The 122,034-nt window shown below is 38.8% G+C and overlaps 8 protein-coding genes across 9 annotated transcripts; 5 read left to right on the plus strand and 3 right to left on the minus strand.

The window, feature by feature from the left end:
• Positions 1-2,565: 2,565 nt before the first annotated feature.
• Positions 2,566-29,317, minus strand: LOC106088964 (erythroid differentiation-related factor 1). The gene is made up of 7 exons (XM_013254681.2): positions 29,133-29,317; positions 26,745-29,064; positions 26,187-26,673; positions 25,926-26,109; positions 25,737-25,864; positions 3,496-3,686; positions 2,566-3,309 (listed from the first exon to the last, which is right to left on the minus strand). Exons 1-7 carry the CDS (start codon positions 29,148-29,150, stop codon positions 2,789-2,791), a joined length of 3,849 nt encoding a protein of 1,282 aa, XP_013110135.2. The 5' UTR covers positions 29,151-29,317; the 3' UTR covers positions 2,566-2,788.
• On the plus strand, positions 21,609-23,764 carry LOC106088965 (2',5'-phosphodiesterase 12). Its single transcript, XM_013254682.2, has 4 exons — positions 21,609-22,042; positions 22,105-22,359; positions 22,419-23,370; positions 23,441-23,764. The coding sequence occupies exons 1-4, from the start codon at positions 21,620-21,622 to the stop codon at positions 23,704-23,706; spliced, it is 1,896 nt and encodes a 631-aa protein (XP_013110136.2). The 5' UTR covers positions 21,609-21,619; the 3' UTR covers positions 23,707-23,764.
• A 2,017-nt stretch (positions 29,318-31,334) lies between the features above and the next one.
• Positions 31,335-36,764, plus strand: LOC106088957 (very-long-chain enoyl-CoA reductase). The gene is made up of 5 exons (XM_013254673.2): positions 31,335-31,442; positions 31,517-31,881; positions 32,392-32,608; positions 36,000-36,115; positions 36,192-36,764. Exons 1-5 carry the CDS (start codon positions 31,437-31,439, stop codon positions 36,394-36,396), a joined length of 909 nt encoding a protein of 302 aa, XP_013110127.2. The 5' UTR covers positions 31,335-31,436; the 3' UTR covers positions 36,397-36,764.
• A 5,649-nt stretch (positions 36,765-42,413) lies between these two features.
• On the plus strand, positions 42,414-47,003 carry LOC106088962 (uncharacterized). The gene is made up of 4 exons (XM_013254679.2): positions 42,414-42,491; positions 46,316-46,433; positions 46,505-46,782; positions 46,855-47,003. The coding sequence occupies exons 1-4, from the start codon at positions 42,465-42,467 to the stop codon at positions 46,948-46,950; spliced, it is 519 nt and encodes a 172-aa protein (XP_013110133.2). The 5' UTR covers positions 42,414-42,464; the 3' UTR covers positions 46,951-47,003.
• A 5,464-nt stretch (positions 47,004-52,467) lies between these two features.
• Positions 52,468-54,725, minus strand: LOC106088958 (uncharacterized). The gene has a single exon (XM_013254674.2). It carries the CDS (start codon positions 54,636-54,638, stop codon positions 52,581-52,583), a length of 2,058 nt encoding a protein of 685 aa, XP_013110128.2. The 5' UTR covers positions 54,639-54,725; the 3' UTR covers positions 52,468-52,580.
• A 2,291-nt stretch (positions 54,726-57,016) lies between these two features.
• On the plus strand, positions 57,017-59,177 carry LOC106088959 (THAP domain-containing protein 5). The gene is made up of 2 exons (XM_013254675.2): positions 57,017-57,099; positions 57,155-59,177. The coding sequence occupies exon 2, from the start codon at positions 57,157-57,159 to the stop codon at positions 59,011-59,013; it is 1,857 nt and encodes a 618-aa protein (XP_013110129.2). The 5' UTR covers positions 57,017-57,099; positions 57,155-57,156; the 3' UTR covers positions 59,014-59,177.
• A 4,119-nt stretch (positions 59,178-63,296) lies between these two features.
• LOC106088966 (nuclear valosin-containing protein-like) lies at positions 63,297-72,322 on the plus strand. Of its 2 annotated transcripts, XM_013254685.2 has the most exons (11): positions 63,297-63,493; positions 63,668-63,791; positions 63,856-63,944; positions 64,116-64,290; positions 64,370-64,591; positions 64,676-65,076; positions 65,157-65,662; positions 65,726-66,530; positions 66,591-66,920; positions 66,987-67,211; positions 71,786-72,322. In XM_013254685.2, the coding sequence occupies exons 1-11, from the start codon at positions 63,437-63,439 to the stop codon at positions 71,864-71,866; spliced, it is 3,015 nt and encodes a 1,004-aa protein (XP_013110139.2). In that variant the 5' UTR covers positions 63,297-63,436; the 3' UTR covers positions 71,867-72,322. The 2 variants fall into 2 exon arrangements, with proteins under 2 accessions (XP_013110139.2, XP_013110137.2); XM_013254683.2 differs by having other exon boundaries at positions 64,370-65,076.
• A 36-nt stretch (positions 72,323-72,358) lies between these two features.
• Positions 72,359-84,399, minus strand: LOC106088967 (carboxypeptidase B1). The gene is made up of 3 exons (XM_013254686.2): positions 83,665-84,399; positions 79,937-80,196; positions 72,359-73,048 (listed from the first exon to the last, which is right to left on the minus strand). The coding sequence occupies exons 1-3, from the start codon at positions 84,313-84,315 to the stop codon at positions 72,439-72,441; spliced, it is 1,521 nt and encodes a 506-aa protein (XP_013110140.2). The 5' UTR covers positions 84,316-84,399; the 3' UTR covers positions 72,359-72,438.
• Positions 84,400-122,034: the final 37,635 nt, after the last annotated feature.

Genomic DNA, 122,034 nt, shown 5'->3' on the forward strand with positions numbered 1-122,034 from the left:
TAGGATATAAAAATATTTTATTTTTCAAAAAAAAAAACAAATAAAAAAGCGTTAAGTTCGGCCGGGCCGAACTTTGGATCCCCACCACCTCGGGTATATATGTAAACCACCTTTCGTCAAAATCCGGTGCAAAATTCATACCTTATGCCCCATAGCAGCTATATCAATATATGTTCCGATTTGGACCAAATACTAAAATGTAAAAGTCATTGTTAAAATGTATATAACAAAATATTGGTCTTTTTAGTAGTTATATCTAAACATAAACCGATCTGAACTATAGACGCCAAGGATATCGAAAAGCATAACATAAGTCAGTCTGTCAAATTTCAGTGAAATCGGACAATAAATGCGCCATTAATGGGCCTAAGACCCTAAATCGAAGGATCGGTCTATATGGCAGCTATATCCAAATCTGGACCCATTTGAGTGAAATTGAAGAAGGATGTCGAAGGGCCTAAAACAACTCACTGTTCCATATTGAGGCGATATCGGACAATAAATGCGCCTTTTATGGCCCCAAAACCTAAAACCGAGTGATCTGTCTATATGGCAGCTATATCCAAATCTGAACCAATCTGTACGATAATGCAGAAGTATGTCAAGGGGCTTAACTTAACTCACTGTCCCAAATTTCGGCGACATCGGACAATAAATGCGCCATTAATGGGCCTAAGACCCTAAATCGAAGGATCGGTCTATATGACAGCTATATCCAAATCTGAACCGATCTGAAACAAATTGACGAAGGATGTCAAAGGGCCTAACACAACTCACTGTCCCAAATTTCAGCAAAATCGGATAATAAATGTGGCTTTTATGGGCCTAACACACTAAATCGGAAGATCGGTCTATATGGCAGGCTATATCCAAATCTGGACCGATCTGAGCCACATTGACGAAGGATGTCGAAGGGGCTAACACAACGCACTGTCCCAAATTTCGGCGACATCGGACAATAAATGCGCCATTAATGGGCCTAAGACCCTAAATCGGAAGATCGGTCTATATGACAGCTATATCCAAATCTGGACCGATCTGAGCCACATTGACGAAGGATGTCGAAGGGCCTAACACAACGCACTGTCCCAAATTTCAACAAAATTGGTTAATAAATGTAGCTTTTATGGGTGCAAGACCCTAAATCGAAGGATCAGTCTATATGGCAGCTATATCCAAATCTGGACCGATCGGGGCCAAATTGACGAAGGATGTTGAAGGGCCTAACACAATTCACTGTCCCAAATTTCAGCAAAATCGGATAATAAATGTGGTTTTTATTGGCCTAATACCCTAAATCGGCGGATCGGTCTATATGGGGGCTATATCCAAATCTGAACCGATCTGGGCCAAATTGACGAAGGATGTTGAAGAGCCTAACACAACTCACTGTCCCAAATTACAGCAAAATCGGATAATAAATGTGGCCTTTATAGGTCTAAGATCCTAAATCGAAGGATCGGTCTATATGGCAGCTATATCCAAATCTGGACCGCTCTGAGCCAAATTGACGAAGGATGTCGAAGGGCCTAACACAATTCACTGTCCCAAATTTCAGCAAAATCGGATAATAAATGTGGCTTTTATGGGCCTAACACACTAAATCGGAAGATCGGTCTATATGGCAGCTATATCCAAATCTGGACCGTTCTGAGCCAAATTGAAGAAGAATGTCAAAGGGCCTAACACAACTCACTGTCCCAAATTTCAGCAAAATTGGATAATAAATGTAGCTTTTATGGGTGCAAGACCCTAAATCGAAGGATCAGTCTATATGGCAGCTATATCCAAATCTGGACCGATCGGGGCCAAATTGACGAAGGATGTTGAAGGGCCTAACACAATTCACTGTCCCAAATTTCAGCAAAATCGGATAATAAATGTGGTTTTTATTGGCCTAATACCCTAAATCGGCGGATCGGTCTATATGGGGGCTATATCCAAATCTGAACCGATCTGGGCCAAATTGACGAAGGATGTTGAAGGGCCTAACACAACCCACTGTCCCAAATTTCAGCAAAATCGGATAATAAATGTGGCTTTTACTGGCCTAAGACCCTAAATCGGCGGATCGGTCTATATGGAGGCTATATCAAGATATAGTCCGATATAGCCCATCTTCGTACTTAACCTGCTTATGGATAAAAAAAAAAAATCTGTGCAAAGTTTCAGCTCAATATCTCTATTTTTGAGGACTGTAGCGTGATTTCAACAAACAGACGGACAGACGGACGGACAAGTCTAGATCGTCTTAGATTTTTACGCTGATCAAGAATATATGTACTATATAGGATATTCTGTTTCGATATTTCGATGTGTTGCAAACGTAATGACAAAATGAATATACCCCCATCCTTCGGTGGTGGGTATAAAAAACATGGCAGGATCTTCTCGATCCTGTGAAAGAAACTAAACCCGAACTCTGTATTAATAGTGGGGATTCAAATACTTTGAAACCCGCCATCTGTAGGCAGTTTACTACTACTAGGCAGAACAACTACAAAATCAAAGCCCATTAATGCCGTTTTTAGTAATAAAAAAAATACAAAATTATTTTGTTTTTTTTTTTGAAAAAAGTGTGTTTTATTTTGTTTTTTTTTTAAATAACTTTGTTTTTTTGGTTTTTGCATAAACAAAAGGCGACGAAACATATACTAGGTGATTTTCTTGCGGTGTGTTTTTTTTCTCATTAAAGTTAAGAGTTAGAAGTACTAGTAGTGAATAGCACATTAAAAACAAAAATAAACTATAAGGTTAACATGTGCAACTGCTTGGCAGTTATTTTTTTTTAATTAGTATTATTATTAGTTCCATGGTTGATGTTGCTGCTGCTGTTGTTGTTGTTGTGGTGGTGGTTATTATTTAAATTATTTGCATGTATTCGTTCCATTTGTGTCAGTCTCTCCAATAGATTGGCAAATTGTTGTGCCAAAACATCGACGCTTGTCTGCTCGTGCTGCGGCCCTGTTACTTTTCTAATATTCAAGGTTTCCATATACATCTTTTTATATAGATCAGCTTTTTGTTTGGGATCCTTAGCGGTGAGCCACAACTTGATGAGGGTCTTCAAGGCGTTTTGTAAGCGGCTCTCAAATAAGAGTATGTGTTTTTGAAACTCAGCATCGCCATTACTGGTACCAGCGGCTGCTGTCGCAGCCGCAGCATTGCTGGCGGTTGCTGCCGGTTGTTGGCCATTATCAGCCGATGAATTCCAATTACTCAAAGCGTACTCGAATAGTGGCTTGGAATTGAGACATGTGTCAAGTACTTGCTGCAGATGCTTAATTTTCTGGCTATTATGAAGCGAATCTATGCACAATTAGAAGACAAAAAAAAAAAAACAAAACAAAATTCAAATTAGAAAACAGCACAAAAAACTGAGTGAGATCTCTAAAGAAAGTGGGTGTGGGGGTAAAAAGGTTTTTTGGTAAACTTTTTTTGTTTTTGTGTAGACTGTTGTTGGCGGCTATTATCTAGCATTCTATATATACTAACTTTCTGCCAGAAATTCTTGCAATGATATACGTTCCAGCTGCACCACCAAATAATCAGCAGCTTCTCTCAAGCCATCCAAAATACTGGCTGCCTTTTCGTAATGATATTTACACAATTGTAGTGTGGTCTTCGGCAACGTTGTTGAATCGGAGAAATTATTGCGCAGCTGACTGTGATGAAAAGAGGCAATTCTATGGGGAAAAATAAAGAAAACACAACACGGAAAATTAGTAAAAGTCAATGCAAATGCAAATTTGCCCATGAACATTCCATTAGGGCAACGAGGGCAAAGTTCTCACATATCCATGACTGCTGTGCGATTCAAGTTTAAGTTCAATGATATGAATGAATGAATGACTCTGTTTTTTTAGCCGGGTTGGTGCCACAACTCTTTGGGGAAAGTTTTAATATGGCTGCCATATTATTTCTCACAAATGTCGCCAGCATAAGGAGTGGATAACCACCGCTGAAAATTGCCAAACTCAAAAATGCCATAATCTTTAAAGCTGTATACTCAACTCAAAAAAATTTTTAATATGTAAAATATTTAAATTATGCGACCATGTGCTTGTTTCTTAAAGAAAAAACATAGGTGTTGCACTTAACCGAATTTTTTTGCCATAATCTTAAAAACTGTATACTCAACTCGAAAAATTTTTTAACATCAAAAATTGAAAATATTTAAAATATGCGACTATGAGCTTGTTTCTTAATGAAAAAACATGGGAGTTGCACTTAACCGAACTTTTTGTCATAATCTTAAAAACTGTATACTCAACTCGAAAAATTGTTTCGCATCAAAAATTTAAAAAAATTGGTAGTTTTGCAAACTTCAAAAGTTTTCAGACACCGTTGGATTCGTGAGGAAAAGCTCTTTCCCTAGTGGTGCTAAATGAAGCAATACTGTAAAGTTTTCTTTAATGAACATCGCAAAAACCAATATTTATTGGGCGTAAAAATTCAAGGTCTTTTTCAAGCCCAAAAACGCTGTAACTCCTTCATTTTTTCGAATTTCGAAAATTTTCTAGCATTCCGCAGTCCGAAATTCGAAGACGATTCGAACAATAAATAGAATTACTTGAAAATTCACATTTTATTTTTTTTGCATTTTTTTTGCAAAGGCTAACCCCTTATGAAAATTTTCAATTTTTGATGCGAAAAAAATTTTCGAGTTGAGTATACAGTATTGAAGATAATGGCAAAAACATCGGTTTAGTGCAACTCCTATGTATTTTCGTTGAAAAACAAGCTCAAAATCGCATAGTCAATATCCGAAAAATGCTAAAAAAATCAAGGTGAGTTTGAAATTGCTGTAACATCTTTAGTTTTGCGAATTTAAAAATTCTGAAGACACCGTTAGAATCATGAAAAAAATCTATTTCCGTAATGGTGCTGGACGAAGGAATACTCTTTCCTATTTCCTTGAAAATTTTAGAATATTGCTTCAAAATCGCATAATTCATATCCAAAAAATTCAAAAAAAAAAAAAAAAACCAACGTGAGTTGGCAACTGCTGTAACGTCCTTAGTTTTGCCAACTTCAAAAGTTTTCAGACAGCGTTGGATTTGTGAGGAAAATCCCTTTCCGCAGAGGTGCTGCATAAAGCAATACTGTAAAGTTTTCTTTAATGAGCATCGCAAAAACCAATATTTATTGGGCGTAAAAATTCAAGGTCTTTTTCAAGCCCAAAAACGCTGTAACTCCTTCATTTTTTCGAATTTCGAAAATTTTCTAGCATTCCACAGTTCGAAATTCGAAGACGATTCGAACAATAAACAGAATTACTTGAAATTTCACATTTTATTTTTTTTGCACTTTTTTAGCAAAGGCTAACCCCTTATGAAATTTTTAAATTTTTGATGCGAAAAAAATTTTCGAGTTGAATATACAGTATTGAAGATAATGGCAAAAAAATCGGTTTAGTTCAACTCCTATGTCTTTTCTTCAAGAAACAAGCTCAAAATTGCATAGTCAATGTGAAAATGAAAAAACATGGGAATTGCACTTAACCGAATTTTTTGCCATAATCTTAAAAACTGTATACTCAACTCGAAAAATTGTTTCGCATCAAAAATTGAAAAAAATTGGTAGTTTTGCAAACTTCAAAAGTTTTCAGACACCGTTGGATTCGTGAGGAAAAGCTCTTTCCCTAGTGGTGCTAAATGAAGCAATACTGTAAAGTTTTCTTTAATGAACATCGCAAAAACCAATATTTATTGGGCGTAAAAATTCAAGGTCTTTTTCAAGCCCAAAAACGCTGTAACTCCTTCATTTTTTCGAATTTCGAAAATTTTCTAGCATTCCGCAGTCCGAAATTCGAAGACGATTCGAACAATAAATAGAATTACTTGAAAATTCACATTTTATTTTTTTTGCATTTTTTTTTGCAAAGGCTAACCCCTTATGAAAATTTTCAATTTTTGATGCGAAAAAAATTTTCGAGTTGAGTATACAGTATTGAAGATAATGGCAAAAACATCGGTTTAGTGCAACTCCTATGTATTTTCGTTGAAAAACAAGCTCAAAATCGCATAGTCAATATCCGAAAAATGCTAAAAAAATCAAGGTGAGTTTGAAATTGCTGTAACATCTTTAGTTTTGCGAATTTAAAAATTCTGAAGACACCGTTAGAATCATGAAAAAAATCTATTTCCGTAATGGTGCTGGATGAAGGAATACTCTTTCCTATTTCCTTGAAAATTTTAGAATATTGCTTCAAAATCGCATAATTCATATCCAAAAAATTCAAAAAAAAAAAAAAAAACCAACGTGAGTTGGCAACTGCTGTAACGTCCTTAGTTTTGCCAACTTCAAAAGTTTTCAGACAGCGTTGGATTTGTGAGGAAAATCCCTTTCCGCAGAGGTGCTGCATACTGCAGCACCTCTGCTGCAATACTGTAAAGTTTTCTTTAATGAGCATCGCAAAAACCAATATTTATTGGGCGTAAAAATTCAAGGTCTTTTTCAAGCCCAAAAACGCTGTAACTCCTTCATTTTTTCGAATTTCGAAAATTTTCTAGCATTCCGCAGTCCGAAATTCGAAGACGATTCGAACAATAAATAGAATTACTTGAAAATTCACATTTTATTTTTTTTTGCATTTTTTTTGCAAAGGCTAACCCCTTATGAAAATTTTCAATTTTTGATGCGAAAAAAATTTTCGAGTTGAGTATACAGTATTGAAGATAATGGCAAAAACATCGGTTTAGTGCAACTCCTATGTATTTTCGTTGAAAAACAAGCTCAAAATCGCATAGTCAATATCCGAAAAATGCTAAAAAAATCAAGGTGAGTTTGAAATTGCTGTAACATCTTTAGTTTTGCGAATTTAAAAATTCTGAAGACACCGTTAGAATCATGAAAAAAATCTATTTCCGTAATGGTGCTGGACGAAGGAATACTCTTTCCTATTTCCTTGAAAATTTTAGAATATTGCTTCAAAATCGCATAATTCATATCCAAAAAATTCAAAAAAAAAAAAAAAAAAACCAACGTGAGTTGGCAACTGCTGTAACCTCCTTAGTTTTGCCAACTTCAAAAGTTTTCAGACAGCGTTGGATTTGTGAGGAAAATCCCTTGCCGCAGAGGTGCTGCATAAAGCAATACTGTAAAGTTTTCTTTAATGAGCATCGCAAAAACCAATATTTATTGGGCGTAAAAATTCAAGGTCTTTTTCAAGCCCAAAAACGCTGTAACTCCTTCATTTTTTCGAATTTCGAAAATTTTCTAGCATTCCACAGTTCGAAATTCGAAGACGATTCGAACAATAAACAGAATTACTTGAAATTTCACATTTTATTTTTTTTGCATTTTTTTAGCAAAGGCTAACCCCTTATGAAATTTTTCAATTTTTGATGCGAAAAAAATTTTCGAGTTGAATATACAGTATTGAAGATAATGGCAAAAAAATCGGTTTAGTTCAACTCCTATGTCTTTTCTTCAAGAAACAAGCTCAAAATTGCATAGTCAATATGAAAATGAAAATGAAAAAACATGGGAGTTGCACTTAACCGAATTTTTTGCCATAATCTTAAAAACTGTATACTCAACTCGAAAAATTGTTTCGCATCAAAAATTGGTAGTTTTGCAAACTTCAAAAGTTTTCAGACACCGTTGGATTCGTGAGGAAAAGCTCTTTCCCTAGTGGTGCTAAATGAAGCAATACTGTAAAGTTTTCTTTAATGAACATCGCAAAAACCAATATTTATTGGGCGTAAAAATTCAAGGTCTTTTTCAAGCCCAAAAACGCTGTAACTCCTTCATTTTTTCGAATTTCGAAAATTTTCTAGCATTCCGCAGTCCGAAATTCGAAGACGATTCGAACAATAAATAGAATTACTTGAAAATTCACATTTTATTTTTTTGCATTTTTTTTGCAAAGGCTAACCCCTTATGAAAATTTTCAATTTTTGATGCGAAAAAAATTTTCGAGTTGAGTATACAGTATTGAAGATAATGGCAAAAACATCGGTTTAGTGCAACTCCTATGTATTTTCGTTGAAAAACAAGCTCAAAATCGCATAGTCAATATCCGAAAAATGCTAAAAAAATCAAGGTGAGTTTGAAATTGCTGTAACATCTTTAGTTTTGGGAATTTAAAAATTCTGAAGACACCGTTAGAATCATGAAAAAAATCTATTTCCGTAATGGTGCTGGACGAAGGAATACTCTTTCCTATTTCCTTGAAAATTTTAGAATATTGCTTCAAAATCGCATAATTCATATCCAAAAAATTCAAAAAAAAAAAAAAAAACCAACGTGAGTTGGCAACTGCTGTAACGTCCTTAGTTTTGCCAACTTCAAAAGTTTTCAGACAGCGTTGGATTTGTGAGGAAAATCCCTTTCCGCAGAGGTGCTGCATACTGCAGCACCTCTGCTGCAATACTGTAAAGTTTTCTTTAATGAGCATCGCAAAAACCAATATTTATTGGGCGTAAAAATTCAAGGTCTTTTTCAAGCCCAAAAACGCTGTAACTCCTTCATTTTTTCGAATTTCGAAAATTTTCTAGCATTCCGCAGTCCGAAATTCGAAGACGATTCGAACAATAAATAGAATTACTTGAAAATTCACATTTTATTTTTTTTTGCATTTTTTTTGCAAAGGCTAACCCCTTATGAAAATTTTCAATTTTTGATGCGAAAAAAATTTTCGAGTTGAGTATACAGTATTGAAGATAATGGCAAAAACATCGGTTTAGTGCAACTCCTATGTATTTTCGTTGAAAAACAAGCTCAAAATCGCATAGTCAATATCCGAAAAATGCTAAAAAAATCAAGGTGAGTTTGAAATTGCTGTAACATCTTTAGTTTTGCGAATTTAAAAATTCTGAAGACACCGTTAGAATCATGAAAAAAATCTATTTCCGTAATGGTGCTGGACGAAGGAATACTCTTTCCTATTTCCTTGAAAATTTTAGAATATTGCTTCAAAATCGCATAATTCATATCCAAAAAATTCAAAAAAAAAAAAAAAAAACCAACGTGAGTTGGCAACTGCTGTAACCTCCTTAGTTTTGCCAACTTCAAAAGTTTTCAGACAGCGTTGGATTTGTGAGGAAAATCCCTTTCCGCAGAGGTGCTGCATAAAGCAATACTGTAAAGTTTTCTTTAATGAGCATCGCAAAAACCAATATTTATTGGGCGTAAAAATTCAAGGTCTTTTTCAAGCCCAAAAACGCTGTAACTCCTTCATTTTTTCGAATTTCGAAAATTTTCTAGCATTCCGCAGTTCGAAATTCGAAGACGATTCGAACAATAAACAGAATTACTTGAAATTTCACATTTTACTTTTTTGCATTTTTTTAGCAAAGGCTAACCCCTTATGAAATTTTTCAATTTTTGATGCGAAAAAAATTTTCGAGTTGAATATACAGTATTGAAGATAATGGCAAAAAAATCGGTTTAGTTCAACTCCTATGTCTTTTCTTCAAGAAACAAGCTTAAAATTGCATAGTCAATATGAAAATGAAAAAACATGGGAGTTGCACTTAACCGAATTTTTTGCCATAATCTTAAAAACTGTATACTCAACTCGAAAAATTGTTTCGCATCAAAAATTGGTAGTTTTGCAAACTTCAAAAGTTTTCAGACACCGTTGGATTCGTGAGGAAAAGCTCTTTCCCTAGTGGTGCTAAATGAAGCAATACTGTAAAGTTTTCTTTAATGAACATCGCAAAAACCAATATTTATTGGGCGTAAAAATTCAAGGTCTTTTTCAAGCCCAAAAACGCTGTAACTCCTTCATTTTTTCGAATTTCGAAAATTTTCTAGCATTCCACAGTTCGAAATTCGAAGACGATTCGAACAATAAACAGAATTACTTGAAATTTCACATTTTATTTTTTTGCATTTTTTTAGCAAAGGCTAACCCCTTATGAAAATTTTCAATTTTTGATGCAAAAAAAATTTTCGAGTTGAGTATACAGTATTGAAGATAATGGCAAAACTCCTATGTGTTTTCTTCAAGAAACAAGCTCAAAATCGCATAGTCAATATCCGATAAATGCAAAAAAAAAATTAAAGTGAGCTTGCAACTGCTGTAACATCCCCAGGTTTGCGAACTTCTAAATTCTGAAGACATAAGAATAGCGGTGCTAACATTATAAGGATTAGAGCTCACATAAAAGCTAAGCACTCCCCAGGATTGTTTCATCTTCTCTCTCAGCATTTAAAAACTACTTTGTTTTCGCCAAATAATTTTAAGTAACCCACCCGCACCCCCACCCCCCAAAGAAAACAAATATCTTTTTGTGATTTTGCGAACATCTTCCAGCTCGAGATCATATTTATTTATTATACAATTATAAGCCACACGTGGCCGATTAACAATCACAATATTCAGCATTTCTAATAATACTCCATCCAAAAATAAATTTATAAATAATTTAATTATAATCTTATCATAGCATAGCAAAGAACGTATAAAAGTTCAGCAAGTGTGTGTTATTATTCAATCCCATGGCAGCCGGCTGTACATACCGGATTGACTCGATGATGTCCTTCATTGGCTGCAACAACAACAATATAAGTCAAAACTCTTTGACTGGCTAGTGGATCATGATTCCGGATACGCCAGTATCCTCATCAACATCTTTGTCAAATTGATTAGGGTGCCCTACATAGCCAAAGGCTATTGAGAACGGTGTAGAGCACGCTTTTGTTTCGAAACAGGGCTCAATAAGTCCTCTAAATAATAACCGAAAAAAGCTTAAAAAAACCAACGTGAGTTTGAAATTACTGTAACTTCCTTAATTTTGTGAACTACGAAATTCAGAGGACACCGTTGGATTCGTGTTGAAAGTCTCTTTTCGTAGTGATGCTGGATGTAACAATACTGTCGAGTTGTCTATAAAGACCATCGCAAAATCCAAGTTTTTCTGGGCATAAAAAATTAAAGTCGTTTTCAAGGCCTAAAAACGCTGTAACTCCTTAATTTTTTCAAATTTCGAAAATTTTTAAGCATTCTGCAGTTTGAAATTCGAAGACAATTGGTAAAGTAAACAGAATAGCTTAAAAATTCACATTTTTTTTTGCATTTTTTTGCAAAGGCTAAACCCTTTAGAAAATTTTTAAATTTTGATACGAAAAATTTTTTTTAATTGTTTATATAGTATTGAAGATAATGGCAAAAAATTCGGTTAAGTGCAAACCTATGTTTTTTTTCAAGAAACAAGCTCAAAATCGCATAACTAATATCCGAAAAATGCAAAAAAAATAAAATGTGAATTTTTAAGTAATTCTGTTTATTTTACGACGAATCGTCTTCGAATTTCGAACTAGGGAATGCTTAAAAATTTTCGAAATTCGACAAAATGAAGGAGTTATAGCGTTTCAGGCCTTGAAAAAGTCTTTGAATTATTATGCCCAAAAAAACTTTACAGTATTGCCTCAACCAGCAACACCACGGAAAGAGATTTTCCTCACAAATCCAACGGTGTCTTAGAAATTGTGAAGTTTGCAAAACTAAGGATGTTATAGCAGTTGCAAACTCACGACGGGACGGCTACTCAAACATCTCACCCTCAATGTGTATATCAAATTCTTGTCCTACTCCCAAATTTTATTCTATTGGAGCCATATATTGCCATAAAAATATTTCCGTTTAAGGGGTCATATTGAGAGGTGAGGAGGCATCCCAGACACTTGGCTCTGAAAGTACATATAAGATGAGCGATCTATCCCCAAATACCTATGATTTACTCCTATATTACCATATATTTGTTGTTCTCACCAGGATTCGAACCCAGGTGTTCAGCGCCATAGGTGGACATGCTAACTTTGTCCTGAGGTGGCCTCCATGCCTGGTTTAGGCGGACCCTGCAAACACTTGACCCCGAAATTTGATATCAGATTCGTACTCTCAAATAGATTTTATTTGAGTCCATTACATTTCGTTTAAGTCCCACAATGCCGTGATCGCTGTGATTAGTCCAGTTTGGGTGAAATTTCGGGATGGGACAGATCGCCAGACACTTGGCCCCGAAAGTGGATATCAATTTCGTACTCTGTTGCCGAATGCCTTTCATTTTACCCCTATATTTCTATGGTCGGAAAATATGTCGAAATATGCCGAAATTGTATATCAGAACTGTTTAATGCTTTCAAATATCTTTTATTTAAGTCCCATATTGTCAAGATTAGTCTATGTTGTTGTTGTATCCACATTTGCATGTGAAGGTGACGATCCTCGTGAAGGTCCTGTAGGTGAGCAAGCTCGTTCCGGTCCAAAGGACCGATAGCCGCGGGACCAAGGCGCTAATAACTCGCCATGTCATATCGAGCATCATAGGCACTCAATATTTATGCAAGAGCCGGTGCCGACCGGCCTCTCACCAAGACTCTCTGATGATTACCCGCGACTGTCATTGCAGCTACTCCGTATGAAGAATTCCACTATCCGCAACCTGTCGACGCGCCCTGTAGCTCGCAGCTAAACTTCTCGTAACAGCAATGAACACTACACAGATCGGATATCAGTTATGCGACACTTGAAGCAATACTTGTAAAGTTTTCAAGGAAATAGAAAAGAGTATTACGTCATTCAGCACCATTACGGAAAGAGATTTTCTTCACGAATCCAACGGTGTCCTCAGAATGTTGAAGTTCGCAAACCTAGGGATGTGACAGCAGTTTCAAACTCACTTTGATTTTGTAGCATTTTTCGGATATTGGTTATGCAATTTTGAGCTTGTTTCTTGAAGAAAAGACATAGGAATTGGACCAAAAAGGATTTTTTGCCATAATCTTCATTACTGTACACTCAACTCGAAAAATTTTTTTCGCATCAAAAATTTTAAATTTTCGTAAGGGGTTAGCCTTCGCTAAAAAATCGCAAAAAAATAAAATATGAATTTTTAAGTAATTCCGTTTATTTTACGAATTGTCTTCGAATTTCAAACTGCGGAAAAATTAAGGAGTTACAGCGTTTTAGGCCCTGAAAACGACTTTGAATTTTATGCCCAAAAAAAAAAGGATTTTGCCATGTTTTTTATAGAAAATTCTACAGTATTTATACATCCAGCACCACTAAGAAAAGAGACTTTCTTCACAAATCCAACGGTGTCCTCAGAATTTCGTAGTTCGCAAAATTAAGGAAGTTACAGCAATTTGAATCTCACTTTGATTTTTTTAAGCTTTTTTCGGTTATTATTTAGAGGACTTATTGAGCCCTGTTTCGAAACAAAAACGTGCTCTACACCGTACTCAATAGCCTTTGGGTATGTAGGGCACCCAAATCAATTTGACAAAGATGATGTTGTTGGCTAGTGGATCATGATTTGTATTGAGGATACATGGCGTATCCGAAATCATGATCCACTAGTCAGTCAAATAGTGTTGAATAATATTGTTGTTGTTGTAGCAGTGTGGTGTACATTGAGGCGGCAGCCCTTGCCAATGAAGGAGGTCATTGGGTCAATCCGGTACGTACAACCAACCGGCTGCCATGGGATTGAATAATAACACACACTTGCTGAACTTTTAAACGTGCTTTGCTATGCTATTCTTTGAAAAGAAATCATTGATGCTGGGAACGAACCTTTTTTTTTATATATTTACTTAACCGATAATTGGGCTTACTATTAAGATTATAATTAAATTATTTATCAATTTATTTTTGGTTGGAGTATTATTAGAAATGCTGAATATTGTAATTGTTAATCGGCCACGTTTGGCTTATAATTGTATAATAAACAAATAAATATGATCTCCAGCTGGAAGATGTATGAAAAATAACAAACAAATTTTTTTGTTTTTTGTGGAGGGGGTGGCGAAAACAAAGTAGTTTTTAAATTCTGGGGAGTGCTTAGCTTATTATGTGAGCTCTAATCTTTATTATGTTAGCCCCGCTATTCTTATGATCGATAAATAAGTCCTGTTTGGGGGTGTTTTGGGATGGAACGGTTCCTCAAACATTTCGCCCTGTGTAGTGTATATCAAATTCGTGCCCTACTCCCAAATTTCTTCTATTTGAGCCATATATTGCCATAGTCGGTTAATATTTCCGTTTAAGAGGTCATATTGAGAGGTAAGGAGGCATCCCAGACACTTGGCCCTGAAAGTAGATATAAGATGAGTGATCTACCCCCAAAATGCCTATGATTTACTCCTAAATTACCATATATGTATTTGTTGTTCTCGCCCTGAAAGTAGATATAAGATAAGCGATCTACAGCAAAATGCCTATTCCAATGGTGTCTGAAGAATTCTGAAGTTCGCAAAGGATGTTACAGCAATTTCAAAATCACGTTGGTTCTTTTTTGAATTTTATGGATATCAATTATGCAATGTTGAAGCAAAACTTAGAAGAATTCAAGGAAATAGAAAAGAGTATTCGAGCTTCGACCAGAACCCTTACGGTAAGAGATTTTCTTCACGGTGTCCTCAGAATTTTAAAGTTCGCAAACCTGGGGATGTTACAGCAGTTGCAAGCTCACTTTGATTTTTTTTACATTTCTCGGATATTGACTATGCAATTTTGAGCATGTTTCTTGAAGAAAACACATAGGAGTTGCACCAAACCGATTTTTTTTGCCATTATCTTCAATACTGTACATTCAACTCGAAAATTTTTTTCGCATCAAAAATTGAAAATTTTCATAAGGGGTTAGCCTTTGCTAAAAAAGTGCAAAAAAAATAAAATGTGAAATTTCAAGTAATTCTGTTTATTGTTCGAATCGTCTTCGAATTTCGAACTGCGGAATGCTAGAAGATTTTCGAAATTCAAAAAAATGAAGGTGATACAGCGTTTTTGGGCTTGAAAACGACCTTGAATTTTTACGCCCAAAAAATATTGGTTTTTGCGATGTTTTTCACAGAAAACTTTACAGTATTGCTTCATCTGGCACCACTACGGAAAGAGATTTTCCTCACGAATCCAACGGTGTCTGAAAACTTTTAAAGTTCCCAAAACAAAGGATGTTACAGCATTTTCAAACTCACTTTGGTTTTTTTTTTGAATTCTTGGATAACAATTATGCGATTTTGAAGTAATATTCTCAAGTTTTCAAGGAAATAGTAAAAGGTATTGCTTTGTCCAGCACCTATGCGGTAAAACAATTTCTTTACGAATCCAACGGTGTCCTCAAAATGTTGAAGTTCTCAAAACTAAGGAAGTTACAGCAAATTTTAAACTCACTTTGATTTTCTTAGCATTTTTCGGATGTTGACTATGCGATTTTGAGCTTGTTTTTTAACGAAAATACATAGGAGTTGCACTTAACCGAATTTTTCGCCATTATCTTCAATACTGTATACTCAACTCGAAAATTTTTTCCGCATCAAAAATTTAAAATTTTCATAAAATGCAAAAAAAATAAAATATGAATATTCAAGTAATTCTGTTTATTTTACTAATCGCCTTCGAATTTGAAACTGCGGAATGGTTAAAATTTTTCGAAATTCGAAAAAATTAAGGAGTTACAGCGTTTTTGGGCTTAAAAACGACATTGAATTTTTACGCCCAAAAAATATTGGTTTCTGCGATGTTTTTCAAAGAAAACTTTACAGTATTGCTTCATTTAGCACCACTACCGAAAGAGATTTTCCTCACGAATCCAACGGTGTCTGAAAACTTTTGAAGTTGGCAAAACTAAGAAAGTTACAGCAATTGCAAACTCACGTTAGTTTTTTTTTAATTTTTTGGATATGAATTATGCGATTTTGAAGCAATATTCTTAAGTTTTCAAGGAAATAGGAAGGGGTATTGCTTCGACCAGTACCTTTACGGTAAGAGATTTTCTTCACGAATCCAATGATATCCTCAAAATGTTGAAGTTCTCAAAACTAAGGAAGTTGCAGCAATTTTAAACTCACCTTGAATTTTTAAGCATTTTTCGGATATAGGTTATGCAATTTTGAGCTTCTTTTTTTAAGGAAAAATATAGGAGTTGCACCAAACCTAATTTTTCACCATAATCTTCCATATTGTACATTCAACTCGAAAATTTTTTTCGCATCAAAAATTGAAAATTTTCATAAGGGCCTTTGGGTATGTGGGGCACCCTAATCAATTTGACAAAGATGTTGATGAGGATACATGGCGTATCCGGAATCATGATCCACTAGCCACAGTCAAAGAGTTTTAATTTATATTTGTTGTTGTTGCAGCCAGTGAAGGACATCATCGAGCCAATCCGGTATGTACAGCCGGCTGCCTTGGGATTGAATAATAACACACACTTGCTGAACTTTTATACGTTCTTTGCTATGCTATTCTTTGAAAAGAAATCTTTGATGCTGGGAACGAAACTTTTTTTTATATTTACTTAACCGATAATAGGGCTTACTATTAAGATTAGAAATTAATTATTTATTAATTTATTTCTGGATGGAGTATTATTAGAAATGCTGGATATTGTGATTGTTAATCGGCCACGTGTGGCTTATAATTGTATAATAAACAAATAAATTAATAAATATGATCTCCAGCTGGATGATGTTTGAAAATTCACGAAAAGATATTTGTTTTCTTTGGGGTGGGGGGTGGGGATGCGGTTGTTGTTTAAACCCTTAGGAATAATTTACTTTAAATTATTTGGCGAAAATAAAGTAGTTTTTAAATGCTGGGAGCGAAGATGAAACAATCCTGGGGAGGGCTTAGCTTTTATGTGAGCTCTAATCTTTATTACGTTTGCCCCACTATTCTTATGGTCGATAAATGAGTCCTGTTGGAGGGTGATTTGGGATGGAACGGCTCCTCAAACATTTCGCCCTGAATGTTTATATCAAATTCGTGCTCTACTCCCAAATTCCTTCTATTTGAGTCATATATTGCCATAGTCGGTAAATATTTCCGTTTAAGAGGTCATATTGAGAGGTAATGAGGCATCCCAGACACTTGGCCCTGAAAGTAGATATAAGATGAGCAATCTACACCAAAATACCAATTCCAATGGTATCTGAAAAATTGTGAAGTTGGCAAAGGATGTTACAGCAATTTCAAACTCACGTTGATTCTTTTTTGAATTTTATGGATATCAATTATGCAATTTTGAAGCAAAACTTAGAAGAATTCAAGGAAATAGAAAAGAGTATTCGAGCTTCGACCAGTACCCTTACGGTAAGAGATTTTCTTCACGGTGTCCTCAGAATTTTAAAGTTCGCAAACCTGGGGATGTTACAGCAGTTGCAAGCTCACTTTGATTTTTTTTACATTTCTCGGATATTGACTATGCGATTTTGAGCTTGTTTCTTGATGAAAACACATAGGAGTTGCTCTAAACCGATTTTTTTGCCATAATCTTCAATACTGTACATTCAACTGGAAAAATTTTTTCGCATCAAAATTTTAAAATTTTTGTAAGCCTTTGCTAAAAAATACAAAAAAAAATAAAATGTGAATTTTCAAGTAATTCTGTTTATTGTTCAAATAGTCCTCGAATTTCGAACTGCGGAATGCTAGAAAATTTTCGAAATTCGAAAAAATGAAGGAGTTACAGCGTTTTTGGGCTTGAAAACGACATTGAATTTTTACGCCCAAAAAATATTGGTTTCTGCAATGTTTTTCACAGAAAACTTTACAGTATTGCTTCATCTGGCACCACTACGGAATCCAACGGTGTCTGAATCCAACGGTGTCTGAAAACTTTTGAAGTTGGCAAAACTAAGGAAGTTACAGCAGTTGCAGACTCATGTTGGTTTTTTTTAATTTTTTGGTTATGAATTAAGCGATTTTGAAGCAATACTCTAAAGTTGTCAACGTAATAGGAAGGAGTATTGCTTCGACCAGTACCCTTACGGTAAGAGATTTTCTTCACGAATCCAACGGTGTCTTCAGAATTTTGAAATTCGCAAAACTAAGGAAGTTAAAGCAATTTTAAACTCACTTTGATTTTCTTAGCATTTTCCGGATATTGACTATGCGATTTTAAGATTGTTTTTTAACGAAAATACATAGGAGTTGCACTAAACCGATTTTTTTGCCATTATCTTCAATACTGTATACTCAACTCGAAAATTTTTTTCGCATCAAAAATTGAAAATTTTCATAAGGGGTTAGCCTTTGCAAAAAAAATGCAAAAAAAATAAAATGTGAATTTTCAAGTAATTCTATTTATTGTTCGAATCGTCTTCGAATTTCGGACTGCGGAATGGTTAAAATTTTTCGAAATTCGAAAAAATTAAGGAGTTACAGCGTTTTTGGGCTTAAAAACGACATTGAATTTTTACGCCCAAAAAATATTGGTTTCTGCGATGTTTTTCACAGAAAACTTTACAGTATTGCTTCATTTAGCACCACTACCGAAAGAGATTTTCCTCACGAATCCAACGGTGTCTGAAAACTTTTGAAGTTGGCAAAACTAAGAAAGTTACAGCAATTGCAAACTCACGTTGGTTTTTTTTTTTAATTTTTTGGATATGAATTATGCGATTTTGAAGCAATATTCTTAAGTTTTCAAGGAAATAGGAAGGGGTATTGCTTCGTCCAGCACCTTTGCGGTAAGACATTTTTTTTTTTTGCAAATCCAACGGTGTCCTTAAAATGTTGAAGTTCTCAAAACTAAGGAAGTTACAGCAAATTTTAAATTCACTTTGATTTTCTTAGCATTTTTCGGATGTTGACTTTGCGATTTTGAGCTTGTTTTTTAACGAAAATACATAGGAGTTGCACTTAAACGAATTTTTCGGCATTATCTTCAATACTGTATACTCAATTAAAAAAAATTAAACAAAAATAAAATATGAAATTTCAAGTAATTCTGTTTATTTTACGAATCGTCTTCGAACTGCGTTGCAGCCAATGAAGGACATCATCGAGCCAATCCGGTATGTACAGCCGGCTGCCATGGGATTGAATAATAGCACACACTTGCTGAACTTTTATACGTTCTTTGCTATGCTATTCTTTGAAAAGAAATCATTGCTGCTGGGAACGAAACTTTTTTTTATATTCACTTAACCGATAATAGGGCTGACTATTAAGATTATAATTAAATTATTTATAAATTTGTTTTTGGATGGAGTATTATAAGAAATGCTGAATATTGTGATTGTTAATCGGCCACGTGTGCCTTATAATTGTATAATAAACAAATAAATAAATAAATATGATCTCTAGCTGGAAGATGTTCGAAAAATCACAAAAAGATATTTGTTGTCTTTGGGGGGTGGGGGTGCGGGGGGTTACTTAAAATTATTTGGCGAAAACAAAGTAGTTTTTAAATGCTGAGAGAGAAGATGAAACAATCCTGGGGAGTGCTTAGCTTTTATGTGAGCTCTAATCCTTATTATGTTAGCCCCGCTATTCTTATGTCCTCAGAATTTAGAAGTTCGCAAACCTGGGGATGTTACAGCAGTTGCAAGCTCACTTTGTTTTTTTTTTCTTTGCATTTCTCGGATATTGACTATGCGATTTTGAGCTTGTTTTTCAACGAAAATACATAGGAGTTGCACTAAACCGACTTTTTTGCCATTATCTTCAATACTGTACATTCAACTCGAAAATTTTTTTTGCATCAAAAATTGCAAATTTTCATAAGGGGTTAGCCTTTGCTAAAAAAAATGCAAAAAAGTAAAATGTGAAATTTCAAGTAATTCTGTTTATTGTTCGAATCGTCTTCGAATTTCGAACTGCGGAATGCTAGAAGATTTTCGAAATTCGAAAAAATGAAGGTGATACAGCGTTTTTGGGCTTGAAAACGACCTTGAATTTTTACGCCCAAAAATATTAGTTTTTGCGATGTTTATTGAAGAAAACTTGACAGTATTGCTTTATGCAGCACCTCTACGGAAAGTGATTTTCATCACGAATCCAACGGTGTCTGAAAACTTTTGAAGTTGGCAAAACTAAGAAAGTTACAGCAGTTGCAAACTACCGTTGGTTTTTTTTTGAATTTTTGGATATCCATTCTGCGATTTTGAAGTAATATTCTCAAGTTTTCAAGAAAATAGCAATAGAAATTGCTTCGACCTGTATCCTTACGGTAAGAGATTTACTTCACGAATCCAATGATGTCCTCAAAATGTTGTTGTTCTCAAAACTAAGGAAGTTGCAGCAATTTTAAACTCACTTTGATTTTCTTAGGATTTTTCGGAAATTGGTTGTGCGATTTTGAGCTTGTTTCTTGATGAAAACACATAGGAGTTGCTCTAAACCGATTTTTTTGCCATAATCTTCAATACTGAACATTCAACTGGAAAAATTTTTTCGCATCAAAAATTTAAAATTTTCGTAAGGGGTTAGCCTTTGCTAAAAAAATGCAAAAAAAATAAAATGTGAAATTTCGAGTAATTCTGTTTATTGTTCGAATCGTCTTCGAATTTCAAACTGCGGAATGCTTAAAAATTTTGAAAATTCCAAAAAATGAAGGAGTTACAGCAGTTTCGGCCTTGAAAATGACCTTGAACTTTTACGTCCAAAAAACTTGGATTTTGCAATGTTTTTCATAGCAACCTTTACAGTATTGCTTCAACTAGCACCACCATGGAAAGAGATTTTCCTCACAAATCCAATCTGAGAAATTGTGAAGTTTGCAACACTAAGGAAGTAACAGCAGTTGCAAACTCACGACGGGACGACCCCTCAAACATTTCGCCCTGTGTATGTGTATATCAAATTCGTGTCCTACTTCCAAATTCCTTCTATTTGAGTCATGTATTGCCATAGTTGGTTAATATTTCCGTTTAAGAGGTCATATTGAGAGGTAAGGAGGCATCCCAGACACTTGGCCCCAAAAGAAAATATAAGATGAGCGATCTACCCCCAAATACCTATGATTTACTCCTATATTACCATATATTTGTTGTTCTTGCCAGGATTCGAACCCTGAGGTGGCCTCCATGTCTGGTTTAGGCGGACCATGGAAGCACTTGACACCGAAATTGGATATCAGATTCGTTTTCTACTCTCAAATAGCTTTTATTTGAGTCCATTACATTTCGTTTAAGTCCCACTATGCCGTGATTGCCGTGATTTCCAGTCCAGTTTGGGTGAAATTTTGGGATGGGACAGATCGCCAGACACTTGGCCCCGAAAGTGGATATCAATTTCGTACTCTACTGCCGAATACTTTTCATTTTACCCCTATATTGCCATGGTCGGCAAATATGTCCGGTTTAGGGGATGGGAGTCCCAGGCCCGAATCCATAAAATGGCTTTCATATTCTTTTTTACTAAAATTTTTTTTTTCTTGCGACCAACCCCAGGGTTAGTTGGAAAATTGGATTACCAGTGCTTTGGTTTAACGCTACTGTAACACCAAAATGTCCAAAGTTGTCTCGGCGAGTCTAAATTAAGACTTCCACTATAAATTAAACCCTTTCAGACCCCCCGTACATGATCGTGCTATCTGACTTTAATATGTCATAAATACTCCAAATATTTATTTACATGTAAAAACCGAAAACCTAAGGCACACAAACGTGTTATGTCCTTTACTCAGAATCTAAGGATCAAAAAATTTTGTTGTATTTTTCACATAACTACGGCACAAAAATAAGCACCTGCTGATAATTTCATACAAATCGGTGGAAGTGTTATTTTCTGGTCTGAAAGGGTTAACCTTCGCCGTTAACCGCATTATATTGTAGTACAAGCGAAAGCGAACAAGGCCATGGTTGGCTATGAGTTTGATTTGGCAACACTAGACTAACAGCTGATTATACATAAACGTCAAAAGCAAATATAATGAGAAAACATGTGTGGGTCAAAGAAATACCCACAAACACAAGAGATGCAGTCAGCCTAGTCGTTATGCTAAGGTCTGTCCTAAAACTAAAGCCATTTGAGTTTATTTGCAACCAAACAAGAGCTGCTGCTGCCTCTAATTGTCAGCGAAAGATTGGAATGACGGTCGATAGGGTGTACCTGCGTAATGACGCCAATAGCCAAGATCTACACATAAACTTTCGTTACACCAATGCAGAGCTGAACATAGACAGGGACTTCAATTTCTGTCGTAAACTGGATGAAAAGCTAGAAGGTGCTCTAACTCGCATACGTGGAAATATTGAGAAGCAATTCAACAAGAAACTTAAAAAAGTGAAACGCAAATCGCCGGCTGAAGTTCAGGAACCTTTGTCCGAAACCGTAACAGATGGCAGTGGAGAGGTAAGTTTGAATGAAAAGTGAAAAAACACCCCAAAAATATGCCATGTTCTGTCCCTTCATAGTTGATCGTAGAGTTTAGGAGAAGCAATGATAAACTGGAAGATCTAACTTTTGCTGAAATCCTAAATAACAACTCAGCCAACTTGACTTTGCACATTCTGGACAAGACTTATAATGTGGTGCTAAATCAGCCTTGGATAGTCAATTTGGTTTTGCCAACATGTATAATGGCTGGATTTGCCGTGTATCCAAGTAAGTTGGAAATGAAGTACACGGATAAAGCGTTCTGCAAGGCCGAATGGTTTAAAGGAAAAATGGTAAATAAATTACTAAGTTAGACAGATAGAAATAATTAATTTCCCTTTCAATTCTACAGCCTCCTTCCGGCAATGTTCAACATGCCAACTGGTCCAAATGTGGAGAAGGCTTCTTTTACGAAACCTCCAACGAAGATGTGGGTCATTTGCTAAAATTTGTTTTGACACCTGGCAATGCGGCTGGGAATGTCGGCCCTGCCGTGGAGCATATAAGCAAAAACGAGGTCCAAGCAGGACCTGGTCAGTGTCCTTTTGAAACAAGACACCTATTCACCCAAACCCGCCTGCAAGATGACTCTTTTCGTGTGGTATCCTACAACATCCTAGCCGATTTGTATGCAGACAGTGACTATTCTCGCTCCTATTTATTTCCCTACTGTCCAGCCTATGCTCTAAAGGTGGAATATCGCAAACAATTGTATATAAAGGAACTGTTGGGTTATAATGCTGATATTATCTGCCTGCAAGAGGTTGATAAAAAAATCTTTGAATACGATTTGAAACCGGTGCTTGAAGATCAAAACTTTAAGGGCATAATTGCCGAGAAGGGTTCCTGTGGTGAGGGCATAGCCACATTCTTTCGTACAGATCGTTTTGATTTGCTTGAAAGCTATAGCATAAATATTGGCGAGCAACTTAATACGTTGGAGGCCTTTAAGGATTTGTGGCAAAAAATTCAATCCAATAAAAAGCTGGTCGAACGCATCTGGAATCGTAGTACAACATTACAGTTAAATTTGTTGAAAATGAAAAATGAACGGTACATTTTGGTGGCCAATACCCATTTGTATTTCCATCCCGATGCCGATCACATACGGCTTTTACAGTTTGGATTTTCTATGCTTTATCTTGAGGATATTTATAAGAAGACCCTACAGAAATTTAATCTAGAAAATGAAAAACAATTGGCTATTGTATTTTGTGGGGATTTCAATAGCGTTCCCGAATGTGGCATTTATCGCTTGATGACAGAGCGTTTTGTGGATAAGGATTTCATAGATTGGAGTAGCAGTAAGTCTTGTTGGGAAAAACCAAATGGTGGTTAACATTTCTAATTGTCTTTTTTTTTTGCCTCATTTAGATGCTGAAGAGGCTGTGCAAGATGTTTCTCTAGGTCAACCATTTGCTATTAAATCGGCTTGTGGTACTCCTGAATATACCAATTATACACATTTATTTGCTGCATGTCTGGACTATATATTTTACCAGTGCGATCGTTTGGAAGTGGAACAATTTGCTCCTTTGCCCACGAATGAGGAACTGAAAGCTAACACTGCCATACCATCAGTAGTCTTTCCATCTGACCATTTAGCCTTAATAGCTGATTTAAAATTCATAGCCAATTAAATATGATTACAGTGGATATAGATTATGGCAAATAAAGTGATAACGTGTGACAAAAATATCTGCTGTCAATTATATTTAACACATTTTTCTGAATCAGAATCTATTACGAATTCTTACGTGTTTTTGCATCAAAACAACTACAAACATAAGCGGCGAAAGATAAAATTGTTAAATGAATCATGGCAGGGATTCATTTGCAAATCTGTACATTGTTAATTGGTCCAGTAGTATTCCCAGCATAGCATGGCTGACCGTATCAAAAGCCTGGAATAAGTCAAAAACCATGAGGACCATTCTATAGCACGACTTGATATATTTAAGGCCTCGGCCAATGTAAGCAATGATGAGGGCACGAAGCAGTCGTCACGCTGTGAAATTTGCGAAATTCTCCAACAAAACCCTGATAGGGGTAGTTGTTGTTGTTGCAGCCACATTTTCATGTGGAGGTGGCGAACCTAGTCAAGCCTGTAGTCCTGTAGATGAGCAAGCTCGTTCCTAGTCCATTGGTTATTTAAATGCGCCAATAACTAGCCTTGTCTCATCGAGCATCATAGGCACTCAGTTTTTGTGCAAGAGCCGGTGCCGCCCGGCCTCTCACTGTGACTATCCGCTCGATACCGCTGAGTGTCCGCGACTGGCGTTGCAGCTTTCCACTATCCGCAACCTGTGGAGGCGCCCGGTAGCTCACAGCTGAGCCGGCAACTCTTGCCGATGAAGGACTTCATCGGGTCAATCCGGTACGTACAACCGGCTGCCGTGGAATCGATCTTACCTCGTAGGCTGTTACAATTCAATTGCAAGACATTCCGCCACTAACACGCCAAAATTCGAGGTTAGAAAAAGGCAGAGGGAGGCCCCCTTAACGCAGAGGTTTGCATGTCGGCCTAAGACGCTGAACGTCTGGGTTCTAATGCTGGCAAGAACATCAGAATATATTTTCAGCGGTGGTTATCATCTCCTAATGCCGGCCACATGCCATGTAAGAAACTTCTGCCCAAAGAAATGTCGCACTGAGGCACGCCATTCGGACTCAACTATAAAAAGAATGACCCTTATGATTGAGCTTAAACCTGGAGCGGACAGCACTTAGTTCTATGGCAGAAGTTTGCCCCTGTTCCTTAATGGAATGTTTATGGGCAAATTTTGCATTTTGCGAAAAGTTGGAGGGGTCACATAGACCGACGATGACGACACTTGTGACGCACTGCTGGCTACGTTGGAACACTACCTTGCAACGCACTCATTATCGCTATACTCATCAAGCCAGAGTAAGTGGGAAAATTCTCCCACCACATCAAACACCGACCAGTGATGTATGCAGTCCCAGCGAACAGTAAAGATCTCTTCGTCTTACCAAAAAACACATGACAAAACACTTAAAGTGAGGCAACAGCCCCTGACCAGCTGCCTTGGGATTAATGTTTCTTATCCTATGCGTTGGTTTTTAGCTACCATTCTGCTCGTTCTAATGCTTTGTACTTGTGGATGTCTATCTGTATGTTTCTTATCCTCTTCTCTTCTAGGGCGAACACAATGAACCTAAGGTTTCCATTTTTCAGGGACCATAGCGAAAACATATTATGTTCACCGCCCGCTTCATCCCGAACAATCGAATGCCTATCATAGGACCAAATTTCCCGACCAAAAGCAGTGAGCGCAATTAGCAGATGAAAGGTTCCCCAATGTACGGATCCGGATAAACCTAAACCTAAACTAACTGCAGATTTGCTATGTACCGCTCTAATTGAAACGGCCAGATTTCTGGAGATAGCTCTCAAGACCATGGCCAGATTAGAAAAATCTCAGAACATATCAATGTGTGTACTTCCAACGAACTTGGCTACAACAACTAAAAGTAGCTGACCAAGTAGTGATGCCTACCTGCAATAATGTGGCTGCAACAACAATAATGCTTTTTTTTGCCCGCAGCCACTCCATCCCAAAATTTTCAAGCAGAACATTAAGAATTGCATAATCTATCTCCTTACACTCATTTTCTTGTTGTGTACAGAATATGAATTTCCACTTACCTTTGATGAATTAATCCTGAGCGATAAGTATAAACGATTTGTCTTGAACCTGGATGTTCAACATCGCAGAGTTTTAACGATTTCTGCAAGAGATCCAAGACTTCCTTTTCCAAGTCAATGCGACAAGCCTGAAACGAAAATCGAGAGTTACAAAAAATTTGCCTTGGACCCAACTCAAATGTCACAAACCTCGTCTGCTCTGCTGCAATCCTGAAGCTGCTTGGCCAAAGTAAATGTGGCAGTAGATAGTTCCCAATTAACCAGATCCCATAGTTCAGCATTGGATTTGCGAGAACCTAATACATCTTGGGCCTTTTCATAGTAGGAAAATGCTTCATTGTAAAATCTCTTCTGTTGTTGTATGACATCAAGGCTTAAATAGAACAACAAGAACTGTATAAGAACATCTACCCTTTAAACACGCAATCATATAAGTGTGGGTGTACTTACTTTTCATTGTTTATAACGAGATGAGCTCTAAAGCGCATAAATCTACCCATATTGCAATAGAGAAAAGCCATATTGACGTTATCTTGCACCAAGCCAAAGGCCTTTATACCGCGTATCAGGCAATCATATGATTTCATGGCCAATTTCAAAAACAAAGGATCCTCCTTGGAAGTCTTATCATCCTTGTGGTCGTCAAGGTCGTCGCTAAGCTTCTGTACACTTTCTTGTTGCTCAGCGTTATTCTCGGAAATCTCCTCCATATGTTTGGTATATTGTTCTTGAGACCAAAACATATATTTCACACCCAATTCATTGCGCACATTTCCCAAACGGCGCAAGAGCTCATGGCAAGCCTCCTCATCGGTGTTATCTTTGCTTGCTGAATTATTCACCTCCTCCAAAGCATTCTCGTAGCAAGCACAGCTTGATACCATAAGATGTTCGACATTTTCTTGGGGTACTATGAGCTCAGGACAGGACTCTATGTCTAAAATGGTTAAAAGCATAATATATCAAGACATTTTCTTCTTCCGAGATACACATTTATACAATACTTACCCAATTCCTTTTCCAACTCCTTGTCAATGTATTTCTCGTCCTTGTGTGACTTGTGAAAATCTTTTAGATTCTCATCTATATTTTCCCAATTCTTGGCCATTTGAAATAAACAATCTCCGGCTCTTCCCAGCAGACATCGCTTTTGCGAGACCATGGTTGAGACATATTTAAGTACAACATGTTGGCACTTGCATGACTTGTAGATGTAACGCAGACTTAGGCCAAATTTCTGCTGCACATAGTTGTGTTCGGCCAATGTGGCATAGGTTAAGCAGGCCTTTTCCAGCAATAGAAGCTTTAAATGGACATTCCACGAGCCAAAGAGTTGAGAGTTGAAACTGACGGCAATCTGATGGGGAGGCATGTTATGGGTCTCCGACGTTTGTGAGGTTAATAATGGCTTTAAGTCTTTGCTGTGGGATTTTTTTAACTTGGATTTCTTGGTTTTTGTCTCGAGCTCAGGCGTAATGGCTGGATTTTCTGAGGACATTTCCCATTTGGAGGGAGAACTGAGAGTCTCATAGGGCAGTGGAATGGGTTTAAATGGCTTGGCCATATTAGGATTCTGTTCTTCGTGTAGTATTCTTTGCTTCTCCTCATCTTTGGCTCTGGCTTCAGATTCCTTGATGAAGCACTCCTCATTTTTATTGAAGAACTGCAAGCAGGAAAGGCCCTGATTTATATGTTGCAAAGAAATCAAACATCTATCCTCAATGGAGGCTATCAAGGGAGAAGGGCGTTGGTTGTCCATTTTGGTTTTTGGTTGACTTTCGAAGGTAATGTCTTTGAGGGTGTCACAAATATTCTGTACAGCCACATTTTGTTCCTTGCTTAGTTGGCGGAAATTCAATGTATCCTCATATTCAAAATCATCCTCTTCGTCCCCTTCTTCCTCCTCTTCATAAACTGACTGAGTATCTGAGTCGTTATCGCAAACATCAAATTTTGGATCTTTTGGATCTATGCCCGCGGGAATATGCAAATCCGAGAGTATATAATGAGAAGAGGTAACAATTTGTGGATACTTCTCTTTGGGCAACAATTTAATGCAATTATCCAGCAATGCCCTTATATTTCCGGCTGTCTTTGCACTAATTTGAGCATGGCGGTTCTTCATATTACGTGCCACCGTATATAGCAGCATGGCAACCGGTACTGTAAATGGATTCCCCTGCGTATCATCGCACTCGTCATTTGCATTGGATTGCTGATTTTTACACAAAGTGGTGAGATCATATAGCTTGACTACATCATCATTACGTCCCTTAAACAGCCAATAGGTATGGCCCTCCTTAGTGGCATTGGCCTTGAGGAAAGACAGAATATTTTGCGCCACATTTTTCACCACCTGCGGCGAGAATTGTGAATCTTCTAAATGGGGCAAATCCTCTGTCTTTATGATTTCATATTTCTGTACAATGCCATCTAAGTGATAGCACATTACCACCTCTGGTACATTGCACATCAGATTGTCCAGCCAGTAATCTATGCCGGTGAGGACATTAATCGGTTTGGCCATATCCCGAAGTCTCAGACTTATGCAGGGCCTATTTGGACCGCCAAATATGGGCATATCGGTGCCGATAAGCATGCGTATATCCTCGAATGTCCACACCACATTACGTTGAAAAACGTGCGAAGAATTGGGATCTGGCACGTTTTCTTCAACTTTAGGCTCTGGCAAAAGTGGACCAGTAAGCGGTAATGCTGTTTGCTTTTCCTTTGCTTCCGTAGCGGAGGTCTTTGTCACCTCACAACTAGGCGATTGTTTCAGGGAGTAATACAAGAATTTTGAAAGTAAATTTTTGGTTTGTATTGCCTCACGCGATTTATCTTTCAAACAAAAATTATGACCCACATCTCCATAGGACAGTATTTGTTCCATTATAAAAGTCCTCAACCAGGTCCAGTCATCATCGGCCTTCCTTAGCAAATACTTTTGTATATCGAACTCATCCAGCAATAAAGTATTACCAACTTTATGCACGGTCATGCTTACGGCCCCCATTGAGGCATAGGGTAACTTTAACAACTTTTTTATGTTTTCCGCATCGGCCACCACATCGACTTCACCCACACAATCGGGAAACATGTGGGCCATGCGAAAACTGGCAAAGCCGGGATTATGGTATAGGGCCTGTTGAAGTCCATAATTGCTATCCGCACTTGTCAACCAATTCGAGGGTGGCAGATTAAGATTGGTGTTGCACTCCAAGCGATTAAATTTCACCGGGGCCTGTACTTGGGCAAACTTCACAACTGCTTTTGACTTGACCGTCTCCTCCTCTTCGTGAGGCTCAACACTTTGACATAATTGAATCTGTTAAATATAACAAAAAAAAACCATAGTTATTGATTATTTCTGACATGTTATGAAATGTTACCAACCTCGTCGCCGCTTTCCATTTTCGTGCAAAACGTTTCCAATTACATTCTTAGGAGGCCTGGCCCTACTTTGCTTGCATTTGATTTTTCTTTCTAATTACTTCCAGAATATTTCGGCAAAAAATAAACACTAATGTTTACGTCTGTCTGGCCGCAAAATCAGAAGAAAACTGTAATAGAAGGTGTGTCATCCATCTCTTTGCGGCTTATTGGCAAATGCATAACATTCATACATACAATTTATTATTGAAATTGTCTGCGAGAAAACCTTTATAAAATTTAATGTGGTTTTAAATTTATTGGCAAACGATATATTTTAAATAAAAAGCTTGAAATATCTTGAAGAGAGCGATGCAATCTGTTGTGAAATTAGTTTGAATCGTATCAGCTGTGCAAGGTTGCCAAGTGTTTCTAAAAGAGATTTTATTGTGAACCACCACGTGTTTCAATTATTGGAGGGTGGTACACACACAAATTTACCCAGGTAGTGTACAGCTACTACCAAGGCGAAATAATCAAAAAGGTGGTCTCCTTTGTACAACAACCACAAATCATATGTTTTGCCAACACACAGCCAGCAGAAGAGAGCGCGAGAGAGAGCAAATTTTGACAGTTAGAAAATAGAGAACCTGCAAATTTCAACTAAGACTTTTTTGGCAGCAGAAATTTGCAACTTTGAACAGATGTTTTGTAAAGGTCAGCAGTTTATGAAAAGCAGCCGTTACATGAAAATACAAAAGATAACGGCAAAATGGATCAAAATGTAAGTAAAATATATAAAAATTGTTTTTTTGTAATTATTAAATTTGTTTCATTTTTATTTACTTATAATGAAGATTCATGGCAGCAGCTAGTGTTCAGGTACAGAAGACTCGACAAATGAAGTTGTAACTTTACCTCAAGTCGGTTGTTCTATATTATAAGGTAAGTCCAAAATGTGCGGAATTATTTGGAAAATCTTGACAAATTAAAACATTGTATACTTCCAGCCACCAAGAAAGGAGCAATTATCGGTTTCTTAGTTGTTTTGATGGAATCATCCTCATCGGAGAGCTACGATGAAACCAATACCGTTTATTTGAATTTGTTAAGGAGGGAAGATGCTGACATGGGATTAAGTGGGTCCAGCTGGGCAGTTAAACAAGTGACGCACAGTGGGATTAGAAAAAATTAGTACGCCAATTGTGAACGCATACAGATATCTTCAATGATAACAGAGTGTAGCCGCAACATGACCAAATAGAAAGCTCCATTTGACTCACATCAGTGGTCGTAGCAATTTATCTAGCTACAATATCCAAAAACATTAGATCGTTAATCTTAGGAATCTTTGTTAGCACAACAAGTGTACTTTTGTATAGGGTGATGGCATGTAAAGCTGTTGTAGTCCTATGCATCCTTCGAAATGCATGCGGATGCTCGAATGGAAGTTGTCCAACGAGAGGAGCGGAAGGAGAAGTCCCTCATGCGTCTTGGCTACTGATGAGAGAAGGGAGATCGGTCTGTACGACTTCCCCTTGCTTGTGTGCTTTTCAGGTTTCAGTATAATAGTGTTCAGATAGGCTGAGGACAGTTGTAAGGCAATCGACTCCAGGCAGATCCAGATGCTTCAGCATCAGTGTAGAAATTCTGTCTGGAACCAGCGCTTTGGGCGACTTGACGCCACGGATGACTTTCGTAGCTTCCTGCGCGGTTGTTGTTGTTGTAGCAGTGTGCTGCTGTACACTGAAAGATTCCATCGTGCCAATGCGGTACGTACAACCGGCTGCCATGGAATTCCACTGTAAATTGTGAGGGCTGTCCAGCGGCAACACGTTCACCAACATACGAATGGCTGCCCTTCTAGCCTTTTCACTCTCGGGTCAATAAATTGACGTTTATCTAAGGAAAATACCTCACAAGTATCGCCGGCATTTTTTATTTAAAAAAAATTGTTTTCCAAGCAAGGAAATAAACCAAAACAAAAATCAGCTTTTTTTCTGCACATTTTCACTCGAAGTCGTTCGCGTACTTTTGCTTGCAAATTTTTTAAAGAGAGTAAAATGGCTTTCACTCTCCTGCAAATTTTTACTGGAAAAGTAAGTAACTAATTTGGCGAAACTGCACTTGCTCCAAAACCTCTTTAATTTGTGTCACCCTGTATACACTCTGTATACCCGATAACCATTGCATGAAGTGAAAAATGTTTCTCTGCGGTATCGAACATTGAGTTTCTTTACCTCTCGTTTAATATGAATAGAAATATCTGTGCGACAGTGTTAGGCGGAGCTGCTTTTTTTTTTGGGATATTTAGAAAACAGCACGAAAATGGAGGTATGTCATTCAATCAAGCAAAGAACTTTCTGTCTTAAGGCAACTTATAATTATATATCACTCTTTGCCCACAGCTTGAAATCGTTAATGCAAAAACGTCAAAAACCTGTGGAAAAATCACTGTGCCAGCCGACACTGACATTGCCCACTTAAGACAACTCATCAGTAAAAAGTTCCGTAAAGAAACTCCATCCGCTGACAGGCAGTCTTTGCGTTTGGAACCCAGAGGCAAAGCTCTCAAGGACACCGACACCTTACATGGTCTTAAATTAAGAACCGGCGACAAGGTCTATGTGAAAGATTTGGGCCCTCAAATTGGATGGAAAACGGTGTTTTTGGCTGAATATGCTGGCCCACTTGTGGTATATTTACTTTTCTATACCCGTCCCGAATTAGTTTATGGCAAAGATGCTACCGTGCCAATTTCCCTTACCACCCAGTAAGTAAAAAACCCTAGTCATTGGCAAAAAATGGCATAGAATTCCTATCAGTGTTGATAACAAAACAAATTTGTGAAGATTAGATTTGCTGTACAGTTCAAAACTTTCCCTTTGGTATGCACCACACACAACAGTGACATATTCAAAGTCGAGAAGACTTAGCTGCTGGCAGTAAAAGCAATAACCAAACACACATCGCCCATACCTATACATGTGTATAAAAACCTTCGATTTGGCTGATCGACGGACAAAATGAAGAAATGTTTAACCCAGTTTGACCCCAGCTGACTAGCAAGCAAGCAAGCGAGCAAGACAGCAAGCCAGCTTGGAGCTGTTGATTTGTTTGTATTGCCTTTACACTTTATTTTGTTGGTGGCTCGAACTTGAATTCGTATAATTTTTGCATAATTAACCCGCTTTGAGTGTGACAACATTATTTCGTTTTCTTTTAAAACTTAGTGACCGTGCAATGTCGTCTCACCTATATTTTTTGTGTTTTTTTTTTTCAGTATTGCTGCAGCCTGTTACACTGTTCATTATGTCAAGCGATTATTGGAAACGATTTTTGTCCATCGTTTCTCACACTCGACTATGCCCTTGCGTAATCTCTTCAAAAATTGCTCTTACTATTGGGGCTTCACAGCTTATGTGTCATATCATGTCAATCATCCCTACTTTACATCGCCTTGCATGTGTCAAGTTTGGGCTGCACTGGCTTTGTTTGCGGTAAGTTTAAAAAATATTATTATTATTTTTGTTGTTGTTGTAAATATTTACATTGTATCTATGGTGCGGCGAATTGGGAGGTGGGGTGTGTTTATAAAAACTTTTTAGTCAAAGCGTATTTAATAAGGTGGCCGCATCAGCACTGCTGATGGAATTTTATATGTCAAGTCATTTTTGAATTCGCCTTATAAAAATTTAAAATTCAAAATAAATATTGGGTTGCCCAAAAAGTAATTGCGGATTTTTCATATAGTCGGCGTTGACAAATTTTTTTCACAGCTTGTGACTCTGTAATTGCATTCTTTCTTCTGTCAGTTATCAGCTGTTACTTTTAGCTTGCTTTAGAAAAAAATTGTAAAAAAGGTTATTTGATTAAAGTTCATTCTAAGTTTTATTAAAAAAGCATTTACTTTCTTTTAATTTGGGCAACCCAATATTATATAAATTGCCTAGCTGGACCGGGCCCGCTCCGCTGCGCCTTCTTTTACTTTATGTGGAACAAAATTTTCCTTGGAATATTTAAAGAGCTTATAGTGAAATACCATGCTACGAAAATAGTATATTGCTTGACAAACAGTTTAACAATATAAGAGCCTTTATCTGAATCCCATCTTATTTACCATCATCTAATTTAAGGTGAACTGCATTCTTAAAATACTTTATTTCAGCCCGTTATTCTCATGATGTCTGATTTAGGGGTGTTTTCGGGGGGAGGTGGTCCCCCCACACTTGGCCTTGAAAAAATATCAGCATCGTGCTCTTCTCTCAAATACCACTTTTTTAAACCCCATATTGCAATTGGTTTTGAGGGGATTTTACAGGATGAGGCGTCCCCCAAACACATGGCCTCCAAGATTGGTTATCAAATTCGTTTTCTAATCTTAAATACCTTTCATTTGAGCCACATATTGGCATAGTCGAAAAATTTTTACCCTTTGAGGGTGTTTTGGGGAAGGGATTATGCCTAAAATATATGGTCCTACATTTGGATATCAAACTCGTATTCTACTCCCAAATACCTTTATTTGCGCACCATATTGCGATGGTCAGTAAAAAATTGCTGTTTGTGGGTTATTTTGGGAGAGGGATGGACCCCCAGAAAATAAGTCCCTAAAGTGAGTATCAATTCCTGCTCTACCCCCCAATTCCTTTCATTTAAGCCCCACATTGACATGGTCGGTATATATGTCCGATTTAGGCGGTGCCCTGAAATATATCAGCAACGTGCTATATTCTCATATATATTTGAACCCCATATTGCCATTGGCCTCAAAATTGGATATCAAACTCGTTTTCTAATCTCAAATACCATTCACTTAAACCTCTTATTGAAAAAGCCAGCAAATATGTCCGGTTTGGGGTATGGGCCCTAAAAACTATGAATATCGAGCATCACTGTCTTGAAGACCCAAATTGTCTTGGTGAGCAAATGCGTCCTACTTGGGGGTTGTTATGGTGGTGGGTCCCCTAAACAGTTAGTCCCGAATATTGATGTCAGATTCATGGTCTACTCCCAAATACCCTTCATTTGTGCTCCGTTTTTCCTAAGTCGGCAAACATGTCCGGTTTGGGGAGTGTTTTGGGGGATGGGGCGGCCACTCAGTGACTTGGCTTTGAAAATATTTATCAGATTTGTGTTCTACTCTAAAATACCTCTTATTTGAGCCTCATATTGCAATGTTCAGCAAATACTTCCTATTTGGGTGGTGTTATGGGGGTGGGGTGGCCCCATAGACACTTTTCCCGAACATTGATATCATATTCGTGCTTTACTTCCAAAGACCTTTCGTTTGAGTCCCATATTGCTATGGTCGTAAATTTGCCTTCTTTGGGGTATGTTCTCGGGCCCCCCAAACACTTGGCCCCACATCTGGATATCAAATTCGTATTCTACACTCAAATATGTTTTATTTAAGCCCGATATTCCCATGGTCAGTAAATAAGTCCTGTTTGGGGGCTGTTTTGGGGAAGGGGTGGACCCCCAAAAACTTGGTCCCACATTTGGATATCAGATTCGTAGTTTACTCGCAAACATCTTTCATTTGGGTCCCATATTGCCATGGTCGGTAAATATGTTCGATTTAGGGGTGTTGGGGCGGTGCCCCCAAACACTTGGTCCGGCGCAGGCGGACTGAAGAAGTTCCCTCCAATCTGCCATGTCAAAAATGGCAAAAGGACTATGTGCCTGTGAAAATAATTTAGACAGGGAAAAAGGTGTTCATTTATCCATAATCCTGAACCAGTGCCAGGCAGTGCCACAATAGGTGCACAACCATCAACCAGCGCGATTTCAAAGTCCTGAAATTGCAATTGCTTGTGAGAAGCCCTATCAATAGTGAGAGCGATAGCTCCAGCCCATCTAGGAGAGGTCCCCTAAGCACACAACAATTACTTATATTGGTGAATAGGACCGACTTTATCTTCCGGGGGTAAACGTCAAGCCCATTGGCCAATCTTGGCAGCATACTACAATATTATATGCTCTCTGAACGACCACACACTAAGATGAAAACGTCATCTTCGTAGCCAACAAGCTTTAGCCCCCACCTTTTCAAATGAAAACTGGGTCCAAGTACCTAGGAAGCCCTCCCAAGCCCAAAACCTTCCCAGAAGTACTGTCAACAATCAAAGTTGACCGATCGGGACAATATGGAACTCAAATGAAAGGTTTTCGGGATGGGAATACGAATTTAGAGTCAAAAATTGGATGCCAGTACCTAGGGCGTCGGCCCAAGAGTATCGTCCAAAATATTGGGTTGCCCAAAAAGTAATTGCGGATTTTTTAAAAGAAAGTAAATGCGTTTTTAATAAAACTTAGAATGAACTTTAATCAAATATACTTTTTTTACACTTTTTTTCTAAAGCAAGCTAAAAGTAACAGCTGATAACTGACAGAAGAAAGAATGCAATTACAGAGTCACAAGCTGTGAAAAAATTTGTCAACGCCGACTATATGAAAAATCCGCAATTACTTTTTGGGCAACCCAATAAAACGTGGACCCATCGGGATAATATAAGATTCCGAGAGTAGAGTATGAATATGATATTTGAAAATTGGATTCAAGTATCAAGAGAGCCGGCCCAGGCCCAAAACCGCCCAATATGGGTGCAATATAGGACTTAAATGAAAAGTATTTGGCAGTAGAGAATGAATATGATATTTTCGATTGGGTTGAAGTACCTAGGGAGTAGTCCCAAGCCCAAAACCGCCCCAATAGTACTGCCAAAAATCAAAGTGCACCGATCGGGGCAATATGGGACTCAAACGAAAGGTTTTCGGGAAATTCGACACCTCTAAAAAGTTTGGGCTAAAGTTTAAAGTGCACGTTTTTAGTATTTACATACCTTTGGTTATATTCTAACTTTGTTTTTTTTTTCAAATTTATTCCAGTTCTGTGAATTAGGCAACTTCTCTGTGCACATTGCTTTGCGTAATTTGCGTCCACCCGGCACAAAAGTTCGCCGTATTCCTGTTCCCGATGGCAATCCTTTGACCAATTTGTTCCGGTAAGTATTTTGAATGTCTCTGACCATTGTTGAATGTGTTTTTAAATTAAACATTTTTGTTTTTTTAATTTTACAGCATGGTTTCTTGCCCCAACTACACTTATGAAATTGGAGCCTGGTTATCCTTCTCCATTATGACATCATGTTTGCCAGCTTTGCTTTTCGCTTTTGCTGGCGCCTTCCAAATGACTGTATGGGCCTTGGGCAAACACCGTAATTACCGAAAAGAATTCAAAGATTATCCCAAACAGAGGCGTGCCATCTTTCCATTTATCTTGTAAAGCTGCTAAGGCTCTCAGAGAACAAAAATACGATCTTGATATTTCAAACTTTCGTTACACATTTTTTCTTCGATATCTCCCGCACAATTAACTTTCCATATAAATTTCTTTTATAAGCGCATTACAAAATGTAAGACAATTCATTTTTCTTATTATAATTATTTACAAAAACAAAGTAAATTCATATTCAAACTTTTAGAAAAAGGTGTGTACGTGGTTTAGATATAGTCATTTAAAATATAATTTATTTCTAACAATGAACTTTTATATCTAGATATGATTAGAAAAGTATGTGCATTATATGTCACATGCATATATACTTATGCTTTGAACAAAAACAACTCAATAAAGATGGTAAAGTGAACAAATATGCAATTTTTCAATTCAACGCCCTTTTTAAAACAAGTCTTAACATATTGGGTCATTAAAATGTGTATATAATTAATGTTCGGCATTTTCAAGTACACACTTGAATTGGATAATTAAAGACAAAATATAGAATTATTCTCAAAAAAAAAGTAGACTTTCATAATATGCGTGGTGACAGTAAATATACGCCCCTTATCATTATCGATAAGGCCAAAATAAGATTGTGTAACTGAACAAACAATTAAGGTAACCGCCAATTACAAATGAAAATACCATAAAAACATTGCTAAAGCAGTTCCAGTGTCCAAACTTTGGTATATACAACACAAGTTGGCTTTATTTTAAACTAGCCGAAGCGGGCCCACTCCGCTGCGCCTTCTTTTACTCTCTTATGTATATTTTAGTGTGGGGACACTTCACCCTGAATGTGAATATCGAATTCGTGCCATTGTAGCATATGCTCGTCTATGACGCTGGACGCCTGCGTTTGAATCCTGCCGAGAAGAACATCGGACAAAATTGAAAGCAGTGCAAATGCAAATGTTGCCCATGAACATTCTACCAAGGAACAGGGGCAAACTTCTCACATATCAATGAGTGCAGTCCGATTCAAGTTTAAGCTCAATGATAAGGGGCCTCCGCCGAGTCCGAACGGCGTACCGCAGTGGGACACCTCTTTGGAGAGAAGTTTTACATGGCATAGTACCTCACAAATGTTACCAGCATTAGGAGGGGGAAAACACCGCTGAAATTTTTTTCTGATGCCAGGATTCTTTTCTGTCTTGCCTGGATTCGAACCCAGGCGTTCAGCGTCATAGGCTGACATGCTAACCTCTGCGCCACGGTGGCCTCCTAGTGATTATCGCCACTTAATGCTGGCGACATTTGCGAGGTATCATACCATGCATGGTCATGGAAAAATTCTGCCCAAAGTGGTATATCATTGAGTTTAAACTTGAATCGGAGAGCACTCATTGATGTGTAAGAAGTTTGCCCCTGCTCGGTTCTTAGGCAAATTTTTACTCTACTCCCAACTGCAGTTAATGAGTCCGTTCTAAGCTACATATATATCCATTTGGCGGGTTTCGGGCGGTCCCCGAAAATACAACAATAGAAACCATCTTTTGTTTTTGGGGGATGTAGATTAGGTTAGGTGTTGTTTAAGTGGCAGTCTGCCATCAGACTCACTTAGACGTTTTCGTCCATTGTGATACCATAACAACAGAAGAAGGAAGATGCCTGCTAGTTCCTACCGTTGAACCAACCAGATCGCCTTAAAAAGCCCAATAACTTGCGAATGCTCACATCCGCTTAATCAGACAGGTTCTCAAGGAAATGAGAACCTAAAATGGGACTACTGCTGACTGCTAGTCCGGGACACACACACAAGGTTTTCTATAACCTCTTCCTCGATGTCCCTAAAGCTTTTGCAGATGTCGTTGCTGGCAACCTTCAGTCTGTCAGCACTTTTCCGATTACAGTGACCTGTCATGACGGACACAATGAATGAGACGTCTGTTCTAGCTAATGACAGCAAAGCAATGGACCTTTTCAAGTCTAGATGAGGCCACATAGTTTTGGAATGCTCATAGCCCCCTCTTTGTGATCATCTATCATTCGTTGCCCTTCGGGCCTGGGCCTGAAAACTTAGCTTACATGTCGCTAGAGGCATACCCATAGATTCCAGTGTCCCTGGAGTGTGTAAGGTAGTTCCTAGTCTGGCAAGCTCGTCCGCTTTAGAATTCCCTGGGATATTTCTATGGCCCGGCAGCCAGAACAGGTGAATTTTGAACTATTCAGCCATCTCGTTGAGAGATCTGCGACAATCGAGGGCGGTTTTTGTGTTCAGAAATACATTCTCCAGGGATTTAATGGCTGCCTGGCTGTCTGAGAAGATATTTATGCCATTTATGGATCTCTGCAGTGGTCGGTTAACCTCTTCGATATGACCAGTTCTAGATCTTTAGAGTACACTCCCAAGCCCACCTGGTCGTTTAGTTTGGAACCATCCATATAGAAGTCTATGTAGCTTCTGTTACCAATCGGTGCTATCAGGAATAGTGGTACAGTAATTTTTATGAAAAAGCGGGTCTCAGGTAGGGTGTAATCCACACTGCCTGGGACATCGGATATTGTATCATGTATACAACAGTGTCCGTGGCCGCCACATGACTAACCTCACGGCAGTGGTCGCTGCAATTTGGGTAGCCACAATGTCCAGAGGCGTAAGATGTAGCATTAAATTCAGTGCATCAGATGGTGTCGTCCTCAGTGCGGCTGTAATGCACAAACAAGCCATCCTTTGGATCCAGTTAAGTATTGAGCAGTTGGTGGATTTTTGAAGCGCCGTCCACCAGACCACAACACCATATTTGAAATGGTTAAAGATGAGGTGTTATCGAGATCATGTGCAAAATTTCACACTTCATTCTCTAGTCTACTTTATCAAGAATGGTAGCTCTACTCTATCCAGGGGTACCGTGAAAACATCAAGCTTCCACTTACAGGTCAATGGTACTAGCTCACTCCTTCTGGAGTTCATACCAAGCCCATTGTCCATCCACACAGCTTCCATAATGCAGCCTGAACGAGGTCCGTCATATTCAAGATAAAGTGGGCACACATCATGATGAGGACATCATCCACATAGGCGACAACAGTGGACTTTTCCTTTCCAAAAGTCTTCGAAAGCTCATTGATAATCGAAAGCCACAAAACAACAGGCGATAAATTCTTTAAAATTTTCCACAAAAATCAAATTTGTATGGCATTTTCTACAAAAGTTCAATTTCGACAACATTTTCTATGAAAATACAATTTTTACGCTATTTTCAGGGAAAATAATTTGTTGATCAATTTTCTAAAAAAAAACAAACAATTTCGATAAAACTTTTTCAACGTATCAAATTTTAATCAAAATTTCTATTAAAATTAAATATTAAAAAATTTAATTTTTTTCGTTTTTTTGAGAATTAAAATTATTTCTAATAATGGCAAATCTTAAAAAAAAATTCAATCAAGTTTTGGTAAATAGCAAAAATAACTTTACTCATTTCCAAAATGTTTAACTATAGATTTGTTTAACTATAGATTTGTTCCAACAATCATTGAACTCAGGGCAGAGGGTAGGGTTTGTGGGCAAGATAAGAGACCAAGAAATTTTTATGATAATTTGAATGTCGTATCGCTATTAATAATTTGAGATAAAACAAAAAAAAAATAAACATAGGCAAACACAATTTTATTAGGATTGGATATTAGTGTGAAGGTGTGGAAATAGTGTGAAACATTAGGAGGCCTTTCCTTTCAAGGGCCTTGTCGAAATGACAGCGACAGACCAAATACACTGGTAAGAAGCCAGTCAACAACTCCCATACTGTGAAGCAAATCTTACGAAATTTGGCACAAGAAAATCTCTTATGAAGCTCGACATTGCGGATGAATTTAATAGGAATCGGTTCAGATTCACCTATAGTTTCCAATATATATGTATTTATCGCCCGACTTCCTCTTCTAGTGTCTTTGCAATGACATTTATCGACCGACCTTCACAAAACTTTGCACTAAGCTTTCTTTTACGACTACCACAAAACATGTGGATTTTGGTTCGAAATCGGTTCAGATTAGGATATAGCTCCCATATATTATATGCTCATTCGATTTGGACTAATATTGCAATAATGCGGTCATTTGTTAACCCTTTCCCATCATATTTGGCACAAAGGATTCCCTTATGACTCCCGGCATTACTTTTGAATTTCATAGAAATCGGTTCGCATTCAGACATTGCTCCCACAAATGTATGTAATTATCAACCAATGTTCACTTTTAGAGCCTTTGTCAGCATATTTCTCAACGGAATATCTCAACATTTTGCACATGATAACTATGTTTGCCGATTTTGGCTAAAATCTGTTAAAATTTAGATATAGCTCCCATATAGATTTTCGTCAGATTTTGACTAAAATTGCAATAATTTGGTATTTGTTAGCCGATCCTCACTTAATTTGTCACTAAGGTTTTTCTTATGGCTCTTCTGATCAATGGTACATTTCATAGAAATCTGTTCAGATTTAAATTTAGTTTCGCTCAGCTTCACCCGACTTTATACCGTCCTTACTTGTTATATCCTAAAAATTGTCCAAGTGTCTCTGGCACCAGACCGTCACTAATGTTACCTAGAGAAAGACAACCTTAGTTTTGCTCTACGAGGCTTAGTTAAGGAGATATGGCCATTTGAAGTTTTGGAAAGGAAAATTTAATTTTTTGGCGAATTTAAAAAAAAAATTAAATTTTTCCTTCCAAAACTTAAAATGACCATATCTCCTTAACTAAGCCTCGCAAAAGCAAAAACAAGGTTGATTCGCGATCACTTTCAAAAATTAAAAAAATTTATGAAAATCCGCCAAAAAATTTAATTTTTCCTTCTAAAACTTAAAATGGTCATATCTCCTCAAGTAAGACTCGTAGAGCAAAACTAAAGTTGATTTGCGATCACTTCCAAAAATTCAAGAAATTTATGAAAATCGGCCAAAAAATTATTTTTTCCCATCCAAAACTTAAAATGCCCATATTTCCTTAACTAAGCCTCGTAAGGCAAAACTAAGGTTAATTGGTGACCACTTCCGAAAATTCACGAAATTTATGAAAATAAGCCAAAAAATTTAATTTTCCCTTCCAAAACTTAAAATGCCCATATTTCCTTAACTAAGCCTCGTAAGGCAAAACTAAGGTTAATTGGCGATCACTTCCGAAAATTCACGAAATTTATGAAAATCGCCAAAAAAATTTAATTTTCCCTTCCACAACTTAAAATGCCCATATTTCCTTAACTAAGCCTCGTAGAGCAAAACTAAGGTTGATTTTCTCTAGGTAACATTAGTGACAGTCTGGTGCCAGTGTCACTTGGACAATTTTTAGGATATTACAAGTAAGGGCGGTCTAAAGTTGGTGAAGCTGAGCTTTTGATACCGTACACAACATTGAGTATGCAGGCTAAGTTGTCGGAACTAAATTTAAATCTGAACAGATTTCTGTGAAATTTTTCAGAAGAGTCATAAGAAAAACCTTAGTCTTTTAGTCGTAATAGAAATGCAAAGTTTTTTGTGAAGGTTGCAAAGACTCTATAAGTGGAAGTGGGGCGATAGATGCATATATATGGAAACCGCATGGGAATCTGAACCGATTTCTATTAAATTCACCCGCAATGTCGAGATTGATAAGAGATTTCCTTGCGCCAAATCTGTGCACAAGTTCAACTGGCTTTTTATTCTTATAATTGAGCTTAAACTTGAATCGGACAGCACTCAATGATATGTGAAAAGTTTGCCCCTGTTCCTTAATGGAATGTTCATGAGAGTTTTCTCTAAACAGGAGCCTTTTAGTAGCGATAGCGATGATACACCTTCATCACAGCTCAAAAATACACCAAGTGTTTAATATGTATTTCGAAAGGTGTTATTTTTCGTCTAAGGCCTCAAAGTGGAGTGGCTGCAAGCACCAGCACTGCGATGTTTATTTTCATATGTACATAGGTAAATATAGACATTTGATGTTAGGAATAACTTGCGCTGAATTGTAAAATCTTGTTGCCCCTTACTAGATATGAGACTTAGCCAAAATCAAACAACCACAATAGAATGAGCAATAGTATCGATTCAATAATCGTGAAATTTAGAAGTTTGAGTTAAAGTTTCGCAATGGTTTTCAAATTTCTAACTTTTTTGGTATGAATAGAGAAAGTTTTGTCCATTACAACTAGTTCAGTGCGCTATGGTTTAAGAAATTCGTCAACTACAAAGCAAACAAGAAAGTTGGGATGATTTCCGACTTTGATCAGTCCTATGTCAGGCGGATTAACTCCATGGATTCACTCGATTCATCATCAATTTGGAGTTGGTGTCTTAGTGTAAAATGTTATATGTTTCGATCAATGTGGGAATTGTGTCATACCACGGTTTTTGGTTTGTCAGAACCAGAATTATCACTGATCTGTATAAGTAATTTGTAATCGATGGATTGGATGCACTGGAACACCTAAAACTCTCCCAAGCACCTCAGTTTAGATCTTCATGATCTAGAGCGAAAGGGTCAGCGGTACTTAAGAGAGCGGCTAGATCAAGTGTAGTATCAGGCAGCTCTAAACAACATTCAGGAGAATACGATAACGGAGCGTTCAACAGCCACCGAATGAATGCGATTCTTGAACTCTTGAAGCTCAAGCAGTTCTGGCTAAACTTTATTATGGCAAATGCAGCCACCTCAAGCCCTTAGAGTTTGGATTCTTAGAAATTGGAAATTTAACAAAACTAAGCCAAAAACAAGAAAGCAGACACCATATATTGATACTACAGCAAGTATCAATCCCATGGCAGCCGGTTGTTCGCCCCGGATTGACCCGATGGAACCCCCATCGGCAAGGGCTGCCGCCTCAGTGAACGTGTTCGTCTTTTTTTCGTCATGGGAGAGGCACATCCCGTAGTGCCTTCTCCGCACGATTCTGATCCCTGCCGGGATTGAAAAGAACCCCAGACCCTGGTTTTGTTCGGTTTGCCGGAACCGCCTCCATCATCAGTGGGAGTCGGTGAGGTGTAACCGGTGCATGGAGTGGGTACATTTCCGATCTTGCTCTAGCCTCACTTCACTACCGGAGTATAGTCATACCGGTTATGCCGACCTGTCCTGTACGGCAATATACACAACAGCAGCATTCCACCCCCAATATTGCCAGGCCGGCGCCAGGAAGTGTATCATTTTCGCGACTAAACTGCAACGGTCTTCGTGGCAAGATCGATGGGATTGTGGATTTTATGATTCGGAAGAACATATTGGTCGCAGCGATCCAGGAGACAAAGCTGACCAACATCTGCAGCTTGCACAGTTGTCACGGATACAATGTGCTACGTAAGGATCGCTCAAGGAATAGAGATGGGGAATTGGCCTTCGTGATATACCATTCTGTGCAATATAGAGCCATCTCGCGCCTGCGCCTGGCGCTAGTGACTCCTACATGGAGTGCATGGGGATAGCCGTCAGGTCCGGTATTGCCGAGATAGAGTTACAAAACGTGAACATACCGCCGGTTGGTAGCTGTGTCCTGATTAATGGCCAATCTTACAACCCCGACATAAGTGGGTTACTATCTGGCCATAATCGTCTGGTTATAGGGGACTTTAATGTGCATCACACTTCATGGCATTCTCCCCTAAGTATCGACCGGCGTGACATAGCTTTGGCAGAACACTGTGAATGAGGATGCCCCCACTACGATTACGAGGAGGTGCAGCAGCTCGCCAGACGTTTCCATTGCATGCCCTGATCTCCTGAGTGACGTACTGTGGCAAGCCGTCATCTCTTTGGGGTCAGACCACCTGCCCATAATTCTCACCATCGACCGATTACCCGACTTCATAACCTCTGAGTGCCGGACGTTTATCAATCATAAGAAGGACGATTGGCCTGCTTCAGAGAGTATACCAATCGCCGCTTCAGTGAACTGCCACCCACCTCGGAAGTGCTAGTGGCTGAGAGGAAATTCGGAGACATCATTAACGCAGCAGCCACTCGCTTTATACCAGCCGGTCGAATACCCCAAGTGTGGCCCAATTTCCCGGCGCAAACAGTGGTACTCGCAGACGAGCGTGATGGGATTCGTGATATGGACCCCACTAATCCCAGAATCAGTGAGCTGAATCTGGAAATAAACAGGGTAGTCAACGAACATAAGCGGAATTTGTGGCTGGAACATTTGGAGCAATGTTACTTAGACTCCGGTGTAGGTAAACTGTGGCCTACTGTTAAGTCACCCTCGAACCCCGGTAGACAGGACCTCAGTCACTTTTGGCGAAATAACCGTGACTGATCCAAAGAGATGCTTCAGGTTGTTCAACCGTCAATTTATTGTGCATCCCTAGAGTGGCAGGGCAAGGAGGAGAGCCGTTCGCCCTATACGTGGTCTCCCAGCCGATGAACAGCCATCGCAATTTACCATGGGCGAAGTTACGAATGTCATCCGTGGCGCCAAATCATCCAAGGCGTTAGGCCCCGACGGAATCTCTACATTGATGTTGAAGAATCTGGATTCACTTGGAGTTGAGTACCTTACTACTGTTGCCCAACCTGTCTTTGAACACTCTTATAGTTTCCGATGTCTAGAAAATGGGCAGAGTGATCCCGCTACTGAAGCCTGGAAAGGACCCGAGTTTGGGGGAGTCGTACAGACCGATCTCCCTTCTCTCACCAGTGGCTAAGACGTTTGAGGCATTACTCCTCCCGAGCCTCGTAGGAGAATATCCATTTGCCGAGCAACAACATGGATTTTGAAGACTGCATAGCACAACAAAAGCTTTGCATGCCATCACCGCACACATTTGCCGTGGCTTCCATCAGCCCAGGCCATGTGATAGGACGGTTCTCGTGGCACATTGATGGAGAAATGATTCCGACCATCAAGTGTCCCAAAATACTTGGCGTCACATTTGCCATCTCTTATACATTCTCCCCACATGTCGCAGCAATTTGCGATAAAGTCAAAAGTAGATACAAGGTCCTCAAGTCACTTGCCGGCAGCACTTGGGGTGCCGACAAAGAAACCATGTTGACCACGTACAAAGCAATTGGCCGGTCTGTGATAAGTTATGCAGCGCCAGTGTGGTCTCGTCAGCTTTGTGACACACAGTGACATAATATTCAGATCTGTCAGAATGCCGCCCTCCGTACTGCGACGGGCTGTCTCCTCAGTTCTCATGTGGAAGAAGAGAAGACAAAACTGCATGCTGTCTAAGCAATACCTTTTGGGCTGTTATCGCAGAGACCATCCAAATCATCATCTTGTGGATAGATATCCACCGCCCAGAAACCTTAAGGTAGATCTACATGATCTAGAGCGTGAGGTTCAGCGCTACAAGAGAGAACCTCAAGCAGGTCTAGACAACATTCATGCAGACACTGTAGCAGATGCGGTAAATGGCTACCGGGTGAATGTAGCCCTTGGAGAACGACCGCCACCCATTGCACCTGAAGAAATTGACCTCACCCGGCAAAGCAGAGTAGTTCTGCCTCAATTACGTTCCGGCAGATGCAGCCGCCTCAACTCCTACAGAGCAAGGATTGATGCCATCGTGCAAGATATATGTCCCGATTGTAACCAGGGACCGCACGATACTCGTCACCTGTTTAACTGCCGGATCGCAGATTTCCTGGGTCTTGACACTCAACAGAATCAAACAGACGAATGATAGAACACAATTAACTGCTACAACAACAACCCACTCGACTCAGACCCAGATCCCTGCACCCCATCTTAGTCACAGAGTTCCTGGGTCTTGACACTCAACAGAATCAAACAGACAAAAGGTAGAACACAATAAACTGCAACAACAACAACAACTACAGCAAGACAGCCAGGACAACGAGTAAAGACCTCACGTAGATTGACTTCCTATCCTATGCCTCAATTGATATGCAGATCTCTCAAAACTTCTCGTTTGAAGGCCTTTCCAAACCATACAACAAACCTCAAATTTTTTTCTCTTTTTTTTTGTTGTTCCAGTTAGCTGTGTTTCTCACCAATGGAATTCTATATAAACCAGTATTTGCAGTTTGCAATGAGTGCCAGGACAACCATGTAGCCTGTGTGAACGAGACCTCATATTATATGTGCTTCGGTGGTAAGTCTTTTTTTGGAGTTTCTCTATATATTCTTGGAAGTCATGAACCTTCCTCGAATTTGTCCATTTAGAAGGCATCCCGAACACCAAACAATTGTTCACCTGTCCCGATGGCATGGTTTGTACGTATCTACCAACGATATGTTTTCAGCGTAGTACATTGCCAGCCAGCTGTGGTGATACCTCCAGCTGTGGCGTATGCAATGCCAACCAAGTGTTTGCCTGTACTTCACGCACCACATTTGCATTTTGTTTTGGAGCTACAATACCCTCTGATGTTGTAGGCAATTGTCCTAAGGGTACCATCTGTGATGCCTCCAGTCCCAACTTTTGTGTTGATGAATTAATGGTAAGTCACACTGTTGGGTTAGGTCATCACTTTGAAATTTTGTGATTTATTTCAATATCTGAATTTTTACAGCCCAATTCTATAGTGTGTGACCAGATAGAGCCAGTTAGTATCATGGATTTGAAAAGAATGAATGGACTTAAAAATGAAATTGAATTCAAAAAATGAGCGTTTCACTATACAACTTTTTAAAGGACCCCGACCAATATTGAAATCCTGAAAGTGTATCTTTTCATCTAAAATGGTGTATAAATAAAAATTTCAAATAAAAAAAAACAGCATTTTTAGTACTGCATACTGCATTTTCAGTACATGTTTACCGATGGCAGACGGTTGTACACACCGGATTGACCTGAAGGAATCCTTCATCGGCAAGGGCTGCCGCCTCAGTGTACGGGAGAGGCACATCCCGTAATGCCTTCTCCGCACGCTTCTATTCCGTTCCGGGATCGTAAATAACCCAGGACCCTGGTTCTGTTCGGTTTGCCAGATGCGCCTCCATCATGTCGGTGAGGTGAAATCGGTGCATTGAGTGGGTACCGTTCCGATTTTGCTTTGGCCTTACAGTCATACTGAATATGTTGCAAAGACAAGCATCGTCTTTGTCGCCTTCTGAGTCCTTGTCGTCGGACTACCCCAACCTCTCGTGCGGCAATATACGCAACAGCAGCATCCCAGCCCCAATATTGTCGTGAATGTAGTCCTAGGAGAACGACCGCCTCCTATTGCACTTGAAAAATTCACCTCCCCCGGCAAACCAGAGCAGTTATGGCTCAAATACGTTCAGGCAGATGCAGCCGCCTGAACTCCTACAGAGCAAGGAGTGACGCTGACGTGCAAGATGTATGTCCCGATTGTGGCTAGGGACCACACGATACACGTTACCAGCCAGACCTGCTCGACTCAGTCCCAGATCCCTTTTGGACGCACCCCATCTTAGTCGCAGATTTCCTGGATCTTGACACTCAACAGAATCAAGCAGACGAATGGTAGAACACAACAAACTGCTACAGCAAAAACAACAACAACCGATTGGGGCAAATTGGCGAACGAATCGAGTGGCAGAGTTCGAGTCCTCCTTATATCCTACACCACCACGGTGGTACAGGGTATTATAAATTTGTGTATCTGTTTGCGACGCCAAGAAGGAGAAGAAGTTGACCCATTGATAAGTATACCGATAGGCTTAGAATCACTTTCCGATTAGATTTAGTTATGTCCCTCTGTCTGTCCATTTATTCTTGTGATCATAGTACAGAGGTTGCATTTTTTGTACGGATCATCGGATATGCGTTCTTCTAGCCAGATTGCTAGATCGGGAGATCGGTCTATATGGCAGCTATATCCAAATACGGTTCGATCTGGACGGAATTCAACAAAATGTTTTAGAGGGGTACCAAAACGCACTGTTTCAAATTTCATCAGAAGGTGTATAGTCTCTTCTTGCTCGGTGTCCCTGCAAAAATCGTTGCTGGGAACCTTCAGTCTATCAGCATGATTTCCGATTAGACAGTGACCTGTCATGACGGACACAATGACTGAGACGTCTGTTCTAGACAATGACAGCAAAGCAGTAGACCTCTTCAAGTCTAGATGAGGCCACATAGTTTTGGAATGCTCACAGCCCCCTCTTTGTGATCATCTATCATTCGTTGCCCTTCGGGCCTGGTCCTGAAAACTTAGCTTACATGTCGCTAGAGGCATACCCACAAATTCAAGTATCCCTGGAATGCTTAAGGTAGTTCCTAGTCTCGCAAGCTCGTCTGCTTTACAATTCCCTGGGATATCTCTGTGGCCCGGCACCCAGAACAGGTGACATTTGAACTGTTCAGCCATCTCGTTGAGAGATCTGCGACAGTCGAGGGCGGTTTTTGTGTTCAGAAATACATTCTCCAGGGATTTAATGGCTGCCTGAGAAGATATTTATGCCAATCGTTGTAATGACATTATATCTTAGCCCTATCACCACTTCCTAAATGCAAGGATCTCCGTTTGATACACACTGTAGTGGTCGGTTAACCTCTTCGTTATGACCAGTTCTAGATTTTTAGTGTACACCCCAAAGCCCACCTGGTCGTTTAGTTTGGAACCATCCGTATAGAAGTCTATGTAACCTCTATTACCAAGGATATCGTTGTTCCAATCGGTTCTATCAGGAATATTGGTACAGTAATTTTTATCGAGAAGTGGATCAGGTAGAGTGTAATCCACACTGCCTGGAACATCGGATATTGTATAAAGGATAACACAGTGAGAAAGCCACAATCCCCAGAGGCATAAGATGTAGCATTAAATTTAGTGCATCAGATGGTGTCGTCCTCAGTGCGGGTGTGATGCACAAACAAACCATCCTTTGGATCCGGTTAAGTATTGAGCAGTAGGTGGATTTTTGAAGCGCCGTCCACCAGACCACAACACCATATAGCATTATAAGTCTAACAACTACAGTATATACCCAACGCATGACATTGCATTAGCAAAAGTTGGGGATTTAGACCACGTAAATCCCCAACTTTTGCCAATGGCAGGTGTATAGGGCAAGAGTGGCCTTTCTTGCCCTTTCCAAAATGTAGGAATTGAAGTTAAATTTCCTGTCCAGCAAAACTCAAAACAAGTATTTTGCGCTTTCTGCAAATAGAACATTCTTTCCACCCAGGGTACAGGTTCCACTGTAGGCAACTTGTATCTCTTACTGAAAAGAACTACTTCTGTCTTGTACAGATTTTTAACCCAGACCACTTTCGGTAGCCCACTTTGCTGTTGCACGTAGAGCTTCCTGAAGTATATCTTTTAGATAGCTGGGAAACTTTTCCCTAACCGCAATTGCCACGTCATCAGCATACGCGACCACTTTTTAGCCTATTTCTTCCAGAGACAGTAATAGACACCCAAAAACCTACCAAATATATATTGGGTTGCCCAAAAAGTAATTGCGGATTTTTTAAAAGAAAGTAAATGCATTTTTAATAAAACTTAGAATGAACTTTAATCAAATATACTTTTTTTACACTTTTTTTCTAAAGCAAGCTAAAAGTAACAGCTGATAACTGACAGAAGAAATAATGCAATTACAGAGTCACAAGCTGTGAAAAAATTTGTCAACGCCGACTATATGAAAAATCCGCAATAACTTTTTGGGCAACCCAATATATACACCAATCACGACTCAAATGAAAGGTATTTAAGATTAGAAAACGTATCTGATATCCAATTGTCGGACCAAGTGTTTGGAGGACCACCCAAAGCACCCCATAATCGGACATATTTACCGACCATGACAATATGGGACGCAAATGAAAGGTATTTGCGAACACCACCCAAATAGGACGTATTTGCTCACCAAATACGTCCCCCAAGTAGGACGTATTTGCTCACCAAAACAATTTGGGTCTTCAAGACACTAAAGCTCGATGTTTATAGTTTTAGGGTCCATACCCCAAACCGAACATATTTGCTGGCTATTTCAATAAGGTTTTCAAGTGAATGGTATCCAATTTTGAGGCCAATGGCAATATGGACTCAAATGAAAGATATTTGCGGGTAAACTACGAATCTGATATCCAAATTTAGGACAAAGTTTCTGGGGGTCCTCCCCTTCCCCAAAACACCCCCAAACAGGACTTATTTACTGATCATGGCAATATGGGGCTTCAATAAAAGGTATTTGAGTACAGAATACGAATCTGATATCCAGATGTGGGACCAAGTGTTTGGGGGGCCGCCCATCCCCGAGAACATACCCCAAAGAAGGCAAATTTACGACCATAGCAATATGGGACTCAAATGAAAGGTCTTTGGAAGTAAAGCACGAATCTGATATCATATGTTAGGGTAAAAGTGTCTATGGGGCCACCCCACCCCCATAACACCACCCAAATAGGAAGTATTTGCTGGACATTGCAATATGAGGCTCAAATAAGGGGTATTTTAGAGTAGAACACGAATTTGATATGTACTTTCAAAGCCAAGTCATTGAGGGGCCGCCCCATCCCCCAAACCGGACATGTTTGCCGACTATAGAAAAATGGAGCTCAAATGAAAGGTATTTGGGAGTAGACCATGAAACTGACATCAACATTCGGGACCAACTGTCTAGAGAACGTCCCACCACCATAACAACCCCCAAATAGGACGTATTTGCTCATCAAAACAATTTGGGTCTTCAAGACACTGGAGCTCAATATTCATAGTTTTTAGGGCCCATACCCCAAACCGGACATATTTGCTGGCTTTTTCAATAAGGGTTTCAAGTGAATGGTATTTGAGATTAGAAAACGAATTTGATATCCAATTTTGAGGCCAATGGCAATATGGGTTTCAAATATATGAGAATAGAGCACATTGCTGATTTATTTCCAGGGCTTAGTGTTTGGGGGACCAACCCACTCCCCAAAAAACACCCCTAAATCGGGCATATTTACCGACCATGTCAATGTGGGGCTTAAATGAACGGAATTGGGGGGTAGAGCAAGAATTGATACCCACTTTCGGGACCAATTTTCTGGGGGTCTACCCCTTTCCCAAAATACCCCACAAAGAGCAATTTTTTACTGACCATCGCAATATGGTGCTCAAATAAAGGTATTTAGGAGTAGAATACGAATTTTATATCCAAATGTAGGAGCATGTATTTTAGGCATAACCCCTTTCCCAAAACATCCCCCAAAGGGTAAAAATATTTCTACCATGCCAATATGTGACTCAAATGAAAGAGGTATTTGAGATTAGAAAACAAATTTGATAACCAATCATGAGGGGGCCATGTGTTTGGGGGACGCCTCATCCGGTAAACTCCCCTCAAAACCAATGGCAATATGGGGTTTAAATAAATGATATTTGAGAGAAGAGCACGATGATGATATTTTTTTCAGGGTCAAGTGTTTGGGGGACCACCTCACCCCCGAAAACATCCCCAAATCAGATGTCATGAGAATATAGGGTTGAAATAAAGTATTTTAAGAATGGAGTACACCTTACATCCAACCTTAATTCGTAGACCAATAAAGATGGGATTCAGATAAAGGCAGTTATATAGTTAAACTGTTTGTCAAGCCATATACTATTTTCGTAACATGGTATTTCACTAAAAGATCTTTAATTGTTGAAAATAAATATTCCAAGGAAAATTTTGTTCCATATAAAGTAAAAGAAGGCGCAGCGGAGCGGGCCCGGTACAACTAGTAATTACATACATGTATAAGATAATGCAATAACGAATTCTCGAAAACATTTTTTATCTATGATAGACCATGAATCAAGTAATCTGAAGACTTCTCAGAATATGTTAAAGAAAAAACAGATGGGGGAAAACCATGGCGCACTCATTAATATGCCTTTAGTGACAAAAACTTTGTCACTTATTTTATTAATATTTGAATAGAAAAGTGCTTTGCCTATGACATGAATAGAAAATGTTCTATTGGGTTGCCCAAAAAGTAATTGCGGATTTTTTAAAAGAAAGTAAATGCATTTTTAATAAAACTTAGAATGAACTTTAATCAAACATACTTTTTTTATACTTTTTTTCTAAAGCAAGCTAAAATTAACAGCTGATAACTGACAGAAGAAAGAATGCAATTACAAAATCCCGCAATTACTTTTTGGGCAACCCAATATTTTGTATAAAAACTTGTTCAAGACCCGAAGCAAGAAGAAAATTCTTAAATTATTTATAAACTAGGTAACTTGGTGTTCTATCGCATAAAAAATTTGCTTATTTATAGCTTAGTACCATTTTAAAGATCAATAAAAAGTAACAAATACAATAATTTTTCATATGAAACCTTATAATGTGTTTCTCATTCTTCATCTTCTTCTAGTTTTTCATCTCCCGTTTCGGCCCATATGCGTGCATCCTGTAGTCGGGGCAAACGCAAGCGCCAAACATCGGTGAAATATTTATAAACCGTTTCTCCTAAGCATAACAAATCGACAGCTATTTGTCGCTCGTCAGGTTTCCACTCTCTTTCGGGGCCACCAAACATTTCCATGCGAAGCAAGGCCAACATAGAATCGTTGATATAGCCTGTAATACTGTTCAAAAGTTGAGTTTTAAGGTATAGGCCAGAAATGGCAGGTTCAGAGCAGGTGTTAGCTGTACTAATTAAGGCATTTGTTGTTTTATCATTGTCGCTGTTTAGAGCCTTCAACTTGTTTTGCATAATTTGAGCAATTCTCTTGTCTTTGAGTGCAATACCTTCTACACGGTTTCCTAAATCCTCATGACTTCTGCTTAAATTCAGATATTTACATACAATACTATCGTACTTTGACTTAAGGACTTTAAATTTATGTTCAGCTAGAGCTGCATTTTCGCGGTATATCATGGTTTTCTTTTGGACAGCATCACAATTCTCTTTGGAACTTCTCAATTCCTTAGCAAGCTCTTTCAATTGTTGTGTGGCCACTTCTAGCCGGGTTTGTAAAACACGAATTTCGCATTGAGTGTCATTTGTCAACGATTTAGAGTGGGTTTTTTGCACCTCAACTTCGTATTCTTTACACTGTTGTGGCAGTTGGCAGTTTTCCAAGAAATTTGGCGATAGTGATTTTAATCTCTTTCTCAAAGACTTATTTTCACGGTTAGCGGTAAACAACTCCACCATGAGGTTTTTAATAACTTTGCCTTTTCGCATGGATTTTCTTTGGAAATGTAAAAGTCTGCTTTCTAGAATTTGTTTTTCATTCAAAGTAGCCCCTGTTTTTGGCACAATGGGCAAGTCTTTCAAATCATTTGCATTTCTAACAGTTAACAGTTTCTTATGATGCTGCAGGCTGGAAGGTGTCTCTATGTCTAGGTAATTTGAAGCTGACGAGTTTACTTGCATAGCCGCAGTTTGGGAAAGTTTTGTTTGACATAGGGTATGTGGTGCTGATTCATTGGATAGTTTAGTCGATAGCTGTAATGGCTCTGATAGAGTAAAGGCATTGGTAATTGTAATAGCACGGTTTGATGCACAAGTCTTCTTGTCCAATAATGATGTTGTTGAATATGTTTTTGAGGGATTAATTTTGTTACATTCCCTAAGCTCTGGCTTTGATGTCACTCGCCCCCTCAATGGTGATGCTATTGTAGCTCTGCTTATGACCAACTTTTCTTTATCCCTTGTTTGGTATTTCCTTGTAATCGCTTCATGGGTTTGATTTGAACTCAATATTAAAGCTTTTGAAGATGTATCTAAATATTCTGAATTAACATCTTCTATTTTTATTCTCTTATTGGCAGTAAAAACTTGTGCATATTCAGATTCCGGCTCATCTTTCTCTCTTTTGCAGTTGAATACCTCATCAGTGTGATTAATAAGGAATATATAAGAGTCTTGGGATGTATCTCCAGTTGTAAAATGTATACCTTCTTCAATTTTAATCCTTGTATTATACCCATTTACCTCCTTATCACTGTGTACCAGGGATTCATGAGACATTTTTAAATTCAATTCTTTCAATTTCTTCAACAAATGTACATCATTTTCCAACGCCAAAGGGCATTTGAATTCCAGAGGTGGTACTAAATGTGCATCTACCGGAGCTGGGATTGTGATCAGTACTCCATGTTCTAAATCCAAATCAAAGTCCAGAGCTTTGTTGGCGGATAGGCGAAAAATAGTGGGCACTGCCCATTTGACCAATCTTTCTTTTCTGTAGTTCATGAAGAGTTCATCGCGAAAGTGTCGCGCACACACCGCTCGATTTTTTTGCCTTGTGTAATTCATGTTATCCATATTTTCAGCTTGGCAATATCTAATCCAACTCCTAAAGCGCACATGATCCTTAAGTGGAAATCGAAAGAAATGCATAGTAGGATATCCGCTTGTGGTCACCACACAGTCACGGAAACAGCAAGTACTTCCTACCATTTTTATTTGATAAGGAAGACAAATAAATGCTGTATGTATTTGAAACAATTGCCGTAGAGAAAAACACCAGAGATAATAAATAGACTTTTCATTTTTTTTTTTTTTTTGGACTTTAATCGAAATGGCAGAGTACGACTCTATATGCCAGGTTGTACTTCCGAAGTTGGTGTCCCCACCAACTGTAAATTAAAACACGTGTATTAAAAATACAGAATTAAAACCAATGTACAGTTATAACTGTACTGTGTATAACGATGACTAAGCATCGAATCCCGAAGCGTCCGCTTCAGACGAATTCTAAATGCAAAAAGTGAGACTTTTCATTAAAAAAAAAAAAAAAAAAATTGTTTATACAGCAATCAGCTGTTAATAATTGTTGCGTTCTTACGTTGCCACCTATTGGTTAGTTCATATCGAAATCGATTGTCTGCATGGTACAATAAAGAGTGTTTCGTCATTAACACAACAACAAAATTCTACCCCCAACGAAACTACCTTGAGTGGCAAATGCTGTAAATTGAACTATCAAAGTGGTTTCGAAAATAACCTTTGTTTGACAACTTTTCTTCTTCAAATGTGTTTTATATTTGTATTTTCATCATTATTACACTATTTTGTGTGCGATAATGTCAAAAGTAGAAACAAGGTCCTCAAGTCACTTGCTGGCAGCACTTGGGGTGCAGACAAAGAAACCTTGTTGACCACGTGCAAAGCCATTGGCCGGTCTGTGGTAAGTTGTGCAGCGCCAGTGTGGTCTCGTCAACTTTGTGACACGCAGTGGAATAATATTCAGATCTGTCAGAATGCCGCCCTCCGAACTGCGCTGCCTCCTCAGTTCTCATGTGGATCACCTCCATCAGGAGACAAAGATCCTACCAGTGCGAAGACATAACTATATGCTATCTAGGCAATACCTTTTGGGCTGTTATCGCAGAGACCATCCAAATCATCATCTTGTGGATAGATATCCACCGCCCAGAAGCCTTAAGGTAGATCTACATGATCTAGAGCGTGAGGTTCAGCGCTACAAGCGAGAACTTCGAGGTTAAGCGGCATATCAAGCAAGTCTAAACAACATTCATACAGACACGGTAGCAGATGCAGTAAATGGCTACCTGGTGAATGTAGTCCTTGGAGAACGACCGCCTCCCATTGCACCTGAAGAAATTGACTTCCCCCGGCAAACCGAGTAGTTATGGCTCAACTACGTTCCGGCAGATGCAGCCGCCTCAACTCCTACAGAGCAAGGATTGATGCCGACGTGCCAGATATGTGTCCCGATTGTAACCAGGGACCGCACGATACACGTCACCTGTTTAACTGCCCGGCATGACCCAGATCCCTGTGGACGGACCCCATCTTAGTCGCAGAGTTCCTGACTCTTGACACTCAACAGAATCAAGCAGACGAATGATAGAACACAATAAATTGCTACAACTATTTTGTTGCTTATATGTGAAATATCGGATCAAAAAGAACCTCTTTTAAGATTTTAGGAAAAATCACAGCTGTGTTATCAATCTTTAGACATTTAGATTTACTGCAAAATCAAAACAAAAATAAAAAAATTTAACTCAGCTGTTTGCATGACCTCACATTATAAGTGCTTCCTGCTTTTATTAGTAAATCCTGCATGTTTGCGTTAAATTTATAAAAAAAAATAAGCAAATTTTTTTAAGTGATAAAATTGCAATAGACTTTAACAGCATTTTGTGTACTTTGAAGCTGTTCAAAAGTGAACAAAAAACTGTAATAATTAAATATATTCTTTATCACCAGCCTCGCTGTTTCTCTGTCATCCCTCAAATTCGAATCCAGACTGCGCGTCTCTTAATTGGTTTCACTAGCGATTTTTTTTAATGATTTTGACTCTATGGTTTGGTTTAGCCTTTTAATGGTACCACGACAGCTCATAGAACTCAGTACCACTTCTATGGAATGTGTTCGCCAAAAGCGGATTTAATAAGGTAGTCTCACGCGAGCAGCTGTTAACAGCCGCCTAGGTTTGACAATATTAAGATGTCAGATTTTTGTTGCATTCTCTGTGCTGTTATCTTCTCTCTCGCATGTTCTCTGTTAATGTACACACACGTATACACACACGCACACAAATTTATTTGCGTGTGTTGACAAAACGACGATCATCTTGATGGCATAATGGCGGATGCACCATATGATTTGTGGTTGATGTACAAATGAGACCACCTTTAATTGTTTCGCCATGGTGTTCACCTTTTCTTCGTCACCAATATTTTTTATAAGCGTTTTGACAGTTGCTCGGGCTGAAAAGTCGAAGTCAGTGCTAGGCTTTATCGTGCAGAAAGTGGAGGTAAATTTTTCTTTTTTGTGTGTCACCTTGTTATGTTATCGATAACGATAACACATCGAAACTAACTCGAATCGACTCCAAACAATTAACGCCAAATTTTTTGTTTACTTCTTTAAGTACAAAATTAAAAAGGTAACTATTGTGCTCTTCATAAAACATACTGCAATAATTATAAAATAACTCTTAGAGATGGGTGGATGTCGTTGTTGTTTTCGTGACTGCCAGGCAAACTCAACAAAATGTGAGGGAATGCATTTTTTCCGCTTTCCCCTTAAGGATCCTGAACGATTCAAGAAATGGAGAGAATATTGCAAACAAGAAGGTATTTTGCAGAACCCTCAGAAAAAACAGAAAAACTATGTCATTTGTGGGCGGCACTTTCGGGATGAGTGTTTTATGAACTACAAAAAGGATAGACTAACAAATACAGCCGTCCCAACCATACATCGCCTGCGAGTGGACAAAGCGTTGGACTATGAATTGGATATCGAAAATGGAGTTTTAGTTACCATAGAACCACCTCAACAGAAACACTTGATTCCGCCACCAGGACTTGACACTTTGTGTTTGGAAAATGATGAACAGTTGTGGGAGAAACTAAACGCCATTGAAAGACAAGGCGGCGATGAAGAATCTTTGTTAGAAGAGATGGTTGATTTTAGCCAAGATGACGTTTCCAGCTCAAACATAAATGCAGAAAATGTGCACTTGCTATCCTCACACTCTAAGCGATACCATGATTCCTCTCCAGAGGACATAGATTTAGAATGCGGTCCTCCAAAAAAAATGAAAATTTGTAATCTCCAAAGTAATGTCGCCATTATAGAGACTGCAGATCAAACAGATTCGTCCCCTGAAGCCATGATTCAACTGGAGAGCTTTCAAAGTAATTTTCCCAAAATCATTAATCATCAAATAATAGAACCGGATTGCACCCCAACTGTAATAAATAAGGAGTCCTATAATATAACCGATAATGGCAACGATTATGAATTAATTGAAATACAAAATGATAAAATAGTGTTAAAATCTTGCGTCCGAAAGAAACAAAAAGAAGATGAGGTTGCATCGACTTACGCCTCTTGTGGCATCTCGCCTCAAAGGCAGACATCAAAATTGCAGCTAATGGAAAAAGCTAACGAGGAATTGCAGGAGCAAAAAACTTATTTAGAAAACACACTACATTCTCGTCTTAAAGAAAATGATGAAAAGTCTAAAGAAATTAATAACCTTAAGTCTCAAAATGTCCAACTGCGGAATGAAATCGAGTTGCTGAAGAAACAGTTGCGAGGTGCACAGCTATCTGGAACAGATGTCAAAAGCTTGAGGGAGTCCTACGAGGAACAACTGAAAACTGAAACTCGTAGGAATACAATAGCCGAGCAAAAATTTGCCGACCAAATAGGCATACTGAAATCCAACTTAGAGATAGCTAGGTTGAAATTGTCTGAGGCCAAAACTAGTTTAAAAAATGCGAAAGAAGAATGCACCAGAGCTCTAGATCGAAATGAAAATTTAGTTAAGCAACAAGTTGAAACTGACAATAAACTTCAAAATTTGCAAAAATTATACGAAGATAAAGATGTGGAACATCAACTGCTGGCGGCAAACTATGAGACATTGCAAATAAAACACATTGATCTACAGAAGAACTACAAAAGGCTACAGAATCAACAAGATCAACAAGTGGCAATGGCTACCACAACCAATAAAAACAATAATAACCCATCGAATGATCATCCTAAGTCTTCGACTACCTCTGCTGTATCCTTCGCCACAAATACATTGAGCAAAGCTCAACTTTTTAATGGCATAAAACGTTATGTAAGCTCTTCCATGACCGCTTTGTTACGCATGGAAATGTTTGGTAGCTCGGAGAGAGAATGGAAAACCGATGAGCGACAGGTAGCTGTAGATTTACTGTGTTTGGGTGAATCTGTCTATGAATATTTCACAGACGAATGGCGTTTACGATTGCCAGGTATACGCGATGTTCGTGATTGGTCGAACCAAGCCTCAAATATGGACGACGAAGAAGTCTTGTGATCCCGAAGTTTATTTGTGTGGGAAAAATCAAATCAAAAACAATATCTATGTCAGAAATACCTTTTTGACTCATTTTAAAAACTTTTAAAATGTTATATTTCGATAATTAAAATAGTGAATTATGTACATTTTTAAGATATCAAATAAATGCTAATCTAATTCTATAGTTTTGCAAAGAATTCTACTCAGTGGATTATTATAAAGGAGTCGATTCGGCAACAATATTAAGTTTCATGACCTCAAGAAGTTAAACTAAGGTGTCGGTCTATATGAACCTTCATTACATCTATCTGTACAATGAAAGTCGAATTGGAAGAATGTTTCATGTGTAGGCAATAGCTAATACGCCTATATATAGTTCGTTGTTGTTGTTACCACATTGGATGTAAAGGTGACGATTCTCGTCATGCTCCTGTAGATGAGCAAGCAAGGAAATAGGGTGGCCATTGGTTATTTAAACGCGCCAATAACTCGCCTTGTCATATTGAGCATCATAGGCACTCAGAATTTGTGCAAGAGCCTGTGCCGCCCGGCCTCTCACTAGGACTCTCCGCAAAACGCTACTGAGTGTCCGCGACTGCCGTTGCAGTTACTCCGTATGAAGCATTCCACTATCCGCGACCTGTGGACGCTCCCGGTAGCTCGCAGCTAAACTTCTCGTAACAGCAATTAACATTACACAGATCGGAGCTCAATGTTTCAGCCTGTGTGATGCTCAAAGCTATCCCGTGCCGAGGTTGTTGTTGTTTTTTTACCAGTGTGTTGTCGTGTTATGAACATTCCATAAAGAAACAGGCGCAAACTTCCCACATATCACTGAGTGATGTCCGATTCAAGTCTAAGTTCAATGATAAGTCCGAACGACTTGCCGCCATGTGACATCTCTTTGTGGAGATGTTTTTACAAGGCTGCCACACCAGATACCAAATGTCGCCAGCATTAAGAGGGGATTCGCCAGGATTCGAACCCAAGCGTGCAGCGTCATAGTCGGACAAGCTAACCTATGCGCTACGGTGGTGTGGTAATCTTGCATAGTAATCATCTGCATATCCTTTAGCCTGAAAGAAGCTACACCATCTCGAAGCCCATGTAATTCCCAAACTAACGAACAATTCCATGGCAGCTGGTTGTAAATAGCGGATTGACCCGATGGAGTCCTTCATCGGCAAGGGCTATCGCCTCAGTGTACAACACACTGCTACAACAACAAACTAACGAACTCAATGTCACGGTGAACACCTCCAATATTGAACCATCTGTGAGTAAAGAAAGTCCAGGGAAAAACGAAATACCTTCAATTCAGAGCTCCTTCATAGGCAAACGACGTCCATAAAAGAGGACCCCAAAGGCACCGTTCAACCAACTGTTAGATGCATCACATCGAAAACACCAAGTTTCAAACCTCCGGTTAAGGACCAGCACAAATCTCTGACAGGGAGGCCGTAGTAATAGAGGGGAAAAGGCCACCTATCACCTTGACTACCACCTTATCCCGGTACGGAGTAAGTTCCACACAGGCTGGAACTTTGAGCTCCGATCTGTGTGGTGTTCATTATTATCACCAAAAGCTTAGCTGCGAGCTTCCGGGCTTGTCTACAGGTTGCGTATAGTGGAATGATCTATGCGGAGTAGCTGCAATTGCAGTCGCGGACAATCAGCGGTATGGAGCGGAGGGTCCCAGTGAGCGGCCGGGTGGCGCCGGCTCCTACATAAATACCTAAGTATCTATGATACACGATCTTGCAAAAAAGGCCACTCGTGCCCTATACACTTGCAACAGAGCCATTGGCTAAAGTTGGGGATTTAGACCGCGTGTCATGCATTGGGTATATACTGCGGTTGTCATATTTATTATGCTATATGGTGTTGTGGTCTGGTGGACGGCGCTTCAAAAATCCACCTACTGCTCAATACTTAACCAAATCCAAAGTATGGCTTTTTTGTGCATCACAGCCGCACTGAGGACGACACCATCTGATGCACTGAATTTAATGCTACATCTTATGCCTCTGGACATTGTGGCTATCCAAATTGCAGCGACTACTGTCGTGAGGTTAAGGGAGCTTTCTCATTGGTCATGTGGCGGCTACGGACACTGTGATATACTTTATACAATATCCGATGTTGCTGTACCACTATTCCTGATCTAGAACTGGTCATATCGAAGAGGTTACCCGACCACTGCAGTGTGCATCAAGCAGAGATCCTTCAATTAAGGAAGTGGCGGAATGGCTAAAACATAACGTCATTACGACGATTGACATAAATATCTTCTCAGGCAGCCAGGCAGCCAATAAATCCCTGGAGAACGTATTTCTGAACACAAAAACCCCCCTCGACTGTCGCAGATCTTTCAACGAGATGGCTGAACAGTTCTAAATTCACCTGTTCTGAGTGCCGGGCCACAGAGATATCCCAGGGAATTCTAAAGCAGACGAGCTTGCGAGACTAGGAACAACCTGACAAACTCCAGGGACACTGGAATCTGTGGGTATGCCTCTAGCGACATGTAAGCTAAGTTTTCAGGACCAGGCCCGAAGGGCAACGAATGATAGATGGTCACAAAGAGGGGGCTATGAGCATTCCAAAACTATATGGCCTCATCTAGACTTGATGAGGTCCATTGGTTTGCTGTCATTGGCTAGAACAGACGTCTCAATCATAGTGTCCGTCATGACAGGTCACTCACTGTCTAATCGGAAAACATGCTGACAGACTGAAGCTTGCCAGCAACGACTTTTGCAGAAGTTGTAGGGACATCGAAGAAGAAGAGACTATGGAACACCTTCTGTGTGTGTGTCCCGCACTAGCAGTCAGAAGGAGTTCCACTTTAGGTTCTCATTTCTTTGAGAACATTGGCAAGTTATTGGGCTTTTTAAAGCATCTGGATGGTTCAATGATAGGAACTAGAAGCCATCTTCCTTCTTCTATTCCGGTGGTATCACAATGGACGAAAACGTCTAAGTGAGTCTTATGGCTGCCACTTAAACCTAACCTAACCTATGATACTCGATATGACAAGGCGAGTTGTTGACGCCTTTATATAACCAATGGCCATGATGTTCCCGCGGCGATTGGTCCTTTGAACCGGAATGAGCTTGCTCACCTATAGGAGCTAGATGTGGATCGCTACCTCCACATATAGACATGTGGCTACAACAACGGCGTCATGACGAGTGTGTTGCTACCACAACAACAAAAAAATCAACCGCGCGATAAACATCACTTTTTTTCTATCCTTCTCAAAAGAAATTGTAACGCCAATGATAACCTCACAAAAGTGTGGATAGAACCACTTCTTGGACGATTTAGAGCAGCGAATAAAGTTTGTAAATTAATCTACGGTATGATGGCCATCGGTTCAGAAAACATGGACGAATGCCTCTCTTCCTACCCCTATTTCCATCTGTATGTTCACTGGTGTGATCCTCTTTACAGCCACTAACGAATACCAAACGTTTTAAAAAAATGTGGTCTCCATATTCTTAGCACAGACTTTGTCCTGTATAATTTAAGGGCTAGCCTATGCTTAATCAGTTGGATTGATTCAAATTCTAGTGCAGTGCATACAAAAAATAAAATTACTCTTACCTTTTCGCTTGTACTCCTTTTCTGCCCTCGTCTAGCGGAATTTATGATTCTTTACTTTTGTTTGCAAGTGCCGTTTCTAATTTGGCTTCTATTCAGTTTAATTCAAATATTCTGGTTATAATTCTATTGCAAATTTATATTACATTGTTATCGATATCATTTAATAACAGACTTGATAATTTTTGCCTGAACAAGTTATTTGCTCGATTGGGAGTTAACTAGTTACTCCTTGTATTATGAACATATTATTTAAAACTGTTTTTTCACTGACAATGAAACATAGAAAAGAAATATTTTCCATGTTTTATCTAAAAATTTCACAAATATTCTGGGTTTTGTCTGTTTGGCAAACGGCTACAAACCAACTTCTGTTAAAGACGTGCACTTTCTCGCGAAGTGCGCTATCTGTCAACGAGTTTTGGTTGTGTGTGTGAATTCTAGTTAAGAACCATACCTCACACAAACAACGAAAAATGGCGCAAACTAGTGACATACTCAAAATCAGGGTAGCACTAATCACTGATTTTGACAGATAGTGCACTCGATTTTGTTGTTGTTGGCCAACTGCTTCTTTTGTTAAATTTGTCTTGGTATTACACCCTGTCATATATTTGTGTCGTATGGTATTTAACCGTTACCACTTTACGTTTAGCCCATTAATTACAAAAGGTAACGGCGTCAACATCTACCACTGACATCCGACTCTATCAGACGCGTTCTCGAGCATTTTATCGCTCATTCTTCTTCAAACAAATCTAAAAAATTTTAATTGATTTCAAAGTTAATTTTATTTGGTTAAGCGACAAAAGTGTAGTTACATTTTAAGCAAACAATGAAGAAAAACAAACCAATACTCTACGATCCACAAATAATAAATCGTGTGAAGCAGGTGAGTGTATAATTCATGGAAATAGTGCTGCTCTATGGATGCCTGCCTGATGTAGCTGAAGAAAAATGCATTCACCGGCCTTCACACAAATGCAGCTTTGGCGCTTGACTTTATAAAAATTAGGTTAAGATTATTGAAAACAAACTAATTTATACTTCCTTTATGGTCTGTTAGTATTTGGAGGAGAATGTGGATAAAACCTATTTAGATGTGACGGTCATGACCAAACACTTGCAAGACCGTTATCCTGAATATGCACGCAGAAAAATTGCTCCCTTTCGATCCTTGGTAGAACAGGGTTAGTTTGGAGATTTTCTTACATTTGGCCGCAATAACTTCATTGCCAATTTGTATTTTTCCAGCTTATCATGCAGTGTCTCAAAGTTATGGTTTGGATGATCAAGGTTCAAGTGGTGATGATTCTGATGCCTCGGATTTGGAAGTAATGGATGTAAGTGAGAAGAGCTGTGTGAAAATGAGGGAACAGAATTGGTTCCAATGCCGGTGGTATTTACCCATTAAATTCACAATAAATACTCAATTTGTGGTTATTTATTGGTTAGATGCTTAACCATTTGCAACATTTTAATATTTTTTTTTCGTTGTATTTGTTTATTTACAGGATGCTTCCAACAATTTGATGAGCAGCATGATGAGCAACCTATACGCCAAGTCAAAAAATACATCATCTAGTGCAGCGCCAAATAAGTCCTCGGCTGAAGCCATAGATATCAGCAGTGATGAAAGTGGAGATGAAAGCAACCAATCAAAATCGAATGGAAAAAGTTTGCCCAAAGGTATACTCATTTATAGAATCATCATATGTACATATGGTCTAATAATAAATTTATTCTTCTTGTATTAACCGCTGAGCAGCAGTCGCCGATTTGCCATTGTCCAAGAATGCCGCTATAACCGTTACTAAGATACCCTCTTCCTCGAACCAAGAGTCCTCATCCAAAGGCTCTTCATCGGCAGCATCGAATGCTACCGATTCAAATCCTTTGCCGCCACTTCAACATCAAGCTGGTCAAAAACGCCACGAGAACGCGGGGGGTGTAGGTGTTTCGGCAGCAGCAGGCCAGCCGTCGAAAAAACGTAAGTTGGATGATACAATTAAAGATTATTCGCCTATGTATACGAAAAATCATCCTATGACAAATCAATTCAACAAATTATTAGAGAAAAACGACAATGCCAATTCCCAAGCTTACATGCAGCAATTACAACGTCACACACAACAATTGCGCCAGCAATCGTTGAATAATCGTGGAAATAGTAACGAATCGGATCGACCGTTTAATCCTGCCTCCAACGTAGGCGGAGGCGTTGGCGGCGGCGGTGTTGGTGGTGGTGGACAGCGTGCTCGCAAATACAAAAAGGAGATACAGTTGCGCAAATCACGGGAGACTTTTCAGGATATCGGTGGTATGGAGAAAACGCTCAAAGAGCTATGTGAGCTGCTCATGCATATCAAATCGCCAGATATATATTTTGTGCTGGGCCTCATGCCTCCCCGAGGCATACTGCTGCATGGTCCACCAGGTTGTGGTAAGACATTGTTGGCCCACGCCATTGCTGGGGTAAGTTTGTACTGAATTATTTATGTATGTGTGCATAGTCATGGAAAGTGTTTGTTTTTTTTCTTTCTCTTTTCATATAGCAATTGACTTTACCTCTAATTGAAATTCCTGCAACCGAATTGATTGCTGGTGTCTCTGGGGAATCGGAGGAACGTATTCGTGACGTTTTTGATCAGGCAGCCGCCTGTGCACCTTGTGTTCTGTTTATTGATGAGATCGATGCAATATCGTCAAATCGTTCAATGGCCCAAAGAGATATGGAACGTCGTATTGTCTCTCAACTCATAAGCAGTTTGGATAATTTGAAACTGAGCGAGGGTGGCCAATCTGTTTTGGTAATTGGTGCCACCACTCGTCCGGATGTGCTAGATCCAGCTCTTCGTCGTGTGGGACGTTTTGATCATGAAATTTCCATTGGCATACCCACTCGTAAGGACCGCAAAGACATACTCACCATTATATGTGAAGGATTGTCGGTTGAACAAAAGTGTGACTATGATAAGATTGCAGAATTAACACCAGGCTATGTGGGTGCCGATTTGTTGGCACTGGTCTCAAGAGCGGCCACGATAGCAGTTAAGAGAAAGTAAGTGAAACTCTCAAATCTAAATAATGCCAAAACATGTTCATTATTTGTTTTCCATTGTAGGTGTTCCGAGCAAATGAGAGCCTTCCAGCTTAAAGCCCAACGTAATATAACCATTGTCGACTTGGACGATGACAATGAAGAAACGGATAATACCAAAAATGATAAAGAAAAAAAGACTAAAGAAGCCGTAAACGATAAGGCGGCAGACAACGAGGACAAAAAAGAAGATAAAGAAAAGGAAGATGCAGAAAAAATGTCGGTAGAAACAACAAAAGACATTGAAAAGAAAAATGCAGGGGAAAAGGAAAACAAATCCGAGAAATCAGAGGAAACAGTATCGGAAGATGTAGAAATGGCAGATGCCAGCAAGAAGAAGAAAGATGATGAAGTAGAATCCCAGACAGCAGATGCTACCACGGCAGAGAAGAAGTCTGACACCCCACCGAAAACTCATCAAGACGGAGACATTAAAGTACCCGAGCCAACCCTTTTTGAACTTCTCAACTGGCTTGATAATCCACCAGAAGATATAACTTTTGTATCTGAGTTTTGCATAACCCTAGACGATTTTGTAGAAGCCGTTAAAGTTGTGCAGCCCTCAGCCAAGCGCGAAGGCTTTATAACTGTACCAGATGTTACCTGGGATGATGTGGGCTCCCTGCAAGATATACGCGAAGAATTAAAATTAGCCGTCTTGGCCCCAGTTAAATTCCCAGAAAAGCTGGCTCGTTTAGGTTTATCCGCTCCCTCCGGTGTACTGCTATGCGGGCCGCCAGGTTGTGGCAAAACTTTGTTGGCCAAGGCCATAGCCAATGAGGCTGGAATTAACTTCATATCGGTCAAAGGGCCGGAATTAATGAACATGGTATGAAACAATTTGGCTAATTCAAATGCATTTACAATGATAACTTTTTGATTTTTCTAGTATGTTGGCGAAAGTGAACGTGCAGTCCGAGCTTGCTTTCAAAGGGCGAGAAATTCTTCGCCTTGTGTTATATTCTTTGATGAATTTGACTCTTTGTGTCCCAAACGTTCCGATGGCAACGAAGGTGGTTCAGGAACTCGTGTTGTAAATCAGCTGTTAACTGAAATGGATGGTGTAGAGGACCGACAAGGTGTTTATATATTAGCGGCCACAAATCGTCCCGACATAATTGATCCCGCCATCTTGCGTCCCGGACGTTTAGATACAATTCTTTACGTTGGCTTGCCGGAACAACAGGATCGTTTGGAAATCTTGAAGGCTAGTACAAAGGTGAGTTGTAAATATGCTTATGTTAGCAGGATTTGAACGAAAGCTTTTTGTTGTTTTTTATTTTAGAATGGAACACGTCCTGTTCTGGCAGATGATGTAGATTTTGAAATTCTTGCTTCCTTAACTGATGGCTATACTGGAGCCGATTTAGCTGGACTTGTGCGACAAGCATCAATGATAGCCCTTAAAGAATCTTTGAATAATACCGAAGTGAAATTGGATGACTTGTGTGTAACGCAGGAACATTTCAATCAAGCTGTAAAAATGTTAAGACCGTCTGTCAGTGCGCAGGTAAGTGGAAGCTAATTTCCGACGAAATTTTCGATGAAAATCGAACTACGCAAACATTTTTTTATGAAAATTATATTTGTACGAAATTTTCTATGAAATCATATCTCGATTTTTAGGAAAATAAAATGAGCAATTTGACAAAATTGCTATTAAATGTGGTTGGTCACAAAAATCAGTAGAAAAAACCCACATTTAAAAATGGTAAATTTTCTATGGACACCAAAATTTGATAAAATTTTCATACAATCAAATTTTGACCACTTTTTGTTTTATGAAGATCCCATATCGACGAAATTTTCTAGGGAAATCAAATTTCGTCGAAAATTTCTATGAAAATCAATTTTTGACGAAAATTTCTATGAAAATCTAACTTCGATGAAATTTTTATGAAAATTAAATTTCGTCGGAATTTTCTATGAAACTCAAATTTCGACGAAATTTTCATTGAAAATTAAATATCGACCAAATTTTCTATCAAAATCAAATATCGAAAAAATTTCCTATGAAAATCAAATTTTGATAAAATTTTCTATGAAAATCAAGTCTCGACGAAAATCTCTATGAAAATCAAATATCGACGAAATTCTCCATAAAAATCAAATTTCAACAAAAATTTTCAATGAATATCAAATTTTGATAAAATTTTTTGTGAAAATCAAATTTCGACGAAATTTTTTTTTAAAAATCAAATTTCGATGGAATTTTTTTTAAAGATCAAATTTCGATGGAATTTTCTATCAAAATCAAGTTTTGAGGAAATTTTGTATGAAAATTAAATTTCGACGAAATTTTTTATGAAAATCAAATTTCGAAAAAATTTCTATGAAAATCAAATTTTCGACTAAATTTTCTATGGAAATCAAGTTTTAATGAAATTTTCTATGAAAATCAAAAAAAAGACAAAATTTTCGATGAAAAACGAATTTCGACCAAATTTTCTGTAAAAATCAAGTTTTGAGCAAATTTTCTATAAAAATTCAAATTTTGACAAAAATTTTTAAAAAAATCAAATTTCGACAAAATTTATTATAAAAATCAAATTTTAATGAAATTTTCTATGAAAATCTTAATTTCGAAAAAATTTTCGATGAAAATCTTAATTTCGACAAAATTTTCTATGAAAATCTTAATTTCGACAAAATTTTCTATGAATCAAATTTCGACGAAATTTTCGATGAAAATCAAATTTCGACGAAAATTTCTTGTTTGTTTCCCATTCGAATCGAGCTCAATGATCGAAGACGCGTTTGGTCTTTGGTTAGAAGACTTTTCAACCATATTAGGTGTGGTGGCTTCAAGGACCGTGTGTTGGTATGTTGTATTTGAATCGTATTAATTGCGAAAACGCCTCTATCATACAATTACCACATTAACCAAGCTCGACACCCCAGTCTATTAGCTGTACTTTTTCCCAATGCATGTATTTTTATGCAATGACAGACTTTTTTTTCTGTGAAAATTACACTACTTTTGTGGTACACATGATTCTGTGCATCTGTTGGAAGTTGTATTGATGGCTTCGAACGCTAGACAACGGCAATGGTTCTCGCTGTCGCTCCGTGTGCCCAGGTTCGAATGAAATCAAATTTGGACGCAATTTTCTATGAAATCAAATTTGGACGAATATTTCAATGAATATCAAATTTTGACGAAATTTTCTATAAAAATCAAATTTCGTCGAAATTTTCTATAGAAATCAAATTTCGTCGAAATTTTCTATAAAAATCAAATTTCGTCGAAATTTTCTATAAAAATCAAATTTCGTCGAAATTTTCTATAAAAATCAAATTTTATCGAAATTTTCTATAGAAATCAAATTTCGTCGAAATTTTCTATAGAAATCAAATTTCGTCGAAATTTTCTATAGAAATCAAATTTCGTCGAAATTTTGTATATAAATCAAATTTTGTCGAAATTTTCTATAAAAATCAAATTTTGTCGAAATTTTATATAAAAATCAAATTTTGTCGAAATTTCGACAAAATTTGGTCGAAATTTTCTATAAAAATCAAATTTTGTCGAAATTTTATATAAAAATTAAATTTCGTCGAAATTTTGTGTTTTTTGTGTGTTCCTGAACACGGCTGAAACGATTTTCTTGAAATTTTCACAGATGGTGATCCCATGGTGAAAAAGGCTACTAAATTTTTTGATATCTGAAGGGGGAGGGGGCGGTCCCTCCCCCTTAACCTAATTTTCAGAAACGCCAGATATCGGAGGTGGGTGGTGCGATTTAAGCGAAATTTTGTGTGCTCTCTTAGAGTAACTTGAAAAAAAAATTTGATATTCAAATTTCGGATGGGGTACCTAGGTGGGCCGCCCCACCTAAAAACCTACCCAATATATAGTTAGACCAATCACGATAATATGGGACTCAAATGAAAGGTATTTAAGATTAGAAAACGTATCTGATATTCAACTGTCGGACCAAGTGTTTCAGGGACCACCCCAACCTCAAAACCCCCTAAAATAGGTTTTGTGGACTATCATGACAATATGGGACTCAAATGAAAGGTATTTGGGGGTAGATTGCGAATATTGTCAGGAAGGAGAAATAGGCTTTATAATTTGTTGATTTCGGAAGGGGGCCGACCCCCTGGAGACTAGAAAACGAATATCGTACTAAATTTTGAATCCAAGTACCCAGTGGACCTCCCCAACCCAAAAACTCCTCTAAACAGATATATTCGATGTTAATGTCAATATGGGACTCAAATGAAAGTATTAGACAATAGATTACAAATATATGGTATGGTAGTTATGGGAGGTCGCCCCACCCCAAGTACATGGGCATATTAGCCGACCATGTCTATATGGGACTCATTTGAAAAGTATTTGGGAGTAGATTGCGAATATGACATTAAAATTTGTGTTCAAGTCTATGTGGTGTTTTTCCTCCGAAAACTATGTCAAATAGCTTAATTGACCCACTACGACAATATGGGACTCAAATGAAAGGTATTTAGGATAAGAAAACGTATATCCATTTGTCGGACCAAGTGTTAGGGGGACCACCCCAAAACACCCCTAAATCGGACATATTTACCGACCATGGCAATATGGGACTCAAATGAAAGGTATTTGTGAGAAGAATATGAATCTGATACCCAAATGTGCGACCACGTTTCTGGGGGTCCACCCCTTGCCCAAAACACCCCCCCAAACTGAACTTATTTACTGACCATGGGAATATGGGGCTTAAATAAAATGTATTTGAATGTAGAATACGAATCTGATATCCAAATATGGGACCAAGTGTTTGGGGGACCGCCTCTCCCCAAAAACATCCCCCAATGGGTACAAATTTACGACTGTAGCAATATGGGGCTCAAATGAAAGGTTTTTGGGAGTAAAGCACGAATTTGATATCAATATTCGGGAAAAGTGTCTATGGGCCCACGCCACCCCCACAACATCACCCAAATAGTAAGTATTTTCTGAGTATTGTAATATGAGGCTCAAATAAGAGGGTTTTTAAAGTGGAACACGAATCCGATATATGTATTTTCCCTTTTTGGCAAGGGGTGATGCCCTATGTGGCTCAAATGAAAGGTATTTGAGATTAGAAAACGAATTTGATAACCTATTTTGGGGCCATGTGTTTTGGGGGTCGACTCATCCTGTAAACTCCTCTTAAGCCAATGGCAATATGGGGTTTAAACAAATGGTATTTGAGAGAAGAGTACGATGCTGATATTTTCCAGGGCCAAGTATCTGGGGGGACCACCTCTCCCCCGAAAACACCACTAAATCAGACATCATGGGAATATCGTGTTGAAATAAAGTATTTTAAGAATGGAGTTCCCATTACATCCAAACTTTAATTCGTAGACCAATAAAGATCATATGGGATTCAGATAAAGGCACTTATGTTGTTAAACTGTTAGCCAAGTTTGCATGGTATTTCACTAAAAAATCTTTAATTGTCGAAAATAAATATTCCTAAGAAACTTTTGTTCCTAGGAATATTTATTTTCGAACCGGAGCGGGTCCGGTTCGCCTAGTACTCTATATTGGAAGATCTGTCTATATGGCAGCTATATCCAAATATGGTACGATCTGGACGATATTCAACAAACAAGTGTAGAGGTCTATCAAATCGCATTGTTTAAAATTTCATCCAAATCGGATGAAAAATGATCCATTGATGAGCTCAAAACTCTATATCGGAAGATCGGTCTATATGGCAGCTACATCCAAATATGTTTCGATCTGGACGATATTCAACAAACAGGTATAGAGGTCTATCGGATGACAAATTCTCCTTTTATGGGCTCAATACTCTATATCGGGAGATCGGTATATATGGTAGCTATATCCAAATATAGATGACTATACCCGTTCACTCCACTGCAGATGTGGTGGCTACATTTTCAATTAAAGGTCAGGAACGAGAATTTCAATAAAAATAAAAATTATGCTAGGTTTTCTTAAGAATGTCCTTAATTTTGTCGGGTACTTGTTTTGAGAAAAATGCTCCCACGGTGATAACAACTTTCAATAAAATTTAATCTTAAACTTGAGCAGATTGGCAAATTTTTCCTATTATTAATTCCTTTTCAATTTCGTTACAGGATCGTAAAGTGTATGATAAATTGCGCTTAAAATATGCAGCACCTCGCATTTCCATTACTGATTTACGTTCAGCTGAATAATAATAATAATAATATTAATTATAATACATTATATAATAAATAAGTTTAATTATTATTTCCATTTTTTTTTCGAAAAGTGTAAAATGTATTTGTATGCAAGTGTTAGTTATATGTAATTATATAACATTTAATTTAACATAAATTCCAAATTCAAAAACATAAACAAAAAAATGTTAAACATTGTAACAGTGAAAACAAAATCATCAATCGAATCTTTTTGTATAAGATTACAAGGTACAAACTAACAGTTTGGCATCATATAGCGTTTAGAAAAAGAAAACGGAAAAGAATTGCTTAACAATTCTGTAGAAGAAAAAGCCACAAAAAAAATGTCCCATACTAATCTAATGTAATAAATCCAAAATCTGTGTAATCGCTTTGAAGATGAACAATATGTATGTATATTTTACACAATGCTACAAAGTAATTTGTATTCCAAAATAAAATGATAGAACACATTACAAAAAAAAAAAAACAAAAACAAGCAACAAATGATTTTGAGCTTTGTTTTCGTTCAGACAAATTGAGCACAAGGCTTATAACTCTAATTTATATACGACCATAGAGCAACCTTACATCTCTAATTCAAAGTTCAGCAATGATGAAAAATAATCACGTGAGGCAGTACGTGGACTGATGGCATTTGTTGTGCTATCTCCTCTTACAATAAACTGGGGTCTTATGACCCTTTTGGCATCTTCAACCAACTCGGAGCAAGATGGTCTTTCCGCAATTTCCTCAGGGTTCTTATGATTTTTTGATCTTATGCTCATTGCCTCTTCTTTCAACATTTCCAATTGCATAGTTGGTTCGGTATCATTGGTTTCTACACCATTTTCCGTCAACAGTTGTATTGGCTGCTGCTCTTCCTTATCTATTTGAGCTTTAAGTTCATATGCATGTTTACACATTTCTCGAATTCCACACCAACTTTCCGCACTCAAAGGACTGATTTTTTCTACTGGTGGCTGAAAACCATACTCGTTGGATGGTAATTCCATGACCAAAGCTAGCGGAATTTTTACCACCCCATAGGCATAATCAACCACCGAACCGGCTATAATTCGTTTAGTTATGCTGGAGATGCTGCCCACACGATAATAGCGACCACTGTGAGTTTTTATAGCATTTCTAGCGGCCATGGCCACACTTTCCATTAATTTATAGTTTGTGGGAAGAGATCTAAAAAAAAGCGAAGGTAAATTTCTTTGAAAAAAAAAAAAAAATGGAAGGGATATCCAATTTTTAACAAAATTTTCTATGAAAATCGGTTTTCAAAAAAAAAATTTTGCTTAGAAATCAAATTTGGATGTAATCTTACATATATAAACATATCTAAATCTGAACCGATTTTGGTGAAATCTGGCAGATATGTTAAGATCGTAAGTAACAAAACAATCCCTGCCAAATTTTGTGCAGATTGGTTGAAAATTGTAGCTACTACGGCCATTTAAGTGCAAATCGGGCGATACCTATATATGGGAGCTATATCTAAAACTGAACCGATTTTGATGAAATTTCGCAAATATGTTAAGATCAGCAAGAAAACAATCCGTGCCAAAATTTGTGCAGATTGGTTGAAAATTGTAGCTACTACGGCCATTTAAGTGCAAATCGGGCGATACTTATATATGGGAGCTATATCTAAAACTGAACCGATTTTGATGATATTTCGCAAATATGTTAAGATTAGCAAGAAAACAATCCGTGCCAAATTTTGTGCAGATTGGTTGAAAATTGTAGTTACTATGGCCATTTAAGTGCAAATCGGGCGATACATATATATGGGAGCTATATCTAAAACTGAACCGATTTTGATGAAATTTAGCAAATATGTTAAGATCAGCAAGAAAACAATCCGTGCCAAATTTTGTGCAGATCGGTTGAAAATTGTAGTAACTATGGCCATTAAAGTGCAAATCGGGCGATACCTATATATGGGAGCTATATCTAAAACTGAACCGATTTTGATGAAATTTCGCAAATTTGTTAAGATTGAAAATTGTAGCTACTACGGCCATTTAAGTGCAAATCGGGCGATACTTATATATGGGAGCTATATCTAAAACTGAACCGATTTTGATGATATTTCGCAAATATGTTAAGATTAGCAAGAAAACAATCCGTGCCAAATTTTGTGCAGATTGGTTGAAAATTGTAGTTACTATGGCCATTTAAGTGCAAATCGGGCGATGCATATATATGGGAGCTATATCTAAAACTGAACCGATTTTGATGAAATTTAGCAAATATGTTAAGATCAGCAAGAAAACAAACCGTACCAAATTTTGTGCAGATCGGTTGAAAATTGTAGTTACTATGGCCATTTAAGTGCAAATCGGGCGGTACATATATATAAGAGCTATATCTAAATCTGAACCGATGTTTACCAAAATCAATAGCACTCGCCCTTGGGCCAAAAAAGTGATATGTGCAAAATTTCGTGACGATACGACCTGCACTTTGATTACAAGAATACACGGACTCACAGACGGAAAGGGATTTCTAAGTCGATCTGTTCTCCTTCTTAGCGTTGCAAACAAATGCACAAACTTATAATACCCTTACCTTACCTTAGTGGTGGTGTAGGGTATAAAAAAAATCATGTGTGTGTTCCTTATAGACTCAAAAACGGCTTAACCGATTTTCTTGAAATGTTCACAGATGGTGCATAATGATCCCGTGGTGAAAAAAGGGTACTACATTTTTTGATATCCGAAGGGGGGGGCGGCACCTCCCCCTTATCCCAATTTTCGGAAACGCCAGATCTTAGAGATGGGTGCTGTGATTTCAGCCAAAATTTGTGTGCTCTCTTTTAGTTATCTAAAACCAACAATTTGGTATCCAAATTTCGGATAAGGTACCTAGGGGGGGGGGGGGGGGGGCCGCCCCAACCCCAAAATCCATCAAATGTATTTATAGACCAATCAATATGGGACTCAAATGAAAGGGATTTGCGAGTAGAATACGAATCTGATAGCCAAGTGTTTGGGGGATCACCCCAACCCCCAAAGCACCCCTCAAATCTGACATATTTACCGACCATGGCAATAAGGATCTTAAATGAAAGATCTTTGGGAGTAGAGCACGAAATTGACTTACACTCTTGGGACCATGTCCCATGTTAATTGACCATTGCAATGTGGGGTTTAAATAAAAGGTATTTGAGTGTAGAAAAATCCACAGGAAAATTCGAAATTAGGCAGAAATCTCCAAATTAAGAGTACTCCTCTCCAACATAGCAGTATCGGGCGCAGCAGAGCGAGCTCGTCTCAGCTAGTCTATTATATAAAAATGAAGTCGTTGCGCTTTGTTTGATAGTTTGTTTGTCTGTTTCGTACAGACTTAAAAACCACTGAATCGATTTTAATGCAATCTTCACAGATGGTTGAGTCCCTGGTGACATTAGTGTACCATTGTACATTTTTTGATATCCGAAGGGGGCGGACCCTCCCCCTTATCAAAAACGCCAGAACTCGCAGATGGGTGCACCGAATCAAGCGAAATTTTGTATGTCACCTTATGGTATTAAAAAAAACACGAAATTGGTATACAATTTTGGCATTAAATAACCTGGGGGGGAAGCCCCATCCCAAAACCCACCCGAACGGACATGTTTACCGATTGGGACAATATGGGTATTAAATGAAAGGTATTTGAGAGTAGATTACGAACTTGGTATACAAATTTCAACCTAAGTGTTCGGGGGGGTTCCCCATGCCCAAAAACACCACCCAACAGGACACTATTGTCGCTTTGGGCAACATGGGTATCAAATGAGAGAAATTTAAATGCAGAGTACAAATCTGACATAAAAATGTATTCCTTGATGTCTGAGAGGCCTATCCACCCCCGAAAAGCCCCCCCGGGAGGCCATATTTACCAATTGGGACAATATGGATATCAAATGAAAGGCATTTAAAAGTAAAGTAAGAATCTGATGTAAAATTTTATTCCTTGGTGCCAGAGAGGTCTCCCCAACCCCAAAATCCCCCCAGCAGGGCATATTTTCCAATTGGGACAAAAAGGATATCAAATAAAATGTATTTAAAAGTAGAGTGAGAATCTGATATAAAAATTTATTCCTTGGTGTCCGAGACGCCCCCCACCCCCCAAATCCCCTTAACAGGATATATTTGCCGATTGGGATAATAAATAGACAGGTATTAGGAAGTTGAGTACACATCTGTTATAAGAATTTGGTCTAAGGTGTCTACGGGGCCTCCCCAACCTTAAACAACCCCCAAAACGGGCATGAATGTCAAACGTCACAAAATGGGTATCAAATGAAAGTTCTTTGGGAGTTGACAACGAATTTGACATACACATTTGGCATAGTCTGGGACCGGCTCACCCATCAAAATACCCTTCAATGAGGCGTGTAGTTCTATCGGGATAATAAGGGAATTAAAAGAAAGGTCTATGATAATAGAGTTCGACTCTAATGTTGATATAAGGATCCAAGAATCTAGGCCACGTTCTGCTCAACTCAAATAAATGGTCTTTTGGGTCTTAGCGTCGGGAGGTCCGACCCTCTCCTGCCAATATAAACAAAATCAAACTGTCATGCAGGACGACTGATATTGGACACAAATGAAAGGACGTAGCAGAGGGTATCCTCTCCCCCTATCCTAACCAAAACAAAAAGGAATTGAAAATAAGTAAAAGCGTGCTAAGTTCGGCCGGGCCGAATCTAATATGCCCTCCGCCATGGATGACATTTGTAAAGTTCTTTGGCCTATATCTCTTTATAGACAAACAAAGGATAATGGATAATAATTGCTATGCTTTCAGTTAGAGGCTCAAGAAGTGTAATCGGAGATCGGTTTATATTGGAGCTATATAATGTTGTGAACCGATTTGAGCCATAATTGGCGTAGTTGTTAATGGTAATACCAAAAACTTTGTGCAAAATTTCAGCCAAATCGGATAATAATTGCGCCCCCTAGCGGCTCAAGAAGTCAAGATCCGAGATCAGTTTAAATGGGAGCTATATCAGTTTATTAACTGATTTGGACCATATTTGTCAAAGCTGTTGATGGTCAAACTTAAACACTTCATGCAAAATTTCAGCCAAATTGGATAATAATTTCGCCCTCTATCGGCTTAAGAAGTCAAGATCCGAAATTGTTTTATATAGGAGCTGTATCAGGATATTAACCGATTTGGACCAAACTTGTCATAGCTGTTGATGGTCAAACCAAAACACTTCATGCACATTTTCAGCCAATTCGGATAATAGTTGCGCCCTCTAGCGGCTTAAGAAGTCAAGATTCGAGATCGGTTTATATGGGAGCTATATCAGGTTATGAACCGATGTGGACCATACTTGTCATAGCTGTTGATGGTCAAACCAAGTGTTTTGGTTGCACATTTTCAGCCAAATCGGATAATAGTTTCGCCCTCTAGCGGTTTAAGAAGTCAAGATCCGACATCAGTTTGTTTGTTTGTGTGTTCCATAGACTGAAAAACGGTTGAACCTATTTTCTTGAAATTTTCAATGATGGTGCATAATGATCCCGTGGTGAAAATAGGGTACTACATTTTTTGATATCTGGAGGGTGGGCGGACCCTCCCCCTTACCCAAATTTTCAGAAACGCCAGATCTCGGAGATAGGTGGTGCGATTAAAGCGAAATTTTGTGTGCTCTCTTAAATTAATCTAAAAATTAAAATTTTGTATCCAAATTTCGGATGGGGTACCTAGGGGGGCATTCCACCCCCAAAACCTACCAAATATATATATATATACACCAATCACGACAATATGGGACTCAAATGAAAGGTATTTAGGATAAGAAAACGTATCTGATATCCAATTGTCGGACCAAGTGCTAGGGGGACCACCCCAAGCCCCAAAACACCCCTAAATCGAACATATTTACCGACCATGGAAATATGGGACTAAAATGCAAGGTATTTGCGAGTAAAATTCGAATCTGATATCCAAATGTGGGATATCATATATCAGAAGGGGGCCACCCCTTTCCCTAAACACCCGCCAAACAGGACTTATTTACTGACCGTGGTAATATGGGTCTTAAATAATAGGTATTTTAGTGTAGAATACGAATCTGATATCCAGATGTGGAACCAAGCGTTTGGGGGGCCGCCCATCCCCGAGAACATCCTCCAAAGAGGACAAATTTAGGACCATAGCAATATGGGACTCAACTGAAAGGTCTTTGGAAGTAAAGCAGGAATTTGATATCAATGTTCGGGAAAAGTGTCTATGGCCATAGCCACCTCACCCCCATAACACCACCCAAATAGGAAGTATTTGCTGATATGGGGCTCAAATAGAGGTATTTTAGAGTAGAACACGAATCTGATATATTGGGTTGCCCAAAAAGTAATTGCGGATTTTTCATATAGTCGGCGTTGACAAATTTTTTCACAGCTTGTGACTCTGTGATTGCATTCTTTCTTCTGTCAGTTATCAGCTGTTACTTTTAGCTTGCTTTTGAAAAAAAGGGTAAAAAAAGTATATTTGATTAAAGTTCATTCTAAGTTTTACTAAAAATGCATTTACTTTCTTTTAAAAAATCCGCAATTACTTTTAGGGCAACCCAATATGTTTTCAAAGCCAAGTCACTGAGTGGCCGCCCCATCCCCCAAAACACCCCCCAAACCGGTCATGTTTGCCGACTATGGAAAAATGGAGCTCAAATGAAGAGTATTTGGGAGTAGACCATGAATTAACATCAACATTCGGGACCAACTGTCTAGGGGACGTACCACTACCATAACAACCCTCAAGTAGGACGCATTTGCTCACCAAGATAATTGGGGGTCTTCAAGACAGTGAAGCTAGATATTCATAGGGACCATACCCCAAACCAGACATATTTGCTGACTTTTGCAATAAGGAATTTAAATGAGATTAGAAAACGATATCCAATTTTGAGGCCAATGGCAATATGGGGCTAATGGCTAATATATTTTCAGGGCTAAGTGTTTGGGGGACCACCCCACTCCCCAAAACACCCCTAAATTGGGCATATTTACCGACCATGTCAATGTGGGGCTTAAATGAAAGGAATTGGCGGGTAGAGCAAGAATTGATACCCACCTTCGGGACCAACTTCTGGGGGTCTATCTTTTTCCCAAAATACCCCACAAACCGCAATTTTTTACTGACCATCGCAATATGGGGCTCAAATAAAGGTATTTGGGAGTAGAATACGAATTTGATAACCAAATGTAGGTCCATGTATATTAGGCATCACCCCTTTCCCAGAACAACCCCCAAAGGGAAACATTTTTCGACCATACCAATATGTGGCTCAACTGAAAGGTATTTGAGATTAGAGAACGAATTTGATAACCAATTTCGGGGCCAAGTATCTGGGGGACCACCTCACCCCCAAAAACACCCCTAAATCAGACATCATGAGAATATCGGGCTGAAATAAAGTATTTAAAGAATGGAGTACATCTTACATCCACATTTAAATTCGTAGACCAATAAAGTTCATATGGGATTCAGATAAAGGCACTCATATTTTAAAACTGTTTGTCAAGCGATATACTATTAGGTTGCCCAAAAAGTAATTGCGGAGTTTTTAAAAGAAAGTAAATGCATTTTTAATAAAACTTAGAATGAACTTTAATCAAATATACATTTTTTACACTTTTTTTCTAAAGCAAGCTAAAAGTAACAGCTGATAACTGACAGAAGAAAGAATGCAATTACAGAGTCACAAGCTGTGAAAAAATTTGTCAACGCCGACTATATGAAAAATCCGCAATTAATTTTTGGGCAACCCATTATTTTCGTAGCATGGTATTTCACTAAAAGCTCTTTATTTAATTATCGAAAATAAATATTCCAAGGAAAATTTTGTTTCATACAAAGAAAAAGAAGGCGCAGCGGAGCGGGCCCGGATCAGCTAGTAATCCATAAAATTCAGATTTCGACAAAATTATCTTAAAATTTTTTACCAAAATCGAATTGGCTTTGACCAAAATCGAATTCGACAAACTTTCATGAAAGAAATCTTAATTGTTTTTAATGCTAAAATACAAAGTGACTCGTTTAGTCACCCTTATTTCATTGTTAAATACTCACTTACTATAGCCCCATGGATACATAATACACTGTGCGTATGAGTGTAGGGACAGGAAGAGTAGAACTTTTGGTGCCAGTTTGTGTAACATTTGTGCCAGAGCCTTTGTTTCTGGTTCTGAGAATGGTTTGTCTCCGGGATATGTATTCTTCTTGGCCTTCGATTTGCATTTATCCCAATGAATGTCAAAATTGCGATTACAATCTGTGCCCACATAACCATCATCTGGATGTGGTCGACGATTTTTACGCCATCGTGGATTCTGAAATGAAATTGGGTTGTTTATTTAGAAGCCATATTGTTTATGGAGCTATCTGGATGATATTAAGTGTGAATGTTGGAAGACACTGACTGTTCTTGAATAAACGAATTTCAACTAAATCGAACAAAAACCAAAGCTCCAGATCGCTTTAAAAAGCCCAACAACTTGCGAATGTTCACATTTGCTAAATCAGACAGGTTCTCAAAGAAATGAGAACCTAAAGTGGAACTCCTTCTAACTGCTAGTGGGGGACACACACACACAGAAGGTGTTCTATAGTCTCTTCTTCTTCGATGTCCTCACAGCTTCTGCAAAAGTCATTGCTGGCAACCTTCAGTCCGTCAGCATGTTTTCCTATTAGACAACGACCTGTCATGACGGACACAATGACTGAGACGTCTGTTCAAGCCAATGACAGCAAATCAGTAGACCTTATCAAGTCTAGATAAGGCCACATAGTTTTGGAATGCTCACAGCCCCCTCTTTGTGACCATCTATCATTCATTGTCCTTCGGGCTGGGTCCTGAAAACTTAGCTTACATGTCGCTAGACTCATACCACAGATTCCAATATCCCTGGAATGTGGTGGGTAGTTCCTAGTCTAGCAAGCTCGTCCGCTTTACAATTCCCTGGGATACCTCTGTGGCCCGGCACCCAGAACAGGTGAATTTTGAACTGTTCAGCCATCTCGTTGAGATATCTGCGACAGTCGAGGGTGGTTTTTGTGTTCAGAAATACGTTCTCCAGGGATTAAATGGCTGGCTGGCTGTCTGAGAAGATAATTTCTGTTACCAGGGCTATCGTAGTTCCAATCGGTTCTATCAGGAAAAGTGGTACAGTACTTCTTTTATAAAAAAAAACGGCTCAGGTAGGGTGTAATTCACACTGCCTGGAACATCGGATATTGTAAAGGGTGATTTTTTTGAGGTTAGGATTTTTATGCATTAGTATTTGACAGATCACGTGGGATTTCAGACATGGTGTCAAAGAGAAAGATGCTCAGTATGCTTTGACATTTCATCATGAATAGACTTACTAACGAGCAACGCTTGCAAATCATTGAATTTTATTACCAAAATCAGTGTTCGGTTCGAAATGTGTTCATTCACCGTTCAGCGATGAGGCTCATTTCTGGTTGAATGGCTACGCAAATAAGCAAAATTGCCGCATTTGGAGTGAAGAGCAACCAGAAGCCGTTCAAGAACTGCCCATGCATCCCGAAAAATGCACTGTTTGGTGTGGTTTGTACGCTGGTGGAATCATTGGACCGTATTTTTTCAAAGATGCTGTTGGACGCAACGTTACGGTGAATGAACACATTTCGAACCGAACACTGATTTTGGTAATAAAATTCAATGATTTGCAAGCGTTGCTCGTTAGTAAGTCTATTCATGATGAAATGTCAAAGCATACTGAGCATCTTTCTCTTTGACACCATGTCTGAAATCCCACGTGATCTGTCAAATACTAATGCATGAAAATCCTAACCTCAAAAAAATCACCCTTTATCAAGGATAAGACAGTGTCCATAGCCGCCACATAATCAATTAGAAAACTCCCTTAACCTCACGGCAGTGGACGCTGCAATTTGTCTAGCCACAATGTCCAGAGGCATTAGATGTAGCATTTAATTCAGTGCATCAGATGGTGTCGTCCTTAGTGCGGCTGTGATACACAAACAAGCCATCCTTTGTATCCGGTTAAGTATTGAGCAGTAGGTGGACTTTTGAATTGCCGTCCACCAGACCACAACACCATATAGCATTATAGGTCTGACAACTGCAGTATACACTCAATGCATGACACGCGATCTAAATCCCCAACTTTTGCCAATGGCTCTCTAGCAGGTAGTGTATAGGGCAAGAGTGGTCTTTCTTGCCCTTTCCAACATGTTGGAGTTGAAGTTCAATTTCCTGTCCAGCAAAACATCCAGGTATTTTGCGCTTTCTGTAAATGGAGCATTCTCTTCACCCAAGGAGACAGGTTCCGCTGTAGGCAATTTGTATCTCCTCCTGAAAAAAAAACTACTTCTCTCTTGCATGGATTTATACCTAGACCACTCTCGGTAGCCCACTTTGCTGTTGCACGTAGAGCTTCCTGAAGTATATCTCTAAGAGTTCTGGGAAACTTTCCCCTAACCGCAATGGCCACGTCATCAGCATACGCGACCACTTTTATACCTTTTTCTTCCAGAGACAATAATATATTGTTAATGTCTATGTATTTCAAAGTAGAGGAGACAGTACACCTCCTTGAGGTGTTCCTCTGCTGACCCATCTTTTTAGATCCACATATCCCAAGTCTGTCGTAATACATCTTTTAATAAGTAAGTAGAGCTGATGCCTAGAAACTCCAACTCCTTCATGATTGACGTCGGTTTTACGTTATTGAAAGCTCCTTTAATGTCAAGAAATCCTATCATTGTATATTCCATGACAGCCAGAGAACCCCCTATGTAGCCGAGTAGGTAGTAAAGGGCTGTTCCAAAGTGGATTTGCCTTTACGGTTGCCCAAAAAGTAATTGCGGTTTTTTTTAAAAGAAAGTAAATGCATTTTTAATAAAACATAGAATGAACTTTAATCAAATATACTTTTTTTACACTTTAATGTCAAGAAATCCTATCATTGTATATTCCTTGACAGCCAGAGAACTCCCTATGTAGCCGAGTAGGTAGTGAAGGGCTTTTTCAGTGGATTTGCCTTTACGGTTGCCCAAAAAGTAATTGCGGATTTTTTAAAAGAAAGTAAATGCATTTTTAATAAAACTTAGAATGAACTTTAATCAAATATACTTTTTTTACACTTTTTTTCTAAAGCAAGCTAAAAGTAGCAGCTGATAACTGGCAAAAGAAAGAATGCAATTACAGAGTCACAAGCTGTGAAAAATTTTGTCAAGGCCGACTATATGAAAAATCCGCAATTTCTTTTTGGGCAACCCAATATATGCATGCTGCTGCCGCGACTGTACTAAGTAATGTCCAAATGATACAGCTCCAATATAAATCGGTCCCTCGATAATCTTTTTCCGTTCTTAGAAGTCTTAGTTTTTGCTGGTTTGACAGAATTTTGGTAGGTAGAATAAAATTATGCCCCTCAACTAAATTTATTTATTCCAAATTTCGGCCCGGTCGAACTTAGCATGCTTTTACTTGTTTTGCTTTTGGTTGTCATATTCTTAGTCTGCATAAAACTTCCTTTAATTTGAGTACCATATTGCCTGTATTCGGTGTCATTTCACTTGTTTACGGCAAAATAGGGCTCCAAAACCCCCCCCCCCCCCACTCACACATGAGGGGTGGGGGGGGTACTTTTTTCAGACTTTTTTTTGATATTCGTATTCTGCTCAAAATTTTCTTTAATTTGAGTACCATATTGCCTATATTCGGCGACATTTCGTTTGGTGAGGGGGAAGGCCTCATTTTTAGCGATTGCCTAATGATGAACACTACTTCTCCATAAATAACTCACCGTATTTTTGGAATACTCATAACCATCGGGATTCACTACGGGCACTATGAAAAATCTCAATTTACGCAGCAATTCTCGATGTCTTATATTCTTTTCGGTCAACTGATGTATGCAGTGCAAGGCTACAGTGACCGTGATCCATTCGCGGGCATGTGTTCCACCTTCAATGAAAACGGTATTGCGTCCCTTTTGCGGTTCACAGATTTCCAATTGTTGTAACTCCGCACTGTAGACAGGAGCTGAACGTATACGATTTTCCTTGGCCTGGGCCCACAGGTTGCTGTCACTATTCCAATGGATTTCTATGGCTCGAATGGGACGTCTCTCATAACTCAGTCCTAAGGTATGGATTTTCACAAATTCCGAATAACGCACTCGCAAATATTCCAAATACATGATAATGTCATTGTATGACAAATAACAATTGAGCACATCTGGCCTGGGCAGCTGCATTAGTCTGGACACCGCTACTGAAGGAGTTCGGGAGGCTTTCCTCTTTTCCGTGCCGGCAGTGGAGGGAGCTTTCAGGCGATTTGCTGTGGTGCGATTTATTTTTATCAAAGCGATCTTGGGTAAATTACGATGGGCTGCATATGAATGGAGATTCATATGGGTGCCGGATACTTCAAGTGGCGTTTCACGATTTGCCATAATTTTGTAAAATTTTTCCAAAAAAAAAAAAATACTTCTTAATATCTAACAATCACTCGAACAACAATTTTGTGACTTTGTCTAAGACAAAAATAAAAATAAATGAATTGACAGATTTTTCAAATGTCTACTATTTTATTTCCGCCTGCCTTCTTTCCGGTTCCGCAACGAGAGTGAGTGAGTGTAAAAATGAAATGCTGTCTGTTCTTGGTGGTTGTCGAATTGACAACTAAATGTGGAACCACGATTTGGGGAAAGTTTATTCATTCAATTGCCAAGACAAATACAAATATTGATGTATAGTTTGCTTTGAATGTTGGTGTGTGTGTGTGTGTGTGTGTGTGTTGTATGCTCTGTGTAGGTGCTCCTTTGCAGCGGAAAAAGTCAAAAAACCATGCCACAAGGATAACGATAACATCGTAGGGACAACAACATAAACTATGCCAAATAATTTCTATATTGGGTATGGTCGTAACGGTGCTATCCCAACTTTCTTCCCCAGGATACTGGGGGTTGTCCTTTTTTTAATGTTTGCTGTTGCTGTTGTGTTCTCCTTTCGTAAAACAACCAAAATATGATCAAAATTCCAAAATAATAATCACACACGCAAACACAGTTGGGTGGCCCTCTAGAGTTCTATGAATGAAGCACCCACTCATTCATGCAAGTCGGCCGTTTGTCGAGGGCGGCTAGGCACCTTAGGCGAAGACATTTCATGTAGCTCCTCAATGTGCGTGTTGCGTGTTTATCTTTCCATGTCAACTGCTGAAGAAAACCATATTTGTCTTGTGTCGTTAAAAGAACATACATATAGGCAGACAAATTACTTATAATCACCGTATAAATAATTGAGCACAAATCATGGAATGGGATGGGGAAAGGAGGGAGTTTATAACAAAAGCATCTGTTGATTAGTTCGCAGTGCACAGTGATATCAGTAATGCCATCAATAAAGCCCATTACTGAAGAAAATCAAATATGGCAGTATTTTGTGTAAAAAATCAAATTTCGACAAAGTTTCGGCAGGGTCGAATCTCGGGAACCCACCACCATGGATTCTGCTAAAAATTTATTAAAAATAAATTTAGTTGAACCTAACCTACCAAACTTCTGTCAAACCAGCAAAAATTAAGGCTTCTAGGAAGCGACCAAGGATAATCGAGAGACCGGTTTATGTGGGAGCTATATCAGGTAATAAACCGATTTGGACCGTACTTGGAACAGTTGTTGAAAGTCATAACAGAACACCATGTGCAAAATTTCAGCCAAATCGGACAAAAATTGCGGCTTCCAGGAGCTTAGGAAATCAAATCGGGAGATCGGTTTATATGGGAGCTATATCAGGTTATAAACCGAATTAGACCATATTTGGCGCAGTTGTTGGAAGTCATAATGGAATACTTTGTGCAAAATTTTGGCCAAGTTGGATGAAAATTGCGGCTTCCAGGGCTCAAGAAGTCAAATCTGGAGATAGGTTTATATGGGAGTCAGGGACGTAGCCAGGATTTTATTTGAGGGGGGGGGACGTCGGCGGAGACATTTGGTCATAAAGTCAGATTTGAATTTTAAACTGATTGCCAACACAGTGCAAATATCTTTTGGAAGTTATATTAATGGCTTCGAACGCTAGACAACGGCAACGGGTTTGCTGCCCAAGATAAGAGCTGCCTTAGAAAAACTATCTCGAGTTAGGAAAAAGATATGGTAACAAAATTTGAATTGGCATAAAGTAGACGCCTAAAACCAGTTACAACAATTTTTCCCGTCATGTTTTGGGGGAAAATTGGCTTGTCGAAAATCGGCAATGTTTTATATTCCAAAAATCAAACGAAACCAGTAAGGAAAGGCAAAAGTCGGGCGGTGTCGACTTTATATAAACCCTACACCTACCCTAAAACACAAAAGGGGGGGCTACATCTAATACTGAAACAAATTTGATGGAACTCGGCGGATGTGTCCGAAATAGATTACTAAAATTCCTGTATCAAATTTTGAGCAAAGCAAATATGTTCAAAATGTCAACCAATGACAAATGACAACAAATTATCCAAAATCTGACGAACAAATACATGGGAGCTTTGTCTAAATCTGAACCGATTTCCAAAAACTAAACTTCATGGTTATTGTGGAATTTGTCGAGGAAAGCGTTGTAAAAATTTTTGGGAAGATTGGTCAATAAATGCGAGTGAAAATCGGGCGATATATTGGGTTGCCCAAAAAGTAATTGCGGATTTTTAAAAGAAAGTAAATGCATTTTTAATAAAACTTAGAATGAACTTTAATCAAATATACTTTTTTTACACTTTTTTTCTAAAGCAAGCTAAAAGTAACAGCTGATAACTGACAGAAGAAAGAATGCAATTACAGAGTCACAAGCTGTGAAAAAATTTGTCAAGGCCGACTATAAGAAAAATCCGCAATTACTTTTTGGGCAACCCAATATATATATGTGCGAGCTATATCCAAATCTGAACCGATTACTATGAAATTCACCCGTAAAATTAAGGGGCCATAAGAAAATCCTTCATACCAAATTTCAAGAGAATCGGCCAACAAATGACCATTGTATTGCTGTATTACTGGAAATCGGACGAACATATATATGGGAGCTATATCCAAATCTGAACCGATTGCTATGAAATTCACCCGTAAAATTTAGAGTCATAAGAAAATCCTTCATACCAAATTTCAAGAGAATCGGCCAACAAATGACCATTTTATTGATGTATTACTGCAAATCGGACGAACATATATATGGGAGCTATATCCAAATCTGAACCGATTTCAATGAAATTCACCAGTAATATTGGAAGTCATAAGAAGATTCTTCCTGCCAAATTTCGAGAGAATCGGTTAACAAATGACCATTTTATTGCTGTATTACTGAAAATCGGACGAATATATATATGCGAGCTATATCCGCAGTCCGACACCTCTCCAAAGAGGTGTCGGACTGTGGCACGCCGTTCGGACTCGGCTATAAAAAGGAGGCCCCTTAACATTGAGCTTAAACTTGAATCGGACTGCACTCATTGATATGTGAGAAGTTTGCCCCTGTTGCTTAGTGGAATGTTCATGGGCAAATTTTGTAATTTGTAATATGCAAGCTGCTGCCACGACAGGCGATCTCCTAGCCTAATATGACAAAAATTTCGACAAAACTTTAAAAATTAGTTTTTAAGTATTTATTTTCAGGATATAATTCTAAGGAATTATTCATACTTTACGCTTCCAAAAAAATTTACTAAGCCATATCTTTAATCGCAAAACATGACATGCTAGGTATTCTACAAATAGAATGTTAACATTTGTGATTATTCCCATATTAAATAGGTGGTAAATAATTTTTTTTTAATTAATTATGTATACAAAACGTGCAATCGTTATCGTCGTCGACGACGAGCATGTGAGTATGTTGTCATGGCCAATATGTATGTTTGATGGAGTTGTTGCTAAATTGTTTTATTGGTTTGACTGTCTGTCTTTCTATTAGTTTCTGTGTCACAACTCCAACTCTGTCTAACTTTTAGAGTAGACATTTTAATCAAATCAATTTACATAATAATATTGCACATCATATGTATGTATCAATGGAGCGATTCTATTTGTATTTTTATTGTGTAGTCATGTTCAAGAGAAGATTATTTTATCGTATGTTTTTCGTATTTTGTCTATATTAAAAGTTGAATTATTTCGATTTGTGTCTAGTGAGCCTTTCTTTGGTGGGACCCTCCCCCTTACCCCAAAAGTACTACCCAACAAGTAAAAAGGCGTTAAGTTCGCCAGCTATATCAGGTTATTGACCGATATGAACCTAATTTAGCACAGTTGTTGGAAGTCACAGCAAAACACGTCGTGCAAAATTTCATTCCAATCGGATATGAATTGCGCCCTCTAGAGGCTCAAGAAGTCAAGACCCAAGATCGGTTTATATAGAAGCTATATCAGGTTATGAATCGATTTGAACCATACTTGGCACAGTTGTTGGAAGTCACAGCAAAACACGTCTTGCAAAATTTTATTCCAATCGGATATGAATTGCGCCCTCTAGAGGCTCAAGAAATCAAGACCCAAGATGGGTTTATATGGCAGCTATATCAGGTTATTGACCGATTTGAACCATACTTGGCACAGTTGTTGGATATCATAACAAAACACGTGGTGCAAAATTTCATTCCAATCGGATATGAATTGCGCCCTCTAGAGTCTCAAGAAGTCAAGACCCAAGATCGGTTTATATGGCAGCTATATCAGGTTATTGACCGATTTGAACCTAATTTAGCACAGTTGTTGGAAGTCATAACAAAACACGTCTTGCAAAATTTTATTCCAATCGGATATGAATTGCGCCCTCTAGAGGCTCAAGAAATCAAGACCCAAGATGGGTTTATATGGCAGCTATATCAGGTTATTGACCGATTTGAACCATACTTGGCACAGTTGTTGGATATCATAACAAAACACGTGGTGCAAAATTTCATTCCAATCGGATATGAATTGCGCCCTCTAGAGTCTCAAGAAGTCAAGACCCAAGATCGGTTTATATGGCAGCTATATCAGGTTATTGACCGATTTGAACCTAATTTAGCACAGTTGTTGGAAGTCATAACAAAACACGTCGTGCAAAATTTCATTCCAATCGGATATGAATTGCGCCCTCTAGAGGCTCAAGAAGGCAAGACCCAAGATCGGTTTACATGGCAGCTATATCAGGTTATGATCCGATTTGAACCATACTTGGCACAGTTGTTGGATATCATAACAAAACACGTGGTGCAAAATTTCATTCCAATCGGATATGAATTGCGCCCTCTAGAGTCTCAAGAAGTCAAGACCCAAGATCGGTTTATATGGCAGCTATATCAGGTTATTGACCGATTTGAACCTAATTTAGCACAGTTGTTGGAAGTCATAACAAAACACGTCGTGCAAAATTTCATTCCAATCGGATATGAATTGCGCCCTCTAGAGGCTCAAGAAGGCAAGACCCAAGATCGGTTTACATGGCAGCTATATCAGGTTATGATCCGATTTGAACCATACTTGGCACAGTTGTTGGATATCATAACAAAACACGTCGTGCAAAATTTCATTCCAATCGGATAAAAATTAAGCCCTCTAGAGGCTCATGAAGTCAAGATCCACGATCGGTTTATATGGCAGCTATATCAGGTTATTGACCGATTCGAACCTTATTTAGAACAGTTGTTGGAAGTCACAGCAAAACACGTCGTGCAAAATTTCATTCCAATCGGATAAGAATTAAGCCCTCTAGAGGCTCAAGAAGTCAAGACCCAAGATCGGTTTATGTGGCAGCTATATCAGGTTATTGATTTGAACCTAATTTAGCAAAGTTGTTGGAAGTCACAACAAAACACGTCTTGCAAAATTTCATTCCAATCGGATAATAATTGCGCCCTCTAGAGGGTCAAGAAGTCAAGACCCAAGATCGGTTTATGTGGCAGCTATATCAGGTTATTGACCGATTTGAACCTTATTTAGAACAGTTATTGGAAGTCACAGCAAAACACGTCGTGCAAAAGTTCATTTCAATCGGATATGAACTCCGCCCTCTAGAGGCTCAAGAAGTCAAGACCCAAGATCGGTTTATATGGCAGCTATATCAGGTTATGATCCGATTTGAACCATACAAATTGTTGTTGGATATCATAACAAAACACGTCGTGCAAAATTTCATTCCAATCGAATAAGAATTGAGCCCTCTAGAGGCTCAAGAAGTCAAGATCCACTATCGATTTATATGGCAGCTTTCTCAAAACATGAACCGATATAGCCCATTTACAATCCCAACCGACCTACACTAATAAGAAGTATTTGTGCAAAATTTTAAGCGGCTAGCTTTACTCCATCGAAAGTTACCGTGACAGACAGGCGGACGGACGGACATGGCTAGATCGACTTAAAATGTCATGACGATCAAGAATATATATTTTATGGAAGTGTCACATTCAGGAGCGTATTGAGAAGGCTCACAGATGTTGGGCACTATGTAGACGGGCCGTAGTCTCGAAATTGGGACTGAATCCTAAGATAGTCCACTGACTCTACAGGAGCGTGATTAGACCAATACTTACTTACGCCTCAGTAGTTTGGTGAACTGCTATGGAGAAAAAGTGCAACTTAAGGACCATACAACAGGTTCAGAGAACATGTTGTCTTGGCATAGACTGAGCGATGAGGACCACGCCCACTAGGACACTGGAGACTTTTCTAGATATCCTACCCATTGACATATAGATTAAGTGTGAGGCAGCCACTGCCGCTATGAGACTTAAGGCAATGGGAGAATGGATTGAGGATGGGAGCATCTCATACCATCGCGGTATAATCGAGGCGACGATAGGAAGTCTGGAAGGAAGGCAAGAGTTTTCCGATCGGATACCTGAGATGAACCTTGAAGTCGAGTGTGAGGCACTGCTGCCATCGGCACAGTCTTGGATTGACGGAACCCTAGTATTGCCATTTGGAAGATCATGTTACACGGATGGATCAAAGCTAGAGGACAGAGTAGGCCTAGGGGTCTACATTGAGAACCCAGGGACTGAGATCTGTTTTAGACTGTCTGACCATAATACGGTTCTGCAGGCGGAGATCCGGGCGATCACCGAGTGTGTGAAGTGGTGTGGTGCTAACGCGAGGAAGTCAAGTGTGAAAATCTTTACCGATAGTAAAATTGCCCTAAGGGCAACCAGGACGGTAAGGTCACGAACAGTCTTGCAGTGTAAGAAGGAGATTAACGCCTTCTCTGAGGATGGCAAAATCCGCATCGTTTGGGTGCCGACCCATAACGGAGTAAGGGGAAATTAAAGGGCAGACGATTTGGCGGAAATGGCCAGAGGATTGGCGTCAATAAACTTGGTTAACCCGAAGACTTTCGGGTCGACGCAGACCGAGTTAAGGGAGTGGGCGACGATGGCGCATGCAACATTGTGGCACAGCGAAACGGTCGATAGGACGCCGAAAATCCTATGGGGGGATCCAGATCGTGAGAAGACGAGGCTATTACTGATAGGAAGTAAGAAGGAGGTCAATATAGCTATATAAATATAGCTATAAACTTGGTTAACCCGAAGCCTTTGGGGTCGAAGCAGTCCGAGTTAAGGGAGTGGGTGACGAATGCGCATGCAACATTGTGGAACAGCGAAACGGTCGGTAGAATGGTGAAAATCCTATGGGGGGATCCAGATCGTGAGAAGACAAGGCTATTGCTGAAAGGAAGCAAGAAGGAGGTAAGTTTAGCTATTGGTATCATAAAGGGACACATAGTACTTAGGGTTAGCTCACTTATGTAAAATCAATGCGGCAAGTGATAGCATGTGTAGGGCATGCGGGGGAAGATGATGAGACGTCGGCTTTCGCGTCTAACAGATACCGGCACTTAGATGGATACACAATTCCAGACATGAACCAATTTAGGGGAGTGGTATTGAAAACAATTAAGGATTTTGTAAGTAGCACGGAATTCCTAACTTGAAATTTTCTTTTTAGAGGTTATTTTACAGTTTTTAGAGCTCACAACAAGCCGATTACTGGCTTAGGTGTTTGTGATGGCATGGGGCGGATTAATATCTGCACCCTCTTCAACTTAACCTAACCTATGGGGTCTTAGACGAATATTTCGAGGAGTTGCAAACAGAATGACGAAATTTGTTTACCCCCATAATATGGTGGAGTATCTCCTATATTTTAAGAGTGAAATCTCCTATATTTTTGAAATGTCATTCAAAGAACGTGTCAAATCGAGGCTATATAAGATTCGGCCTGACCGAACTTAACAAGGTTGTACTTGTAACATGTTATATCATATATTGGGTTGCCCAAAAAGTAATTGCGGATTTTTTTAAAAGAAAGTAAATGCATTTTTAATAAAACTTAGAATGAACTTTAATCAAATATACTTTTTTTACACTTTTTTTCTAAAGCAAGCTAAAAGTCACAGCTGATAACTGACAGAAGAAAGAATGCAATTACAGAGTCACAAGCTGTGAAAAAATTTGTCAACGCCAACTATATGAAAAATCCGCAATTACTTTTTGGGCAATCCAAAATTTCGCTTTCGCTCTCATGGAATTGCCTCCACACTGCCTTCTCTCGGTGTGATTAATGCGGGTGATGGATGCATGCAATTTCTATGAGATTTTACTTTGAATAGTTGGGAAGGGCTAGCTCTTAATTTGACTTGGATTTAAATTTATTGACTATTGTACACATCCAACATCTCAACATATTCAACATCTTCGCCTTCGAGTGTATGATAAGATTAGTAACCACTAATAAAATAAAATTACTCTGTTTTGCTATGAACATGATCTACTTTGTGTCTGCAATGGGTACTAGGTCATTGTTAATATTTTTTTTTCGCAAGCTATGGACATGATCTACAACTGTGACCCCCTTGGGGTGAAAACAATTCATGTTCAGATAAGATAGTAGTAACATGAAATCATTATAGATGTGATTTATTAATCTGTTGATAGATGTTATCAAAACCGTTTGTTATGGCAAAAGCAACTTCTTTAAGTGGAAATCAAAATCACTAAAATAATTAAATCAAAATTATGAGAGTTTGATAATAAATTACGGAAAATAAAAGTAGCATCCTTGAAATGTATAGCATTCTACCCACCAACCATGTGCCGATTATTAAATGACACCTCTTCATACATTCTCAATCAAAAATTTCATTTATTTTTATTAAATGTTAAGCATTCAATTGAGAGGCAATGCAGTGTCTAATTGAAGATGATTTTAGTTAGTGCTAGTGAAGATGCCAATCATTCAATTAGAAACTTCAGCATTATGGTATTTTAATAACGTTTTAAACTTTAGTTTATATAATGGTGTTGATTTCAATCATATTTCAATAACAACTCTTAACCATTATCGACGTCATATTTCTTGGTGTGACTCTTAGTCTCATCACGATCATAAATCGAATGTGCATTTTAATTGTAGTTATTTTTAACGATATGCCACCAAAGAATGGGGAGTTAACTAGTCTAGTCATTCCGTTTGTTACATCTCAAATATTGGACTGACGTCCTAAAAATATATGTATGCTAGCCGAACCGGTCCCGCTCCGCTGCGCCTTCTTTAACTCTCTAAAATCTTTTTAGGGTTGAGACACTTCGCCCTGAATGCGGATATCGAATTCGTGCCATTGTAGCCTATGACGCTGAACGCGTTCGAATCCTGGCGAGAACATCGGACAAAGCGGTGTTTATTCCCTCCTAATGTTGGCGACATTTGCGAGGTACAATGTCATGCATGGTCAGTTAAAAAATTTTCCCCAAATAGATGTCGCACTGCGGGACGCCTTTCGGACTCGGCTATAAAAAAAGGTCCCTTATCGTTGAGTTTAAACTTGAAGCGGAAAGCACTCATTGATGTGTGAGAATTTGCCCCTTTTCGGTTCCTGGTGGTAATGTTCTTCCTTAGGATAATGTTCTCATTACGGGAGGGATGGCGCCTCAGACATTTCGACTCAAATATGGATATCAAATTTGTGCTGTATTTCTAAATCCCTTTAATTTGAGCCCCATATGGCCGGTAAATACGAATCGTTTGGAGGGTGTTTTGGGGCTGAGGCGGCCACCGTCACTTTACACTGAAAATAGATATCAAATTCCTTCTTTATTCCCAACGGACATAAAGTTCAGTTTAGTGGGGGGCGTACCCCAAAACACTTGGCTTCAAAATTGGATATCAAATTCGTTTTCTACTCTCAAATACCTTTCAATTGAGTCCCATGTTGTCATATTGGGTTAAATTACCCATTTGATGTATCTTAAGGAGGAAAAACGCCACCTAGACTTGAATGCAAATTTTAATGTAATATTCATAATCTACTCTCTAATACCTTTCATTTGAGTCCTATATAGCCATGGTCGGCTAATATGCCCATTTGGGGGTATTTTAGGGGTGGGCGACCTTCCATTACTTGAACCTAATGTTTTGTGACATATTTGTAATCGACTTTTTCATTTGAGTCCCATATTGACTTGAACTTCGAATATATCTGTTTAGAGGAGATTTGGGGTTTTGAGGGCCCGCTGTATACTTGAACCCAAATTTTAATACCATATTCGTTTTCTGGTCTCCAATACCTTTCATTTGATACCCCTATGGTGCCCATCGGATCACTTTCGGATATGGGTGGCGTTTTTGGGGTAAGGGGGAGGGTCCGCCTCAACCCGATATCAAAAAAGTATATGTTATGTTTTCTTCCAGAAAAACGTGCACAATCTATGAACATTTTAGGAAAATCGGTTCAGCCAAGTATCATATAGTCATAAGGGCTCTAAAGGCGTTTTTGAGGGCGGCGATTTGATTTTGTATGCCAGATTCGAAATCTACTCCCGAATACCTTTCATTTGAGCCCCATATTGAAATGAACGTCCAATATGTCTGTTTGGAGGAATTTTGACGTTGGGGCAGCCCGATGGGTACTTAGACTCAAATTTTAATGCCATATTCCTATTCTACTCTCCAGTACCTTTCATTTGATACCTATATTGTCCCAATCGGTTAACTTTTGATTTTGGGTTGTGTGTCTTGGTATAAGGGGGAGGGTCCTTCCCCCTTCCGATACCGAAAATTTATATAGCCAATGTTTCCTTCCACACCAACCTACACAATATGCAAAAATTTCGAGAAAATCAGTTCGGTCGTTTTTCAATCTATACGGAACAAACAAACCGAGCCCCATATATCCGTGATTGGCTAATGTGCCCCTTTTAGGCGTTTTTGTTGGGGTGGGGTGACCCCCTATACTTTGACATGAATTTGTATGCCAGATTCGTTATATACTCCCGCACACTTTTCATTTGATACTCATATTATCCTCATCGGTCCACTTTTGATTTTTGGCGGTGTTTTTGGGGTAACGGTGCATGGTCCGTTGGGAGGGTCCGAGCGGCCCATCCCCAAAATCCCTTAAAATAGGTTTATTTGACGATCCTGACAATATGGTACTCAAATGAAAGGTATTCGGGAGTAGATTACGAATATGGTTAGGATGTAGGAATTGGCTTTATAATTTATTGATGACGGAAGGGGGCGGACCCTCCAGGGTTATCCCAAAAACAGGTACTTGGACCCAACTTCTATTATGAAATTCGTACTCTACTCTTGAATACCTTTCATTTGTCCCGATCGGTACACTTTTATTTTTGGATAGTACTTTTGGGGTAAGGGGGTAGGTCCGCCCTCCTCCCGATATCAAAAAATTAGATAGCCTATGTTTCCTCCAAGTCCAACCTACACAAATTTCAAGGTAATCGGTTCTGCCGTTTTTGAGTCTATGTGGAACAAATAAACACAAATTGGATTTTATACATGAGATGAGATATATTTATATAATTGATCATCTGAGTCGATCTAGCCATGACGGTCCGTCTCTCGAAATCACGTTAGCGTTAGAACGAATAAAGATATCTGCTTAAAATTTTGCACAGACACTTCTGTGTATATCATTGGGAATTGCAAATGAGCCATATCGGTTCACATTTGGATATAGCCCCCCATATAAACCGATTCACAGTTTTGACTTCTTCAGCTTCTAGAGGTCTTAATTTTCATCCGATTTGGCTGAAATACAAGGACTTGGGTCCTGACTTCCAATATCAGCGCCGAGTATGATCCAAATCGGTATATAAACTTCAGCCAAATCGGAGGAAAACTTTCGATTCTAGTGGCTCAAGAAGTCAAATCCGGGAATCTGTTTATAAGGGGCTATATCCCTTATAAACCGATTCCCGGATTTGACTTCTTGAGCCACTAGAATCGAAAGTTTTCCTCCGATTTGGCTGAAATTTGGTACAAGTGCTTCCGTTCTGACTTTCAACATCAGTGCAGAGTATGATTCGAATCGGTCTATAAACTGATATAGCCTCCGATCCACGGGTTTGATTTCTTGTCTTATTTTCATCCGATTTGGCTGAAACTTGACACAGGACTCCTGTACTGACTTTCAACATCAGAGCCGAGTATGATCCGGATCGGAGTGTTAAAATCGGACAATAAATGCGCTTTTTATGGTCTTTAGACCCTAAAGCTGAAGATCGGTCTCTGTGGCAGCTATATCCAAATATAGCCCGATCTGGACCATATACGGAACAGGTGGTGGGAGTCTTGATATAACTCACTGTTCTAAATTTCAGCGAAGTCCGGTTATAAATGCACCTGTTATAGGCCAAAGATCCAAAATTAGTAGATCGGTCGGTATGGCAGCTATATCCAAAAATGTTCCGATCTGGGCAATTTTTGGTTCGGATATCGACGGGTCTTATAAAACTCAAAGCTCTGAATTTCAGCGAAATCGGGTAAAAAATGCGCTATATCGCAGCTATGCCCATATATGGTCCGATGTGGCTCATTCCACAACCTAACCTGCGTTTAGAAGAAATAGTCTTAGAATTTTACGACGATCCGTAAGATATACACTTTGTAGGGTCAGAAATGGATATTTCGATGTGTTACAAACGGAATGACGAAATTAGTATACTCCAATCCTATGGTGGAGGTTATAACAAGCAAAAGCGTGCTAAGTTCGGCCCTCCATTATGGATCGCATTTGTCAAGAACTTGACCTGTATCTCTTTATAGGTAAACAAAGGATAATGGATACAAATTGCTATGCTACTGGAGCTATATCAAGTTATACGCCGATTCGGACCATACTTAGTTTGTTGTTGGAGACTATAGTAGAAGTCATTGAGCAAAATTTCAGCCAATTCGGATAAGAATTGCATCCTCTTATTATTGGTTTATATAGGAGCTATAGAAGGCTTTAAACGATTCCGACCATATTTGGCACATATGTTTACGGTCATGGGAGAAGCCGATGTACAAAATCTCAGCCCAATTGGATAAAAATTGCGCCCTCTAGAGGATTAAGGCGTTAAATCGGGAGATATTCATATTCTACTCTTCAATACCTTTCTTTTCATACCTATATTGTCCCGATGGGTCCACTGGGTGACCCCCTATACTTCGACATGAATTTGTATGCCAGATTCGTTATCTACTCCCGCATACTTTTCATTTGATACCCATATTGTCCTTATCGGTGCACTTTTGATTTTGGGTGGTGTTTTTGGCATAAAGAAGAGGGTCCATCCCTCTTCCGTTATCAGTAAATTATGAAGCCTATTCCTACTTCCCGACCATATTCGTAATCTACTCCCGAATACCTTTCATTTGAGTCCCATATTGTCATGATTGTCAAAAAAACCTATTTAAAGGGGTCTTGGGGCTGGGGCGGCCCCCAGGTACTTTATTATAAAATTCGTATTCTACTCTTGAATACCATTCATTTGAATCCCATATTGTCCCGATCGATCCACTTTTATTTTTGGGTAGTACTTTTGGGGTAAGGGGGAGGGTCCGCCCCCCCCCCCCCCCCCCTCCCGATGTCAAAAAATTATATAGCCTATGTTTCCTTCCAGACCAACCTACACAATCTGTGAAAATTTCAAAGTAATCGGTACAGCAGTTTTGGAGTCTATACGGAATAAACAAACAAACAAACAAACACAAATTGGATTTTATATATAAGATAGGGTTTTTTACCAATATTTCAAGGTGTTGAAAAAGGTGTACAGAAGTTAGCATACCAAGCAACCTATGGGTGTAAGATATCAGTTTAATGCAAATTTTATCATAAGTGTCATTTTGTCACGCGTCGTCGCTGAAACTACAATCGGTCATTCCCCTCTCATTTAATTTATTATGGAATACTTTTAGAAAGGGCTGGTAAACATATTCAGATGTAATATTTAAGAATAAATATGCAGTGTGTAATGCCGTGTTTGAGGCAGAATACATTTTGGTAATAGTCTATGACAGTCTAATTTATGATTGCGTAATGCTTTATAATTCTTTAGAAAAGTTTGTGTCTTAAGTCTTTCGTTTTTTCAATGGATTGCCTATGAATAACTTACTGAAGGTCTGTATCTAAAGCCTTTCGTTTTTTAATTTAAAATATGCAGATTGACATATTCTTATCCCAGCGCATACATAAAAAGACTTCTTTATAAAGCCTTTCATTTTATGTAAACTAAGAACAAAATGGACTAGCAAGTTTATAACCAATAACAAGTAAAAAGGCATTAAGTTCGGCCGGGCCGAATTTTGGATACCCACCAACTCGGCTATATATGTAAACCCCATTTCGTCACAGTCCGGTGATATTTGGATAACTTAAGCACCCAAATTCGGCACGGCCATTGAGTGGTCTAAAATATATATGTCACTATTCAATTTTGTAGAACAAAATATTGGTCTTTTTAGCAGATATATCCAATTATAAACCGATCTGAACCATATTAAGGTCGGATGTTGGGAGGTCTTAACCTACTCACTGTTTTGAAATTTCAGCGAAATCGGGTAATAAATTAAACTTTTATTGGCTTCAGTCCCCTTATCGGCAGATCGGTCTATATGGCAGCAATATCTAAGTATAGGCCGACCAGAAGCATATTTAGGTCGGATGTTGGGAGATCTCAACCTACTCACTGTTTCAAATTTAAGCGAAATCTTATATATAAAAATCAAATTGTGTTTGTTTGTTTGTATGTTTGTGTGTTCCTTATAGACTCAGAAACTGCTGAACCGATTTTCTTGAAATTTTCACAGATGGTGCATAATGATCCCGTGGTGAAAATAGGGTACTAAATTTTTTGATATCTAAAGGGGGGGGGGGGGCGGACCTTCCCCCTTACCCTAATTTTCAGAAACTCCAGATCTCGGAGATGGGTGGTGCGATTTAAGCGAAATTTTGTGTGCTCTTATATAGTACCCTAAAATAAAAATTTGGTGTGCAAATTTCGGATGGGGTACCTAGGGGGGCTGCCCCACCTTAAAACCTACCAAACATAAATTTAGACCAATCACGATAATATGGGACTCAAATGAAAAGTATTTAGGATAAGAAAACGTATCTGATATCCAATTGTCGGACCAAGTGCTAGGGGGACCATCCCAAGCCCCCAAACACCTCTAAATCCGACATATTTACCGACCATGGCAATATGGAACTCAAATGAAAGGTATTTGCGAGTAGAATACGAATCTTATATGGACCAAATGTGGGACCACGTTTCTGGAGGTCCACCATTTCCCCAAAACACCCCCCAAACAGGACTTATTGTATTTACTGACCATGGGAATATGGGGCTTAAATAATAGGTATTTGAGTGTAGAATACGAATCTGATATCCAAATATGGGGCCGAGTGTTTGGGGGCCGCCTTTCCCCAAAAACATCCCCCAAAGGGGACAAATTTACGACCATAGCAATATGGGGCTCAAATGAAAGGTCTTCGAATTTGAAATCAATATTCGGGAAAAGTGTCTATGGGGCCACGCCACCCCCTACAACACCACGCAAATAGTAAGTATTTTCTGGCTATTGCAATATGAGGCTCAATTAAGAGGGGTTTTAAAGTGGAACTCGAATCCGATATATATTTTGAAGGCCAACTCACTGAGTGGCCGCCCATCCTCTAAAACACCCCCCAGGCTGGCCATTTTTGCCGACTCTGGAAATATGGGGCTCAAATTAAAGGTATTTGGGAGTAGACCACGTATCTGATATCAACATTAGGGACCAACTGTTTAGCGGACGTCCATAACCATAACAACCCCCAAAGAGGACGTATTTGCTCACCAAGACAATTTGGGTCTTAAAGAGAGTGGAGCTAAATATTCATAGTTTTTAGGGCCAATTCCCCAAACCGGACATATTTGCTGACTTTTGCAATAAGGAGTATAAATGAGATTATAAAACTAATTTGATGTCCAATTTTGAGGGCAATGGCAATATGGGGTTTAAATAAATTATATATAGATATATGAGAATAGTGTACGTTTCCGGGCTTAGTGTTTGGGGGACCACCCCAATCCCCAAAACACCTCTAAATCGGGCATATTTACCGACCATGTCAATGTGGAGCTTAAATGAAAGTAATTGGGGGATAGAGCGAGAATTGATACCCATTTTCGGGACCAATTTTCTGGGGGCCTACCCCTTTCCCAAAATACCCCGCAAACAGCAATATTTTAACGACCATTGCAATATGGGACTCAAACAAAAGTATTTGGGAGTAGAATACCTATTTGATATCAAAATGTAGGACCATGTATTTAGGGCACCACTCCTTTCCCAAAACACCCCCAAAGGATAACAAAATTTTCGACCATGTCAATATGTGGCTCCAATGAAAGGTATTTGAGATTAGAAAACGAATTTGATAACCTATTTTGAGGCCATGTGTTTGGGGGACGCCTCATCCTGTAAACTTCTCTTAAAACCAATCACAATATGGGGCTTAAATAAATGGTATTTGAGAGAAGAGCACGATGCTGATATTTTTTCAGGGCCAAGTGTCTGGGGGACCACCTCTCCTCCGAAAACACCACTAAATCGGTATATCGGGCTGAAATGAAGTCTTTTAAGAATGGAGTACACCTTACATCAAATCTTAAATTCGTAGACCAATAAAGATTATGTGGGATTCAGATAAAGGCACTTGTATTGTTAAACTGTTAGTCAAGTTAGCATGGCATTTCACAAAAAGATCTTTAATTGTCGAAAATAAATATTCCTAGGAAACTTTGTTCCATATAAAGCAAAAGAAGGCGCAGCGAAGCGGGCTCGGGTCAGCTAGTATATATTGGGTTGCCCAAAAAGTAATTGCGCATTTTTCATATAGTCGGCGTTGAAAAATTTTTTTACAGCTTGTGACTCCGTAAATGCATTCTTTCTTCTGTCAGTTATCAGCTGTTACTTTTAGCTTGCTTTAGAAAAAAAGTGTAAAAAAAGTATATTTGATTAAAGTTCGTTCTAAGTTTTATTAAAAATGCATTTACTTTCTTTTAAAAAATCCGCAATTACTTTTTGGGCAACCCAATATATATAAAGCCCGATTTTCATTCCTACAGCCACTGCAAGCACATTTATTGACCAATCTTACCAAAATATTGCACAACGCTTTCCTCGATGACTATCACAATATACACAGAGTTTGATCAAAATCGGTTCAGATTTAGATATAGCTCCCATACATATATGTTTGTCCGATTTGCAGTATTATTGCAATAAAATGGTCTTTTGTTAACCGATTTTCTCGAAATTCGTCAGGGGGGATTTTCTCTTGACTCTCAATATTACTGGTGAATTTCATGGAAATCGGTTGAGATTTAGCTATAGCTCTCATATATATATCGCCCGATTTTAACTTTTAGAGTCACAGCAAGCGCATTTATTGATCCATCTTTCTAAAAATTTGCAAAACGATTTCCTCGACGACTGCCCCACAGTATCTGAGGAGTTTGCTCGAAATCGGTTCAGATTTAGATATAGCTCCCATACATATATGTTTGTCCGATTTGCAGTATTATTGCAATAAAATGGTCTTTTGTTAACCGATTTTCTCGAAATTCGGCAGGGGGGATTTTCTCTTGACTCTCAATATTACTGGTGAATTTCATGGAAATCGGTTCAGATTTAGCTATAGCTCTCATATATATATCGCCCGATTTTAACTTTAAGAGTCACAGCAAGCGCATTTATTGATCCATCTTCCTAAAAATTTGCAAAACGATTTCCTCGACGACTGCCCCACAGTATCTGAGGAGTTTGCTCGAAATCGGTTCAGATTTAGATATAGCTCCCATACATATATGTTTGTCCGATTTGCAGTATTATTGCAATAAAATGGTCTTTTGTTAACCGATTTTCTCGAAATTCGTCAGGGGGGATTTTCTCTTGACTCTCAATATTACTGGTGAATTTCATGGAAATCGGTTGAGATTTAGCTATAGCTCTCATATATATATCGCCCGATTTTAACTTTTAGAGTCACAGCAAGCGCATTTATTGATCCATCTTTCTAAAAATTTGCAAAACGATTTCCTCGACGACTGCCCCACAGTATCTGAGGAGTTTGCTCGAAATCGGCTCAGATTTAGATATAGCTCCCATACATATATGTTTGTCCGATTTGCAGTATTATTGCAATAAAATGGTTTTTTGTTAACCGATTTTCTCGAAATTCGGCAGGGGGGATTTTCTCTTGACTCTCAATATTACTGGTGAATTTCATGGAAATCGGTTCAGATTTAGCTATAGCTCTCATATATATATCGCCCGATTTTAACTTTAAGAGTCACAGCAAGCGCATTTATTGATCCATCTTCCTAAAAATTTGCAAAACGATTTCCTCGACGACTGCCCCACAGTATCTGAGGAGTTTGCTCGAAATCGGTTCAGATTTAGATATAGCTCCCATACATATATGTTTGTCCGATTTGCAGTATTATTGCAATAAAATGGTCTTTTGTTAACCGATTTTCTCGAAATTCGGCAGGGGGGATTTTCTCTTGACTCTCAATATTACTGGTGAATTTCATGGAAATCGGTTCAGATTTAGCTATAGCTCTCATATATATATCGCCCGATTTTAACTTTAAGAGTCACAGCAAGCGCATTTATTGATCCATCTTCCTAAAAATTTGCAAAACGATTTCCTCGACGACTGCCCCACAGTATCTGAGGAGTTTGCTCGAAATCGGTTCAGATTTAGATATAGCTCTCATATATATGTTCGTCCGATTTACAGTATTATTGCAATAAAATGGTCTTTTGTTAACCGATTTTCTCGAAATTCGGCAGGGGGATTTTCTCTTGACTCTCAATATTACTGGTGAATTTCATGGAAATCGGTTCAGATTTAGCTATAGCTCTCATATATATATCGCCCGATTTTAACTTTAAGAGTCACAGCAAGCGCATTTATTGATCCATCTTCCTAAAAATTTGCAAAACGATTTCCTCGACGACTGCCCCACAGTATCTGAGGAGTTTGCTCGAAATCGGTTCAGATTTAGATATAGCTCCCATACATATATGTTTGTCCGATTTGCAGTATTATTGCAATAAAATGGTCTTTTGTTAACCGATTTTCTCGAAATTCGGCAGGGGGGATTTTCTCTTGACTCTCAATATTACTGGTGAATTTCATGGAAATCGGTTCAGATTTAGCTATAGCTCTCATATATATATCGCCCGATTTTAACTTTAAGAGTCACAGCAAGCGCATTTATTGATCCATCTTCCTAAAAATTTGCAAAACGATTTCCTCGACGACTGCCCCACAGTATCTGAGGAGTTTGCTCGAAATCGGTTCAGATTTAGATATAGCTCTCATATATATGTTCGTCCGATTTACAGTATTATTGCAATAAAATGGTCTTTTGTTAACCGATTTTCTCGAAATTCGGCAGGGGGATTTTCTCTTGACTCTCAATATTACTGGTGAATTTCATGGAAATCGGTTCAGATTTAGCTATAGCTCTCATATATATATCGCCCGATTTTAACTTTAAGAGTCACAGCAAGCGCATTTATTGATCCATCTTCCTAAAAATTTGCAAAACGATTTCCTCGACGACTGCCCCACAGTATCTGAGGAGTTTGCTCGAAATCGGTTCAGATTTAGATATAGCTCCCATACATATATGTTTGTCCGATTTGCAGTATTATTGCAATAAAATGGTCTTTTGTTAACCGATTTTCTCGAAATTCGGCAGGGGGGATTTTCTCTTGACTCTCAATATTACTGGTGAATTTCATGGAAATCGGTTGAGATTTAGATATAGCTCCCACATATATATATCGCCAGATTTTCACCCCCAGAGCCACTGCAAGCGCATTGTTTGACCAATCTAGCCAAAATTTTGCACAACGCTTTCTTGAACTACTACCACATTATATGAGAAGTTTGCTCGGAATCGGTTCAGAATTGGATATAGCTTCAATATATATGTTCGTCTGATTTTGGGTAAATTGCCATAATGTTGTCATTTGTCCATCGTAGTTTGAACATATTTGCTCGCCGAGGTCCACCAAATTGCTTCAGAATGGGATATAGGTCCCACATTGTACCTATAGGGTAGGTGTAGGGTATTATACAGTCGGCACCGCCCGACTTTTGCCCTTCCTTACTGGTTAAAGACTGTAGCATGATTTCAACAGATAGACGGAAGGACATGGCTATATAAGCTTAGATTTTTACGACGATCAAGAATATATATACTTTATAGGGTCGGATATGGATATTTCGATGTGCTGCAAACGGAATGACACAAGGAATATACATACCCCCATCCTTCGGTGGCTGGTATAAAAATGTGTAAAGCTCCAAATCAAATTCAATTCTTTATAAATCATTAGAAAAAGTAAATATATTGGCCCAGACAGCACAACATAATTACTTCTAAGAACTTTTTCTTAAATCATTAAGAATAACATGAGATACCATCAAGCAAAAACCATCTAAGCCACAGGTAAAATTGTATAAATAATTAATGGAATTTATTTTTGACACTTTGTTTTTACATATTCCAATTTCCATTTTAATGAGCGCTATTCAAGCACTAGTTGTCGGCTTGGTGGCACGACTAATTCCCTTAATCCGAATCGAAATTCAGTCGGATGAGAAAATTGTTTATGAGAATTGGTCATGATAAATAGGTGATTAATTAGAAGAAGTATTGGCTGAACTCGTTTCTCGCATGTGAAAGGTTGCAGGTGACCGACCTTAACTTATGCTAATTCAAATCTTTTTTTTTTTGAGCTTTTTACTTAATCGCTGATTTTTTTCCCAAAAGCCACCTTTCAAGAATAATTTTTTGTTGAATTTGGCCATATCATATCAATTTCTGTCTATTTCGATTAGCCAGAGTAGTTTTCCGTATTCTTAAACAGAGTATCGTGTAGCCCATAGCTAATGTTTGGCATGTGACTACATGAATTTGATGAAAAAGAAAGAAAACAAAATTGCTCTTCCCACTTAAAATGATATTAGAAACAAAGACTTTGTTGTTTGAATTGATGTTCATATGAAGTGATGGATAGTCGATACCTTCAAAACCAGTAGTGAAACATGCTTAAAAAACGTTTTGTGTTTAAATTTAAAATTTCGATGAATTTTGCATGTTTTTTGATTAATTGTGCCAGATGATAGATGGAACTCGATCACCTATTGGTACTCCTAGGGAAGTGAGTATTGGGCAAAAATTGCAATAATTAATTGTTCAGCTTTCGCTAAAATTCTTTGGGGTGACTAGCTTGTTATAGAAGACAAATGGGAGAACTTTTACTAGTTACTTAGCATAGATGTAGAAGGGGTTTTGTACCACTTACCATTTGTGAAGTCCATCTGAGGGGTATAAAAAAGAGTTGGCAAACTATCGATAATCCTAACATTCGATATTTCTAATAACAAATATCGATGGTATCGAAAGCATTGTTAATTTGCCATTACCTATATTTCAAACAAAAACGAGCAAATATGTTCAAACTGTAAAAACTACAGTTGACAAATGACAAAATTATGGCAAATAACCCAAAATCTGAACCGATTTCCATGAAATTCACCAGTAATTTTGAGAGTCAAGAGAAAATCCCTCCTGGCGAATTTCGAGAAAATCGGTTAACAAAAGAACAATTTATTGCATTATTACTGGAAATCGGACGAACATATATATGGGAGCTATACCTAAATCTGAACCGATTTCGAGCAAACTTCTCAGATACTGTGGCAGTCGTCGAGGAAAGCGTTGTGCAAAATTTTGGAAAGATTGGTCAAACAATGCGCTTGTAGTGGGTCTAAAAGTGAAAATCGGGCGATATATACATATGAGAGCTATATCTAAATCTAAACCGATTTCCATGAAATTCACCAGTAATTTTGAGAGTCAAGAGAAAATCCCTCCTGGCGAAAAATCGGTTAACAAAAGAACAATTTATTGCATTATTACTTTAAATCGGACGAACATATATATAGGAGCTATACCTAAATCTGAACCGATTTCGAGCAAACTTCTCAGATACTGTGGCAGTCGTCCAGGGAAAGCGTTCTGCAAAATTTTGGCAAGATTGGTCAATAAATGCGCCTGCAGTGGCTCTGGGGGTGAAAATCGGGCGATATATACATATGAGAGCTATATCTAAATCTGAACCGATTTCCATGAAATTTGCCAGTAATGTCGACAGTCGTAAGAAAATCCTTCCTGCCAAATTTCGAGAGAATCGGTTAACAAATGACCTTTTTATTGCATTATTACTGAAAATCGGACGAACATATATATGGGAGATATATCTAAAACTGAATCGATTTCGAGAAAACTACTCAGATACTGTGGCAGTTGTCGAGGAAAGCGTTGTGCAAAATTTTGGCAAGATTGGTCAATAAATGTGCTTGCAGTGGCTCTTAAAGTGAAAATCGGGCGATATATACATATGAGAGCTATATCTAAATCTGAACCGATCTCCATGAAATTCACCAGTAATGTTGAGAGTCAAGAGAAAATCCCTCCTGCCGAATTTCGAGAAAATCGGTTAACAAAAAACCATTTTATTGCATTATTACTGGAAATCGGACGAACATATATATGGGAGCTATACCTAAATCTGAACCGATTTCGAGAAAACTACTCAGATACTGTGGTAGTCGTCGAGGAAAGCGTTGTGCAATATTTTGGCAAGATTGGTCAATAAATGTGCTTGCAGTGGCTCTTAAAGTGAAAATCGGGCGATATATACATATGAGAGCTATATCTAAATCTGAACCGATCTCCATGAAATTCACCTGTAATGTTGAGAGTTGTAAAAAAATCCTTCCTGCCAAATTTCGAGAGAATCGGTTAACAAATGACCATTTTATTGCATTATTACTGAAAATCGGACGAACATATATATGGGAACTATATCCAGATCTGAACCGATTTTGTCCAATTTCAATAGGCTTCGTCTCTAGGGCGAAAAACATGCCTATACCAGATTTGAAGACGATCGAATGAAAACTGCGACCAGTACTTTGTACACAAATTAATATGGACAGACAGACGGACGGACAGACGGACGGACAGACGGAAGGACAGACAGACAGACGGACAGCCAGACGGACATAGCTAAATCGAATCAGAAAGTGATTCTGAGTCGATCGGTATACTTATCAATGGGTCTATCTCTCTTCCTTTTGGGTGTTACAAACTAATTCACTAAGTTATAATACCCTGTACCACTGTAGTGGTACAAGTAACAAGTAAAAACTTGCTAAGTTCGGCCGAGCTGAATATTGGGTACCCACCATCATGGATTTCGCAAAAAAAGTACCCTTATTAACTATACCCACCACCATAGGATGGTGGTATACTAATCTAATCATTCCGTTTGTAGCACCTCGAAATATTGATCTAGGACCCCATAAAGTATATATAACTAAAAATCGGGTTCAATCAATAAATTGATTGATCCAATCAATTATTTAATTGCAACTGATTCATGATAATATCAATCCCGCCACGGGATAGCTGTGAGCACTACACAGGCTGGAACATTGGGCTCCAATTGTGTTCATTGCTGTCACGAGAAGTTTAGATGCGAGCTACAGGTTGCGGATAGTGGAATGCTCCACACGGAGTGGCTGCAACGGCAGTCGCGGACAATCAGCGGTATGGAGCAGAGAGTCTCAGTGAGACGCCGGGCGGCACTGGCTCTTGCACAAATACTGAGTGCCTATGATTCTCTATGTGACAAGGCGAGTTATCGGCGCCTTTAAATAACCAATGGCCACCCTGTTCCCGCGGCGAGCTTTCTCACCTACAGGAGCTTGACGAGGATCGCCACCTCCACATGAATTGTGGCTATAACAACAACCATTTTTGAAAATGTAGTTGAAAACTTTAAAATAAAAAATTTCATTTTCAATTGAAAACAAGCCTTAAAATCGGCAAATCGGTCTATAAGGCAGCTATATCCAAATCTAAGCCGATTTGGGCCATTGAAGAAAGATGTCGAAGGGCCTAACAGAACTCACTGTACCAAATTTCGGCGATATCGGACAATAAATGCGCCTTGTATGGGCCCAAAACCTTAAATCGAGAGATCGGTCTATATGGCAGCTATATCCAAATCTGAACCGATCGAGGCCAAATTAAAGAAGAATGTCGAGTGGCCTAACACAACTCATTGTCCAAAATTTCAACAAAATTGGATAATAAATGTGGCTTTTATGGGCCTAAAACCCTAAATCGGCGGATCGGTCTATATGGGGGCTATATCAAGATAAAAATCTAAGACCATCTAGCCATGTCTGTCCGTCCTCCGTCTGTCTGTCGAAAGCACGCTACCATTCGAAGGAGTAAAACTAGGAGCTTGAAATTTTGCACAAATACTTTTTATAAGTACAGGTCGGTTGGGATTGTAAATGGGCCAAGTCGGTCCATGTTTTGATATAGCTGCCATATAACCGATCTTGGATTTTTACTTCTTGAGCCACTAGAGGGCGCAATTATTATCCGATTTGGCTGAAATTTTGCATCAAGTGTTTTGTTATGACTTCTAACAACTGTGCTAAGAATGGCGCAAATCGGCACATAACCTGATATAGCTGCCATATAAACCGATCTGGGATCTTGACTTCTTGAGCCACTAGAGGGCGCATTTATTATCCGAATTGGCTTTTGCATCAAGTGTTTTGTTATGGCTTCCAACAGTTGTGCTAAGTATGGTGCAAATCGGCACATAACCTGATATAGCTGCCATATAAACCGATCTTGGATCTTGACTTCTTGAGCCGCTAGAGGGCGCAATTCTTATCCGATTTGGCTGAAATTTTGCATGACGTGTTTTGTTATGACTTCCAACAATTGTGCTAAGTATGGCGCAAATCGGCACATAACCTGATATAGCTGCCATATAAATCGATCTGGGATCTTGACTTCTTGAGCCTCTAGAAGGCGCAATTCTTATCCGATTTGGCAGAAATTTTGTACAACGGCTTCTCCCATGACCTTCAACATACGTGTCCGAGTTGAAGGTCAATTAAAGAAGTTTTTCAGAGTCAAATAAAAAGTTAATTGAATCAATTTTTATACACACCACCGAAGGATGGGGGTATATTCATTTTGCCATTCCGTTTGCAACACATCGAAATATCCATTTCCGACCCTATAAAGTATATATATTCTTGATCAGCGTAAAAATCTAAGACGATCTTGACATGTCCGTCCGTCTGTCTGTTGAAATCACGCTACAGTCTTTAAAAATAGAGATATTGAGCTGAAATTTTGCACAGATTCTTTTTTTGTCCATAAGCAGGTTAAGTTCGAAGATGGGCTATATCGGACTATATCTTGGTATAGCCCCCATATAGACCGATCCGCCGATTTAGGGTCTTAGGCCCATAAAAGCCACATTTATTATCCGATTTTGTTGAAATTTAAGACAGTGAGTTGTGTTAGGCCCTTCGACATCCTTAGTCAATTTGGCTCAGATCGGTCCAGATTTGGATATAGCTGCCATATAGACCGATCCTCCGATTTAGGGTCTAAGGCCCATAAAATCCACATTTATTATCCGATTTTGATGAAATTCGGGACAGTGAATTGTGTAAAGCCCATCGACATCCTTCGTTAATTTGGCTCAGATCGGTCCAGATTTGGATATAGGTGCCATATAGATCGATCCTCCGATTTATGGTGTAAGGCCCATAAAAGCCACATTCATTATCCGATTTCGCTGAAATTCGGGACAGTGAATTGTGTAAGGCCCATCGACATCCTTCGTTAAATTGGCCAAGATCGGTTTAGATTTGGATATAGCTGCCATATAGACCGATCCTCCGGGTTAGGGTCTTAGGCCCACAAAAGCCACATTTATTATCCGATTTTGATGAAATTCGGGACAGTGAATTGTGTAAAGCCCATCGACATCCTTCGTTAATTTGGCTCAGATCGGTCCAGATTTGGATATAGGTGCCATATAGATCGATCCTCCGATTTATGGTGTAAGGCCCATAAAAGCCACATTCATTATCCGATTTTGCTGAAATTTGGGACAGTGAGTTGTGTTAGGCCCGAAGTGGTCGGTATCCAAAGTTTGGCCCTGCCGAACTTAACGCCTTTTTACTTGGTTTTCAATGAAAACGAATTTCAATTTTTTCTGTGTAGGAAGAAATTTGTGTCCTCTATAGGTGCAATGTATCTTTTAGGATGCATTCAGTGTCGGATGGCTTATTTGTGTTCAATTTTGCCGCTAGCATCGATAGCACAAATGTAAATCGATATTTAGACAAAAAATAAAATATCGGTAGTATCGATAGTACCATCGAGAATCGTTTAACTTGATCTTCATAATCGTCTTTGTTTATTGATTTATTAAAGTTAATTTCTAGTGTAATGGCAATTCTTAAGTGGAATTTTTCGATTTCCTTGATTATAGGCCATTTGTTGCTTCTTTGTGGGGAGCAATATAAAATAATTAAAAAAAAATATTAAAATAGCCTTGCCATAGATGCTCTTAGCCATCAATGGACAAGCCAATGGGTACTCGATATTTAAATTTTGAAAATTTCCGGCAAACTTATTAAAAAAAAACGGCAACAAAAAGATTTAGTTTGAAAACACTTTGGGGTGCCAATTGGTTTGTGGGCTGTCGTTTTCCACTTTACAATTAGATAGACAATGTTGGCTACAAGCCAAGAAAAAAAAACCCCAAAACTATGATAAATTTAATCACTTTTGGCCAGAAACACTTTTAATTTCATTGGTCGCGCATTCTCATGCGTGTATATCCAGTCAACATGTGGTTGAGCAGTAAATTTTACCTAAGACAAAATCAAAACGAAGATGGGCCAATGAAACCTTTGATGGATAGATGGATGGATTGGATTTGTGATTTTGTCTTAACTATCTTTTAGGTCGTTAAATTCATAGATAGGAACATAAATGTGGCTAATACATACCTAATGAATGGTGTTATTATGGATGCCTCTTGTAGCACTTCCGGTAGCGTAAGAATGGTAACAATACAACACAGAGCTAGCCAAGACGACCACAACACCATGGATAACCCTAATGCCAATAAATATTTTCGATAATTCGCTGCTATTCTGTTGTTATTGTTTCGATTTCGATGAAGAAGCGTTTTTGGTTTTGGCAGCCCCTGAAACCAGAAGCAATTATTCAAATGAGGATATTCACCTTTTGTTTGTCTGCTATTTGAGCGACAAAAACCTTCAAAATATTAAAAGTAAATAATAAATGCAGACAGACAATACCAATAAATCACTTTTACTTAAAAAATAACAAATATCTCCAAATTGATTTATCGTTCATATGTGCGTGCATGCGTCCATACATCACAATAAAATAGTTGGAAATTTTTGAAATATTATTTTATCGATTGGCAAAATAGTTTGTCAAATGTTATTAATGCGAAATGATGCATTGAGGAATATCAGTTCGAAGGACGTCAATAGGGTGTACCGAAGTGCATAAACAAAATACAAACAAACAAACAAACAAACAGATACAAAACAATTATCTCTAAATATACTACAATATTTTGTTGAAAATTAAATTTTGACGAATAACAACATTTTGCAGAAATTTTCCTTAAAAATAAAATTTCCTTAATTAGAAAATAACCAGCCGAACCGGGCCCGCTCCGCTGAGCTTTCTCTAATATCATTTTGGGTTGTGGACACTTCGCACTGAGTGCGGATATCGAATTCGTGCCATTGTATCCTATGACGCTTAACTTATTCGAATCCTAGCGAGAACATCGAACAAATCCCCTCTTAATGTTGGCGACATTTGCGAGGTACAATGCCATGCATGGTCATTTAAAAATTTTCCCCAAGCAAAGGTGTAGCACTGCGGGGCGCCGTCCGGAGTCGCCTATAAAAAAAGGCCCCTTTTCATTGAGTTTAAGCTTGAATCGGAAAGCACTCATTGAAGTGTGAGAATTTGTCCCTCCTCGGTTACTGGTGGTAAGGTTCTTCCTTAGGGTAATGTTCTCATTAGTGGAGGGATGGCGCCTCAGACATTTCGCGACTCAAGTATGGATATCAAATTACTTTTGAACTTCCAAATCCCTTTAATTTGAGCCCCTTATTTCTATGGCCGGAAAATATGAACTGTTTGGAGTGTGTTTTGGGGCAGGGGCGGCCATCGGCATTTTGCACTGAAAATAGATATCAAATTCGTTCTTTATTTCCAACGGAAATGAAGTTCAGTTTTGGGGGTGTTTTAGGGCGTACCTCAAAACACTTGGTAAAATTGGATATCTAATTCGTTTTCTACTCTAAAATACCTTTCATTTGAGTCCCATATTGTCATAATGGGTCAAATAACCCATTTGTCGTATTTTTAGGAGGAAAAGCGCCGCCTGGACTTGAACGCAAATTTTAATGTCATATTCGTAATTTACACCCTAATACCTTTCATTTGAGTCCCATATGGCCATGGTCACCTAATATGCCCATTTGGGGGTATTTGGGGGTGGGCGATCTCCCATTACTTGGACCTAATGTTTTATGCCATATAAGTAATCTACTGCTACTACTACTACTACTACTTTTCATTTGAGTCCCATATTGACATGAACTTCGAGTATATCTGTTTAGAGGAGTTTTGGGGTTGGGGGCGGGCCCGCTGGGTATTTGCCCCCAAATTTTAATACCATATTCGTTTTCAGGTCGCCAATACCTTTCATTTGATACCCTTATCGTGCCCATCGTACCACATTCAGATATGGGTGGCCTTTTTTGGGGTAAAGGGGAGGGTCCACCTCCACCCACCTCCACACAATCTATGAAAATTTTAAGAAAATCGGTTCAGCCAAGTGTCATATAGTCATAATGGGTCTAATGGCGTTTTTGAGGGGTGGCGTGACCCCCTATACATCGATCTGATTTTGTATGCCAGATTCGAAATCTACTCCAGAATACCTTTCATTTGAGCCCCATATTGAGATGAACCTCCAATATGTCTGTTTGGGGAAGTTTCGGGGTTGGGGCGGCCCGATGGGTACTTAGACTCAAATTTAAAGACCATATTCGTATTCTAATCTCCAATACCTTTCATTTAATACCTATATTGTCCTGATCGGTCCACTTTTGATTTTGGGTTGTGTTTTTGGCATAAGGGGGAGGGTCCGTCCCCCTTCCGATACCGAAAAATTATATAGCCTATGTTTCCCTCCAGACTAACCGACACAATATGCGAAAATTTCGAGAAAATCGCTTCTGCCGTTTATCAGTCTATACGCAATAAACAAACCGAGTCCCATATATCCGTGATTGGCTAATGTGCCCATTTTGGGCGTTTTTGTGGGGATGGGGTGACCCCCTATACTTCGACATACGCAATAAGCAAACCGAGTCCCATATATCCGTGATTGGCTAATGTGCTCATTTTGGGCGTTTTTGTGTGGATGGGGCGACCCCCTATACTTCGACATACGCAATAAACAAACCGAGTCCCATATATCCCTGATTGGCTAATGTGCTCATTTTGGGCGTTTTTGTGGGGGTGGGGTGACCCCCTATACTTCGACATGAATTTGTATGCCAGATTCATTATATACTCCCGCACACTTTTCATTTGATATCCATATTAACCTTATCGGTCCACTTTAGATTTTGGGTGGTGTTTTTGGCATAAGGAGGAGGGTCCGTCCCTCTTTCGATATCAAAAAATTACTACCTATTTCCTGACCATATTCGTAATCTACTCCCGAATACCTTTCATTTGAGTCCACTATTGTCGTGATCGTCAAATAAACCTATTTTAAGGGGTTTTGGGGCTGGGGCGGCCCCCCAGGTACTTGGACCCGGTTTTTATTATGAAATTCGTACTCTACTCTTGAATACCTTTCATTTGAATCCTATATTGTCCCGATCGGTGTGCTTTCATTTTTGGGTAGTACTTTTGGGGTAAGGGGAAGGGTCCGCCCCCCTCCCAATATCAAAAAATTTATATAGCCTATGTTTCCTTCCAGACCAACTTACATAATCTGTGAAAATTTCAAGAAAATCAGTTCAGCCGTTTTTGGGTCTATACGGAACAAACAAACAAACAAATTGAATTTTAGGTTGCCCAAAAAGTAATTGGGGATTTTTCATATAGTCGGCGTTGACAAATTTTTTCCCAGCTTGTGACTCTGTAATTGCACTCTTTCTTCTGTCAGTTATCAGCTGTTACTTTTAGCTTACTTTAGAAAAAAAGTGTAAAAAAAGGATATTTGATTAAAGTTCATTCTAAGTTTTATTAAAAATGCATTTACTTTCTTTTAAAAAATCCGCAATTACTTTTTGGGCAACCCAATATATATAAGATCTCGCTGAAATTTGACACAGGGACAAATGTAAGGCTTTTCGACATACGTGTCCTATATGGTTCAGATCGGTCTATACTTGGTTCTACAAAATTAAACAATGACTTTGGTCCAAATCGCCGAATTTGGTCCAAATCGGACCCTATTTCGATATAGCTGCTATGGCGGCATAAATTAAGCATTTTTCACCGGAATATGACGAACGCTGGTTTACTTATATAGCCGAGGTGGTGGGTATTCAAAGTTCGGCTGGGCCGAATTTAACGAGTTTGCACTTGTTTTTGTCGTAATTGAAAATTCAAAAAAAAGTTTGTGTCTTAAGTCTTTCGTTTTGCCTTAACCACAGTAATTTTGAACGAATAGTGATATGTACACGAAGCTCAACACAGTTGATGTTTAGGTGTTTTGCAATAAGTATGTTGAATTTGGCGTTCATAGTGTGTCCAGAGGCTGATCCATGGGGCTGGCAAGTTGGTCAACTCGAGCATGTCAAATTTTCAATTGCTTGCCACATTTCATTGCAATAATTGCACAGCAGTGGAAAGTCCATAACTATAGCTCCGGTATGCATTAATTAGTTATATATGGCAGCCGATATAATAGCATTTTTGGATTACAAGAGCAGGATGCAGAGAATGTTTAATAGACTGACATTCAAACCGAAATCTACTTTTTATACCCAGCACAGAGGGATGGGGGTGGTATATGCATTTTTTACATTCCGTTTGCAACACATCGAAATAACAATTTCTGACTCTAAATAGAACTCGTTTATATATATTCTTGATCGTTGTAAAAATCTAAGATGATCTAACCATGTCCATTCGTCTGTCCATCTGTCGGTCCGTCTGTGGGTCCGCCTGTCTGTTGAATTCACGCTATGGTCTTTCTTTCTTCTTTTTTTTATCCATAGACAGGTCAAGTTTGAAGATGGTCTATACCGGACTATATTTTGATGTAGGCCGCATATAGACTGATCTCCCGATTTAAGTTCCTAGGTCCACAACGTGATTTCGCCGAAATTTGGAACACACGTTGTGTTAGGTCGCACGACCATCATATCGAGTATATTCTAGATCGGGCTATATGTGCCGATCTCCCGATTTAAGGTCTTGGGCCCATAAAAGGTGCATTTATTGTCCGCTTTCTCTAAAATTTGGCACAATGAGTTGTATTGGGCCCTTCGACATCCGCGCTTTATATTGTCCAAATCGCTCTATATTTGTATGTAGCTGTCATATATACCGATCTTGCGATTTTAGTCCTGGGGCCATGAAAGGCGTATTTATTACCCAAAAGGCATATTTTATGGTTAAAGACAATGAACTGTTTTGGAACGCACGACGTCGCTGGCGAGTTTGGTCCAGATCGGGCCATATTTCGATATACATAGCTGTATTTTTCACCGGACAATATGTATATCCGAGCTGATGGGTAGCCAAAGTTCGGCCCCGCTTAACCTAATGCATCCCGGCCAATACGAGATGACTTTGAGCACCACACAGGCTGGAATGTTGAGCTCCGACTTGTGTGGTGCCTATATCCCATATCACGGGAAGCTTAGCTAAAAGCTACCGGGCGTGTCCACAGGTTGATGATGGTGGAAAGCTCCGTTTTATGCGGAGTAGCTGCAAATGCGGCCGCGGGCAATCAGCGATTTTCGAGAGGAGAGTCTCAGTGAGGAGTCAGGTGGCACTGGCTCTTAATTAAATACTGAGTGCCAATGGTACTCGAGATGACAAGGCGAGTTATTGGTGCCTTCAAATAACCAATGGCCAACATCAGCGTCTGTTCCCAGGTAAGGGGCGGCTGGCGGCGAGCGTCGGATCTTGGAGCAAGCGGCTCGCCACAACGAGGGATACGTGTGGAATCCTACAAAACCCATGCGGTTGGGGCGCTGGGCCAGAAACCGGCCCCCGGAAAACTGAGAATTACTATGAGAAACAAAGGAATAGTAAAAACGGACCCCCCCACCCAACGTTGACGACCCACGCAAACGAAAAAAGGACCATGATTTGCGGATCTGCACCTGGAATGTCCGCACTCTTTATAGAGAAGGTGCAGTATACGCGCTGGCGGATGTGTTAGAGAAGTACAAGGCAGATATTACCACCCGACAGGAAGTGCGATGGACTGGGAAAGGCGTCACTACAACACCAAACGGTGACGAACTATACCATAGCTGCCATAACACGAGGCATGAATTTGGCTGTGGATTAGTGGTTAATCGGAGACTGCAACACCTTGTCTCCAGCTTTACTCCGGTGGATGAGAGGCTAGCCACAATCCGCATAAAAGCCAAATTCTTCAACATTAGCCTTAATTGTGCCCATGCCACGACGGAAGACAAAGACGAGCAGACCAAGGATATTTTCTACGAACGCCTAGAGAGAGAATATGACCGCCCATGATATTAAAATCGTTCTGGGAGATTTTAATGCGAAAATAGGGGAAGGCAGACATCTTTGGTCCAACAGTCGGAAAGTTTAGCCCCCACGAGATAACGTCCAGTAATGGGTTGAGGCTGATAGATTTCGCCGCGGCAAAAAACATGGTAGTTAGTAGCACCAGATTTCAATATAAAAATATTCATAAAGCCACATGGCTGTCATCCGATCAAAACACGAGAAACCAAATTGATCACGTTGTGATAGATAGAAGGCATTTATCCAGCGTGTTAGATGTACGATCGATGCGTGGAGCGAATATAGATTCGGATCATTACCTCGTTGCAGCAAAGGTTCGCACCCTTTTGAACATGGCGATCTGACACTGCACGGAAGCTGGACATTGAAAAGCTGCAAACTCGACTGACCCAACTGCATGATGAAAACACTCATTGTTCCGATGATATAATGGCGCAGTGGCAAACTATTGCCCACTCCATGGAAAATGCTTTATTTATTACCCGATTTCGCTGAAATTTGCAACAGTGGGTAGTTTTACGCTCCCCAACATAGGACCAAAATATGGTTCAGTTCGGACTATATTCAGATATAGCTGCGATATTGACCGATCTCCCGATAAAGGGTCTCAAGCCCATAAAAGCTTTATTTTTTATCCGATTTCACTGAAATTTGCAACAGTGAGTTATTTTACATCTGACCTAAATATGGATTAGATCGGACCATATTTAGATATAGCTGCCATATAGACCGTTCTCCAGATAAAGGGTCTGAAGCGCATAAAAGCTTTATTTTTAACCAATTTCGCTGAAATTTGCAACATTGGGTAGTTTTACGCCCCCCAACATAGGACCAAAATATGGTTCAGTTCGGACTATATTCAGATATAGCTGCCATATAGACCGATCTCCCGATAAGGGGTCTGAAGGCCATAAAAGCTTTATTTATTACCCGATTTCTCTGTAATTTGCAATAGTGAGTTATTTTAGGCTTCCCGACATCTGACCTTAATATTGATTAGATCAGACTATATTAAGATATAGCTGCCATATAGACCGATCTCCAGATAAAGGGTCTGAAGCCCATAAAAGCTTTATTTTTAACCGATTTCGCTAAAATTTAAAACCGTGGGTAGTTTTACGCCTCCCAACATTGGACCCAACTATGGTTCAGATAGGACTATATTCAGATATAGCTGCGATATTGACCGATCTGCCGATAAAGGGGCTGAAGCTCATAAAAGCTCTATTTATTACCCGATTTCGTTGAAATTTGAAACAGTGGGTAGTTTTAGGTCTCCCGACGTCCGTCCCAAATATGGTTTGTATAGGACAATATTTAGATATAGCTTCCATATAAACGGATCTGCCGATAAAGGGTCTGAAGCCCATTAAAGCTTTATTATACCCTCCACCATAGGATGCGGGTATACTATTGGTTTGCCCAAAAAGTAATTGCGGATTTTTCATATAGTCGGCGTTGACAAATTTGTTCACAAATTTGACTCTGTAATTGCATTCTTTCTTCTGTCAGTTATCAGCTGTTACTTTTAGCTTGCTTTAGAAAAAAAGTGTAAAAAAAGTATATTTGATTAAAGTTCATTCTAAGTTTTATTAAAAATGCATTTACTTTCTTTTAAAGAATCCGCAATTACTTTTTGGGCAACCCAATAATTTCGTTATTCTGTTTGTAACACCTCGAAATATGCGTCTGAGACCCCATAAAGTATATATATTCTTGATCGTCATGTCATTTTAGGTCGATCTAGCAATGTCCGTCCGTCTGTCTGTCGAAAGCACGCAAACTTTCGAAGGAGTAAAGCTAGCCGCTTGAAATTTTGCACAAATACTTTTTACTAGTGTAGGTCGGTTGGTATTGTAAATGGGTCAAATCGGTTCATGTTTTGATATAGCTGCCATATAAACCGATCTTGGGTCTTGTCTTCTTGAGCCTCTAGAGGGCGCAATTCTCTTCCGATTTGACTGAAAATTTTCACGTGGTGTGTTGGTATCACTTACAACAACTGTGCCATGTACGATTCAAATCGGTTCATAATCTGGTATAGCTGTCATATGAAGCGATCTGCGATCTTGACTTCTTGAGCCTCTAGAGGGCGCTATTCTCGTCCGATTGAACTGAAATTTTGGATGAGGTGTTTTGTTATGGCTTCCAACAACTGCGCTAAGTATGGTTCAAATCGGTCCATGTTTTGATATAGCTGCCATATAAACCGATCTGGGATCTTGACTTCTTGAGCCTCTAGAGGGCGCAATTCTCATCCGATTTGGCTGAAATTTTGTACAACGGCTTCTCTCATGATCTTCGACACACGTGTCTAATGCGGTCTGAATCGATCAATAGCTTGATACTGCTCCCATATAAACCTATCTCCCGATTTTGCTTCTTGAGCCCTACGAGGCGGAATTCTTATCCGTCTTCTACAATGTTCAGCATTCATTTATGGTCCGAATTGGACTATAACTTGATATAGCTCCAATAGCATAACAGTTCTTATTCAATATTCTTTGTTCGCCTAAGAAGAGATACTGCGTATAAAACTCGACAAATGCGATCTATGGTGGAGGGTATATAAGATTCGGCCCGACCGAACTTAGCACGCTCTTACTTGTTTTTTATCCGATTTCGCTGATATTTGAAATTCAAAATTCAACAGTGACTTCAATTTATTAGACCACTCAATGTCCGTGCCGAATTTGGGTGCATAAGTTATCCAATTTTCACCAGATTGTGGCGAAAGGGGGATTATATATATATACCCGAGGTGGTGGGTATCCAAAGTTCGGTCCGGCCGAACTTAACGCCTGTTTACTTGTTTTAATATTGTATTGACTTAATTATTTTCGTTTGTAATGTAATTGGATTATTCCGAGTACTTTATGAGTAATGCATTACAATGATTAGTGTGAGCGCAGCTTCGTTTTTTTTGTGCCATAATGACTTCCAGGTGTCCAAATTGTCGATGATAGACACCACAAATCGAATTTGAAGAAGACCGCGCAGAAACATTCCCAATTATTATTTCAACAAATCGATTTGTCATAATTAAGTGTTGCTTGATCATTGGTTTGTTGAATTTTTATCTTCTTGCAATTAATCAATTTGTATGCTTCTTGACACTTGGATTATGTTTGGGGGCATATTTGTTTGGTTTGAGGTCTTTTGAGAGACTAATACGAATTTAGGCAAATAAACCGCATCATTGCCAGGAAGAGTTCATTGGCAAAGATATTTGAAACATTTTGGGTGCTAGAATAATTATTGCAGACAACTCGAAAAAAAAACCACTTCTGAAACTGCCTAATGAATAAACATTTAAGTGATTTTCTTGTTCATGTCATATGTCTTTCTGCATATGAAGTGAATCTTTGGCTGTTGTATACGAATTCTTCGTTTCTAATATTTCATTCAAAATAAAAAGTGAAAGTAAAGTTTTTTTTACTGGAGCGGCAGGTATGATTCATCGTTGTTGACCTTCAATGGAGGTGGCATCTTCAAGTTTAAAAATTTTAACAACTACTTGACCATGTGCAATGACTATCATTTGGAGGCTTTGTGTTGGCTTAGTGGATGAGAATATGTACCAAAAACAATGGATCAAAACAATGGCTATCATAATTAAATTTTTTATACCCTCCACCATTGGATGGGGGTATACTCATTTCGTCCTTCTGTTTGTAACACCTCGAAATATGCGTCTTAGACCCCATAAAAAATATTCTTGATCATCATGATATTTTAAGTCGCACTAGCCATGTCCGTCCGTCCGTCTGTCTGTCTGTCGAAAGCACGCTAACTTTCGAAGGAGTAAAGCTAGCTGCTTGAAATTTTGCACAAATACCTTTTATTAGTGTAGGTCGGTTGGGATTGTAAATGGGCTATATCGGTCCACGTTTTGATATAGCTGCCATATAAACCGATCTGGGATCTTGACTTCTTGAGCCGCCGATTTGGCTGAAATTTTGCATGAGGTGTTTTACTATGACTTCCAAAAACTGTGCTGAGTATGGTAGAAATCGGTCCATAACCTGATATAGCTGCCATATAAACCGATCTGGGGTCTTGACTTCTTGAGCCGTTAGGGGGCGCAATTATTATCCGATTTAACTGACATTTTGCATGAGGTGTTTTATTATGACTTCCACTGTGCTGAGTATGGTAGAAATCGGTCCACAACCTGATATAGCTGCCATATAAACCGATCTGGGGTCTTGACTTCTTGAGCCGTTAGGGGGCGCAATTATTATCCGATTTAGCTGAAATTTTGCATAAGGTGTTTTATTATGACTTCCAACAACTGTGCTAAGAAAAGTTCAAATCGGTCCATAACCTGATATAGCTGTCATATAAACCTATCTGGGGTCTTGATTTCTTGAGCCACTAGAGGGCGCAATTATTATCCGATGTGGCTGAAATTTTACACAAGGTGTATTATTATAACTTCCAACAACTGTGCTGAGTATGGTTAAAATCGGTCCATAACCTGATATAGCTGTCATGTAAACCAATATGGGATCTTGACTTCTTGAGCCACTAGAGGGCGCAATTATTATCTGATTAAGCTGAAATTTTGCATGAGGTGTTTTGTTATAACTTCCAACAACTGTGCTGAGTATGGTTAAAATCGGTCCATAACCTGATATAGCTGTCATATAAACCTAGCTGGGGTTTGACTTCTTGAGCCACTAGAGGGCGCAATTATTATTCGATTTGGCTGAAATTTTGCATGAGGTGTTTTAGTATGACTTCCAACAACTGTGCTGAGTATGGTTGAAATAGGTCCATAACCTGATATAGCTGCCATATAAACCGATATGGGATCTTGACTTCTTGAGCCTTAAAGAGCGCAAGATTTATACGATTTGGCTGAAATTTTGTACAACGGCTTCTCTCATGACCCTTAATATACGTGTCGAATAAGGCATGAATCGGTTCATAGCCTAATACAGCTCCCCCATTATCCGATCTACTACTTTGCTTCTTCAGCCCCTAAAGTGCGCAATTCTTACTAAAATTGTACACAATGACTTCTACTATGGTCTCCAATGTTGAGTTCAATTATCGTCCGAAATGAACCATAACTTGA

This window comes from Stomoxys calcitrans, chromosome 1, assembly GCF_963082655.1.
Source record: "Stomoxys calcitrans chromosome 1, idStoCalc2.1, whole genome shotgun sequence".
NCBI lineage: Eukaryota > Metazoa > Arthropoda > Insecta > Diptera > Muscidae > Stomoxys > Stomoxys calcitrans.

Bases quoted from the DNA above. Each gene is read 5' to 3' on its own strand.
- LOC106088965 (XM_013254682.2), top strand. From the start codon at position 21,620: ATGAGAAAACATGTGTGGGTCAAAGAAATACCCACAAACACAAGAGAT. The intron at 22,360-22,418 runs GTAAATAAATTA...TCAATTCTACAG, and splicing joins AATGGTTTAAAGGAAAAATG to CCTCCTTCCGGCAATGTTCA. The intron at 23,371-23,440 runs GTAAGTCTTGTT...TGCCTCATTTAG, and splicing joins TTTCATAGATTGGAGTAGCA to ATGCTGAAGAGGCTGTGCAA.
- LOC106088964 (XM_013254681.2), bottom strand. The intron at 26,110-26,186 runs GTAAGTACACCC...GTTCTATTTAAG, and splicing joins CTCGTTATAAACAATGAAAA to CCTTGATGTCATACAACAAC. The intron at 25,865-25,925 runs GTTTGTGACATT...TTTTCGTTTCAG, and splicing joins ATTGCAGCAGAGCAGACGAG to GCTTGTCGCATTGACTTGGA.
- LOC106088957 (XM_013254673.2), top strand. The intron at 31,882-32,391 runs GTAAGTAAAAAA...TTTTTTTTTCAG, and splicing joins CCAATTTCCCTTACCACCCA to TATTGCTGCAGCCTGTTACA. The intron at 32,609-35,999 runs GTAAGTTTAAAA...AATTTATTCCAG, and splicing joins CTGCACTGGCTTTGTTTGCG to TTCTGTGAATTAGGCAACTT.
- LOC106088962 (XM_013254679.2), top strand. From the start codon at position 42,465: ATGGTTTTCAAATTTCTAACTTTTTTG. The intron at 46,434-46,504 runs GTAAGTCTTTTT...TTGTCCATTTAG, and splicing joins ATATTATATGTGCTTCGGTG to AAGGCATCCCGAACACCAAA. The intron at 46,783-46,854 runs GTAAGTCACACT...GAATTTTTACAG, and splicing joins TTTGTGTTGATGAATTAATG to CCCAATTCTATAGTGTGTGA.
- LOC106088958 (XM_013254674.2), bottom strand. From the start codon at position 54,638: ATGGTAGGAAGTACTTGCTGTTTCCGTGACTGTGTGGTGACCACAAGC.
- LOC106088959 (XM_013254675.2), top strand. From the start codon at position 57,157: ATGGGTGGATGTCGTTGTTGTTTTCGTGACTGCCAGGCAAACTCAACA.
- LOC106088966 (XM_013254683.2), top strand. From the start codon at position 63,437: ATGAAGAAAAACAAACCAATACTCTACGATCCACAAATAATAAATCGT. The intron at 65,077-65,156 runs GTAAGTTTGTAC...CTTTTCATATAG, and splicing joins TGGCCCACGCCATTGCTGGG to CAATTGACTTTACCTCTAAT. The intron at 67,212-71,785 runs GTAAGTGGAAGC...ATTTCGTTACAG, and splicing joins GACCGTCTGTCAGTGCGCAG to GATCGTAAAGTGTATGATAA.
- LOC106088967 (XM_013254686.2), bottom strand. From the start codon at position 84,315: ATGGCAAATCGTGAAACGCCACTTGAAGTATCCGGCACCCATATGAAT. The intron at 80,197-83,664 runs GTGAGTTATTTA...ATTTCATTTCAG, and splicing joins ATGAGTATTCCAAAAATACG to AATCCACGATGGCGTAAAAA. The intron at 73,049-79,936 runs GTGAGTATTTAA...GCTTTTTTTTAG, and splicing joins TATCCATGGGGCTATAGTAA to ATCTCTTCCCACAAACTATA.